Source organism: Diadema setosum, chromosome 7 (assembly GCF_964275005.1).
Source record: "Diadema setosum chromosome 7, eeDiaSeto1, whole genome shotgun sequence".
NCBI lineage: Eukaryota > Metazoa > Echinodermata > Echinoidea > Diadematoida > Diadematidae > Diadema > Diadema setosum.
Window position 1 is genome coordinate 24,998,874 of NC_092691.1, and position 144,179 is coordinate 25,143,052.

Here is a 144,179-nt window from a genome sequence, read left to right on the forward strand (position 1 = left end):
ATACCAAGAATGATCGTCAATTTTGGTAGAGTAGTTTTTGTTTTATGCTAAAAATCATACTGTGGAAGGAAGCCCAAACGCCGTGCTTTACTACCGATGAATGCCACGGTGGGGCTGGATTCACTAGTAGGTCTAGGCCTATAAAGCAGGCGAGTCGCCGTAGTATACAGACACGCAGTGGTGGTGGGGCTATCGTGAAATAGGCCCCACCGCAGTCACGCGTGCACCGTACCCGTGCGTTTATAGCAAGCAAGGGTAGGTCCTCCTAGGGTTTAGGGTTAGGTAGGGTTGTATTTATGGTTAAATTGGCCGTTAAATTAGTCGAGCCGAGGGCCATATTATGAAGTCATTTCGCCGCATTCACGAGTATTCACTGTGGAAGGCAGCCCCACCGCCGTGCTTACCTACCGAGATGAACGCCACACGGTGGGGCTGAATCAGGCGAGTCGCCGTAATATGGTAGGGGTCCAACCCACCGACCGGGTCCATAACGACCGGCCGCGCATTATAATGGCATTGCGCGTACAGAAAGAAAATGTACGCATGGGACTACGCGCAACGGTGTTCGATTCTTCACTGGGCTACGCTACCGAGTAAAATGTGGCGAAAACAACTAAGTATTCCCTCTAAATTACCGAAATTTAGCAAAATCGAATAAGGTTTATCGTGTAACTACATATAACTAGGCCTACCTTTGCTGACTCGTTGTTAGATGTAGAGGCGTATCCTTCCGTAATAAATTTGACGATTTTGACCGCAAAATTGTCACCGCCGCTTGTACGATCGTGCACAGTACGTTACACATACACACATCATAAACATTTTGTCGCCCACTTGCGCTACGACCGTACGAGTTGATGCAGAAACGAGAAATGAATACCGTGAAAAAACAAACCGACTCATCTAATTTATTTCAATTACGATGAAAAGTTTCCTAATGAAAATCAAGTCAAATTCATCAAACAGTCCTTCAAAAGTAATATCGAAGGATTCAAAATATATTCAAATATTATTGGGGAAAAAATTACGACTAGAAGAAAACAGCAGCTTGTCGATAAAACGCGTTTAAGTACGCTTTATACGTATTGTCAATAGAGGGCGGGGTGGTCGGTCGATATGAGCCGGGCAACTGAGTGCGGAAAAAATGACACCCCACGCGTTCGAAGCCGCCATCTAGAGCGCGTACCTCAGATCGCATTTTCAGTGCGCGCTTGTGAATCCGGAGTATTTTCTCCACACGTGAGTAAAATTTCAGGCAAATTGTGAGATTTTTCACGTTTCTATTGATAGAAAAACGTTAGGTGTCCGATATTATGGACACCCAACCATACTATTAGTACAGACACGCAGTGGTGGGGCCTATTTCACGAGTTCGCCGAAAATAATGGATATCCAAGCGTACCACAGTTGTAATCTGTATTATTGGCAGTATTAAATCCGATAGAGTTCATTAAATATTCTTTTGTCTAAAGGGTTAGCCAATGACAATAGTGCAGCGCAGCACCTGCTATGCGCTCGCTAGCTCGCTCCCCCGCCAGCGCTAGCCAGTGCCGCCGGCCGCGCCCCGGCTGTCGCTGCGCTGCGCTAGCATAGCCTTGCCAGCTCGCTGGCTACGGCTAGACTGGTCGTGAACGACTCCGTTCTTAGACGTCATCACAATTTAGAAGTGATAGTGCGCCGCATGCGGTGAAAGTATAGCAAGTTTTCCAAAACCGAGGAAATTGTATCCATTATGTTAACAAATATAGAACAAAATTCAGAACAGTAAAAAACCCCGCACAACCATAGAATTACTTAGAATTTAACATTTAATATTATTACATCATTGAGAAAAAAATGCCTAAACCATTTTATTAGGTCTTTAACAGTGCGCTGCCATCTACTGTACAGGATCCGTGCAATGGCGGCTCCCACAACGCAAAATGGCTGCATGCTCCCTCGCGCGGCTGCCTCTCTACTGGACTACGCCCTCTTGTGGTATAATCTCTTTGGTGTAAACGCAAACTGGGCCAAATGCGCGGCCAATTGCGCGGCCAATTTTAGTCTGGCTTCCAAACCCTCTGCATATATGTTTTGCTATTCAGAATATTTACCCCCTCAACGTCGAAAACTAGTATAGTTTAAGGTGGTTTTTGTCCTGCAAAGGATTCTTTCCTTCGGCAAAGGCCTTTGCCCGAACGGCGACTTCGTCGCCACGGAATTCATTTTGCAAAGGGTCTGAAAACCAGACAATACCAAATTGCATTTGTTTACAAGCAGAGCGCCACTACGACAAAATATTGAAAGGTATGAATCAAAAGCGCGGCCGAGCCCTACAGTGTAAACGGACAAAATTGCGGGGCCCGGCCTCGCAATTGAGGCTGGGCTCGGCCGCGGCTCGGCCGCGTCTCGGCCCAGCCCCGCACTGTAAACGGGGTCTATACAGCCTAGAAAATAGAGGGCGTTTTCATGATGCTCTTTATACGACACTGGCTCTATTTTGTTCAGCTTGAGGCTGTATCTACTGCCTTGATACAACTCTTCATCTTGTAAAATATGTTGCTCTTGAGGTGTCTGTCATTCATATCAATGCAATCTATTGTTTTATTTTGACATTGATGTTTTCCTCGGTAGAATAACTCCATCATTTTCAGATCGATCTTGTTAATGTTTCTATCAAAGACAAGTGATTAATGTGAAGATGGTGATAAACGAGGACACTGTTCATGATGGTGGTAGCTATGATGATGCTGGCGCAGTTAATAATCATAAATGGTGTAGTGACCTACACATATGCATCAAATGCTTGTTTGTTTTTAAATCACTGCTCCAAATAGTAAACAGTACCTTTAACACCTATCAGTATTTTTTTTTTCCTGTAGTTTCCGTCTGTTCCGGTTGAACAAACGCACTGAAATGGTGTCAACTGAGTTTTGGCAAAAACATGCTGGCAGGTGCGGTCAAGGCTGGGTTATGCAGTAACTGCAGTGAAATTCTTCCTATAATGCTTTCCAGATATCACATTCTGTTTATATCATCGATGCACCACAGTTTATAATCCGTTTAAAACGGAAAAAGACTTCTAATACCAGTGCATTATAAACGGTACGTAAACATCTCAATTTGTTGTGATGACTGATGATTCACCAGGAATATCCGCAAGATGGCGCCCTTTCAGAAAAGCGACAATGCCAAGTTGCAAAAGGGAATGAAGCTTGGACCACATTGCCTTGATTCATTACGCAGTAGTTGGCTGATATCGTTGTCACTGGAGTCAAGCATCTTTTCATTTGTGTGAGGAGCGGAGGAATCAATCATATGGCTAAAAGTCTGATGAACTATCTAAAAATCTTACGATTGAAACATAACTGCAGTACGAGCAGAGCGTATCGTGGCACGTTGTTTATTGCAAACCTTCGAGTCTTGGTCGATGAAAACAAAACAAAGAAAAAAAAAACAACCAACAACATCAACCAACCAATCAAACAAACAAACAAACAAACAAACAAGCAAACAAACAAACACACACACACACAAACAAACAAATAAACAACAACAAGCAAACAAACAAACTCGCATATTATGACCGTAGTTATCTATACCTCTACCCTAAATGAGGGGCAAAAAGAATGCAATAAGGAAATCTTCCCTTAGTGATGCCACTCAGTGGCACTCCCTGTCCATAATGTCCGAAGGCCGTTTTCCAAGTCAAGCGAATCGCTTATCGATAACGTTCTCCACCCACCTATTAGATTTGAGAAGATGATACGTCTGGTGTTACTATGAGAGTCATTTATATCTCAGTCATAATTTTTGTCATTTGCCAAAGAAAAGCTTTAAAGGGTAATCCAATCCTTTGTGCGTAGCCTCCATGATTATTACACCCTACTATAAGAGCGAGCGTATAATTTACCTCGAATGACGCAGGTGTACCTTCATTTTCCATACGAACATTGGATAATTCATCACCATAGAGATCTCGCCATCCCTCATCAGCTAGGAACCCATATCAACCGTCTCCTGACTTGACAGCGTGCAATGAGTTCCATAGCTGTTGCCAGCAGCCAAGCAACTTTCGCCACAATCCAAGTTCACGAAAGCCTTGAAGACTTCAAAATAAAGGAAATAAAGGTATATATACGAAGAGATTGATTCCAAAAGGCGCTATATCCATCATTTTTAATGGTTTTAACTCCTTTTGGAAGCAAGCACTTCATATATATATATATATATATATATATATATATATATATATATATATAAATTGAAAACGTTAGTTTTGCCATCTTTAAGCTGGTACACAAAGTAAACAAAGAAATTAGTTCGAACACTCCCAAGAATATTTAGAAGGGACTCCCCCATTCTAGTTCAACTACTTCTACTTCTACTACTGCTTCTACTACTACTACGCTATACTACCACAACAACAACTACTTCTATTACTACTACTACTACGGGCGTAAATCCCGGGGGGGATGGGGGGGATATATCCCCCCCAGAAATGGAGGAGGGGGGGATGGCCTGTACAATCATCCCCCCCCCTGAAATTTGAGAAAAAAATGGAGGAAGCAGAAATGTGATTGTATCAATTTTGGCATATTGCATGACGTTTGTACGCCAGCCTTCAGATAGGTAACAGAGCTGAACAGTATCCTTGTAGGAAAATGTATACATAATTTTCTCAAGCGCTCGCTCGCTTCGCTCGCTCGCGAAGAAAGTAATATCGACATAAGGTAATATGGTCAAGACGTTGACAACGTCAAATAGCATAGGCTTATATGTAAACATGCTATGAAGCGAGCAATTCGGGACCATCTGCAAATTTTGTACGAAAACAAACAAACAATAACAAAAACTCTACCGCCATAATTGAACTCCCCCCCCCCCTCCAGTTCCTGAATCATTCCTGATGACTCTGATACATCTATGGGCATACCCAGGGATGATCAGGGGCGTCGAATCTATCTGGGGGGGGGGGGGGGGGCAAAGGGGCATTTGCCCCGCCCCAACGGAAATGTTGGGGGCAGACAAATCATTTGTCCCCCAAGCAATTCCCGAGATGAGGACAAATCTCGAACTTTCTTTATGGAAAATATATTGTACAAACACAAACATAAGGGGATGCTCTATAGTGCAGATTTTCGACATCCTTCCCCCGCTTGGTCACTTCGACGCCACCTCGCTGGTCATACCTCCCCCAATCATGAACATAAACCGACACCCTTGACTACCAGTGGCAGATCCAGGGGAGGGGGGGGGGGGAGGGGGTAGCGCACCGGGCTCCCCCTTAATTTTCAAAGCAAAAAAATGTAGCTACAAACGGCAGTTTTAGGACTGTAAAATTTTCAAGTTAGCTCGCTCTCCTGATGTTGCTGCCAGTAATTGCCAGCAATTGCGCCCGGTGCGCCCCCATCCCTTAATTTCCAAAGCGAAAAAAGTATAGCTACAAACGGCAGTTTTTGGACTGTAAAATGTCAAAATTTTCAAGCTCGCTCGCTCCGCTCCCTCGCATTCAATCGTTATGTCATTCTCCTGATGTTGCTGCCAGTAATTGCCAGCAACTGCGCCCGGTGCGCCCCACCCCCCCCTTAATTTCCTAAGCGAATAAATATAGCTACAAACGGCCGTTTTTGGACTGTACGATGTCCAAATTTTCAAGCCTCCTTGCTTCGCTCGCTCGCATTTAATCGTCATGCCATTCTCCTGATGTTGCTGTCGGGTAGTAATATTGCCAGCAGTTGCGCCCGGTGCGCCCCCCCCCCCACCTTAATTTTCAAAGCGAAAAAATATAGCTACAAACGGCAGTTTTTTGACTGTAAAATGTCAAAATTTTCAAGGTCGCTCGCTGGGCTCCCTCGCATTTAATCGCTATGTCATTCTCCTGATGTTGCTGCCAGTAATTGCCAGCAATTGCGTCCGGTGCGCCCCACCCCCTTAATTTCCAAAGCGAAAAAAGTATAGCTACAAACGGCAGTTTTTGGACTGTAAAATGTCAAAATTTTCAAGCTCGCTCGCTCCGCTCCCTCGCATTTAATCGCTATGTCATTCTCCTGATGTTGCTGCCAGTAATTGCCAGCAATTGCGTCCGGCGCGCCCCACCCCCTTAATTTCCAAAGCGAAAAAAGTATAGCTACAAACGGCAGTTTTTGGACTGTAAATGTCAAAATTTTCAAGCTCGCTCGCTCCGCTCCCTCGCATTCAATCGTTATGTCATTCTCCTGATGTTGCTGCCAGTAATTGCCAGCAACTGCGCCCGGTGCGCCCCACCCCCCTTAATTTCCTAAGCGAATAAATATAGCTACAAACGGCCGTTTTTGGACTGTACGATGTCCAAATTTTCAAGCCTCCTTGCTTCGCTCGCTCGCATTTAATCGTCATGCCATTCTCCTGATGTTGCTTTCGGGTAGTAATATTGCCAGCAGTTGCGCCCGGTGCGCCCCCCCCCCACCTTAATTTTCAAAGCGAAAAAATATAGCTACAAACGGCAGTTTTTTGACTGTAAAATGTCAAAATTTTCAAGCTCGCTCGCTCCGCTCCCTCGCATTTAATCGTTATGTCATTCTCCTGATGTTGCTGCCAGTAATTGCCAGCAATTGCGTCCGGTGCGCCCCACCCCCTTAATTTCCAAAGCGAAAAAAGTATAGCTACAAACGGCCGTTTTTGGACTGTACGATGTCCAAATTTTCAAGCCTCCTTGCTTCGCTCCCTCGCATTTAATCGTCATGCCATTCTCCTGATGTTGCTGTCGGGTAATTGCCAGCAGTTGCGTCCGGTGCGCCCCCGGCCCCCCCCCCCCACCTTAATTTTCAAAGCGAAAAAATATAGCTACAAACGGCAGTTTTTGGACTGTAAAATGTCAAAATTTTCAAGCTCGCTCGCTCCGCTCCCTCGCATTTAATCGTTATGTCATTCTCCTGATGTTGCTGCCAGTAATTGCCAGCAATTGCGTCCGGTGCGCCCCACCCCCTTAATTTCCAAAGCGAAAAAAGTATAGCTACAAACGGCCGTTTTTGGACTGTACGATGTCCAAATTTTCAAGCCTCCTTGCTTCGCTCCCTCGCATTTAATCGTCATGCCATTCTCATGATGTTGCTGTCGGGTAATTGCCAGCAGTTGCGTCCGGTGCGCCCCCCCCCCCCACCTTAATTTTCAAAGCGAAAAATATAGCTACAAACGGCAGTTTTTGGACTGTAAAATGTCAAAATTTTCAAGCTCGCTCGCTCCGCTCGCTCGCATTTAATCGTTATGTCATTCTCCTGATGTTGCTGCCGGGTAGTTGCCAGCAGTTGCGCCCGGTGCGCCCCCATCCCTTAATTTTCAAAGCGAAAAAAATATAGCTTCAAACGGCAGTTTTTGGACTGTAAAATGTCAAAATTTTCAAGCTCGCTCGCTCCGCTCCCTCGCATTTATTCGTTATGTCATTCTCCTGATGTTGCTGCCAGTAATTGCCAGCAATTGCGTCCGGTGCGCCCCATCCCCTTAATTTCCAAAGCGAAAAAAGTATAGCTACAAACGGCCGTTTTTGGACTGTACGATGTCCAAATTTTCAAGCCTCCTTGCTTCGCTCGCTTGCATTTAATCGTCATGCCATTCTCCTGATGTTGCTGTCGGGTAATTGCCAGCAGTTGCGTCCGGTGCGCCCCCCCCCCCCCCACCTTAATTTTCAAAGCGAAAAAATATAGCTACAAACGGCAGTTTTTGGACTGTAAAATGTCAAAATTTTCAAGCTCGCTCGCTCCGCTCGCTCGCATTTAATCGTTATGTCATTCTCCTGATGTTGCTGCCGGGTAGTTGCCAGCAGTTGCGCCCGGTGCGCCCCCATCCCTTAATTTTCAAAGCGAAAAAAATATAGCTACAAACGGCAGTTTTGGGACTGTAAAATGTCCAAATTTTCAAGCTCGCTCGCATTTAATCGTCATGCCATTCTTCTGATGTTGCTGCCGGGTAATTGCCAGCAGTTGCGCCCGGTGCACCTCCGCCCCCCTCCCCTTAATTTTCAAAGCGAAAAAATATAGCTACAAACGGCAGTTTTTGGACTGTAAAATGTCAAAATTTTCAAGCTCGCAAGCTTCGCTCGCTCGTATTTAATCGTTATGTCATTCTCCTGATCTTGCTGCCAGTAATTGCCAGCAGTTGCGCCCGGTGCGCCCCCCACCCCCCTCAATTTTCAAAGCGAAAAAATATAGCTACAAACGGCAGTTTTTGGACTGTAAAATGTCAAAATTTTCAAGCTCGCTCGCTCCGCTCGCTCGCATTTAATCGTTATGTCATTCTCCTGATGTTGCTGGCGGGTAGTTGCCAGCAGTTGCGCCCGGTGCGCCCCCATCCCTTAATTTCCAAAGCGAAAAAAGTATAGCTACAAACGGCAGTTTTCTGGACGGAAAATTGTCAAAATTGTCAAAATTGTCAAAATTGTCAAAATTGTCAAAATTGTCAAGCTCGCTCGCTCCGCTCGCTCGCACTTAATCGTTATGTCATTCTCCTGATGTTGCTGCCGGGTAATTGCCAGCAGTTGCGCCAGGTGCGCCCAACCCTAAGCGAAAAAATATAACTACAAACGGCCGTTTTGGGACTGTACAATGTCCAAATTTTCAAGCTCGCTCGCATTTAATCGTCATGCCATTCTCCTGATGTTGCTGCCGGGTAATTGCCAGCAGTTGCGCCCGGTGCACCTCCGCCCCCCTCCCCTTAATTTTCAAAGCGAAAATAAGATAGCTACAAACGGCAGTTTTGGGACTGTAAAATGTAAAAATTTTCAAGCTCGCAAGCTTCGCTCGCTCGTATTTAATCGTTATGTCATTCTCCTGATCTTGCTGCCAGTAATTGCCAGCAGTTGCGCCCGGTGCGCCCCCACCCCCCTCAATTTCCAAAGCAAAAAAAATGTAGCTATAAACAGCCGTTTTGGGACTGTAAAATGTCCAAATTTTCAAGCTCGCTTGCTTCGCTCGCTCGCATCTAATCGTTATGTCATTCTCCTGATGTTGCTGCCAGTAATTGCCAGCAGTTGCGCCCGGTGCGCCCCACCCCCCCCCTTAATTTCCTAAGCGAAAAAAAATATAGCTACAAACGGCCTTTTTTGGACTGTAAAATGTCAAAATTCATGATCGCGTTCATGATTTCTCGTGTAAGAATTAATACAAGAAGTTCATCTAAATGATACCATTTTATAGGCAAAATTGTTCAGTAATAATCTACATGAAATGTACTGCTACCTTAAACATGTTGGACTGTTTCAAGTCGATAAAACACGCAAAAAATGCATCAAATTGCACCATTTACAACATCAATATGCAAAAAGTTGTGGGAGCTGTGGGAGGGGAAACCACCCTCCCCCCTCGCTCGCATCGCTCCCTCGCATCTACCCGCTCCCCCTAAGATCAAATCCTGGCTACGCCGGTGATAGGCCTTCACAGTGATGTCGCACAGGCGGAGAAAGAGCTGAAATACCACGATGTAGGGCTAGTCATTCAATTATCTACGAACATTTGTTTTTCTTACTTGTTCTTTGATAGGAAAAAATCCCAAATTTCACCCAAAGTGTGCACCAGATCGCTGAATTTCAGGTCTGAAAATGCCAAATTTTCCTCGCGTGGGAGGGGGATACCCCCCTCCCACACCTCCCCCCCCCCCGCTAGGCCGCTCCGCTCCCTCGCACAGATATTCAAACTGCAAGTCCCTCCCCCACCCCCACCCCATTATCAAAACAGAATGATGCCCCTGGGATGATTGCTTTATTGACTTAAATCAAGAAAACTGGAGAATACAATACAAAGAAATGGATCCCATAGTAGCATTTAATTGAATTTATTTGGACATTATTCAGGACTGCGCTACGTTTTTGAAAGGGGGGGGGGGTCAAAATCGCCTGTCAGTCAAGAAGAAAGAACATCAAAAGACAAGAGAAACAACAACAAAAAAAGTCTTCATACTTTTGAAGTTTGATTTTCCGCCGAAAGTCAGCTGACAACCAAAAAACAAACAAACAAACAAAAACAGGAACAGGAAGTCTTCCTATTTTTGCTGCCACTTCCCTCCCACTTTGTATGGAAAAGAGTGGTACATTATTGATCCCTGTAAAGTGTGTGTGTGTGTGTGGGGGGGGGGGGGGAAACCTCTCCCCCCCCCCCCCCCCCCAGGGCTGCGCCGGTCCGGTTATGGGCTTGTAATCGTGGTGATGGTGACTATCGCCGATCATCCCCCCCACTCCGCAGTACGGATTTACGCCGTTGACTACTACTACTACTACTACTACTATATACTACTACTACTACTACTACTACTACTACTACTACTACTACTACTACTACTACAACTACAACTACTACTAGTAGTAGTAGTAGTAGTACTATTACTACTACATACTACTACTATAGTGATACTTCTACTACTGCTACTACTACTACTACTACTTTATTTTTACTACAGCTCTACCAAATGAAGTACTTAAGCAATAAAAATGATCATATTACCAGTAGCGAAAATTCGACGATAATCATCTGCCTTTTAGTACCCCCTCTACGCTGTACTTCTGACGGCAATATTATCAGTAACCTCTACTTCTACTACTGCTGCTACTACTACTATACGCTATACTACCACAACAACAACAACTACTACTACTACTATAGCTACTTATACTACTACTACTACTACTACTACTACTACTACTACTACTACTACTACTACTACTATACATACTACTACTATAGTGATACTTCTACTACTAGTACTACTATTTTATTTTTACTGCAGCTCTGCTACAGTAAATGAAATACTTAAACAATAAACATGATCATATTAACAGTAGAAAAAATTCAGTACCCCCTCTACGTTGTACTTCTGTATTCTCGCTGCCACTAGAGGTCAGTGCTCGCTGCCATGTTTTCATTTTCACATTTTGTGTTCAAAGGGATATTTTCGATGAAACACTTCGTCTATGAGATATAAATATATACTAAATGGACAGAGATCATTTATATAATTTCACTTATAGGTTTATTCCGCAGCATGATTTATCTAACTACTAGGAGTTACAAAAAAAAAATCCCAGGTTTGATCATTCAAAATAGAAAACTATGTACATTATCATCAGATAACATAGTCATTGATATGAGTAAAAGCTGAAAAGTGTGAATAGATGGAGATGACTTGAAAATGAAAGCATAAATCGGTTTCATTAAAGCCATTATCGATTTTGAAGTTAGGTTCCAGTCTTTGGTAAATTTCAACCCTCTGTACAAAACTTGATTTTTACACAGGAATCAGTAATGTGTATGTGAATGTGTGCTTTTACAATGACCATAAATAATGGACATGAATACGACCTTTTCACAACTCAGCTAACTAGGCTTCTGGTCTCTTGTTCCAAGGCACATGAATGTTTTTTTATTAATAATTCATGACGGATTTTCTGGGCACTGCCAGTCTGAATTCATTGTAAAGGGCGAAATGCATGCACAAGAAAAAAAGTAAGCACATGTTTTTTGAGTGGTTGCATACACTACATTTCAGTATGAATAAAGACTAGCTGTGATAGTAGAATTCCTCATGAATAAATCATAAAGTATTAAAACTCTCTTCATTGCCACTCCCATTCACACCAACTAACCCCTGTGCAAAGTTCAAGTTTTCTACAGAGGGTCGAAAATATAGAGCAAAATCTGAACCGGAAATTCAAAATTGAATTTGATGAAACTTTATACTTTCATTTTACATTAAATCCGATAAGATTGTACATTATTCAGCTAATTATTCATATCAATGTCAGCATTACATGTTGGAAACCTCAAACCCAACCTCAAACGAAAATGTCTCTTACCATCCCTTGAAGTTGCTATGATAGGGGAACGCAGGACGCTTTGTTTGCAGGCCATTTGGGTAAGCTTGTGTGGTTTACTAATAAAAACCGAATCACATCATGCACATCCACATACACTCACGTAAACTTACACTCATTCACGTTTACAAACACAAGATTTACGGGCAAACATATCCACACAGAATCCTCAAAAACAACTTAACAAACAAACAAACAAACAACCCCAACCAACAAAACTGCACCTCCGTACGTACACCCTAACTCACCTTTGCACTGATTCATTTTCTGTAATAATATACTCAAAAACTCGCAAATAAACTTAAGTATGTAAGAAATGATTTGTAACAACTAAAACATATTCTCAGAGGCCATCTTCAATATCAAGCTTCCGCTTATGATGACGTTCCTGCATTTTGTTCCCAATAACTTTTCGTATCCATATTGTTCGTGTATGACCACAATATAAGTATACATAATACATACATACGCATAAGTTTGATCCTTAATAGTTCAAAAACTATGTATCAGATAACACTGATATGAGCAATAGCTGAATAGTGCACAATTTTGTTGGAGGTAAATGAAAGCATAATTTAGGTTTATTAAATCCAAGCTTTATTTTAAGTTAGGGTTCAGATTTTGCTCTATTTTCAACCCTCTGTACAAAACTTTAACTTTGCACAGGGGTCAATTGGTGTGTATGGGACTTTGTGGTTAAAACCCAGACAATGGCCGCGGTTTTAATGATCTATTACATAATTCGTCAGAAATTCTGCTATCATAGCTGGTCTTTAATCATCCCGTTTTTCATCCCACTAAGGGCCATTATCGTGGTTGTTGCTATGAAACCCTATAGCGATGAAAGAATACTCTATGAGGAAGATCTCAATTTTTTTCTAAATAAGCAGTCGAAAACCTTTTTAAAGAGTTCTTTAGGCGCGTGGCCATTTTGAATGGAAATCACCAGTTCGAAGTCACGTTCAGATAAATTTCTTATCGTTTCCATGACAACAGCAGCAAACAATATGAACAATATAGTGTGATGGAAAGTAACCTTTTAGGCCTAAAGGGTATAAGCCTTTTGGAATTATACAGTTTACGTTCTGACACCCAAGTTGTGTAAACAACTCAGGCAATTTCCGTGTTCTAAATCTGCGTTACACCACGTACACATTGCCTAATCCATGCAAAAATTAATAACTACGCACACTTCAGCCTTGAAATCAGCAATCAGCCAGAAGTGTCTTTATCAAGCGTCCACGCTGTCACTCTTCTCCTATACTCAAGTTTACTCACACACACATTACTGCTAATTGAAGGGAACAAAACAATTTATTTCTGACAGTGATGGAAGGTCTGTAATAACCGCTCCAGGCTGTAAGAATTTATTCATGAATCAGTGATGCTATAGATATAAGCAAATTCGCATCGAAATGCAAGAAGAAAAACGTCAGCAAAAACAAAAACAAAAACAAAAACGAAACAAACGAAAAACAAATCTGAGAAGCCCACTTAACAATAACGAAACACTGAGCTTTCGGTAGTTATTATAACTCATTTTCGAGCACGCAAATAAAAATGAAGAAACAGAACATTACTTTTGTACTGTTTGTTTTTACCTTGATATTGGTTCTGTTATTTGAACCAAAAAAAAAAATCAATAATTTTGATACAATATCGAGCAAAATTTTACTCTTGTCTCAAAATCAAGAGCAACAAAGCAGCCAGTTGAAGATATATTTTGTAACAAAATTCTAAGTGGGCAAGTTATATTGTAACAGAACCAGACTTGGTTCATTTTTGGCGCACCATAGCCAACCCCCCCCCCAAAAAAAAAGAAAAAAAAAGAAAAAAAAAAACACCAACACACACGCAAAAAAACAAAAACAAAAAAACAAAAACAAAAACAAAAACAAAAACAAAAGCAAAAACCGGACCGTGCTCGGTGTGCGGATGCCTGTAGACAAGCAGGTACACAGGCTATAACTGACTGTAACTGACATTTACAATTTTTGCAATTATCACGTCTGAAAATAACTCAGTGGCATTTCGAATTTGAGATACACAACGGAAGTATCGTTACAAGTCGATTGCAGTCGGATTCTATGGCAAGGTTGTCGGAGGTGATTTTAAGACAAGCGTGAGCAATTAGCGCCAACATAACCACTTCGCAGCTGAGGAAAGAGGAATGGGTGATTATAATTGATTGAAGAGATAAAAATTGATTGGACATTTTTTATGGTCAGTATTTTCACGTTTTGATTGAATCTATATTCTAGACGTTTGAATGGAGCGAAAATTGCAACACGTGTTTCTACTGACTACTTTGGTAGGAATAAATTTTGGTGAGTCTCAATTTTTTATTTCTTGATTCTTATAAATTCGAGTTTAAGACCGCGTTTACAGGGAGTAAAAAAGCCAGGCTTAGCCCGGACTCAGCACGGCCTTCCGCTCACCGTAAACGCTCAAAAGGCAAAATGCGGTACCAAAAACGGCCGCGCATTCGGCCAAGCTCTGGAGGTAGTCTCGGCCCGGGCTCGCCTGGCCTTTTCTCACTGTAAACGCAAACTGGGCCAAGTGCTGTACCAACTTGCGACAAGCGCGCTCCCAGGCTAAGCCCGGCCTCAATTGCGGTACTCAGCCCCGCAATTCTGTCCGCTCACAGTGGAGGGCTCGGCCCGGGCTTTTAATTAAAAATTTCAATAATTTGTCGTAGTGGCGCTCTGCTTGTAAACAACAGATTATTATCTACTGGGAGCGCGCTGGTTGCAATGTTTTCCTGATTTATCAAAATTAGCAATTGAAAGGTAATTTCAATTTATTTCAAAAACATGATTTTACACAAGTAACAATATCCTCCAATTTCTCTTTTGCCATGCATATGAAAAATATCGTAGAAAATTGTCCGTAAAAAAAAAAAAATGGATTTTGTGTTACCAAATAAAACTCACCCAGCTCAATTTGCTTTAGTTTATAAAATCGATTGATGAAAATTTATTGATTTTGCAATTACTTATGAGATAAGGCTATAAATTCATTTTCAAAGAGAGATCATGTACTTGCTTTATTCATGGGTATTAGTAAAGCTTCTGTATACAATTGATTATTATCTTCCACAAAATAATTCGTTACCATGGAAACGGGAGAAGACGGCAGAGATCGAAAAGTGCCGAAAGACGTTTCTCAATATCAGTTCATGCCATTGGATGATTGGATGATTTCTGTGAAATAAGGGTAATGCATAAATGATGATAAAGAGAAACAAACATTTCCCTTTCACCGCAAGTCTTCAAGTGTGATGCTTAAGATGAAATATTTTCTATAATATTATTACTCCTGAATTTGTAAGTTGCAGACATCATTTTAACGGGACAAGGCATGGTAATGATCATGGATTTTAGTCTCATGTGATAAAACAGTCTCTGCATCAGTATTTGTGCTCTATGAAGGGTCCTGCCAGTTTGTCACGATACTCTACTACCCCTCATACACTTATAGCCTAATGATGGACGCATCGGAGTGGCAGCCAACGTAAAGTAGTCTTCACAAAGAAGAGGTTGCTCATATCATATCATGTTCAGGAGTATTAAACTGGGGTCATCCCACGAGACCGACACCCACGAATCATACAGCCCGTGATTTCGACATTGAAAATAGGTCCATGAATCATACAGCCCATGGGTTCGACACCAGGCAAATAAAGCCCATGAGTTCGACACCAGGTTAAAACAACCCACGAGTTCGACAGATAATGTGTCGGTCTCATGGGCTTTGTTTGCTTAGTGTCGAACTCATGGACTGTGTGTCGGTCTCGTGACATAGCAATGCTTTGAGGCACAGCGTTTCATCCTAAATCCTGTCCACCATTGTTCTTTAAACTTTTCATATTAAAGTTTCTATCGTCATGTGGGCAGAGGGGCGGAGTGCATTTTGCCCGTCGTTTGACACCAAATGCGGAACCAAGACCCTCTTAAGTAGGGAAACGGTTGACATGGTTCGTAAGTCATTATTGCCTGGTCAGGCCATCGCAATGTTGCAGAACTATCCAATGTTGATTGACAGAAGGACGTACATCTGTGTCATGCCGGGTATGTATACCAACCAGCATCACAATCAATGTTGGTAAAAGTGAGCAGCCACGTCGGGTTTGCTAATTACGGCAGGAGAAGACAAGGTGTGGAGATTACGGGGTCATCCCACGAGACCGACACCCACGAGTCATACAGCCCACGAGTTCGACATTGAAAACACGTCCATGAGTCATACAGCTCACGAGTCAGACAGCCCATGAGTTCGACACTGGCAAATAAAGCCCACGAGTTCGACAATAGGCCAAAACAGCCCACGAGTTCGGTAGATACAACACGTCACAATTGTGTGGGTCTCGTGGGCCTTGTTTGCTTAGTGTCGAACTCATGGGCTGTATGACTCGTTGGTGTCGGTCTCGTGACGTACACCCGAGATTACTCCCTATCGATTCTTTAAACGCCCTCTTCATTCTCATTCTCAATACATTTTGTTCTAAATGGAAGCTTCCCCAAAACATTAATGCGAAATCAATAGAGGTGTAAACATTAGTGAAACACTGGATGAAAGTTTCAGGACTATCAGGTGATCTGTTCAAAGCCAATTAATAATGTTCAATGTTTTTATAACCGGCAAGCCTATATTCTGCCCTCTCTAAATTGCCACTCGTCAACAAAATTTGATGTAAAAAAAAGAAAACAAAAACTTTGATAGAAGACTTATAACGCTTTACCTGCTGTTGTGAAAATGAAAACTCCTTTCACATGTAACTGAGATTAAATGTTAAGGATATATAATTACTGCTCACACTCCCATGACTTCTGAGTTTAATACGTTAAGTGCTTTTTCACTGTCAAAGAAAGGAGTTTTTCGTTTGTTATTGTTAAAAAGATTAAGAGTACTGTGACGTCTCAAATTGTGGAGTTTTCATGTTGATAGTACAGCACACTATAAAGGAAAAACAATTAAGAAACTAAATTATATTCAGTCGTCTGGTATTCCGCCATCATTAATGTTGAGTGTTTTACCATTCGGCTAAATCCTGATTTTCAAATTCCTCTTGAAACTCAACATTTTTTTTTTTTTTTTGCTACAGATATCATTTTTTTTTTGCCCTCTCTCGCTCTTATTGAATCAGCTACTCAATATAATTGTACCTATAGTCATAGCTATAGTTATATAGTTGTAGTTTTCCTTTCTTGCAGTCATATATAAACAAACTTACAAGTAACCAAAACATTGACAATGTCTCGAACATGAATCCTCTTTAGATCGCGAATTTTAGGTTCACTCACTCAATTGACGATCAACTTCACGCGATACGATCTATTCTAATAAAACAAGAAACTGAGGACATCGAGTATTCTCTCCACCAACCAAAATCAATGACTGCGCATGATTCATTTCTAAGCAATAAATCCAAGACCTATGTATCAGTCTCTAAATTGAATTATCCGTTAAGCTTTACAAATTATCAACTTCATTAATAAATCATTGGCGAGTTTTACACGAAACTACTAAATTGTGATCATCCTGAAGCAATGATAACGCATTTTTTTTTCTTTTCAGAACGAAAAAAAAAATAGTTTGCTGTCATATCTTGTGGTCCTCTATCCTGTTGTTATTGTTGTTGTTGTTTTGTTGTCGTTTTGTTTTGTTTGTTGCTATACAGGCAATGAGATGTAGAATGTTTATGCGTTGTATAATCATGATCCAAAAATAAAATAAAAATATTGTTATTTAACGAAATGGTACAGGTCTATGGCAAGAGGGAGCACACCCATGTGCAGTTCATCAGATAATTACAGAAGAATAGATTTTGCCAGTTTGAATATGCTTCAGACTCAGTTAAAATGTTGACACTCCCTGAACCTTTTTGTACGACCGTTAGATCACTATTTGAAAAAAAGTGTCAATTTTGCGGGATGAAGGCAAAGCATAGTCATGATTAGTAAACCTGAGATTTAAAACCTTCATAGTTTCCGTGTGTGAAAATCATAATTATATGTTTGATTCTAAATGAGCTGTTGTCGCATCGTTGTAAAGTTCTAAGTTATTGAAAATGTATAAAGTACTGGCTTCAAGACTCTGGTTATTGTATTTTCTTTTATCACTGTCTTCCACCCTTGTCAGTGTGGGGCTTTATATTTTGCTTTTATTTATTTATTTATTTATTTTTCTGTCGGTCAATACAGCGTGTGTCTCGGGGCCATGTCAGAACGGCGGATCATGTTCAGAGACCGAGACGGGCTACGAGTGTTCGTGCACGACTGACTACTATGGACCCCAATGTTGTACGTTTTCTGATATCTCTCTCCAATCGTTGATAGCTACACTCAACAGGGCTACATTTAGTAATTAGGAAGGTTCGTTATTCTGACGGTTCGTTAATCCGAAAATGATACAAAATTCGTTATTTCGAAGGTTCGTTCATTCGAAAATGAAAAAAAAGTTCGTTATTCCGAAGTTTCATTATTTCAATTATTCCAAAAACGAAATAAGGATCGTAATTCCAGCTGTTCAATAGTTCGCACCTCCTTTTCATTTTTTTTTTTTTTGATTGGCAAATCTGCAGATCAACGAATATCACCCCACAAACAGTACCCTCCTGTAAACGGTAGTCATGGCACCTGTGTTGATGTTAAAGAATAGAAAATAGATCTCTTACGCTAATGAAGAAATACAAAGGCTTTATGGGCAATATTCTTATAAAAGAGGAGAATCCTGCTACATCACTGCTCATCACCATGGGGGGGGGGGGGGGTAATATTTCATACACTTCATATTACTGTTCACTTCACTTTAAGATTACTTTAGTATTCATTATCATAAGTATAAGGTTTACTATTTTTGGTATATTCTGTTCATTTTACATTGTCTTCTTGACATTAGTCTCTTTTATGATAAAAAGTGTATCCATTTCTTGTCGAAAAATGAGTATGAATGTGAATGAATTTGAATTGAATTTAATTAAATTGAATACCTAAGATATGTATAGAGGGAGGGACTGGGAGCGTTTGGGAGATTCATTTTAGGGGTTACAGTTCGTTATTCCGAAGTTTCGTTGTTCTAAAGGTTCTTTTATCCGAGAACAAAATAAGGTTCGTAATATCAAAGATTCGATGGTACGCACCTTCTTTTTATGTTTTTATTATTTCATTTTGGATAAATGAACCTTAATGATAACAAACTTTATTTCATTTTCGAACAAACGAAACTTCAGTAAACGGACATTATTTCATTTTCGGAATTACGAACCTTCGGAAAACGACACAATTAACCGGATTAAAGAACCCTATTTCATTTTCGCATTAACGAACATCCAGGCATGTTTATATGGATTTTTTTTTTTCGGAATAACGGACCGTCATTGGAATAACAAATCTTATATCAATGTGGGGTAAACGAACCCTCAGAACAATGAGCATCACCTTATTTACCGAATATCTAGTTTAGGGTATAAATTTGTGTATTTGGGAATTTTGAACCGTAGGATTAACGAACCCCATGTTATCTTCTTGTGATGATTAACGAACATCTAAGTAAACGAAATTTGTGTGTTTCGGAATAACGAACATCTCTTTACTTTACGTGGGAATTTTTCGATGGCAGGTGGGTGATGTGGTACAGTGTATTTGAAGAAAAGATTATTTCGTCCTGATTCAAACTAATTTATCAGTTATAGTGGGTTCGATCGGATATATAAAACAGTCAACTGAATACATGCACAATCAGATTTCGAATATCTTCAAATTTGCGTTATACTTCCAATTTTGCAGTCATCATGTATTTATTTTATGTGCATGATATGTAATTGTTGTACTCGTGGATATACGTATTATAGACCTATATGATTCTGTATTGAAAAACATGTTCACATTACACCTTGACTTGCAAAATGCAGCTTGCCCGCTGATTCATACGCCAGATGGAGGAACTTTCAATAGATATTTCTTGTTTCCGGGGATCAATCTAACAAGAGATACATCACTCGTAGAATTTGAGGTTAGCGCCAACAACGATGCCCATGTCGCCCTGTCTGGTGTAAACTCGGCCGTGAGATACATGTACCGCTTAAGTAAGTATTCTAGCCCCGCCCCCTTATTTTTGGTTACAGTTTGTTATTCCAAAGGCTTGTTATTCATAAGGGTGGCTTATCCGAAAATGAAATAAGATTGTTATTCCAAAGGGTTTTTTTTTTATTTTTTATTTCGAATGCTCCTTAAACCGAAAATGAAATATAGTTAGGTAATTTCGCAGGTACGTTAGCACGCACTTTATTCTTTTCGTTTTGGGATTAACGAATAATCGGAATAGCGAACCTTATAATTCATTTTTTTTTTCGGATTAAGGAACCACCGGAATAACGAACCTTCAGAATCTGAGAATAACGTCAAATATTATTCGGATTAGCAAACTGTATATTTCATTTTCGAATTAACAAACATCTGGATATTGGGAGTTTGTGTATTTCGGATTAACGTTCCTTCGGAACAACGAACATCGCACTTTTTGCTCTGTGATCACAATTGCGTAAGGACATTATATCGATTGTTTTACGATTAATAACCAGGTGTCGATCAATAAGCAAGTTATAAGGGCAACCATGAAGGGGCACCCTTTTTTTTCATATTTACATGACATTCGCAACCGTTGGAACGAAAATTCACTCCACAAGGAAATAGTCAGTGTGCAGTGTGTAATATTTAATCTATAAAGATGAATGTACTCATAGTATACAACATAATATTTATTGAATTTCGATTAGTATAAAACATGTGTAGTACAATGTACAAGTACATAAACGTCCAGAGATAATTTGGAGAATGTATAGAGATAGCGGAAAAAAAAAAACCATTTTGTCACAAGAATTTCAATATTTTGGAGATTTTAGTGTATGGGACTGAATACATTTCGGGAGAAAATGTCCATCAGTTAGATGAAAAATGGATATAGCACCTTTGAGAATGGAACTCTTTATATGCACGCATAAATAGACAAATATACACACATAATTGAAAAAACAAGGGAATTTTTTTTTTAATTTTGATCTCAATTTCACTTTCAATTTACTTCTGCAACTATTTTTGTTCAAGAAAAGAAAAAATGTACAAACGAAAATACAGTAACAACGATTTTTGTTGAGTATTTTCTAAGAAGAGGAAGTGTTCAAACAAAATTGTTAAATAATTTTACAAACAAAATACAGTAAATTGTTGCATTTTCACTCTCCTGACAACGGTGTCATGTTCCACGTTGTAGGGTAGCCGTTACAAAACGTACGTAATGATATTTGACGAGATGACAGCCCTTTCTTGACAAAACGATTAAAAACTATTCTCCAGGATTCTACTAGCAAAAAAGGGGAGGGGTAAAAAAATGTATATTATATATACACACACATGCACACACATATGATAAATGGTTATTCATGTATAGACGCGTTTTGGATCCGATCGAAAGCTCAGCAAATAAAATTATGCAATAAAACATGTGCAAAAGTGAATAAATCCTTCGATATCCCGCTGGCTCCTCCTTCCCGTCGGAATCATAAGGAAGTGATGCAGCGCCCATCACGTAGATAGTCAAAGCAAGTTCACGCCCTGTTGGATGTTAATATGCCTTATATATATATATATATATATATATATATATATGTATATGTATGAGGCACCGCGTACGTTTGGGAAGGGAACTATCTCGCGCACTATATATATATATATATATATATACTCAGAAAAAAAAAATATTAAGCACTTTTTTCAAATTCATATTTCTCATAAAACATTTACATGTAAATCAATGTATCATATACCACATTAAAGGTAATTTGCTTGGCTATCAAACTAGGGAAATAAAGGGAAATTTTACACATGAGTGAACCCATTTGCTTTTTCCTCCATAGCACAGAAGTAAAAATTGTAGAATTTTATATTTTGTCATTCCTTTGAAAATACCCTTCAAGATAGCAATGTTAGCAAAAGACCAATTTAACGTAATGAGAGACATGAATGAAATAGCAAAAATAAGTTTTCATTCTTTTTATTGTTCTTATATCCCCTAACAAAAAAAAAAAAAAAAAAGAAAGTGGGAAACTAAAGGGGGGGGGGGGGAATGAGAATTTTTTGTCATCTCGAACTTCAAATGACATGGGGAGTAAGTCGCAAAGGTGATAAAATGGACAGTATTTCTTTATTCAATTATTTTAATTTACGGGTAGGAATTTAAGAATTCATTAGACAAATTCTAGAACGAAATAATGTTTTCAATTTTCCTAATTGAAATAACATTTAAAAGTTCTACTATTTTTGGTAGTATTGCTTCTTCTCTAATGTCATTTGAATTTGGATTTGATAGAAGATTCTTAATTTTCCCCCATTGTTTTTAGACTCTTGTCATCTTTAGGGGCTACAAAGACATTATAGTGATCACAGGATTATTTTTGCAAATTAATTCGTGTTTCTTATTGTGTTTAATTTGTCTTTTGTTCTCGTTGTTATATGGAAGAATGACAACTTGTTCTTTTTGCAATTTTTACTTTTGTGCCTTGGAAGAGAAAACGAATGTGTTCACTCATGAGTAAACTCACCTTTTTTTATGGACCTACCAGGATGATAGCCAATAAAATTGCCTCTAACATGGTATATGTAACATCAATGGGCCGAATGCATAAAACAAGCAATTGCTTGCAAGCAATTGCTTCAAGCAAAAGCACAAGCTTGTCTAGCAAAAGGTCTAGCTCAAGCAATTGCTTAAATCCATATGCATAACCTTTTGCTAGTGCTTATACCTTTTGCTTGTCCCGCACAAGCAATTGCTTGCGTTTTCAACAAAAGGGACGTCACGCCTGTGCGAACACAAGAACAAAGGCGAGTGTGGCAGCATGCATTTGAAAGGGCATGTGTGTGCAGAAACATTTCCTGACATAGCAGAAGAGCTAGGAAATGACACTCATAAATGCACACACAGACGCACACACACACAACTATACACACACTCGTATTACTGGCTGATTCCCATCACTGCTTACAATAGCCCGCATCTGCCAGATCGCACGTAGTCTAGCGGGCGACGTATTTTTAGCCTGAATCAGTCCTTGATTGACAGTCAATAGAGGGCGCGACGATGTGGAAGTCAAGTTGACTAAAAATACGTCTAGTAAGAAAACTCCGAATAGAGGCGTGGAACAGGGCGTGGCATGACAGTTGCCAGTCTTCAATATCAAAGTTTCATTGGCTGAGCACCAATGTCAATCAAAATACATTGCAGAACTCAAAGGAATTCTAGTCTACTCTCTTAGGTATAGTACATTGTCTTTCAGGGAAAATAGAATTTCCCTGTCTCTTTCACATTATCATAGTATTTTGTCATTCTTTCCCATTCATATTGAGGTGTATAACATTTTATCTTATTTCAAATAAGAGAATGATAGCAGTCAGTCAATGCGACTACATGCATATGAAAATTCATGAGGGTTCTGCACGTGGAAACTACTCCAAAATTACTGCCGAATGCAAACCTCTCAATGTTGTTGTAAAGTCTACGAGATATTCACTGTCATTGTCGGTTTTGAAAGTGTGATTTATGAATTTTTCCTACTGATATGTTTTTCACTTAAAAATACTTTATTTTTTCATATTAAATCTACTAAGATATTTGCTAAATATCAATTAAATCTGCCGTCAAGATAACAATCTCTATTGCCAAGCACCATCTACATTAAACGGGCATTTCGTGGGTGATCACACTGTCATAGGAAAATCCGTCCGTGGTACATTTTCTGTGAAAAAGGGAAAGAGAGGATCTGCGACACAAAAGGATTCCTGCTAAGCCAAAGTGACAGGGGAATATGGTGCATTCTTTGCAATCATGAAATTACGAGACGCCATTCTCACAGAAGACTTAATTATATAAGTACTGATTAACATTTACAACTCAAATGTAGATAAGGACATCTCTCCTGGCAATTCGAAATGCATGCCTATGTAGAAAATGTGAAGCTGAAAAAATGAAATAGCATTAACGAGCTCTGCTATGTGGATGATGTAAACACACACACACACACACACAATGAGCAAAAACACGATATGTTACGAACCTAGAGCACAACGCACAAAATCTATGACCACGTCAAAAGCGCCAGAAAAGACCCATGCATGGTTCAAATGAAATGTCTGGTACCATTTTCATGAGAAACATCTCATTTAGAGGAAAGCCATATTGAATTGTTGATAATGTATTATATACAAATCAGTTTAGATCTGTCAGCCTTTTATGCCAAGATTCCAGAATTGTGAATTAAGAATTGTGTCCTTTCCGAAGTTGTTCGAAGGATCGTTGATCCGAAGACGAAATAGGGTTCGTAATTCCGAAGATGAAATAAACTAAGCTGTCTTTAGTGACAAAATAATATGTCGATATAACAAGGAAGGATAGGATATTACGCAGTGAAAATTAAACAAAAACATGGTCAAGTACTCAACACTTACACGCACACACACATACACACACGCACACGTATTTAAAAACATACAAACGCTACCGATACACACACTTACTGGCGAACCGGAATACAATCGTATTTTGTAAATTGTATTATAAATAAAAACTAGGTATTTTTATCCTCTCCTCTGTATACCCATCATCAGGATGAGCCATATGTAGAAACAATTATTGCACTAAGAGGCCACCTAAAACAAAATGAAACACACACACACACACACACACACACACACACATAGAAATGCTGCTATGACGACTGGTATGTTTGCGTCATAATGCATGGTTCACCTTGTAAGTTTATAGTACATGTACAATGTCTTGACGTGTGATGACAGTTTCACATAATACCTATCAGAAAACATTAAAATGACAGGTTTGTCACAAATGTGCTGAATGCTCACTTTCGTTGAAGTAGAATTAATTGGATGAATGGCTATTATTGTCTAAAAGCGCGTGTATTTGAAGATTCGAGAATTTTTACTTAACTTTTGACCCTTTCATATAAGTTAAGGGAAAAGGTGAAATTTAGCACTTTCACTACACCTTGAACCTTTTGACCTTTGACCTCATGGCCAGGTACTTCCAACAGAATCTCTTTGGGTAATACTTGCATACATTAAGTTTCAAGAAAAATCCTGCAAGCATCGCATCTGGGGAGATAAGAGGAAAATAGCGAAATTTAGAGTATTTGACCTTGACCTCTGAACCATGACCCCTACATTCCCTATCACTGCCAGTCAGTGCATGCATAAGTTCTATGAAGATGTCTTGAACCATTTGTGAGATATGGAGAGAAAGTGAAATCTAAGTTAACATTTTCACTTGAACTTTGAACTTTGACCTCACGACACAAAACTCTCTCTGGAGAATCTTCATTTGGTCGTAGTTCACGAATACGCGAAATTTCAAGAAGTACCTTCAGGCATTGCATAGATATGGGGGAAATACTGTAGTTAATTTTTTGGCATTTGACCTTTTGACCTTTGACCTTGAGCACGTGTGCCCAAAAGTTGACAGTTGATAGGCATAACGTCACCATCTCATACATATACATGGCTGCCAATTTTTTCATTAAAGGCATAATTTACCATTTGCAGATGAAATAATAACATAGCAGTAGTGCTTAAAATAGTTCTAGAATGTGAGTTAGGGATTGAAACAACCACAGTAAAAATTTGAATCAGTTAAATATACAAAACGTGAACATTAGTTATAATAAGAATGTTTCCGGACTTTAGGAGAAATTTTGCGAAGAAATAATGTTTCCCAGAATATGGCGAACTAAAGGAGTATTGTCATAGCTCCAAGGATGTACGGTTTTGAATAGGTGATAACAAGAAATAGTCTCCATTCGATAAATCATTTCATCAACGCTAAGAATTGACATTTCCCATTGGGTAGCAGAAGGACAGCTTTAGACTTTCGAGAGCAGGCCGGCACGGATCACGAAAGCAGTTTCGCCTTTAAATTGGTGCACTAACATTTACATCTGATTTCCACTCTTCCTAATGAGCGATGGTAACAAATAACCTCGAATTAACTTGAAATTTATGTTACGGATCTGACGTCAACGTTTTCACCTTTTTCGTGTCTCATGTATTTGATTCCTCTAACCCATAACACATGTCTCTTGGTGGAAACTTCGTGATATCGCACATTGAGAACGTGCAATAATTAACTGGTATGCAAGTTATATTACTTGAGCATTATTCTAGACCAAATCAATGTCGTAAAATCATACTTTGGGGATCTTACCCTGTTTGAACTCAAACCCTTCACTTGAGGCTGACAAAATCAGTTTCATCCAGAATATTGCTATAATAAAGGGTTTATAGACCCTTTCGATATACCTAAAATGAAATAAGGCTCATAATTCCTAAAGTTTATTTGTTGATCTAAAATGATATATGGGTTGATATTCCGAAGGTGTGATGGCCTGAAATGAAATTGCGTTTGTTTTTCGATATTAATAATAATAATAATAATTGATATGATTTATATAGCGCCAAATCCACGCTGCAGAGTGCTCTAGGCGCGGAAGAAAGAGAAAGTGAAGGAGATAAAGGACATATAAATATCAAGTACATGTAATGAGTAGTCAAATTGAGGCTTTAAACAAATGAGTTTCGAAGGTTCGTTAATACGAAAATGAAACAAGGTCCGGTTTTCCAGTGATTCATTCATTCAAAATGTAATAAGGTTTGTTAATCCCAGCATGAATTAAGCCTCGTCAATCCAACAATGAAGGTTCGTTAATCCGAACACTATATCCATTTGAGGAGAAGCTGGTATTGTCGAGAAGAGGGAGGGTCATTGTTTCTGTAGATTAGTTGTTTGAGGGTGGGAGGGGGCTGATAATGGTCAAGGGTGTACACAGTAGTCTTTCAGAGGGTATCATCAGAGCACGCATGCGTGACTTTTTTTTTTGGGGGGGGGGGGGAGAACCCTTAGGTGGCCTCTTGTAATATTTGTTTCTATGATAATACGTCATGCATGGTCATCATAATGATGCCATAGATGACTATGGGAGCATACGGCGGAGAGGGATAAATTGTTCATGTTTCCATGAAAAATGCAATTTGCAAATTGTACGATTGTATTCCAGTTCGCCAGTGAGTGTTTCGGGGAGTTTGTGTATTTTCCATCTCTCTCCCTCCCCCCCCCCCTCTCTCTCTCTCTCTGTTTTTGTTCAATTTTCACCGCGTAATAGGACTATCACACCCTTTGTTATATTCAAATTAATTCGAATTTTATTTCATTTTTCGAAAAGAACATAAACATTTAAAGATGGGAAAAGTTTTTTTCTGACAGATCTAAACAAATAAGTGCCTCTACGTAATCCACAATAACTTTCCTCTAAACGAGATATTTCTGGTGAAAAAGGTGCCAAACGCTTCAGTTGAGCCACACGGATCTTGATGGGTGCTTTGGACTTAGTCATAGATTTTGCGTGTTGCGCCCCACTTTCCCCAACATGTCGGGGGGGGGGGGTGTGCATCATTCACAAACTTGTTGGTGTTATTCAATTGAGCTTCACGTTTTTCTGCATAAGCATGCATTCCGAATGGAAAATAAAATGTCCTCATCTCCATAATTATTTGTGTATAGAGAATGTCAATCAGCATCGACCTCAACTGTACCGCCATCTGTAAGACTGACGTCTCTTAATTACGGATTGCAAAGAATGCACTATGTTTCCCCGGCCTTTGGCTTTGCAGGAATCCTTTTGTGTTGCAGATCTTCTCTTTTCCCTTTCACAGGAAATGTACCACGTACGGATTTTCCTATGACAGTGTGATCACCCACGAAATGTCTGTTTAATGTAGATGGTGCTCGTCAATAGAGATTGTTATCTTGACGGCAGATTTAATTGATATTTAGCAAATATCTTAGTAGATTTAATATGAAAAAAATAAAGTATTTTAAAGTGAAAAACATATCAGTGGGAAAAATTCATAAATCACACTTTCAAAACCGACAATGACAGTGAATATCTCGTAGACTTTACAACAACAGTGAGAGGTTTGCATTCGGCAGTAACTTTGGAGTAGTTTCCATGTGCAGAACCCTCATGAATTTTCAAATGCATGTAGTTGCATTGACTGCTATCATTCTCTTATTTGAAGTAAGATAAGATGTTATACACCTCAATATGAATGGGAAAGAATGACAAAATACTATGATAATGTGAAAGAGACAGGGAAATTCTATTTTCCCTAAAATACAATAATGTATTATACTTAGGAGAGTAGACTAGGATTCCTTTGGGTTCTGCAATGTATTTTGATTGACAATGATGCTCAGCCAATGAAACTTTGATATTGAAGACTGGCAACTGTCATGCCACGCCCGGTTCCACGCCTCTATTCGGAGGTTTCTTACTTGACGTATTTTTAGTCAACTTGACTTCCACATCGTCGCGCCCTCTATTGACTGCCAATCAAAGACTGATTCAGGCTAAAAATACGTCGCCCGCTAGACTAGATCGCACGTGGAGAGACGTCTCCTTGCTCTCCACCGAAGTGAGACATCCTACCTGTTTTTCATCAAATTTTGCGTGCTAACCACTGGACATTCCCGTTGTTGAAATGAAAAATTTCTTACTCTACTTAAGAGTAATTTCTTGTAGATTTATACCACTCCTTCACAATTGTTGTCTTTCTTCCATGAATATGAAAATGATACTTAAAAGGGAACGTCCCAGATAAGCAAAAGCTCAAGCTCATTTTACAGAGCTTGGAAAATCGTAAGCAATTGCGAACTAGCAAAAGGTATGTTTTATGCATACGTTTTTAAGCAAATGCTTGGTCTCTAAGCAACTATTGCTTGCGGACAGCAAGCAATTGCTTGTACTTGCTAGCAAGAGCTTCTGCTCGCAAGCAATTGCTTGTTTCTATGCATACGGATTCGAGTAAAAGGCTTGCACAAGCAATTGCTAGCGTTTATGCATCCGGCCCAATATCCTATTTATATTTACTCTCTTTTTTTTTTTTTTTGCTTAGTGTACATACATACCATGTGTGTGTGTGTGTGTTTTCTATTCGTACAAAGTGAAATAGATTACAGTACTTGTATGTGCATAGACAAAGAGAGAAAGAAGGGGGAGTGAAGGAGAGGAAGATAATGAAATGCGCATTTAAAAATTGATCTGATTATTATATAATAAGAGTCTCTCTATATTATCATTATTGTCATTATTATTATTATTATTGATATTATTATTATTATCATTTCTCTCATTATTATTCTTATTTCTATTATTGTTATTATCATTATTATTATTATTATTATTATTATTATTATTATTATTATTATTATATCATATAAATTTGATGCAGTATAGTAAGCATAATCTGCCCCGGACTTTCTGACACCTTTTCATGCAGATTTCGGATCATCTGGCAACAGGGCTTTCCATGTCCAGCGAAACTGCTCCGCGCCTACCTCGACTTTGACCACCTGTTCATGGGCTACTCGTGGAATCCACTCCAGACTAACACCGATGCCAGCATACAACCACTTCTGGGTGAGCTTCGTCGGCGGGCGGCTGCAGGTTGGTCGCCATGGCAACGCTGTTCCTTTCTTTGATTGGACAGACCCGAATCCTCTACCGGTACACTACGCTGGGGTGTGGACTGGATGGGGCTCGGAGGGCTACTGGAAATTCAAGTCGCTTTGTTGATATTGTTAAACCGTAATACCCCCGTCACACTTATTCCGAATCAAGCAAAAGTGGCCGGAATGAAAGATTTTCAAAATTCGTGCCACATTCGGAAAAAAAAAATGAAATTCCTACAGCTTGTTGAGAATTCCGTTCGAATACTTGGAATACGCTTCGAACCCGTCTCGAATCATTCTTGCACATTCCGGTTGTTTTAGCTCTCGAATGCGGCTCGAATGTAGTTGGAACACAGTAGGAATACTTAGAATGCTGTTAGAATGCAGTCAGGATTGACCGACTGTAGCTGCTCGAAGTCTGGTCGGATGAAGAATGAAGTACGAATTTCTCTCGAATGCAGTCAGAAGGCTCCCTTAATAGCTAATGAATATGGTTTGAATGTTCAAAAATTCAAATAGAATGCAGCGCGAATGCTTAGAATATACTCAGAATGTAACAAGAATGAAGAATGTTCCGTGTGTATCAAGAATCCCGCCGGAATGGTCTGCAATGAGGTATTGAGTACTGGTGAATCGAGCATTTCCATCAGTCTCAACCCAACCACGAGAGAGTATGGATCTCTCGGATCATATTGCTTTGCTACACATTGCTGTCCTTCAGCACGACCTACTTGAAAGAGAAACGTGGAGAAGGCACAGAGAAGAAATAGATGGAGAAGACCCTGAAAATACCATGGCTGGCAGAAGGGAGCAGGAGGCTGTATAAGCATTATTCCAGGCTAATGGAGGAGCTTAGATTAGACATCCTCAGTCCTTCTATGTTATGTTCGATGAGTGGGTTTAGAGAGTGGGGCCAAGGATGCAGAAGCAGGATTACAAAGATGAGGAAGGCGCTATACCGCCAGGCTTAACGCTGGCCATCACGGCGAGGTTCCTGACTTTAGGTGACTAGTGCCCCAGTCCCATGTAAAGCCTTCATGTGGGAAGGAACACGATCAGCCTCATCATCTCTGTAGTCTGCCAAGTCATTGTGAAGAGATACAGGGATGAGGTCATCACCTGCACCACCACTCTAGAAGAAGGGAAACCCATTGGGGATGTCTTCAGAAACAAATTGAATGTTCCTCTTGCTTTGGGAGCGCTAGAAGGCAAGCATGTGGCCATTATCAAACATTTCGAGAGCGGCTCTTTGTACCGCAACTACAAGGGCTTCTTTTCTATGGTCCTCATGACCCTTGTGGATGGACACTGCAAGTTTCTACGGATGGACATCAGTGCTCATTGAAGTAAGTCTGATACTCGGATCTTTAACAACTCAGAACTCAAATACTGCATTGCAGACAGAAACATAGGATTTCCTGAGCCACCCCTCTTAATTGATGACTATTTTTAGGCCATGTTTCATCTTGGAGATGGTGCCTTCTAAATAAGGACGTAATTCTTGATGAAGCCATGTGGTCACAGGAGTCTTCAGAGGGATGAGAGGATCTACAACTACTCACTGGATCTCCAGGGGCCCTCGTGTGTTGGAGATTGCAATTAGAATCCTGGCCCAGAGACGGGAGTCCTCACCATCACGCAGCAAAGCCTTCCATTGTGGAGCACATGATTGACTGCTGTTTCTGCTAGCACAACTTGATGAGGAGCCGTTATTCTGTCCTCCACAATGGAGTGGTGGACAAAGAAGATGGTGCTATCAGCCTGAATAAACCTTGCGCAGCTTAAAATTGTGTGGCATGTTACAGGAGAGAACAGAGACACCAAGGCTGGAAAGGGGTAGCAGGAGATCCTTGAGCATCCTTCAGGCCTTTCTTCATGTAGTTTGGGTTCAACCATCTCCTGCTAACATTCTTCGGACCTTAAGTCAGCCGTCACCAGTGCCCTATCATGCTTCTTATTGGACTTGGCAGCGACGCTTGGAAGAAGCACATCATCACTGTCTGAGGATGACTGTGCTGAAGGATGACACTGTGGATGATGGACCTCGGCTACTTTATCCATTTGGGAAGTAGGGAGAGAGGCAGTGGAATCAACTTCAATTCTGGAGGTGGTGGGCCATTTTCAAAAATAGGAACTGGTTCTTGGAAGGCTTGTTGGGATGCAGCACCTCTGCCCTGTCCATGGCGGCAGCCAGTGTGACGTTATTGACCTTGGCTCTTTTTCCTGGCTGGATGACGTGATGTTGACCCTGGTGACGACTCAATGCCAAGCGACAGTGTTCCGAGTAACCGTCGGACTTATTCGAATGCCAATCGGGACGTACCGCATACATTCGAGGCGCATTAAAGCGGCAATCGAAAGATTCGAAGTGTATTCCACCTGAATTCTTTTGATATCGAGATAGATTCCAGGAGGAATTGAAATGCCTTCGAGGTGCACTCCGGCTCTTTCGAGAAGCATTTGAGACTATTCTGGCGGGATTTGAACGAGCATGCTGTTCCGGTTCTCCCTCAAATGAGGTCAGAATGTTTCGAATGATATTGGAATGTCGGAATATTTAGAATGCAGTCAGAGTTCAATTAGAATACTCTTCGAATGCCGATCGATATTTTTCCACTTCGAATGCACCTCGAAAGTTTTAAGCATGAGCAAAACATTCGCGCCGGCCACAAAAATGGACCCGAATGTTTGGAACGCATTCAGAATGTAGTCAGAATTTTTAGAATGCACTTCAAATATCCAAGAATGCAGGAAGAATTTTCTTTCCACTGGCATTCTGGCTCATTTCGTCTCTAGTGTGACGGGGGTATTAAGGAAGCATACGTTTGTGCATACACAAACGCAAAGTTCCATCCTTGTTTTGAATGTAACGTAACTCTGGAATGTACATGTACAGAGTAACTGCACCCCAGTAGGCTCCAATACATAGAACAAAATAAAGCAACTTGAATGGAAACAGGTTCATCAGAATTCAATTCAGTTCAGTTCAATTCGTTTATTCATCTCATTTTCTGATAAAACTATAGTATTGAATTTCACAATACGCTACAAAAAAGATAATCAATCCTGCCACTGGAGTTACATGTTTCTGTGAAAAGGAAAAAAGATAATAATAATAATAATAACAATGATAATAATAACAACAACAATAATAATAATAATAATGATAATAATAATAATAATAATAATAATAATAATAATAATAATAATAATAATAATAATGATAATAATAATAATTTATATTGTGCTAAATCCACTCTATAGAGTGCTCAAAGCGCACACATACCTGCATACTATTATTACCCCGGTGTCTGGATACCTTATTTCTCGCCAGCACTGACAGTTAGATAAAGATAACTTAAACAAAGCCAAAAAGACCTTAAGTACATTTCCTTCTATGCGAGTATGCACAAAATAATCAATTTAAGTGCACAGTGTAGACAATCATGGACAGAAAACAAGCAAAGACAACGGAACAAAACAAAACAAAAAGCCTCAGACAAATCACATGATAGATTGACTATGTGTAATTTGCTAAAATCAAAAGTGAAACAGTAACGTGACATTATAAAATCGGTGAATTTCAAGTTCCACATGCTTTCATGAAACCACATCCCGCTTCTACTCAACCAGATATTTAGTAACACGAATCGACGCTGCGGTCATGTCGGGACTGCTCGAGTTGTCTTGAAAACAAGATTAGTCGATATAATAAATACAAAATTACGTCTGTGTTGAAGATTTCGCACTTGAGTCTTCAGATCCCGTAAAAGTCGTAATGATGACTTTCAAAGGGAATATCAAACTTTATCGTTATCATTATTATCGCTATGATAATCATAAGTTTAAAATTATTACTTTATTATCCACAAGAAACACTGTAGTGATGTCTATTGTCACGATTTCCTCTTAGATATCACATTTGTTTTAATATTAGCTTGAAAGGATAGAATAGGTCTTATCAATATGTGTATATAATTATGATAATGATACTTCTCTCCCTCTCTCTTCACACACACACGCACAATATATATATATATATATCTCACTGGACATGGAATATGCCTATATATATATATATATATATATCGTCGCTGGGGTGACAAAACCTTGTATCTCAAATTTTGGTGAAAATGACTTTTTTGCATTAGTGGTCAAATAATCAGTTAAGTGATGTCCTGTCCAAATCCCAGCTGTCTTACCCCAAAAATGAAGCCACCACGGCATGTCAAAGGAACGGCTATCCCACTCAGTATAGTGCTTTGGCCGCCATGTTTTTTGGCTCTCCTGAACATTTGACATTTTTGAGATACGAGGTCTTGTCGCCCCAGCGACGATATATATATATATATATTATACCATGTTGTCCAGTTATAGGACTGTTCGCTCGAAAATCACCAACACAAATTAGTATAACAATGATATGACATAGAAAATTTATGATGTAAATAAATTAACTTATGAAACCATGATTATATGTATTATTCTGTGTTTTTTCTTTACTGTACTTCAATTCGTCATATCTCTGCTACAAAATCAAGACAATATTGATTGTTTCTTACTACCATGGAAAAAAAAAAGGCTTCAGACAGCCTTCAGGAAATAAAGTTGCACTAGGATAGTGACCTCCAAACATGAAAGTATACCAAAAAAAAAAAAAAAAAAAAAAACCAACAAACAAACAACCCCAACATAAATTGTTGCCACATTGTGAGATGTTATAGTGCATGTTTAGGTTAGTGTGTGTGTGTGTGCAGGGGCGGCGCAGCCGTGGGGGCCGTGGGGGCTCGGGCCCCCACACTTTTTGTGCACCATAAAAGTATACATAAGGTGTCATCACTTTGGGCCCCCACACTTTTTTCAACCCGGAAGTACATGTCAGCTGAAGAAACCCGGAAGTGGACGGGGAGAGATGAGCTGAGGACCTTTCTTTTTTTGCTTGTTAGCTCATGAAACCCGGAAGTGGGCCCCCACACTTTTGAAAACAGTGCGCCTGCCCTGGTGTGTGTGTGTGTGTGTGTGTGTGTGCGTGCGTGTGTGCGTGTGTGTCATGAAAGAACTTGGTAAACTACAGCTAGCATTAATGTTTGATCAGGATGGAATATTGATTTCAAAATGTTTATTTCACTGTCTTTATGGATTCAAAATTTGTATGACGGCTACAGTTGATCACATAAAAAAACGAAGACGGAACAAAGGCTGTCGTATCTTCAACCTATATGCTTATTTGACGACAGTCTTCTGCATTCACACTCCCAATACATGCGCCATAATTCAGTCAGATCATTTGATTCACTATATCCCGAGTGGTTCCAAATTGACGTGTTTTCTTATTCTTTTCTTCAATTTGTACACGTATATCTCAATCATGTTCGGATGTACACACTACGCGTTATTGTCTCGAGAAAAAAAAAGAAGAAGAAGAAATGACTGGATTTCGTTTGTAATATATATTCAATGCAGTAAATTCCTAACAAATTCATTTGAATTGAATTGAATTAATTGCGTTAAAATCTGATCTCATCCTAAATGGTCGAGGCAGAACGAAAGGCTATCAAATGTTTCTCCTGTTTCGCAAATAAGTCAGGAAAGGGCATTGTTGCTTCTACTCGAAGAAAAACAAACGCACAAATTAAGGAGAAACACGGACACTGTACTTATGAGCACACACATACACGAAAGCACACAAAGAAAGTAAAATCCAAAGAGGTTCTTTAGGTCTAACGTTAGAATCTTTTTAATAAAATCCTAAAACCAAAACAAACCACTGCACTGGGACTCACCAGCCGGTGTACTTGGCACGCATAATGAACATGGGCGTTAGGTGGGCGGGGTCCCAACGTCATCACACCAGAGTGCGCGCGCATCGATAGATATTCCGTACACGTTTGTGCAGTGGTGTTTCTGCGATGCGAGCGAGCGAGCTAGCTTCGCACAGCTACAGCCGCTCTCTGGCGCCGGAGCGCAATGTGTGAAGTATCATTAGCCCAGCTGAGCTCGGAGATCAACAGGTTGGCCTTGATATTCATTAACGTACACTGAAACTACACTGCTGCCTCGGACTTAACGGTCGGTGCGGTGGAACGTCTGCAACCCTCATCTCTTGAGACTTTTCCAAACCAAGACATCATCAGAGCCAAACATGGGTGACAGTTCGGCGAGAATCGACACCGACTTCGTGACGCTGACGCGGTTCATGATCGAGGAGCAGACTCGGTGCGAGGGGGCCACCGGGGAGATGACACAGCTACTGAACGCCATCGCCACAGCGGTGAAATCTATCTCGTCCAACGTGCGCAAGGCCGGTATTTCAAAGCTGTGAGTGCATAGATGATTGGAATTGGTGCCAGTAATTGGTATCTTATATACCTGGATAAGAATTCCATACATATAATGGTGACCTCAAAAGGATCCCCAAAAGGAACTTACTAGTACTAATATTAGTAGGTTAGGATGTGACATAGTATACTAGTAGTAGTATGTAACATCACTAATCAGCCAATTCAAATTGTATCAAAGTACATGTATCGTAGGGCCCTGTTTCTGTTTCTGTTCCGGTTCCGTCGGTATACTCGGAATTAAACTGTACTCCACCAACGTTATAACTAGTATGGTCGTTCATGTGCAGGGCAGGAAAAATGTTTCACATTTGAAGCCTCTGTTTGAAGACTGTACTGTACTGGATGTAGATGTGACTGTTTCCTCGTCAAGTAGGTTCCAGTCTATACTGCTGTCCTGTGGAAGAATGAGTACTAGTATTGTGTACATCAGAGCATTCTTTCTTGGTCAGTGTTCTTTGGATTCTTCTGCTGTTCCCTCTGGTTGTTCTCCTCCCTCTGTCATTAACTCTAATAATGTAGATGTTGTGATCAATTCCCACTTCCCTATTCATGACTTTGAACAGTAGTTGAAGTCTCAAAATTCTCCTCCTGTTCCCCACATAAATTCTTCCTCTTCTTCTTCTTTAATCTTCAAAGGGCTATAATGCAGCCTGTCATGAAGATGAATACAACTTGTGTGCACACTATTAAGAGGAGGGGTGTAGGCTTTTCAAATCACAAGGTGTGATTTTAAGGTGGGCCATCAAGAGTTCCTTGAACTGTTCAGGTGAGACTGCACAAACTACAGAGCTTGGAAGTTTGTTCCAGTGGGGTATGGATCTCTGGGCAAATGCAAATTTGTTAATGTTGCCCCTAGGGCGGTATGTTTCGAAGCACATGTTATAATTTTTCCTGGTTTTAGATGAGTTAATTGTAAAGAATGTATCTCGATGGATTGCAAGAAGGTCGTTCTTGATTCTGTACACCATAGTAAGTCTGCTCACAGTACGTTGTGAAGATAGGCTGGGCCTTTTCAACTTAAGTTATAATTATTGATCATGCTGGTCACACTGCTCGTTCTTCTATAATCAGCTATGACAAAGCGAACTGCTTCGTGTTGAATCCTTTCCAGTTTTTGAATATCCGAGGCCATATGTTGGTCCCAGACACTACAGCAATATTCTAGGTAAGGTCGTACAAAGAACTTGTAAGCTGCCTCCCTGAATGACTACTCTAGGAGAAGAACCTAATTGTGTTGCACCGGATGAAACCAAGGTGTTGATTAGCTTTCATGGAGATTGCTGAGATATGTGATTACTCACTGATTGCTAGCATGGTTTCATTCATTAATGATAATTTATAGATCTAGACTCTAGAGCGTTAATTGGAATATTAACCCATTGAGGACAGACTGATTTTGCTACAACACACATTTCCCGTAGACACTTAGTGAGTGTCTGCCCAAGTACAATTGAAGAGTTTGCTCGCAAAAACCGATAAGTCCATTTTTGAAGATTTTGAAGTACGGTCTCTGTCATAAAGTATAAAATAATACCTTTTAAATGATATATCGGTCACTACATATAAAGGTACATTTTTAAAGTTTTGGTTAAAAGAAGCAAATTTTATCTTATTATTCTCTTTATTTTTCTTCACCTTTAATCGCAAATATCTCCATTTGGCAAATATGGACTTATCGGTTTTTGCAAACAAACTCTTCAATGGTATACTCGGGACTCGTCCTCGACGGGTTCAAGGCACATGGACCCGGTGGTTTAGTTGAATGCGTACGTGGGCACACGGCGCAAGTTTCCTACAGAGACCTATGCTGTCGACTCCTCTTTAGCGCTTACGCTATGACCCATTTCCATAAGTCCGAAGAAGTCCGATCCACTGTATTCAGTGGTCCGATCACAGTTCGGCTCATGATTCGGCTGAGGGGAATGACAGCTTTAGCAAACTTCTTTTGTGACGTCATAGTACTAAGAAGCACATAAGCACACACCCTGGCATCACTACAGACTGCGTGATGCGCAGAGAAGACAATGAAGGCAACGTTACCGAGCAACACCTGTGCACTTTACTCTTGATGACAGCTCAACTTTGGCAATCTTCGTATCAATGCTAACGGCGATCGGCACTATCATCCAACAGTGCCCCCGCAACTACCAGGACTATGCGCCTTGGATCATGATACCAGCTGTGCCAGACACATACTTCAAACAGTAAAAAACAAATAGGATTTCACTGTGTAATTAAAGGGAAACACAAAGCAAAGGAAACTCAGAGGCTTATGTAATCATGAAAAGAATCTCAACTCAGAGTTTTTGTAATGTTTCCATTCCAAGTTTGTGAAGTCACAGTACATTTTTGAAATTGTGTCACAATGCTACAGCATAAAGTACCTGTGTACAACAGTGTACAGATTGCAAGGATGTTGTTTTGCATTCATAACTATGCCCACAAACCCAAGATTGCTTTTTTTTTTTTTTTTTTTTTTGGGGGGGGGGGGTATTTCTTAACCACCTTTTCCCATTAATATGTCCACAGCCCTATTAAATTCTCTGTACATATTAACTCTTGCACATTGTGTTTTGGAATGACTGATATATGAACCGAGAAAAGAAGCTCTGAAGTACAGGGTCTATCTGTCTATTCAAGCGCTTAATCATTAGCAAACTGTGCTAGCTGTGCAATGAATGGGACAAAAAACAGGATGTAAACCACTGGGGCAACAACAATGAAGGGATTATCAGATTAAGTTGAAATCGAGCATGCACTATTAACATATTCTGTCCATGATTAATGCCAACTTTCAAAGCAGTAGCCTCATCCTTTCAAAAGTTATCAAACTTGAAACTGAAGATTGTGCGAAGGGTTATCAAGAAATGAAAAGGGGCCTCTAAGACATAACCTGATCTCACTACTCTACAAAAAAGAGTTGTAGAAAAACTCCTGAAAAATGCACTTTCCTGTTTATTTTATGATCCCAAACTTAAGAATAATGTAGAAAAAGGGTAGGTTTTTCAGAAAATATGAAAAACTCAACATTGACTTAGTTGACCCGTTTCACCTTTTTTAAGTCCTCATGTAAAATCAAGGGGTGCGACTTTTTGTTCGTTTTGTGGTGCACGGTCACATTATAGTATAGAATCTCAAGCATGTGACAAGTACGGTACTATGGAAGATTGTGAGTGCAGAGTAGGCACACTGGTAGAACCAAAATGACGGTATTGAAGGGCACTCTAGGCTGAAAATAAGCTGGTAGTCCAATGTGACCAAGATTATTAACAGATTATCTCAAAATGCTGGTAACCTGAACATTTCAAGTAGACTGCTGAAGGAAAGATGGAGGTGCAGTCTTTCATGATGTTTAAATACCGTGTAGATTAATCTTAAAAAGAAAAATGTCAAGTTGGGAGGGGAAAAGCTCAGTGGGTTGATGATGAACAAGAATGAAGCATGGAATGTTCAGTTCCTATTAGTGAAGCATTGAATCCACTGTCTTGGTGTATTTGGTGCAAAACCCTCATGTGACCCATGTCAGAAATGTCAAAGTCAGAAAGCCACTAGGCTGTCACTAGGCATGAGATTTAATTGCAGCACTTTAGCATGGTGTGTTCCCCTTCCCACAGCAAGGAGTTCTAGCATTCATAAGCTGTTAATCATGTAATCTATTGCTTACACAATATAATATTTTTACTTATTCTGACAAAAAAAAGAAGAAATATATCCCAAAATATGACTTTATGTGGCAAACAGAAATTCATGTTTTGGGGTGGGTTTTTGTTGTTGTTGTTGTTGTTGTTGTTGTTGTTGTTGTTTTGTTTTGTTTTTTGTGAGGCATCAGAAAAAGTGTCAAGCTTGTTAGTATGAGAAAGACTCCTATGGCATGAGTCTTATTATGGCTAGTACAATGTATGTGAGACTGGGTAGGTACGCTTTGTCATACATGTACTACTATGTAGTCTAAAGTCTCTGTGCACCAAATCTCTTCCAGATTATATGACAATATGCAATTTTGTATGAAACTAATTTCATGTTTAGAAGAGGAAATCCACCCCAAAAATGAATAAACTCTAAAAAGAAAGAGAAACAAATCCCCACAGAATGTTCCAAATATGACAAAAATTAGATAAGAAATAAGGAAGATATGACATTTTGAAATTTCAAATTTTTCATAAAACATTCCTTGACCAGTCCTTATGAACACTCGAATGATTGACTTGATGATGTCATACCCTTACAATTTTTTATGTAGGCCCTACGGTACATGTGTGTTGTAATTATGTGAAATTTTTATTTTTAGCTAATACAGGTAAAATCATATTCCCATACCAAAATATATATACATGTATACATCAAAGTTAACATTTCTTTTTATTATTTATAAATACAGCTGTAGTATACAGCTGAAATATGAGATTTTTTTCATTTCTGTACATGAAATAAAGAAGAAATTGTGTGAGCATGTCATCATCAACTTACCAAGTTAAATATTCATAACAACTGGTCTAGAAGTGTTTTCCAAAAAAAAATTTGACATTTCGGAATGTCATAACTTCCTTATTTTTCTCATCTGATTTTGATCATTATTTTTTTTTTACACTGTTCTGCAGGGAATTCTTTATTTTTCTTGTGAAATTGATAAAAATTTTTTAGTGGATTTCCTTTTTAAGTGGAGGAAAGCCATAAATGACCCCCAAGATAACATTTAACATAAACACATAATACTGTACATGTACATACAGTGTATGAAAATCATTTATTTTCTAAAAGCTGAAGATGTGCTACTTTATCCACCTTGCCATCCATGTGCCTGAAATGCCTAAATCATAAATGTCGGTCGTTATTATTAAAGTTAGTGGTTGTTCTAGACTCAAGCTAGGCTACATTGTATGTACATACAGATCTCCAACACAAATTCATGCATTTAGGGCACCGTTTTTATACGTAGTGAAGGAATTGCTTAGTCTCAGCTCCAGACCTCAGCCTTTATGGTTGCATGTAGTGGTCACAATATCTGTGTAGACACACACTGTTGGGGTCACTCTTCGCAGAAGAATGACCCCAACAGTGTGTGTCTACTCGAATGCACTTAAAGTTGCATGCAAAATGCTCTGGTAGTTACATGTATTGGTCACTGTGGCCTCTCATTGCACCCGGAAGTACACACTATTAGTATACCTTGAGCACTTCAAAACTCACCTGAGATCTCTCTCATGCTTCATTAGAGATGAAAGGCAGAGTGACAAATGAACACCGAATATTGTGCTTTGGGTAAACACAAACAAGTGCTATCTCCTAGCGCACTCATAGCAAACTGTTCCCAGTTAGCCTTGTGTATTGTGTCATTTGTAGACTGTAGGACTTGAATGCAGTTGTTATTATTATTTATTCAATATTTCAGACAATCATGTGTGGATGTAGAAAGTCACAAAACGATTTCGATTCAATATGATAGAATTAAAAAAAAAATGAAATACACTAAGCAGGACTTAACAAAGCAGAAATGGAAAAGTAGATTGTGACAATCTGCAGAGCTGCCAAGGAACAAGGAAAGGTTTATAATGCTAATAACCATTACCCCACAGGTCTCCTACCCCACACCCAATCAACTACTAACAGAAATGTCAAAAGTCAAATGCAAATGACAAGCACAGATGTAGCACAAAGTTATGCAGGAAAGAGATTTATGAATGAGGAAGGCACTATTCTTATCTTGCCTAGATTATGGAATAGTGATAAACAATTATCTGCTTTGACAGTGATAATGAGATTTCAGAGCTACTGGTACAGTACAGTTACACATGTGTATAGTGAAATCTGTAAACTTGCCTAAACTTATCCTGCCCATTACAGCATACGAACTTAACCTGTTGAGGACGAGTCCCGAGTATATCGGGCAGGTGTCTATTGGAAATGCATGTTGTAGCAAAATCAGCCTGTCCTCAATGGGTTAATGCTAATCAGTCTGTGCAGTCACATCAATCTGCATAAATGCGGATTACAGTACTTGCATTGCTTCATGTTTTCTGTTTCGGGAAAGCAATCCTCATGCATGATACTTGGGCATATGAGTTTTTTGTTTAAGTTGTAAGTCAGCATTTGTCGATTTGCACATTTTACAAAGCAGCATTCCTTGTCATACCTAAAGATTTGATTGGAGGAACACTCTAATGTGAAAAATGTGAACAAAGTTATCATCTTCCCACTTTATCAGAGTACTTACAATTTTTGTGACCACAAAGCAGTCATATTCCCAGATATTTGGTTACCCTCCTTTGCTAATTCATTCATTGTGTAGAATGACTCGGCACATATTACTAGAATGATTTGCATTTATCATTTCCCAAAACCTTGACAAAGGTATCGGCCAAACAAATCTCAATGCTAATTCATATTCTGTAGTATTAAAAGTTGAACAGACACCTGATTTGTTTGTTGTTTGTTGTTTTTTTTTCTGTCACTGCAATGTTCTAAGACTGTCTGATTTTTATGTGTTTCCTACAATGTAAATCTAAGAACTAAATTCAAAACCTGAACTCTTTCTCTTACATGAGTTCAAGACACATTTTATTGTTCACTGTGTGATACCCATTTTACAGAGTCAAAGAATTGTCTGGTTATCCTAGATGGGACATTGTTTAGGACTGTACTTTGCCTCCTCTCCAACCCCCCCCCCCCCATATCTTTCTCTCTCATTGCCACTGAGGTGGAAAGTAGTGCAACATTCACTATGATACGTGTAAGTGTGATACAGTACCAGGTACCCAGATTGTGAAAGTCACTTTCAATATCCAAATCCAAATCCAAATGTTATCAGCTATGTTTTTATGTGTGTTTGCATGTTCATGTAGATAAACACACATCTATTTGGTCTGTACTTTATATAGTTGTGTTGTATTCAATTGTTTGAATAACCTTCAGCCATAGGACATGTTTAGAATGAATATGCACCAGGAGTATGTATCCTCTGACAAGACAGAGATCAAATTAAGAAAGTTTTGATCATGCACATAGTTACCACTGAATGAAGGTTCAGTGTTATTTAAACCTTCTAACAGATCCGTGAAGAACATGTATGTAGTAGGAAGCACAGCTGTAGACTGCATTGATGGTGTAGATTTTAGTGTATCCTCATTGTAGACAAAATGCTAACAAAACTCTAGAATGTAATGAAAGATGATTGCTGTGACATGCATAAAATTGCACAGTGAAGATAGACAGATTTGTACTTACACTGTCTGTATTTGGCTCTCAGGCAGTTTATTTTTTTTTTTTTACTTCCTCATTCCCATTCACACAATCCACCCAAAAGGGGACTAGTACTTAACTATTTCCTGTTTGGGAAGGCAAACTTTTGGCCAATTCACTATTTTTGTTTTGTTACTTTTTCAATGGCAGCATCACCTTGAATCATAGAATAGGAACTTTGTACACGTTGTAGGTGCTGTAATTGATATGCTTTGAGCTAAATTTATGTACATTTACATATTGTATATCAGATACGTAGTAGACAATATATAAATCAATTTACTTTTTTAACATCCTCTTTCTGCTCCTAATAAAACTGATTGGCACGTATTCTGGAGTGCTTCCTTCGCACAGATGTTTGGAAACTAATTCTTCAAAATCAATTGAGATTACCTAATCCCCCAGTCTCTATTTTGTTAATGTGTCACTATGGCCTACCTGTTGGACTTAGGAACATCTAGCTACTCTAAAGTCTTGAATTGGCTTCCTAATCTGTGACTAGGTCAGGTTTGGATGAATTACTTTATGCTAATGTAAGCACATACAAAATGTAATGGGTTCAGTCTGTTGGATGGTGATACAACAGACAACTCATTTATACAATTTACATCTTAAACTGCTGGCTCTGAGAGGGCTATTTAAGGCTAATATTGTAAATTCGAAATTGCCAATTTTTACATTTTTTTTTTCAGTTCTCACGAACTTGTCTAAAGTTGCACTACTTTCAGTATGAAGTAGCTTGAACGCTGAGTTTTAGCATGTCAGAGAAAAAGCTTTGGAATACAAATTGATTTCTCTTTCTGAAATGGTATTTTGATTGCATTTTGGTACAGAAAAATGCCAGATTTTGTGACTTTACCATTTTCTGACTTTACCCTTTATGTTAATTTACCAGTAATTTTGTTCATGAATTTGTAATCCTAAAGTATAAATGAAAAACAAACAAGGAACATTATATATCTAGGGTAGTTTGTATTTAATGATAGTTGACTTCCATGTTGCACATTGTAAACAGTGGTACAATGTAGCATTTAGAACAGTGATGAACATAACCCATTTACACCATTTTGTAAAAGTATACATTTTTTGGACCTGTTACATAGAGAAAATATGCTGGTCCATAAAGTTGACAAGCTCACACCTTAATGACAGGATATTGGTGGTCTCTAGAATCATCAAGAAAAGATGCATTCTCACTCCATTCCAGGTATGGTATTGCTGGCGGTTCCAACATCACTGGGGACGAGCAAAAGAAACTCGACGTCATCTCCAACGACGTCTTCGTAAGCCAGCTGAAGAACTCCTTCACGACCTGCGCCCTGGTCTCGGAGGAAGTGGACAATGTCATCGAGGTGGACACTGACAGGAGAGGGAAATACATTGTAACCTTTGACCCCTTGGACGGGTCATCAAACATCGACTGTCTAGTGTCCATCGGCTCCATCTTTGGCATCTGGAAGAGGGTATGTAGTGTCACATCACATGGTATTTTCTCTACTATTGTAAAGACAGGTCAAAGCTTTATAGTCTCTTCATGGAATGTATTTTACCAGCTCATTGGAAGTGACGATTCCCCATAGACTTGATACATTATAATCTTATATCTGTACAGCAATGGGTTTTACCTTTCTGCTAGTGCATGTGATGCCTCACATATATACCATGTTTACATCTCTGAGCAAGATGCAAATGTTCTGCAAACAGTTATCACAAAGAAGCTATAAATGCAAAATGTTTGCATGCCTTGATCTGCCCAACATGAATACTCATGGACTAGCTGTTTTACTCATAATGTTCCACTGGACCAAGGTGTAGAAATTGATGTCTAGTAATACTGGGGTAGTAATAATGGCAGGGCCCATTGGAAGAGCAGTTTTACTAGCGCTAAAGAGCCTACTCTGTATTCTTGGTTAATGCCATCAATTCTAGAGATTAGATTTTACCGCAGGAATTATTATCCTGTAATCATTAAATTGCATCTCATGATTACATTGAAAAAAAAAGTAACATTCATTACATCTGCTCAAAATCAGAAAAAAATACAACTATTTGCCAATTTGGGAGAGAAAACAGTACATAAGTGCAATTTTGTTTGACATGTGGCCAAATTCAGGGATAATACATAGATTCAGCAGTGATGTGGCTAGTGAAACTTCTGTACCCAAGAAAGTTTAATATTGAGCAACACAGTGCTCAAATGAAAGAGAAATTCTACTCTACCACAGTATGAAGCAATAATAATGAATAGTTCAAAATTATTGCTTGCTTTGAGGGGCATGGTTAAAACTATCTACCCAGAGGTGATTTCTCAACAGTATTAAAATTCCCAAAACAAAATCTTGGGGCATAGCAGTGTTGAGAAATCAGACTAAGGGCAAATGGTTTTAACCTCGGCCAGACAAAAAGCAGTAAATATTTTTTTGACATAATGCATCCCACTTAATTTAAGATAAATGCTAAATTAAGGCATATGAAGTTGTTATGCTACCAGTCAGAGAAATTACATAAAGTATAAATTTGCAATGCACAAAGTAGATACTTAGATATCCTTACATGTAAAAGCATTGTGAAACAAATGCTAGTTGACTGCTGGACAATATAGTGTATAACAAAAACTAGTGACTGCACCTTTAACCAATCAGGACTGAGGATTCATCAAATGATATATATATATATATATATATATATATATATATATATATATATATAGTAACAATTATGGGAAAAAATGCAACTCCAAACCAGAGCAATGTGGTTTCAGGGACTTTACAGATTACTTTGCCAGTATCATTATATAAAATGCATACTATTGTTAACAGTCATTCGATGATGCTTTCATTTACAATTATTTCCATATCTAGGACGGTGATCCAAAGAGTCCCATTACCGAGGGCGATGTCCTGCAGCCTGGCTCCAAAATGGTTGCCGGGGGTTATGCCCTTTACGGCAGCGCCACCATGCTGGTGTTAAGCACTGGATGTGGGGTCAACGGCTTTCAGCTTGATCCAGTGAGTGACTGTTTGAAAAGTTTTGCCAAGGCAAATGATTTGGTTCCCAAAATCTTGTAATGTTCCGGTTGCCTAAATCTTGTAATTTCAAGATTTCTAATGGGTGTCCAGTATTATCAGATTCAAGTGCCATTCCACTCCATTTACATGTTGAATTTGACAGATAAGAGTGAAGTCAGATCAATGGAGTTTCATTGAAATAGTCCATGCCAAAAAAAAAAAATAGTTTTTTATTTTACACAACATCTGATAGCACAAAACAGCACCAGCTTGTTTGTGTCATTGACTTCCATCACCTTATTGGAGATACACTGGGTGATTTCAAGTTTGGCGCTAGTGCTAGTGCTAGTACTAGTGCTAGCCAGCAAATAACGGCCTTAAATCGAGCTCCAACACCAACGGTCAGATTAACGAGGCGATACCGATCAAAATTATCGATCACCAACACTTGGTGTTGGAATGAATTGTGCGACGAAAAAAGTGATGGCGCATGATTATAGTCAAATATTTAAAGATGTAGTCAAAACTGCATAGTTTTAGACACATAATGAGGAAGACTGATTACAATACCAAAAACTTCATCACTTCTTGAAATCACAATTACCTTGATTTTGCTCCTAAGCTCAGATTTATATAGCCATGTCGAGAGTGTTCGTGTACGTTACGAGGGCGACCACTGCATTGGCATGGACTTTGCACGTAAAACATGCATCTGTTATGGAAGTGAATGTGGGTCTCGCACGGCAATGCTAACACCAGCACCGAACTTGAAATGACAAAAAATGATAATCCCTAGGGGCTAGTGTTAGTCAATGGGGAAAAAGCATGTAAATCACTATACACAAACGGCAGAACTCGGTTCTGCAGACGACATTCAACACCGAGCTCAGCACCAGCTACCGGAAATACGTCATAATTTTGATGTCAACTCCCAACACCGACGCGATTTCAAGTTCGTTTTTATCACCGGTGCTAGTGCTGAGATAGCACTAGCACTAGCACTAGCACCGAACTTGAAATCACCCACTGTGGTAATCTCAATTTGTAATGTTTCATTTTGCACTTTTCTTACTGTGGAAGGCCATTCAAAGTAAGATTTTTCTTTCTATTCAAACTCCTTACTTTGACTCTGTGAACAGCTGTAAAATCAAAATTTGCTGTCATTATCATGAGCACTAATAAAGAAATGACAAATAAATGACTGACATGTTGAAATGTGATCCTTCAAACTCCATAAATATCCATATCAGAACCACTGTGGATCCATATCAACATCATCATTATCATTATTATTTTATTTCTTAAATTTTCTGAGTGTTGCCATTTCTTGATGTAGGAATGAAAAATGATGTAACAGCCAAGTAGTTTTGGGTTTAGCTACAAAAAAGTCTAGGGATCTACAGTGAGACAATAATACTTGCAATTTGCAAATAGATTCTTGTTCTTCAGAATCATAATGATATTAAAATCTGTGAAAGTCTGTTCCTACAACAAGAGTTCAGATGATGTGTTTGAATGTGATTATTTATGTATTTTTGTGATAGCTAATGATTAGATAATCTGCCACTCAATAACTCTTGCTGCTACCTTTTACAAATTGCAGGCGATTGGAGAGTTTGTGCTGACTGACCGACTGATGACCATCAAGCCACGGGGCAAGATTTTCAGCATCAATGAGGGCTATGCTCAGTACTGGGACCAGAGCATCACCAAGTATGTGGAGTCCAAGAAGAACCCTGGGGTAAGATCTTTGTTCAAGGGTGCAGTATCCATGGTTTTTTTTTGGGCGTGGCCAGAAATGTTTGGGTAAAAGTGTGAAGAGTCTTTGCAGAATCTTGTGTGACAGACATAATATAGTAATTTTCTTTGATTTTCTTTATGTGTGTTTGCCCGAAACTATTGTATTTTTGTGCCTATCATATGCGAGCTTATATTATCAGTATTTACTGGGTTTTTTTTTATAAAAACTTAGTTGTACATTTGGGTGGTCTGGAACAGAAAAAAGAAATGAGACTGTTGCATGTAATATTTCATCATCATTTATGCCTGTCAGCAAATATGAGCATTGAAACGTACGCTCATCAGCTATGGCTGACTCCAGTCAAAATTCTTTGGCTCTGTGTGTGTGCTAACATAGAGATCTGTGAAAAGCTGTACATAATATGATATGGGATTCTCAATAATATCAGGGAGGTGGGAAGAGACCTCCCTGATAATATCCAGGCCAGGCCAGTTGTCCCACTCTGTGGTATCCCGAATGCTACTGCATGTCCCCAAAAAAAGATTACAACGGGACCCTCTGCAATGATATCTTTAAAATATTGAATCAATCTTAATACAAATTCAGGGTATGAAACTATAACTCATTGCCCACGTCTTACAGAAAACCCCATTTAATTTGCTTCAGTGGTCAAAAAGAAATGAATTTTGTAGAAGATGTCAGGAATCTCTTCCCTCTAAGTTCTGTCTATTGTATTCACACACAAGATCATCAAAGTGCTAAACTTGGAAGAATCAGACTCATGACATGCTTTACAACAATCCACATTTCTCTGTGACCGCTTAACCAAATTGAATGGGATTTTCTGCAAAATAGAGCTAAAATGTTATATTTTAAGACCCTGAAGTAGCATTTAGACAGTTTAATCATATTGGGTGTTATCAATGCGAAAATTTGATCGTAATTTTTTTTTTTTGTTACGGTGACACTTGTAATCACAAGAAATATTGTGGTTTATAGGGCTTGCGCCCAGATTGAAAATGAAAGCTGATTCCAAGGCCTATGAAAATGAGTTCATTATTCAAGATAGTAGCAATGACCTGGAAGACTGTTGCATCAACTTTCATTTAGGCTGGTGTCATTAAAAGATCAGTCAGCAAAAGAGTGAAACAAGTATTACAGATCATCTATATGCAGTCAGTTGCCTATCATACATTAATAGGCATTCCAGCTTCATCCTGTTAGAAAATGCACATGCAGTCAATTTAATTTCATATGAAGCCATCATGCCATGGAAACTTGTCTACTTTGTTTTTATTTTCATGTTTGCAAACACAATACAGTCAAAACATGTTTAGTAATCACATCTTGGCATGGGTCGTTTATATCTGATGCTTAGGAAACAATGCTAGTGCATCAGAAGACTGCCTGGCTACATCTGTATAAAATTTTATGGTATTACAGCTGTAGGTCACATTGAGCCAAATAGTCTGCACACAGCAGCTGTTGCAAGCCTGTGTGCAAACAGGCGAGAAATCCAGGACTGGGAGCTTGAGGGAAATTTCTCTTCCGTGTGCCAGAGTATTTGAGAGCCCCAGGCTTTTGATGAACACTCTGCTGTTCAAAACTGTATTGAGCAAACCCAGTCACCCATAACTCTGTCCCCACTGTGAACAGTTGGGCAGGAGTTGTCACTGGGTGTCTGTGTGTGTGTGTGGGGGGGGGGGGGGGGGTGTGGAATGACTAAACTGCTGTATAGTCTCTTCACACAAAAATAATTACCTGTTACTTTGCCCCTGCTAACATGTCTTGACTGAATTCTCAACAGATTTTTTTTTCCATGAACATATTCATTTAGTGAATGTATTCAGTACAAGTCTATTGTAATGACATAATATGCAGTTCTGATCAGGCTTTGAGCTACTTGTCTTACCTCTTTCTGTACACCCCTCTTTATATAACACCTGCTTTAATAACCATGTCTTATCATAACCACTTACTCTAGCAGTCCCTGAAACACACAATTCTTTGTGATCTTTACACATGCCTTTAAACTCTAGGATAGTCTCCAGGTTTAGTGACTCCATGCAAATACACCCAACAGTTTCAAGAAGGTCCTTTTAAAAAAATGTTTCAGTAAAGTAAATGCCTCCTTTAATACATGTGCATTTTCTCAATTTCAGTCAACCCTCCATATTGTTATTTTCATTTTCTATTCCTCCTATGTTGATTTCATGTTTGTACATGGTTATTGTTGTGTTACAACACTTTGTATCTGCTGATGAAAAGAAGCTTTATAAATATTGCAGCTGTTATTACCATTATTACAGTCTATATTATGTTGTGAGTGCACTGGCTGTGTTCTCTTTTGTGTCTGAATGGCTGGGAGACTGCTTGCACTTGTATATTAATGGCAATCTCTCTTTACTGTCAGATTAGCACTAAATGTCTGCAAATCAGTTGTCAGTGAATTGCAAATATGTACTCCTATTGCTATGTATTTTCTGTTATTTTTTTTTTACAATAAACTTCATGTAGAACCTTTGCATTTTGTCACTGATTAAGAAGTAATTTTCATTTTGATACTTCCAGTAAAGACATTAAAAGAGAGCAAGCAAGTCTTTCTAATTCCATAGGAGGCTTGTTTAAAACTTGAACATCTTGCTATTATCTAACAAGAGAATATAAAAGCATGCATGAAGAGGACAAGAATCTCTGTGACTGTTCTTTGAAATCACCCTGAAGCTGATATATGAAACAGAAAGTCCTTGAAACTATGACATTTGTTTGTAAAGGAACTTGTGTTATGTACAATATCCAGGGAATATTCAACTTTCTGTATAGGCATGTGAACTTTATAGTAAAGAGTGATAACATGTAATTATCCTAGAGTAAAGATATAATTTCCAGGGTTCTCTGGCTGTGAAATGCCAATGCAGATAAGATAACCCTGGTTAGATGACACCAGACTCTTATCATTATTGTATCACATATCACCATCATGCCTGGATTTGTTGTGTTTGGGTTACAGGAAGGTAAATCACCCTATGGCGCCCGCTACATTGGTTCTATGGTTGCTGACATGCACAGGACAATAGTGTATGGTGGAATCTTTCTGTACCCTGCACATAAGAAGAGCAAGAGTGGAAAGGTCAGTAGAATATTTCTTGGTTTAAGATTGGGGGGGGGGGTGGTGAGCACATTCAAAGAAAACATTTCATCTTTGTTGCGAGAAACATGAGAAGAGTGTTTGTGCCGTTTTGTCCGTCATGGCTCTTGTAAATCAAGTCTGGGTCCTGTAAACATTAATCTGCATCATGCAGTTATTGCTGTTGCCATGGTAACATCAGGGTTGCAATCAAGCAGATGTGAACATACCAGTTTTTGCAGTGGTGATCATAAATGGTGCAAATGATGCAAGACATCTCTTGCCCTTGGGCTAAACTTGCCCTGGGGCAAGTTCAGAGACTCCAACCCCAAGCACCTTCTAATCGGGAGATTCTCCCATCTGAAACCCCTAGCAAATGGGAGACTCCAATGATGTGCGAGAAGGGCACATCACGAGCGCAAAGCGCGAAGTTCCTTGCGTCCGGGGTCCATGGGCCCGCTTAAGGGCCCTGGAAGCTCGGTTCTAGATGCTCATTTGTGCTATCTAAGGCGTATTTTCCAACATACAATGAGATTAAAGCAAGAAATCATTTCAAGCGGGAGACACAGAGCCAGGGCGGGAGAAATTAAATCTCACGTGGGAGAACGGGAGATTTTGCAAAAATTGCCTTTTGGCGGGAGATCTCCCATCGAAAACGGGAGAGTTGGAGTCTCTGCAAGTTTAGCCCTGTTTTTCTTGACCAAAGACCAAATGCTTCGTGACATATGTGACCCTGCACCTCAAAACAAACAAAAAGTCGCCAGACATGAATTTCTAGTTAAGACCATATTCTGAAAGAGCAGACTTTAAGCTTTAAAATGATGTATAACTCAAATAAAATGGACTCTCCTAACCTATCTAAATATTGGAAAGAAAGTACAAACTCAGGAAAAGTGTGAACAGAGAAAAGAGGCTCTGAAGTACAGTGTCTATTCAAGCGCTTAGTCTTTACCAAACCGTGCTGGCTGTGGGATGAATGGGACAAAAAATAGGAAGTGCACCACCAGAGTAACAACAATGAAGGGATTATCAGATTAAACTGAAATTAAGCATGCCACATTAGCACATTTTGTCCATAATTAGTGCCAACTTTCAAAGCAGTAGCATTATCCTTTCAAAAGTTATTAGAGTTAAAAGTGAAGAGTGTTGACAAGGTTTTTCAGAAATGAAAAAGGGGTTCTAAAGACACACCTAATCACACTATTCAACCAAAACTGTTGGAGATAAACTGCTAAAATAACACACTTTCCTGTCCGTTTTATGATACCAAATTTTAGCATAATGTAAAAGAAGACCCGCTCTCTCAGAAAATATGAAAAAGTCAAGTTCGGCTAGGTTGACCCATTTCACTTATTTTCCGTCCTCAGGCAAAATCAGTGTGTGCGACTTTATGTTCGTTTTGAGGTGCACAGTCACATATAGAGACTGCATTGCACAGCTTTACTCTGCACCCCATGATTTAAAAGATCAGTCATGGAATACTGAACAAAAGTGTAAGACATTGTTGCGTGCTTTTTGACTGTTACTTTTGACAACATGTAGGACTAGTAAAATCAATGCTTTGTTTCAGTTGAGGTCTTCTGGGTATCCAATAGATGTGGCACCAATTATTGTTATTATTTTTTTGTTGCAGTATATGCTTTTCCCAGGGCCCATTTCATATATCTTTTAAAGGCATATGTGTAAGATTCTTTCCTGCTGTTTGGTTGTGTGTGTTCTAGCTGCGTTTACTCTACGAAGGTGCTCCCATGGCATTCATCTGTGAGCAGGCTGGAGGCAAGGCTACCACTGGCAAAGAGAGGATCCTGGACATCACGCCCACCACCATCCACCAGAAGACGCCCGTAGTCATGGGATCCACATACGATGTCGACGACTACCTCGCTATAGTCAAAGAGTGCGGTGAGGCATAGGAGAAACAGTGCCTCATGTAGACCTGCAATGAATACACTCATGACTTGCTGTTATAGCCATTCCTGGTAAAAACTGTGTTCAGATCTCATATTACAGTATTTTTTTACTCAAAACTCAGTGGTCAAGTTTCTATTCAACTCATTAAAGCAGTCACAAACATTTGATGATTCCCATTTTTATCATCATGCTGATATCTTAGGTGATTCATGTACCATAGCTCATTCTGTAAACATAATTGATTGTGGATTTGTATAGTGTGGGTGTAATGATTGGGATTATCAAATTAAGTAAAACCCATCATCACTGATATACAACAATCTTCAGAAGAGTTGATGCATCACGCATTGCATTGGTTCTGCAAGGCGTGGGTTAAAATTAGGAAAATCCACATTTTCTCAATCAATGTGAGATACATAATTGTTTTACCAGTACTTCTCTTATTTCACCCATCTCTACTAGCAACTTGAGTTTCAATTCTGTGGGTCGGTCATTACTTTTGGTATTTTTTTTTAAATTTCAAGTTTGTGAATACTGCAGTTTCTCTTTGTTAATTCTGTAATAATCATAAAACTTCTATTTCCTTAGATAGCATATGTAGCAAGATTTGACAAGAGCTTGATATACATTCCATGTGTCAGTAAAAATCTTCAAAACAAACTCATTCCTTTCTGCAAATCGGTCTTCTGAGTTAGTTGTCTATTCAAATCAGTCATATTGACCTACCCTTCAGACTGCAAGCAAACAGAAGTTGTATTCTTTGGGGTCAAAAAGCATTTTGTGAAAATCACTTTGAGTACATCTCTCTATTGTTTACACTCTGACATGCATCGTTCGAAAGGAACAGCAGGTGTGATATTGATGATAACAAATAATTCTTTTACTTCATTGCTATGTACACATTGTCGATAATTCTCGACACATTCATTCTGTGGCATATAAACAAAGTTGTAAATGCAACGTCAGTCTTCCGAATTCACCAGAGTCTTGACTAAAGAATTTCAATGTCCAGATTCAAGATATTTATGGACATACGTTTGCTATCTGCTATCACATGAATTAGCAGATAATCAAAGCTCAAATATTTGTATCATTTGACAAGAGAGTGTATTTGTATATTTAAGGTACGTATATGGAGATGTACAGATTTCAGGGTGTGTTAGATAGATCAATCATATGAAAAATAAGACAGCTCACATAATTTGTAGAAGGCTGAATTTTGTACTTTAAACAACCCTATGACTGAAATGTTGTATGATGAATGTTTTTGCACTGTAAAGAGCAATTTATGAAATGTCCATTTTGCACAAATGATCAGCTACCTAGTACTCGGACGTCTAGCCATTTCAGTTTTTTATATCATAGTGTAAACAAAAATAATGATAGTAATTACAACAGTTGTTGGTGAGTGCATTACACTGCCATATTATCTCTATCTCTATCATTTAAGGAAACAAAAGGACTAGAAGAATATTGAGGTACAGAGACACCTCAAATAGTTATTCCAAACCAGTATAGTTCTCTAAAAGAAATTGAGTTCCACAGGGGTAAATAACCCAACGAGAAAGTTTGCTCCCATAAAACCTGTGCCGAGCACAGGGCTCCGTTTGTTTGGATGCAGATTTCTAGCCAGAGTGTACTTAAGTAATAACTCTGATTGGGTTTAATATTCTATGTAGGCTGTGATGAATTGCGAGGAGAATTTCGGATGAGATTTCAACATTGAATGTGTCAATTGCCTTAATTGATAGTTGTAGAAGGTTTAGGCATAACAGAAGAATGACATGTTGATGTAAAAGTGGCCTTGATAGATTTTGGTGGTCAACAATCAGTCTTTCAAATCATGCTTCATCTGATTATGTAGCCACCAAGTTTTTAGCATACTCAGTAATACTTGTGTGAAAACTCACTGTGTAACTAAACAAGTGTCGTCTTGATATGCATATTTACATTGTGATGTTATAATATGCATTTTATGTTCACTTTGTCAAATATTTACAGTAACTCCCCTCTGTTGATTTATGTACACAAGTACACGTGCAATGCTCAACTTTACAATCTGGCTGTTTAAGACTTATTGTGTGCGTAAAGTAAGGCATTCTACTTCAAAGTTGATTGTGTGTGCAACTAACAGATTTCAGAGTGTCTTGGCAGCATTTATGCACTGACAAGCCGTTAGTTTGGGTTTGGGGATTTTTTTTTAAAAATTCTTTTAACTCCTTGTCTCTGAAATGCAATAATTAATCATAAATTATATTTGATGTACCGCACATGGCTCTGTATGCAATGGGTGAGCTATATAGAGCTGCAAGTTTTGATATCAAACTCATGCATATGGTGCAGCTCCTCCGTGTCGAAAGTCTGTTTTAATAGTATACCATAAAATGGTCAAAGAACTAGAAGTAATATATATATATATATATATATATATATATATATATATATATATATATATATATGAATAACAGCAATAAATAGTTTCTGCTCGGAGTCCTGAGAAAGTATAGATTCACAACAGTAGGTCAATATAAACTCCGTTGGAGACGTAAATTTGACGAATTTTTGCCCATAGGGCTTTGTCAAGTCAATACATTTGACACTTTATTTTGAAGCAGATCAAAATAAAAGATGCGTCGTCACTGTGATGGTAGCGCGTCCATAACAAGATGCGCACATACACAATAGCCCCTTGCGCTATTTGTGTATGTGCGCATCTTGTTATGGACGCGCTACCATCACAGTGACGACGCATCTTTTATTTTGATCTGCTTCAAAATAAACTGTCAAATGTATTGACTTGACAAAGCCCTATGGGCGAAAATTCGTCAAATTTACGTCTCCAACGGAGTTTATATTGACCTACTGTTATGTATATATATATATATATATATATATATATTTGATCTGACAGAACATGGAAACCAATAAGTATCAATATCAATCTCTAAGAGACAAAATGTTAAATATACTCGCAACTACTCTGAGATATAACATCCTTGCATTAGGTAGGACTCAGGGTGAAATTCACGCTTTCATATTTTGAGGATATGAAAGAGGTGTGTGTACATCTTTCATTAGCTGTGTCAACCTCATCAGCAACCTGTTTATGTATAATGTCAATGCTTGTATAAGGTGGTGGTCTTGAAAAATGTGTCAGTTTTATTATCTGCACTGAAAATGGTACACAGCAACAATAGCACCTACTAGTATACAGTACAGCCTTGAGTAACCATAGAGCACACAAGAGAATGTGTTCTAGATGAGAAACATTCCCCAAACAGGAAATTCATACAACTTCATGAAACTTCCAGTACTAACAAAGTGGTATAAGGATCATGTTGCCATCAATTCTGTCCTGGTAAATGTGTTTTATGGCATTACTTACTTTACTTACTGCCCATTATGCCTCCTCCTGGCATGTTGGGCAGTAATGAAGGTCTTCCAATCAGATCTATTCTAGGCCAGCTGCTTTATGGTCCCCCATGTATGCTGTAGACTCCTCAAGTCTGCCTCAACTGTGCATCTCCAGGTGTTCTTTGCCCCCCCCCCTTCCCTTTGATATCTTAAAATACTACTCTCATACTCTGTGCCTTTGAAATAAAAGGAGAAAACTCAAAACTTTATTAGGTACTTCATTTGTGTATCTTGTTGAATGGTGTGAAGCAATGGAAGCTGTAATAGAAACTTCATAGATAATCCATCATCAAAATCTGTTAGTTCTTTTTTCTGACTCTGAAAAATCATGTTTCTACGTACATTTACAAAGACTAAATACAGTGCACTCTCGTTATAACGAACACGGTTATAACAAATTTCCAGTTACAATGAAGTAAAAAATCAGGCTGCAACATTATCCACTCTTATGTATTTTTATTGTTTATTTGTTCGGTTACAACAAAATTTTGAAATAACGAAAGAAAACTGCCGGTCCTGAGGACTTTGCTATAACGGGAGTCCACTGTACAAAGACTTATATAAGTGTCAGTGAATGTAGGTAAGTACATTTGAATGTCTTTGGTGTTTGCTTGAGTGCATGTATGTTGATGTCTGCACACATATGTATGTACTCAATGGATGTAAACCTTTATTTATCCACATGATACTGTGTAGGCCTATGGGGTATAATATACAAATAGTGAATGGTCACGAGTGCAATGGTACGAGATTTCGCACGAGGTGAAAGATAGAGGCGCCCTATTCAATGAGGCGAAGCCGAGTTGAATAGTGCGCCTCATCTTTCACCGAGTGCGAAATCTCGTTCCATTGCACGAGTAAAGACCATACACTATTTGTTTTATACAACGTCCAAGTAGATCTTTGTTATTTGGTTGGAGGATTGTTGGGTAGGTCTAAGTAGGCCTAGAAGTCTGTATGAAAAATATAGCCATACTTACATGTGGATCCACTGCGATTCTCTTTCTGGCTTGTGCAATCAGTGTAGAGATACAGGTCACAGCTAGCGCTCGTACACTAGCACTACGTAGGCCTACATACGCGCATGCATGTACCGCACATGTACACTGCGCTAGCTGCATGCGCGACGCGATCCTCAATATGCAACACACAGTACATGCAGTACCGTACAATTTCTCGAGCCGTGGAATAGAACGAAAAAAAAATCGAACCAAGTTGCACGCAAAAATAGAACCAAAATTGCACGGCGCGTTGAATGGAGTACTTATTGAATATCACGTCACCAACAATCCTCCAATCAAATTACAAGGATCTACTTGGACGTTGTATAACAAGTGCCATATTACACTTCCATGAAAGTAGTGTCTGTATAATGTACAATTTCAGGTACTGTAGAACAGTTTTTAGTGTGTGTGTGTGTGTGAGTGTGTGCGTGTGTGTGTGCGTGTCTGTGTGTGTGTCTGTGTCTGTGTGACTGAGTGTGTGTGTGTGTTGGGGGTCACTGGTTGATCCGTCAAGGATCAATTCTCCTTCACCCCCCCCCCAAAAAAAAAAAAAAAAAAATTAAAATAGTTTTCTTGTGTTTTTTTTTCTTTTTTTTTTAAAAGGTGAATATGTGAGTGGATGCAGCCCCCAGCCTTCCCCATGCCCCAATATAAATTATTACTATCACTAGAACAAGTTCTAGATATCTTTTTTTTTTTTTAAACACATTTTCCTTAATTTTATTTTCCCTTTTGTCAGTGAACATGTCATTGTTTGGCATATTTTGCCTACTTTTGTTCTTTTTTGTGTGTTCAGTTTACTAGAAATTAGGGATTTTTTTCTCCATTTTGCTTTTATTTTATGCTAGTACCGGTATGGGGAATGGTGAAGTGCTATGCAGACTTTCAGTTGCTTATTTATGTCCTTTAAGTCCCAATTTATTTCTTTCACAAGACACATGATGTCTATCCTCACTAGACATTAGCAATAATCAACTTCTTTTATTTTTTTACTCAGTAACTTCAAGGATAAGTTCACCTTCACATACATAGGCCTACTGATTGATAGAATGCAGCAATATTAGTAGAACACATCAGTGGCAGTGAGGAAAATCAGGCAATCCGTTCAAAAGTTGAGAATTTTCTAAGTTTCAATACTGCCATTGCTTGACGAGAAGACTCCTGCTTGTGATGTCACGTGCCTAGAATGATATAAAGAAGGCAGGGAGTATGATATTACCTTTATCATATATCAGTAATGAATAAAGGGAATGTGTACTTAAAAAAAAAAAGCATTTTGTTGAATTATCTTTATATTTTCCTTGATCGTTCTTTGCCTGTGACATCACAGCAGTCTTCTCATCAAGCAGTGACTGTGCAAAAACTTTTAGAAGTCATAATGGATTCTCTGATTTTCTTCAAACTTTCACTGATGCGTTTTGCTCATGCTACTCGATGCAATCACTCAATCAATATGTGTTATATCAAGGTGACCTTACAAAATAAAGAAATGCTGATCTTTCAATGTATGTTCCATACTGTAGAGGAGACTCAAACTTAAAAAAAAAAAAAAAAAAATGAATGAATGAATCTAAAAAAAAAAAAAAAAAAAAATACATCAACAAGAAAACTTTCCTGAAATCAACCCCACGATTAGGGCACAGAGATTGGACCCTGACCCGTTTTACATCCGAAAACTTCAAACCAATCAGAGAGCAGACAATCGAGAGAAGTTTAAAAAGAGCGAAAATATATCCACAATGCATTGCAATAATCAAGATGGCAGCCTCCGGTGTTGATGTTATTCCGAGGTTACCTGAGTTCGTGTTTACAGAAAAACTTGGGCGTGGTACTTATGCAACAGTTTACAAAGCATATAGAAAGGTAATTTGCACGGTTATTTTATTGATGTTTCATCTGAAACTAGTCTTATTCGCTAATTTTCCAAGAATAAGTGGGTTAGCATGCACTCCGAGTTATACGACGGGCCAAAGGTGCACGCCTAGTCCCACACGCGTAATATCATGTATTAATACTGCGAGTGTTCGATTCATTTTTTATCTTCTTTTCATTTCTGCATTTCTCTGAGTGAATAATTCAAACAACATTCACGTGCAGCTGTAATAACAAGAGTTTGTCACTGTAGCCCTGATAATTCAATGTAAATTATGTCAAACTTAACCGTAAAGGTGCTTGTTGAAGACAGTGAAAAGAAAGAGTAAATTAGATCTAGGGAGGGTAAGGGCACCAGTATTAGGTCAGGCACCAGTATTCGGTCACTTATCACTAGTCACCAGCCAGTAAGTTCAACTGTCACAACACACGCAAATCACACTAATTCACATACTTGCACACTCATTCACAACAGGAAACTCCCTTAGCCCCCTCCAAAAATCCATCCAAAATCCCAAATTTTACCGTCAAAAGTGCAGAATCGGCGCTACTTTCCAAAAGCGCGCGCGGATAAGGCCCAGTTTTAAGAGTACGTGTCTCCGAAAAGGCCCAGTTTTAAGAGTGCAGGTTGCGGAAAAAGCACTAAAAATTGAGAAATACGCCGTTCTCTCGCGGGATTTTTCGCTTATCGCAAGCTTGGAGTGTAATGGTATCCTCAAAAACGCAAAAGAAAAACAAAATGTCCGTACGTGCCGATACAGTGTCCCAATGTACAAGGGTTGAATGCAAGTGCCGAGGCCCCAGTATTCGGTCACCAACGGTCGCCGCAACGTCCCCAATGCAATTTTGCGCCAACAAGGTAGCGCGCGCGCGTTTTTCAGCTGCATTGAACACGCATTGAATTTGAACGCGCACATCGCGTGACCGAATACTGGAGCCGATGACCGTATACTGGGGAATTTTCAAGGTGAAATATTTCGTGCAATTTTTTGTGCAATTCTGTGAGATATTTAACGAAATGAAAGTTGAGATTAAAGAAATTTGATATATTTCACATAAATTGCAGTAGATATGATGTATGTATGTATTATTTTAGTTTGAAAAATATTGCAAAAAAGCTTAAGTGACCGAATACTGGGGATGTTACCCTAGGCCCTAGCTAACGTTAGGCCCTAGTTTGGCCTAGCCTACGTTAGGGGGCTAGATAATATCTACCTGTTAGACTACTAAACGACTAATGTCAATTACCGTATAGTCGCCACTTGCGTGCATTTCCTGTGCACTCCCGGGTTGGTGAACTAACGATAGGCACTGAATTAGTTCGCCGCCCACAGCGCGCCACATATTGTTAGTGTGTATGTGTTACACACACTTCAATGTAGGATGCATTGTGCATCATCGCGTTTGAAAAACTTTGTTAATCTGCCACCTGAAATCCATTCGAAATCAAAAACATTCTTGCATTGAAAATCGTTTTGTCACCTGTTACATAGTAAAGTGCATTTGGATTACAATTATTTGTGTTTTTATGGAGGAAAAAGGTGAATTAGGAATGTCTCTTGAGAGCGATGAAAATCCGTCGCCCCAGCTGATCTTCGATCGTGCCGCGTGTTACATGGGATCTGAATCAATGTCTAACGACTTTAGGTATTGGCGACTTAAAGGGACTGTACAGTACTGGTTGAGGTGGGGATTCATGTTTTGAACATTCCTAAGTGAGATAATGAGAAACCTCTTATGAAATATGAAAGAGCATGTAATTTTAAGAAGGATTCAACGTTTATTTGATGGAAATTGGTTTTCATATGGCTGAGATATCCAAAAAAGTGATGATGATAAAAGGCGACAGGCCAAGCCTTTTATTCGGATCTCTTTGTTTCACCTTGTTTTTGGATATTTCAGCCATTTCTAAACCGCTTTTCATCAAATAAACTTTTGATACCCCTTAGAATTGCATGCTCTTTGACATCTCATAGAGTGGTTTCTGAATATATTGCAAAACGTTTTTAAGCTAAATCCTCACCTCGACCAGAACTGTACACACCCTTTAATGGTAATCAACAATAGTTCTAAAGCTAAATGGATTGTGGGAGACCAATGTTTTACCAACAATAAGTAAAGACCTAACAACAAATAACGTTAGATCTAGCAATTTACCGCATAAAGTGGAACTACTCTTATAGCTAGTTTGTGTGATATTGTCTGTGAAATTTTTCCTTCCCCCCCCCCCCCAGACAAAGCCATTACTTTATCAGCCATTAAATCACACATTTTTCAATTTTTGACAGTTGAATTTAGTTCTGTGAGCTGAAATTTAAAAGAATGTATTCAAAGCTTTTCATCTGATACCCGTATTCATGACATCGCTACATAGGGTGAGTGCCATAATCAAGTTGAGCATTCGATACAAAATAACACTGAAAAATTGTGCATCCTACAATCGTACAAATTTTGTAATCGTTGATGTAGATTCATAAAGTTAATGTAATTGATGCGATGATACATAGTGAAAATAGGTTTACCAGTTTTTGCAGAACAGCAATAAACAAATTTTACTTGAGAATATTCAAAACATAATGTTACAAGCCATTAACTAGTTGCGCACAAAATAAATATATGCATGGAAGAAAGACTTATTGGAAAATAATCTATGCTTTCCTTTTTGTGTGTTACAGGGTCAGCAGAGAGAGGTTGTGGCTGTGAAATGTGTACTGAAGAAAAGCCTCAACAAAATATCAACAGAAAACCTCCTCCAAGAAATAGAGTTACTTAAGACACTCAAGCATGAATACATTGTCGAACTCAAAGACTTCCAGGTAAAGAGCAATATTTCCAATTCATAATCATGTATTCTGAAAAGTATCTTCGCGTAGAGCAATGTAGCAATTTCTGCCTACATGTAACAATTTCTGTTTTAATGTTATGCCAACCCAAAGAGATGAAAATGAAGTTCAATTTTGTGTCTTTGTTTTTTGTTGTGAATTACAGTTGTTACTTTGTAGTATTTATGAAATGGCTGTTCAAAATTTATTACACTGTACATCACTTTTGATTAGTAAGAACGGATGTGTATTAAATACACTTAGAACGTCATTTTACTTTAAATTACTGAATGTATCAAAGTTTACATTTTTTAACCTTAGATCTTGTGCTTACGGTACTATATGAAAAATAGGGGAAAATCAATTTGCTCTCATGTATCTCTTTGATTACTTATGCATGGAACTTCAATTAAAATTTTCACTTTCTGAAAAAAAAGTGTAACGAATGGAAATAAAGTAAGGGTATTTTCTATTGCATTGTTACTTCATTGTAAGTTTAACATATTCCTTCTTGTAGGCTTCACTATAATTAGAAAGTTGCTAAAACAGAACAGCTATTGGATGTAAACACTGATCAGAAAGGTATTAAAAAAAAGAAAAAAAAAGAAAAGAAAAAACATGTCTTCTATCTTTTACTATTTGTTCAGTGGGATTCAAACTACATTTATCTGATCATGGAGTACTGCAGTGGTGGAGATCTCTCGCAGACCATCTACCAACGAATTGCACTACCAGAGGCCACTGTCAAGACATTCCTCAGACAGCTTGGTATGTATGTATGTGCAGTGTCCAGAATTTTGAAAGCTTGCTTAATAAAGAGATTTCAATGACATCTCAATTGGTTGCAGAAAATATAATGCAGTACCCCCAAAACAATGAGAATGTGCTTGTATCTTGCCTTTGAGAGTGTTAATTTTTTTTTCCTCTTTGTATGTCTGTCTGCGCCTGTCTCCCTATCTGTTTCTCTCATATTTTGGTATATATATATATATATATATATATATATATATAATATATATGTATATTTGTGTATTTGTATATTTGTAATGTAATCTGTGCAATGGCACAACTGGTCTAAAGACAAGATTTCTAGTCCAAATTTCAGCTACAGGGAGCACAGAGTCCATTCTGTTGTGCAGCTGCATACTCTAGCAAGTGTGTGAACGAAATACAGTCTTTCTCTTTGGTACAGATGCTTCCTAATTGTGATCTTAATACAAGGCTTTCCACTTGGTTTACTTGTGTTCATCCGATAATGCATGATAAAACGATGGGGCACTGAAAAATTGGTCTGTTCGTATGCATGAATAACTGTACTGATTATCTCTCAAGCAAAGTTTAGCTGTCTCATAGATACTAACGGCAGGGCTGATATACTTACTGAATTGTAAATAATGATGTCGCATTAGAGGCATCTTTTAAGAGTGGGCCTCAGCCACATGCTCAATCTGGATGTTGAGTCTGTCCTCAATCCTTCCCGTATTATTCTCTATTGATGTTTTTCCTGCAGCCAGTGCTCTACGCTTCCTCCATTCCAAGAAGATCACCCACATGGACCTCAAGCCTCAGAACCTTCTCCTGTCAAACTCCTACAATCCCGTCCTCAAAGTAGCAGGTACGGCAACACCTCATTCCTCTCATCAGTTTACAGAGAGCCAAATGGTGGGCTGTGAAGATGGCAAAGAGTGCCATTGATACATCCAGATGAAGGCACATTCTAGGGATTTGGTACGACATGCACTGTACAGAATGTCGGAAAATGTACTTAATTTGGCAGCCAAGATTTTCTTGTTTCTGGAGCTTAATTTATTTTTGTTTTGTTTTCAGTGATCTTTTTATAAATTCCATTTCCTTTGAGAATATAACAATTCAAAAAAAATTACACACATTTATATTGAAGATAAGTCATCTGTGATTTTTTTTTTTTTTTTTTTTTTTTTGAGGACTTCGGCCTTTATGATAATCTGAATGAAGGAGATCAGATCTTTTGATGTGTGGATTTGATCATCCAATCTGCTCGGCATCTTCTTTTCAAGGAGTTGTTTCCTCTTGCAATGTATTTTGTGTAGTTTTTGTTTGTCAGAAAGGGGGAAAAAGATATTATTGCCAAGTTATGATTGTAATTCTATATGACATGATTACTCTTCAAACCAAAAAAAAAAAAGATACTGTATGCTATTTACATCTATTTAATTAGATACATACAGTATGCATAATAGCCAAAGTTGTCTTTTGGCGACATCAGAAACAAGTAAAGCACTAAATATGATGATACAGAAAACAGTCTTTTAACCAACTTATTACCGGGGAAATATCTGTTTTACATGCTAACTGTAATTATTAAAAAGAAAGTGGATTTTCTTGTGGGAAAGAGCTACCAGTATCAGAGCAAAGAGAACACAAAGATTGATTTCATCCAAATTTGTTTTATCTATGTATCACATTCTAGATTTTGGCTTTGCCCAGAACATCACAGACGACATTCTGACAGACACACTCAGAGGCTCCCCACTTTATATGGCTCCCGAGATTGTGACCGACAGAAAGTACAATGCCAAGGCTGACCTTTGGTCAGTAGGGGTCATCATGTTTGGTAATTGACTTCACTTGCTTCAATTTTTCACTGTGCTGCAACATCTTTTCGCAAAGATCCCATTGTAGTCATCAGCATACGGTAGTAGTCAACCTGTGATAATTCCTATGTGTTGGTGAGATGTGTTTAATGAACAGAAGTAAAGGTTCAATTTGGGCCTGTATGGTCCTCTAGAGCAGAGTGATAGTGATGCGATATGTAGCAACTATTCCTGTTCTGTTCTCATAGAGACTTTGGTGCAGTTAAACTGTTTTATTCGATTTGGCAGAGGTAGCATATTTGTCATAGTGTCAATGATTACTGGATATTTTTTTCTTCTTCTTCTTTGTCTTTTTCGTTTTCTCTGACTCCAACTGCTTCCTCTTCTTTCTATTGCACATGTACTATTGTTATCAGTAATTTTGATATTCTTATTACTATCACTTATTGTTACTATCATTGTGGAGTGCATTTAAAGATGTTAGTATATGGAAAATATGCTATGATGCATTGTATTATTATTATTATTATTATTATTATTATTATTATTATTATTATTATTATTATTATTATTATTATTATTATTATTATTATTATTATTATTATTATTATTATTATTATTATTATTATTATTATTATTATTATTATTATTATTATTATTATTATTATAACTGTCATTGTTATTACTGTAATTGTTATTATTATATACTTATCCTAACAGAATGTCTGTTTGGAAAGGCACCCCTGGCATCAAGGTCATTCACTGAATTAGCAGAAAAGATACGGAGTCCAAAACCAATCGAGGTAAACTTTTTCACTTGTTCATTGCAATGTGGTGATTGCTTATTTATTGTGCCTATACATCTTTAGGAATGCAATAGATGAGATGCATAATTTGTCTCATAAAATGATAGCCAAAAAGGTGAATGAGAGATTACATTACTGATATCAAAACATAAGAAAAGTAATTCAATGTCAATGTTACAATCTGGAAAGATTTTTGGAAAGTGATGCAAAATGAAGTTTAACTTTTCAGGTACCATGCACATTATTTCCTTTGTATGAAATTTATTGTACTATACTGAGGAGATATGAATATAATTGCTTACTTGAAAGCACTGAATTTCAGTATGAGTTGCAGCTTACATTTTAATGCAATTGATTAATTTTTTCACTTCATGTTAGACTTCATCTGAAAATATTGTGTCACCCTTACATTCTCTACTTTTATACATTCATTTTTTTTTTCTGGTGGTGGGTAAAGGAAGGCATATAGAATATTGACATGCTGATATTGTATTATATCGAGATGTATATCAAAAGTCTTTTCAATTGAAACTATGTTTGGAACAATAAGAGCACTGTAACAATATAAGATGTCCTAATTGATAACTCAAATAAAGATAAAGTAAGAGAACTGAAAGTAGTTGTTTTCCTGCCAAGAATGCCCCTGACATAAAGCTACAATGGTAACAAGATTTCTGACCAAGCACAGTGTAAGATAGCAAACGTTCATCTTTTTTTCTCTTTTTTTTGGACACCATAGATACCAACCTTCATCACGACATCAGATTCATGTCGAGACCTCCTCTCCAGGCTTCTCAAGAGGGATGTGGGAGAGAGGATAGACTTTGAGGATTTCTTTCAGCATCCCTTCATCGACCTAGAACACATGCCGTGCAGCGAGTCTTTAGACAAAGCTGTAAGTGGAATTCAAACTGACAGTATACCGATGCTGTAAAACCAGAAACAGTGGTGGCATTTAACTTTTGCAAATTTGAATTGATGGCCTCTTTTGTGGTATGAGACTTTCTCAAAATTAATTGGCAGTGACATTCAGTGCATTGCATAGACAAGAACTTTAGGATATATTTTACTTTTGGAAATCTCAGCTCCTGATTAATATCGCAAAAGTTTCATGTACACAAAAATGTGTGGTTTGCTGTAAATTGTGCAGATTTAATGTATTGTAAGAAATGGCATTCATCCCTTCGGTGCATGCACCCCAGAATGCCTATCCTTTTTTTTTTTTTTTTTTTTTTCATCCTGTAGTGAAGTTTACATGGAGAGCAACATACACAAAAGTTTCATGTACACAAAAATGTGTGGTTTGCTGTAAATTGTGCAGATTTAATGTATTGTAAGAAATGGCATTCATCCCTTCGGTGCATGCACCCCAGAATGCCTATCCTTTTTTTTTTTTTTTTTTTTTTTCATCCTGTAGTGAAGTTTACATGGAGAGCAACATACACATGATAAAAGAAATTAAAGAAAAACATTCCTGGCTTGCATATTCTTTTACCGTGACATTTTTTTCCTCTCTCTCTCTCTTTCTGTATGGAAATATAAATTATGCTCAAAGATAGCAAATATAATAAAAAGTAATGAAAAAAGATGGTCATAACCCACAGACCACACCATCAACCCAACCATGTATGATGATGTTATAGGAGTGTCATTTATAAGTCACAAATCAGAATGCTGGATTCTTGAATTTTAGTAAAGTAGCTGTTGCACCAACATAAAAAAACAGCAACAATAAACTTTATGAATTAGGTTTCTGAAGTGAACATCTTCAATTGTGATTGAACACAATTCTTTCACCATCAGTGTAGAAGCTTCTGTTGTGTTGCACCATGGTGTAATACATATTAGTTAATGTACATGTATGAAATTGTTGAAGCAGGTTACTAATTGACAAGGCTGGGGTGTTTCTACAGGGCTGGAACAAACATTTATAAAGGCTGTAATGATCACTGCAGAAGAATTTTAGTGATTACGTGTAGATGAGAACTTGTCATCGTCTTGATTTTCCGTCATCTGTTACATTCTGATACACCGCAGAGAAGCCTCGTAGTGAGTGCTGTGCAGTTGGACCAGGCCAAGGAGTGGGCAGAAGCCATCAGGCTGTACCTTGGTGCCATGGAGTACTTCATCCCTGCAATTCAGTGTAAGAATTTTACACTTTAATACTGGTTATAATAAGTGCTATCACAAATATTGGACTTGCCTTCAGTGCGCTAGTTGTTCGTCTGTTGTCGATACCATGGCAGAAGGCTGACTCTGTTATTTGAAGCTGCCATACGAGTTAATGGAGAGGTTATGTAATTGCAAAGTTAAATGAAATAATGCCTTTAGACCCTGGCCTGTGCAAGTGTCCCAATGCCGAGTATGAATTTCCTCAGATGAAGAACAGCATTGTCAATATTGACCGACAAGGAGGACAAAATTGGAATATACGTTGTAATTGATATGACACAAGTTAAGACGACATTATATCAGCCTACAGGTAATATGGGTGTTATATGGTCTCATTGAAGGCAGCACTATCTATTTTTTCCCCCTAGATAATAGTAAGCTTTTGCTTTCAGAAGGGTAGGTAGAGCGCAAAATCAATCTGCACAAAACCAAATGTTTCCTGTCCTGTTGATTTTCAGGATAGTTCTCGGTTTAAATGGAGTTCTGCAAGTGGGACAAAGTGGCTAGCTGCTGTATGTTTTGGGTACAGCACATGCATGTGACAACATGCACAGTAGGCCTATAGCGGATGTAGGCATCCCTGTCCTCTGAAATTGAAACAGCAGAGAAATCAGAACGGAGTAAGGTGGGCACGATGGGTTAACTCACTGCCCTGTATGCCCTACCATCCCAAATCAAAAGCTTTGTAATTGCCAATTAAAACTGCTGGTCACTGGTCATAGAATGCTGCTGCAGTGTAGTAAAAACAAGAACAAGAACAAGAACAAGAACAAGGAACAACAAAAAGCTGAGTGTCCAGTGTAGCATATTATGGCTGTGGTGCCCTATTCAAAGAAGTGATTATAAATGACTACTGGGTAATACAATAATAGACATGTTGATAAAGTAGTTACATGATAATGTATCATCATTTCACATTTCTGCAATATCTACCCACTCTCACTGTCTTCAGATGAGAGAGATCCCGTAAAGAAGGAGGCGTTGAGGGCCAGAGCCTCCGAGTATATGAGGAGAGCGGAAGAACTGAAGGGACTTCTGAAACCAAAGCACACACCCCCTCTCCCCCCAGAGACCGACCAGGAGGGCGCGGATGGCTCCAGCAGTACTTCAAACCAGTCTGGACTCGTCTACGATATTCACTTGCTTGGTCAGTTAAAATGATGAGTTGTTATTTGTTTGTTTGTTTTGTTTGTTTGCCTGTTTGTTTTTTGTTTTATTTCATGTTGTTTTTGATGAGGGGAGATGTCAATACACTGCCTACAAGAATTAAAGATTTTAAGAAAGAATTGTAAAAAAAAAAGATGTTGAGCATACATGTCACGTATCTTTTAAAGCAGTGTTTACAAGTTAAAGGAGAGCTTTGTAACCCATGTGTATGTGTCATAATGTGTTTTTGTTTGTTTGTTCATTTGCTTGTTTTCAATCCTAAACAAACTACGTTCATATGTGCTAGTACACAGTGATGTGCAAAGGTAATGCTCACTTGTACATCACATACTTCCAAAATCACATAAACTCTCCATTGTATTTCACATGATTGTTATTTTAATGCATGTGCCTATTTGTGACCCGCTACAACAAAATGATCCTAAAGTCGGGCGAGGTCGATTATTTGAAAATTGCATGATATTATCCCCTAATCTTTCTGCTTTAAATTGATATATAACACATTTTATAAAATTAATCGGCTGCGGAGATATCGATGTTTAAAAGAGAGCATGTCGAGACGTCTGGAAAATCACTGTTTCGAGAAAAGCACCCTAAAAGTCTTCCTTTCGACGCAATCGCGATCAAGGGACACGCAAGTCAGTTTTCACCTCTGGACAATAGAAGGTAAGCCCTAGCAACCCCCGAAGAGTTCATTCAAGCACATCAGCGTCGGCGGTCTCCTCACCAACCAATCAGTGACCAGGATTTGAGAAGCGGCTGAGCATAGCGCACCCCGACCTCACGCACCAGTCGACTGGGCAGTGTGCGAGCTTCACGCTTCGGTTAGCAGCAAGCAGCAAACTGACCAATGAGATCACTCTGGTCGTTGTTAGGTGCGGAACCTATCTGTGGCGCTCAATCCAAATTTTCGAACAAGTTTCTGCTTCGTTGAAACGCCAAAAAACATGGCTCAGAAAAACGCTATTTTTTTATCTTTCCTTTGATCATTTTGCTTCAAAATTTCGACAGATGATAGAAGACATGTTAGACTCCAATAATACATCAAAATCAGAAAATCGTAAGTTTTGACCAATTTTAATGCTCTGACTTCAAACTCGATTTTCACGGCTTCGACCGTGCGCGACTTTAGGACCTTTTTGTTGTAGCGGGTCACATTTGCACTGTGCAGATGACAGCTGGGAAAATGTAGCCTTCTCATTCCTCTCTGAAGGGAAGATTGATATTGGGAGAATTCTTGATCCTATTGATGTGTGACTTATTAGTCGTTATCCATTCACAACAGCAAAACAGATGTTGTGTAGTACCGGAAGATAAACATCGGGACACCCAGCATTAAAACTGTTCCTGCACACACAATGATTACCTAGACATATTTACTACAAAATGAATGCCTAGTCATGTTAACCCGTTTAGGACGGTTTGCTTTGGCGAGCGAACACCCCCACAGACGGACAGGTTTTCCAAAATCGAGCCCGAACCGAGGGTTACTAAGGGGGTGTGACTTACGGTCCCGCTTTACCCAATCATCAAATTGCCGTGTATGCGGTGTAGGAATCCGCTTTCTGATTGGATGAATAACGACCGCTCATGAATAATAATGTCGCTTCCCTTCGCTATCTGGGTTCGCGCGCGCGGTTTGAACTTCACGTACTGTACGATAGTCAATTTACGTTCCCTCGTCAACTCAAATGAACAGCGTCTTTTATTATTGGGCACCAGGCTATGTCGAGGGTGTCGCAAATTTCTACTACATAATTGTCTTGAATTTACTGATTCATGGAGGCAATCTTTTATGGAAACTGTAATCCGTTGATCACAAGCCTTCAAAGTCTTTCAATGAAAAGCGATCGATCGGAGGATTGTGTACAGGCTTGCGTATTTCCATTTACACGACTGTAAGACACGCCAAGTAAATCTCGTATTGTGGCGATGTCAAAGGCACACGAACCCACTCTTGACTTCCTGTTGTTCACAAAATTCCTTACCATAGCTAGTCAATGAATTTTGGAAACAGAAGGAAGTTTATTCATTGTATACAACATTTGAAAATCTGTTACACCTTGTTTGTCCCCGCTACTTGTATCCAAATACAAAGCTCGCGTGTCTGTAACAGAAGCACGTGGCTTTATTTGAACACTAGGCAAACCATCAACGATGTAATATTACAAGTAGAATTGGTGATACTGATTTATCAAAGTCGAATTTCGTAATAGAATAACGTCCACTTGAGTTTATTTCTTGGTTCTGTTTCAGTAATTCCCATAAAATTGACAAGAGCCTGGAATATGTTCAATATTCAAACAAATCTTTGCATCTTTCTAACTTTCTTTGAGACGAATAAAAATACATAATCCACGCTTGCGCGATACCTGCCATCCCCTGAAGAAGTCTGTATAAAGAAGTTTGCTTCCTGAAATTATCAATCGTGACTACCTACAAATTTCGATCATGCGACTTATAATAGGTTTTCATTGGATGCATACAAGATATCACCGAGTGGATTTGTGAGTTTATTATCGGGGTTTGATGCTGCTATTTTTCTGTGCGATCGTGCAATTCCTTTACAACTTCGACGTAATGTCGGGAAGATAATGATTATTCACTATGTATCAAGTGAAATGAGGTTTCACACAGTGATACAAGACATATATTTAATTATTATAAAAAGTAATCACCAACCTAAATGAGTATCGTTATTTCTTACATAGAAAAACAAAACAAAACTAAGAATAAGACACCGGTCCTGTTTAAGCCAGTTGACAGAACATGTATGAGCTCTTCAGATGAAACAGGGGAGTCTATACGATGAGAAGAGAAAAAGGAGAGAAAAATAGGCTGATCATCTAAATTTTGTTTGACTGACGGTAGATAATCTGAAAAGATTTTTCAAACGTAATGTAAAATTATACAAGATGAGGTTTGCCTACAACCTGTGTTTTGGTAATATCTTTCTACGTTTTATATAATACATATGTAATGTATCATACATACATATATAAATTTTATGGGCAGAGTATCTTGGAGAAGCGATTATCACCATCAATGATAATATTCAATCTACACGTTTGTATATATGGGAATGAAGAAGGGGATAGCTGGAAAGGAAAGTGATGAGATGCAATGAGATAAAATGAAGGAACACTAATTGAGACAAATGTATTACAAAGGAAGAGCAAAACGGCAAAAAAGGGCAAAAGGGTACAATATTATGCAAAGATTTTGCAGTCATTTTTTGTGTACGTTTGCCTTCCAATTTCGTAGTTATGTAATTCAAAGTAGCCAACAACAAAAAAAAAAAGAAAAAAAGATAGCGCCATGAAGATGTTCATTCAACCTCGTTTGCCTTTCACTATGTCCTATCACTTCAAAAATGTAGCATTAGCACAATTTTCACTTTCACTTTCACCTTCATTATCTCCACTATCACTTTCATCTTCATTATCACATTTTTCTTCATCATTAACCTGTCAACATCATCATACATCACCATCATCATCATCATCATATTTCACGTTACTCTTATTCGTACCTATGCACTATACATATGTAAAAAACAATGTATTTACAGTGTTTTATATTTTGCAGTATTTCTCCATTCCGCAAACAATATAATTTTTTGTGTATTATGTAGATAGGTCCCTGGGCTGCCACGTGCTCAAGCTTTTGCTTATAGTGGCAGTCCTTCTTCCGCATAATTTCTCAGATAATTATTTGGAAAATTGGTAATACGATTTATAATTTGTTAATGAAATTAATTTACACATCGATTTTCCTTCTTTGAATCATGTACTTGTAATCTGCTTACTGATATTCCATGTGATATTCCGGAAAATAATTTTGATTTATGTATGAAATTGTGTTGGAAGAAAAATAAATCAAGCAAGCAAGCAAGCAAGCAATTCAAATTAGAATTCCCATCGAGAATTCAGATTCGCATCAATGTGAGAGAGTATATTTTCAGACAGGGTCGCAGGTGAGCATTTCCGAGTTCGTCGGAGAAGTTCATTCATATTAGAAACAAAAAGGTTGACCACCCGCCAGCTGATAGAAGAAGACGACATGACCATGGGAGAACGGCGAGCACATGTCACACAAGCTTGAAGGTCTAAAATCATTACATCACTTCAGAAAATAACGAAAAGATGATAATATGTTTGTTGAAATAAACGACATTTCTCCCGACATTCTTCGATCTCTCATAACAGACGGTTAATTTTGCTGAAATGATCTTCTCTTATGTCATGAGTGTAAATCAATATTATTTTGTTTTATTGTGTATACCAGTCATCGCCCGGTAAAAGACAGAAAATGAAGTACTATTCTCATTCAATAAGCATAATGTATAAAGGAAACGAGCATTTGCTGCAATCGTTTATGAATATGAAAATGCTTCAATGCGATTTCACGAAGTCTAAAAGAATGAATGCAAGTAGGTCTACGTAAATACAGAGATGTATAATGCAATTATTATAAAAAAATACGCAGCCACGATAAATGCATAAACCACTTCAATAGCAGCATGAAAACATTTGATCACATCAATATATGAGATGGACAAGAACATTTTCATGCTTTTATTGCTCGAAATTCCTTGCTCCTAAACAAAGTAGAGTGTTCAATTGAAGCGACGGGTTATCACATCTCCGTCTCTCGCAAAACTGAATCATCACTTCGCAAATTTGGAGTGCTTTCTACAAATTTACATAAAAAGAGTTTATTTTTTTTTGGTATGAGTTACCATATTCTACTGATTATAAATCGATTGAGCTACAAAACGGTAGTGTGTTGCTAAAACCATTATAACTCAATGATCGCGAAATCATTTGACTTGTGAACTTCTGAAAGAGATGGACTGAAAACCCAGACTTCTAAACGTATAAATAATTGACAGAGCGACTATATAGATATAGCCGAAAATTAGCATATTATGAAGAATTCATACAAAACTAGAACCAAAAAAGACTAAACAGTCAGCATCACCATTGTCGGTATCGTCGTAATATGGGATGTAATTTTATTTTGACTGCCTCTTTGAAATGCTGCAAACATCAAATACTGAACATCATAATTTTTATGTGTGAATTCTAAGCGTATGAGAGAGAGAGAGAGAGAGAGAAAAAAAAAAGACTTCTGCCGTATGTCTTGTTTCTCGCTTTATTGCAGCGTATGTCATTGTCGAAGTTTAAATTCTGTAATACACGTTCGTATCAAGTACATGAGAACTTGCACATTGGATTTTCAACAACCATAAAATCATTGGGGTCCGTAAAAGCGGTTACGTAATACATACGAAGCACATCACTATAATGCATTCTATGGACCGGTGCAGAATAAAGAGACTGTCTGTAATCGGCCTTTGAACTTCTCTATTATGCTCATAATCCCCGACTTTTCGGATGGCGTCTACGAGTGCGTCTTAGGAATGTTTTTGTATCAACATCCTGTCTATTCAAGGAGGTACAATGTAACCTGATACTCTGGCCACCTGGTCTATTCAAAGTGTTCTTGCCTATAACACGCGCACATGTTACGCTGTGTTTCACCATGATGAATACAATTGTAAGACCCCATAGTGGCAATATCGGCTCCTGCATTGTATGAAAATGATGACTATTATACAGTATATCCTCTATTTGGTTCGTTGGCCGAGTAGATTTTTTGAACGATCTTATAACATAATCACGCTGTCATTCATAAGTATGAGAGAGAGAGAAAAAAAGCTTCAAGCAACATCGAAGTTGAGTTTCTCAAACCAATCTTCCATTTGAGTTTGTTTCTTGGTTTTGTTTCAACAATTTTCATAATGTTGACAAGAGCCTGATGGGATGTTCAATATTCAGATAAATCGTTGCATCTTTCTTGCAATCTTTGACAGCTAATGGTGACTAAACCTGCGAACTCCATGCATTTTTGTATAAAGACGTTTGCTTTGTGAAATTATCCATCATGACTGCCTCCAGATTTCGACCATAATTATATGACTTAGGTTTCCATGAGATGAATAAAGGAGATCAACGAGCGCATTTGTAAGTTTACTGTCGGGTTGTATGTTGCAAATTTTATGTGCAATCATGATTCCCTTACAACTCTACCGTAATGGCGGGAAGGTATTGTTCACTGCACATCACTTGAAATTAAATGTCACACAGTGATATGATAATCATCAGCAAACGGGATAGATTATTGTACACATATATATATATATATATAACACCTATTCAAGTCAGTTGATGGAGCATTTATGAGCTCTTCCGGTCTGCAAACGAAACATCGGAGTCTATGCGATAAGAAGAAAGATTGAGAGATAAAGAGATAAAAAATAGGCTGGTCTTCTAAATTTAGTTCCATGGACGGTAATCTGAACACACTTTTGCAAACGAAATGAAATATTACACACGCCTAGGTTTGCCTATAATCTGTGTTATGGTGATATCTTCTGAGATTATATATAATAATACGGGCAAAGTATCTTGGAAAGGTGATCGCCACCATCAATGGGGATATTCAATATAACGATTAATTGTAGATGATGGGAATGAAGAAGTGGATAGCTGGAAAGGAAAGTAATGAGATGCAATGAGATAAATCGAAGCAGCACTAATCGAGGCAAATTAATGTATTACAAAGGAAGAGCAAAACGGCATATTCGAGTGTTCAAAATGGTTCAACATTATGCAAAGATTTTGCAGTCATTTGTGTGTGTGTGTGTGTGTGTGTACGTTTGTCTTCTAATTTCACAGTTAGGTAATTCAAAATCGCCTAAAAAAAAGATCGCGCAATGAAGATGTTCATTCAATCTCAGTTTCCTTTCACTATATCCTATCACTTTAAATTACGTAGCCTTAACACAATTCAAATTAGAATGTCCATTGAGAATTCAAATTCGTCTCAATATGAGAGAGCGTCTTTTCAAACAGGGTCGCAGGTGAGCATTCCCGAGTTCGACGGAGAAATTCATTCAATTTAGCAACAAAAAAGGTTGGCCATCCGGCAGCTGTAGAAGAAGCCGACATGATCATGGAAGTATGGCAAGTACAAGCCACACAGGCTTGAAGACCTACAATTATTACATCACTTCAGAAAATAAGGAAAAGACGATATTTTTGTTGAAATAAACGACATTTCTCCCGGCATTCTTTGATATCTCATAACAGACGGCTAATTTTGCTGAAATAATCTTCTCTTATGTCATGAATGTAAATCAATATTGTTTTTTTATTGTGTATACCAGTCATCCCCCGATAAAAGACAAAAACAAAAATGAAGTACTAACAATATCATTCAATAAGCATAATGTATAAAGGAAAGGAGCATTTGCTGCAATCGTTTATGAATATGAAAATGCTTCAATGCGATTTCACGAAGTCTAATGGAATGAATGATTGTAGGCATACCTAAATGCAGAGATATACGTAGACATAAAAAAATACACAGGCACGATAAGTGCATAAATTACTTCAATAGCAACATGAAAAAAAAAAATTTGATTACATCGATAAACATGAGATAAGACAAGAACATTAATTTCATGTTTTTATTGCCCGAAATACCTTGCTCCTAAACAAAGTGTTCAATTGAAGCGATGTGGTTATCACATCTCCGTCTCTCGCAAAATTGAATCACCACTTCGCAAATTTGGAGCGCTTTCTACAAAGAAAAAAAAAAGAAAAATCGGGTTTTTTCGGTATAAGTTGTCATATTTGACTGATTATAAATGAATTGAACTCAATGATCGAAACAAAATTGACTCGTGAACTTACGAAAGAAGTGGACTGAAAACACCTCAGACTTCTAAATGTATAAGTAATTGACAGAGCGACTATAGCCGAATATTAGCATATTATGAGGAATTCATACAAAACTAGAACAAAAAAGACTAAACAGTCGACATCACCATCGTCGGTATCATCGAAATATGGGATATTATTTTATTTTGACTACTTCTTTGAAATGCTGCAAACATCAAATACCGAACATCATAATTATATCTACAATTTTTTGGCGAATGCTAAGCGTATGAGAGAAAAAAAAGCCATATGTCTTGTTTACTCGCTTTATTGCAGCGTATTTCGTTGTCGAAGTTTAAATTCTATACATATATGTTGGTTACAACCACATGAGAACTTGCACATTCGCTTCCCAACAACCATAAAATCATTGGGGTCCGTAAAAGTGGTTACGTAATACATACGAAGTACATCACTATAATGCATTCTATGGACCGGTGCAGAAAAAAGAGACTGTCTGTAATCGGCCTTTGAACTTCTCTATTATGCTCATAATCCCCGACTTTTCAGATGGCGTCTACGAGTGCGTCTTAGGAATGTTTTTGTATCAACATCCTGTCTATTCAACGAGGTACAATGTAACCTGATACTCTGGCCACCTGGTCTATTCAATTTATATGAATTTACGACTTCGATGAAGTAGCACAATCGACTGCGTTGTTTGTATGCAGTACATCCCCTACTCGGTTTGTTCTTGACCAAGTGGTTTCTTTTAAACGATTTTATAACATAATCAGATTATTCATGACGGTAAAACTCTTCAAACAACTACAAGTAACATCGCTGTCATGATAACAAACAGACACAAAAACATTCACACACATCACATGCATGCAGGGACACGCAAAAGATTTACTTTTGAATTTATTGAATTCGCCGAGTTTTGGCAAATCCCAGGACTCGGCAGCGAAAGAAGAAGTACTAGTAGTAGGCCAACATTTCATGCCAATAATGGTAAGCAGGTTGCCATGCCGAGGTGGCTTTCATAGAAGATCCATAAGTACGACATTGCACTGATATAACACGAAGTAGTATGCTACAATACTTTATCATGTAAATGTGTGCTAATAAGGTAGGTGCGTGCACGCAACGGTCTTGACCGCCGCACGCACGCTTTTCACTTGAGTGTGACAATTTGCATACCGATGCAAATGAGATCGCCAGAGCGTGCGGCTGGTCGCTCGTCATTGGTCAGTTTCCCGACCGTTGCGAAGGTCTGAATGTCGTGAAAATTGCACTCATGTTTGTCAATATTTTGCTTGTTTATAGACATAAGATATGACCAATCATCACAAAATGTTCACAGATGGCAACTTTGATGTATGTAGTCCCACAAAATATAAATCATTTTCAACATAGGCATCGTATTGTTGGTGAAATTCTAAGTTTAAAAATGCGTGTTCATTTCACTCTCTCAGCCCGAGTATACTCGGGACCAGTCCACAGCCTGGAAAACGTCAGCCCGAGTATACTCGGGACACGTCCTAAACGGGTTAATGCTGCATCATATAAGGCCTACTGCCAGTGATAGTATTTTGTTTTTGTTTTTGTTTTTATTTTATTTATTTTTTTTTGGGGGGGGGGAATTGTTAAAGGTTTGTTATTGGAATAGATGTTGTCAATATTTCCCGTTCTCTGCTTTTATTTAAGTGTGAATGTGATTTGGAAAAGAGAGAAAAACAGATCGGATCATACTGTGACTTTAAAAACCACTATCACTCTCGCAGCACTTTTCATCTCTCATTGTGCTTGATAGAGGGCAGCATACATTTTAAGATACCTGTGCCAAGGCCATTCAGATTTTGGCCAGTAGGATTGAGTGCACCTTGGTGCCTTGCCTCACCCCACACTGCACTGGCCTTGGACACTCGCACAATAATTACTAAAGACAGTGCAACTGGTTGCTTTCAGGCTCACTTTATGCATGAGGTGCTGACCTTGTGACATAAAAGGCTGAAAATTATAATGAGTTCTCTGCCTTTTCAAAGCCTAAGCAACAGCTAGACATCTTTACTGAGGGGCGAACTGGCTCATACCATTGCAATGGATTTGGCAGTTTTAGAAAGTTGCTGCCTTATGGCGCCCTTTTGTTTTCAAAAGTAGGTTTTACTTGATGTAAAGTCTGTCTTGTATTCGTGAGAATCTTCTTTTAATAGTGGAAGCATGCAGAAAGGTGATGATAATGTGCAAACATTCTCTTGTTTGCTGCATATTCTGTGTATATCTCCGCGACAATTTTTTTTTTTGAACGATGCCATTTAATATGCACAAAAATTTGATTTGAATTCTGTTATGATTTAGCCTGTCACCTACAGTGTAATGTAATTCCTTTTGTAGAAGATTTATACACAGTATATCCAGTTCCCATAATCAACAGGGTGATGTTAATTCTTCTTTTCTCTGTGTGGTGTTCTCTTCCCTTTTATTTCATATCTGGTGTGTCTATGATGCTTTTCTTTTTCTGTCTGTCTGTCTGTTTGTCTCTCTCTCTCTCTCTGCTTTTGTTTCCCATCTATTGGTTCATACATGTACACTCTGTCTGTCTCTTTCTTTGTCTCTCTCTCTCTTTATCTATCTATCTTTCTGTCTTTCACCTTATCTGTCTATATTATTTTCTCCCTTCATACATTCTTCTGTGTCTATCTATCTCCCCTTATATCCCTCTCTATATCTGCCTCTACATCATCTCTTGTTTCCCCTCTGTACATTCATACACTCTTCTCTAACTGTCTAACATGTTTGTCTATCTGTGTGTCTGTCACTCACTCTGTTTCTCCCTCTCTGCCTCTACATCATCTCTTGTCTTTCCTCTGTTGGTTCATACACTCTTCTCTGTTTTCTGTCTGTCTGTCTGTTTCTGTCTCTCTATCCATCTTTCTTTCTGTCTTTCTCCTTATCTATCTCTATTTCATCTTTTTTTTTTTTTTTACCCTTCATATACTCTTCTTTGTCTATCTCTTCCTATATCCTTCTCTATATCTGCCTCTACATCATCTCTTGTTTCCCCTCTGTCGGTTCATACACTCTTCTCTAACTGCCTATCTTTCTGTCTGTTACTTTGTTTCTCTGTCTATTTATCTATGTTTCTTTTCTCTATATATCTCTCCACATCTTTTATTTCCCCTCTGTTGGCTCATACACTCTTCTCTGTCCATCCGTCTGTCTGTCTGTCTATCTATCTCTGTTCCTCTCTTATCTCTCCCTCTCCCTTTCTATCTGTGCAATTATCTCTTGTTTCCTGTGGGTTCTTACATTCTGACCATCTGTCTGTCTGTATGTCTATCTGTTTTTCTGTCTGTGTGTTTCTCTCTGTCTGTCTGTCTCTCCTTCTGTCTCCCTCTCTATCTGTATGTACAATGTACATCATCTCTTTTTATACCCTCTGTTGGTTCAAACATGTCTGTCTGTTGGTCTGTCTGTCTGTCCATCTGTCTCTCCCTCTTCCCCTCCTTCTATCCCTCCACTGGTCCACATCTCTTCCATCGACCGTTCTGTCCATCCCAGACAAGCTGGCCAATGGCAACCCAGATCTGAAGGTGGCCGTCAAGCTGGTGAAGGACGCGGGCAGAGAGGTGAGGATGGCAATACGATTTTAATCACCCTAGCATTGACATTTGCATTAAAATCGGCCGAGAGCAAGTGATGGGACTAGATCCAGGCAAGGACAGGACTCGCTGCCAAAATGAAAATCTGTTGCCCCCCACCGCTCTCTTTGTAATGAATTTGCAATGACTTCTGAGAAATGCTAATGAGTTTAACAATATGTCAAATGGCGATTGCAACGAGGAACCTGCAAGGCTGTGTGGTTTTTAACTTGATGAGGGAGAGCATAACTGTGAAATGCACACACTGCATCCAAAGATATTAGAATATCAGTAGAAATGTACATTGATACAATGAACTGATGCTCAAAGTAGAAAAAAACAAACAAACAAAAAACATGCTTGATGCATTAATACACTCAGGTACATGTCAACCCGTTACGGACGGGCTGATTTTGCCCCAACGCTCATTTCCCATAGACACTTGCCCGAGTATACTTGAGACACTTTCTCAATGGATTAATATAAAAGAATATTGCCCAGTGCTGTGTACTCTTTATAGTTTTCATTTAGATTTGCTCAATTTACTTTTTTTTTTAAATAAAAGAAAACAGTTATGTATGTATATGTCTGTTGGTCTTTGTAATAAGTATAGATAATATTTCATCTCATGACCTTAATTGAAAACAGCTCATGCTGATCAAGCAATCCTGAATAAATATGTTTTAACAAAATAAAATAGAAATAAAAGATATGGGGAAAAATGAGAAAGGGAAATATAACATTCTGATGTTTGTCACCATCTGAATCACATTTGTACAAAGAAGTTTGTTGTGTAGACCAACATACAAATATCTTGCAATCCTAGATTGTGGTCAAGCACTGCATAAAAAACGGGAGAAGGAAAAATACAAATTCACGAAGCAATACAGAACTGATATTGATGCAATTAATCCATGATATAGGACTGAAATTATTGATGCTGAGTAATAAACATGGAAATGATTTTGATGCACTTGATAAATTTGATCGCAAACTGTTTATATAATTATAACGCTGTCAATTCAAATATGACAAAGATCTGAAAATGATTTAATCAATGAATGGATTGACAACTTATAATGATGTACTAGTAGCTTACCGCCTGTTTGAGTAATTCCGTATTTCATTTATTTCAGGATAGTGAAGAAGACTATGACTTGGCGCTCGACTTGTATGAGCAAGCTATTGGCAGGATGTTGCCTCTGTTACAAGGTGAGGACTTGTGTCTATATGTCTCTCTGTCTGTGTCTGTTCTCTCTCTCTCTCTCTTTCATTTATATTTCCTCAGTGTTCCAGTCATGTTTTTTTTTTTTTTTTTTTTTTCAATGTGTGATGCATACCACTAGCAACAAGTGTATCCCGTCTGTGTGTGTAGAAAATTGTCTTTGTAATACTGTAAAAGTGGATACTTTCCCGTGACTAATTTTTCGGGCTCGGAGGGGTTAGAAGAGTTTCACATGTTTTTAATTCCGCAGAATCAAGACACCAACTATTGGAACATATGGCAACCAATATTCGCGTGATTTTATTTCTGCGCTAGTTTCTGGTTGCGCGAAATGTGCGAAAATTTCAACACCGCAAAAATGTCCACTTTTACAGTACTATATTGCTCTCTGCACATCTTTGATATCGACAAATTTATACTTGATTTTGCCTTTTCCTTGTTTTTTTTTTGTTTGGTTTTGTTTGGTTTTTATATAGAGAGAAAAACAAGATTTCAACTGCTTCAAGAATAGTGAAACAGGACACAGTTTATTTCAATAGAACGGTTCAATGCTCTTTGATATTATTCAATTATCACTTTTTTTTAACTGAACAAATGTTATGATGTGTAGCAACTACAAGGTGTGTTTAATTCGTGATATGGAGCTGCAGGATGTGTATGTAAAGGGCATATACCTTGGGGCAATGAAACAGAAGAATGCCTGTTCAGTTTCTAAAGATGTTTTTGGGGCCTTGGGAAATTTGAGTTATTACATTTGGGATTTTCCCCCTTTTTAATATTTTTTTTTCTCTTGATTTTTTTCCCCCTTATTCATTTTTTTTCCTTGTTTCTATTTTAATGACACTAAAGAAATTTGCTTACAATACCACATTTGAAATGGAGACAGAAAAACATGATTTTGTTTTCTTTCTTCTTATTTTCTTTTCTTTGATAAAAGTGTGTGCGTGTGTGTGTAAGCTTCTTACAGTATGTCATCATCCTTGTTCACTGTATTTTGTATTGGGTTTTTCAGAGTTTTCTGTTCAAGGACCACAGTAAACTTGACAAAATCTATACATGGCAGTATCGATCTGCGTACTGCATGATGTGAAATTATTTTTTAAAAAAATAGAAAAAACTTTTGGTCTTCTCCTTTTATTAACCTGCTTCCTCACCAAAATGTGGTCTTCTTCCATTGATTTAATACATGGTATACTTTATACGCCATATATTTAGCGAGTCTAAATTTTTGCGAATGAGGACTTACCGATGATTTCACGAGTGGTTAAATTTGGCATCATGGAGTACTGTACTGAATGGAGAAATGTATACGGGTGTGTCACATTCATTTTGGGATCAGAGTCATTATTTTTGCATGTCTTTAATTTCGCGAATAGCACCTGACTTGCAAAATTTGCGAAAATAAAAACCTCGCGAAATATTCGCCGTATACAGTATGTGGTTTACACAATCAATGGATTAGGAGCATTCAAAAAATTGTTGGACCTTTACTTGTGTTCAAATATTAATCAGTGAATTTGTAAAATTTTGTTTGTTTGGTTTTTTTTTCTTTCACTTTTTTGGCAGTTGAACAGAAGGGCAGGAGGAGAGACTTGATGTTGAAAGAAACTGACAGATGTGTGAGCAGAGCAGAGGAACTCAAACAGTACTTAGAGGTATGAAACAATTGCATCGATTGTGAGCATGATGTGCTGCTGCATTTGTAAAGTGTATACTGTCAGCTGAGAGCAAGAAGGGCACTATCGCGTTCTAAGGTTTGAGTGTGAATGAAAATGAAACAATCAGATTTCATGAAATAAATTAAAGTTTATTCAATCGGAAGTAGGTATATTTATAAGCATTGTTCCAAATATATAGTGAGATGGGGCCCTTGTTGTTTTAATCTTTAACATTTTAACTGAAAATGAAAATGATTTAAAATTGTCACCATAATGTAAAGGATATCAAGCTCTACACCATGATAACAATAACTCCATTCCCCCTCCCCCCCCCCCCCCCATTGTTATTAAGCCCTTCTGGTTCTCAGCCGATGTTCTAAAACATTAAAAAATAGTTAGATGTGCACCCATAAAAACCCACTGAAATATATGGTGTTTATGGTATATATAGTTATATGTGTATAGTATATAGCTTTGTATATATGTATGCATGTAAATTCTACAGCATTACATTTTCAACGTACAAAAGCATCATGGAATACAACCAAGATATTGGAAGCTTCTTGCTTTACTTTTTTTTTTTACATTCTAATATTTATATTGTTATGATTTCTATTCAATTTTACTCTTACAGTATGTAGAAAAAAATCATAATTGCTTGTTTGAGATGGAAAGTTAAAAAAGCATTTTGATTGCTCAATTAAAAAATGATTCTCAAATTGGTAACACATTTCATAAGACTTGAGTTACAGGTTCCTTTTCAAAGTGGCAAATGTTTTAAAATTTCCTCCTTGTTTTGTACAGATTTAGTGAATTTAGCTAATTCCATGTAATACATAATCTTTTGTCCAATATCAGATTTATATGCAGTGAAATTCAGAGGTACCAATTTGATTACAAGATGGCAATTCCTGCTGCAAAATTCCCTCAGGCCTCGATGGGCTATTTAAAATGTGCTAATGGGGCTCTCCGATTCCTTTTTCTGTGTGAGAACTGCACATGCATGTAACTGAAAAAAATGTAAGGAATTTGTTGCTTGGACTGGGAGGTAATGCACTTAGGCTGCTGTAAATCAAACTATACTGTATACCTGTAGCAGAGCAGGTGTATGCACATGTCCTGCCTATTTATCACGTATGGTGATGTAGGAAATGAAGGTGCATTGCACACCCGACTTTTTCCACTCTTGTGAGAGATCCACATATTGCCACATCATGTTGTTGAGTTTGCAGAATTAGACTAGCACCTCATCCCACAAGCAGAAGAAGTGTGAATGAGTACTTTATGCACATTACTGTAAACCATTGCGTGCAGTGTCATGCAGGTACAATGTACTTTTCATATGTTGTGTGTATGTGTGTGTGTGTGTGTGTGTGTGTGTGTGTGTATGTGTGTGTGTGTTGAATTACTTGTAGTTCTTCTACCTGTACAGTATAGTCCTGCTGTGTAGCTTGGATAATATATGTTGATGAACCTAATTGCAGCATATTATACAGATGTGGACTGTTTCTCAGGACATTGTTAAGATTATTGCCCCAAGGTATTTTAACTCCATGCTATTACCTGAGGAGTTTGCCTCAAGGATCATTGCATGGAGCTGAGATCGTGAGGGGTAATAGTATCCACAATTCCTGGAATTAAAGCAGTCCACATCTGTTTTATACATTGCAAAGAAATCAAGCAAAATTTTACATGACCAGTTGTGATCGCACAAGCCAATTCATACACTAATACTGTGAACAAATTGTCTGAGCTGCCATAGATGTTTGCATTGTGGTTGTATCAGACAAGAATCACCTCTCACACTACGGATGCCAGCCGTTGACATTACATGCATACTGCCACCAACCAAAAGACCTCAGTTTAGTACTATGGGGTGGTTTAGGACTTCAGGCTGAAGGGAATTGTTGAATTCATGCCCCCAGTTTCAACCAATCAGAATTGAGGATTCATGAGATAAGGTTTTTATAAAACATATAATGCCCTCATTTGATTCCTTGGACAGGTCAAGAAGTTGAAGATGAGGAGACAATCATCTCTTGATAATCAGCTGCAAGGAGGGGAACTCAACATCAAAGATAGTAAGTACCTGGACCCTTTTCTGCTCTCATTAGGTGAAGTCACACCAGGCAAAAATACACATAGTTTACCGACCAATATTTTGCTTTGCATAGTTTTTGGGCAGTGAGACCACAAACTTCTCGAGGAATTACCAGCGAAACTTCCCGCGTGCACTAGGGAAGTTCTTACTTTTTGCAAAACTATGCGTAGTCCTGTGCAGTGTGACCGCGCGGCTGAAACTTTGAAAAGTTTGTGACGTGATAATAGATAATTATAATCCTGTTAAGTGGGTTTCTCATTGTGCTAGAGACTACTGTATACGCCCAATATTTCGCGAGGTTTTTATTTTCGTGAATTTCACGAGTCAAGTGCTATTCGCAAAATTAAAGACACATGAAAATAATGACTCTGATCCTGATATAAATGTGATGCACATGTATACATTTCTCCGTTCAGTGCATTACTCCATGCTCGCGAATTTAAACACTCGCAAAATCATCAGGAAGTCCCGATTCACGAAAATGTAGACTCGCTAAATATATGGCATATACAGTAGTTGACTACCTGGTGGTGATGTCATGGAGGGGACGTGGAAATGTGTCGGTGATGTCTCCTTGATGTCTCCTTCAATGCAGCCAAGTCAGTCTACATGGAGTCATGAGAGAAACACCCGCAGATACTTATTTTATTTGTGAGGTCTATGCGACGTCACTGTGAAGTTGCCGTGGAGTTGGTTTCTTAGTGAGAGTGCAAGCCATTTATTGGTCTTTCCAGTCACACAAGTCCCGCTAGTCACGGCAAAGTCTCCTCCAGTGAGATATGCCCTTCACTTTGTCTCCTTTGATTCTTACTTTTCCCATATGAAGAAGCAATTTTATGCTGTTGCGTAATGTTGTTGTTGCAGCTGCTATTGCTATTATTATATTGAGGTAATGTTGATGTGTATGTGTGTCTGTGTTTTATGCCTTTCCATTTTCAGCACGTAGATTACACTTTGTAGAATTCTTTCATTTATGCCCATCTGCAGTTTACTAGCCCACGATGAATGTCTGGTTTAATTGGTTTGTTTTTTTTCGGCCATTCTTCCTAGAAGTTATGAATAATAGAATGCATTTAATAGCCAAAGGGTATGGTGGCTGTTAATGTGCATATACAAAAAAAAAATGTGTGCAGTGCAGGTGTGACAGGATTGCCCATTAACAGGTAATTGTAGCATTATGTGCGCTGGATGTATGCATCGCCAGGAGTTGAATGACCTTTATGCCCCACCGTTCCACAGCACCCCTAGGGTCTCCATGCCCGTTCAGTCTCTAAACAGTCAAGTGAGTTGGGTGTGGAATGAGCAGCGATAGAAACAGATTTAATGAGTGACTATTTCGCTGTGGGAAAGGGTGGGGGGGGGGGATTCGTGAGGTTGGCTTTGTTTTTGCTGCCCCGGCAGAGGAGGGCCTTATGAGCTGCTCCGTGCCATTACCACAGGGGTAGGTGGATGGTAATCAGTTAATATCAAGGGTGACTCGCCCATGGCTCAGCCAGTGCTCTACGTGCGGGACCTTAATTAATCCTTCTCCCCGCATCATCGAATTGAATTCCAACAAAATTTGTTCGGAGGCAGCTTTTTCCAGCTTTTGTTTGCAGGCAGAGTTATTGAATTATTTGTTTGGATTGAAAGACTTCTTTTTTTTGTTGTTGTTGCTCTGTTTCTCTTTCTTCCTTTCTATGTAGCTCTTTACCTGACTGCAAGGAGTAGTGTGTATGACTTGCTTTTTATACCCCGTCAGTGTAACCTTTCAAAAGGTTCTATGCCTCAAAGATATTGTAGTAGGGACACTATAGATTTCATTTTGGGAACCGCAAAGTAAACTACTTTTTTTTTTCTTTTTGAGGGGATCCTTTTATTTCCTTTGATTGTGTTTTCAAGCTTCTTCTAGCATTTTAACCCAATGAGGACGAGTCCCAATTATACTCCGGCAGGGGTCTATGGGAAATACGTGTTGTAGCAAAATCAGCCCGTCCTCAATGGGTTAAGTTCTTATGGAATGGCCCGGAGTGTTTTTTTTTTTTTTTTTTTATCAGTTTCATAGGAAATTTTACAAAAGAGAGTGAAATGAGAGAAAAGCCAAGTATTAAACCAATTAGAATATTTTATGTCATCTTTTGCAAGAGATAGTTTCAACGTTGATAAGTATTCAAACAGCTCTCAAATTGGATACCTAGCTTTAATGCATATCTTTTTGGTATATAATAGCTCTTTCTATCAAGCAGACTTTTAGCTTTAAGTCTTTAAACTTTTGTGATTCATATGAAGTCAATGAAGTACAAATTAATGTAAAGCACACAAAATCTTGTATTGGAAACCACCTCTATTCCCTTTAGCTTTCCATTGATCTCATACTTAACCATCATTGTCAAGTCAAAATTACTTTCAATGGGTGCTTATATGGATAATTGTATGTTTCACTTTCATGCCAGTCAACTATTATTGTTACTTTTATCTGAAAGTCAGAATTGAAACTTAATCCTTTGTATGCTTAGAGTGCTCATTAGCACAGTAAGCCCCATAGCATTGTATAAATGATCCTAAGTCCCTGGCAAAGAAAGGTTTAGTCATGTTGCTCTAAAATATATTCCTCTAATCACATTTGGCTTGTCTCAATCAAGAAGTATTTTCCAATGGAGTTTTGCTCAGTTCTTGGTGCACATTTGTAATCTGATTGCCTTCACCCCTGTGCCGTCTTGTGAAACCCCTTCGATCACACTGATTGGAAAAGTATGTGTGCTGAAGGTACATGAACGCAAAATCAATCTCATGTTTTGCCGCAATTTTACAGGCACTGTTTGCTAACGACGAAATAGATTTATCTGTTTACTTGTTTCCTTTAGCAATGGTATGTAGCATGTTTACAAGGTAAAAATTTTACTTGAATTTGATTAAAGGGATAGAACAGTATTGGTGGAGATGAGAATTGGGCTTTTTAATTTGTGAAATACCAAGAAAACACTTATGAATTGTACAGAGCATACCATTTTAAGAGGAATTCAAAGTTTATTTGATGAAAATCGGGTTTTGAATGACTGAAACATCCAAAAACAGAGTAAAACAAAGCGATTGCAATAAAGTGTGGGTCCCACACTTATTAGAATCGCTGTGTTTTGGATATCTCAGCCATTTCAAAACCAATTTTCATCAAATAAACATTGAATTCCTCATGGAATTACATGCTCTTTCATATTTCATAAGAGGTTTCTCATTATCTCACCAAGAAACGTTCAAAACCTAAAATTAGGTCTCAACCAAAACTATACGATCCCTTTAAAAGGTGAACCAAACTAGTGATATAAGTAATGTGCTTCATCAGTTTACCGCATACAGTACCATTTACAGATCTTTCACTGTGCACCTTAACCAGGAGTAGATTGTAGGACATTTAATCTTTTTTTTTTCTATTCCTCTTGTGACATCTTTAGACACTTGCTCTCCCCAAATTATGCAAATGCAAATACAAAGAGTATGTGATATAGGTTGAATCATTGCTGTCCAAACATGGCCGCTCCAAACTTGTTTGCTCTGTGATTTGTGAGTTGCATTCTGGCTGCATTTGCGTAGGAGTGTGCTTGGGTGAGGGGGGGGGGTGGTTGGGGGTGAGGGGGTGTCGTGTGCAGTGTGGTCGATGCTTGAAAGAAGGGGTTGGAAAAGGGGTGGGAGGGAAAGGGGTGAGGCCAGGAGGGGGGTTGAAGGAATAAAGATGTGGGGGGGGGGGGTTCATGTTGAGTGGGGTGGATGCTTTAAAGAAAGAAGGGGTTGGAAAAGGGGCAGGGAGGTGTAGGGGTGAGGCCAGGAGGGGGGGGGGGGGGGTGAAGGAATGAGATGTGGGGGATGGGTGTTCCCATGTCCAGTGGGGTGGATGCTTGAAAGAAGGGGGTTGAAAAATGAGTGGGAAGGGGAAGGGGTGAGGCCATGAGGGGGGTTGAAGGAATGAGATGTGAGGGGGATGGGTGTTCCCATGTCCAGTGGGGTGGATGCTTGAAAGAAGGGGGTTGAAAAAGAGTGGGAAGGGAAGGGGTGAGGCCATGAGGGGGGTTGAAGGAATGAGATGTGGGGGGATGGGTGTTCCCATGTCCAGTGGGGTGGATGCTTGAAAGAAGAGGAGGGTTGGAAAAGGAGCTGGGAGGGAAAGGGGTAAGGACAGGAGGGGGAGGACAGGAGGGGGGTTGAAGGAATGAAAATGTGGGGGGGGGGGGAGGGTTCTCATGTGCGGTGTGGTGGATGCTTGAATGATGGGGGCAGAAAAGGCATAGGGGGAGGGGTGAGGTTAGGAGTGGTGGTTGAAGGAATGAAGATTTTTTTTTTTTTTTTTTTTTTTGGGGGGGGGGGGGATCTTCAGAGGGATGGCCATCATGGCCAGCTTGTAAACATGATGGATGCCTCCGACTTCGGTCTAATTACTCTGTTGGGAGGCTGACCTTTTCTGGAAGTTGGGGAAAATGTCTCTGGCAGTCAGGCGGCAGATTCACTATTTGTTGAATTCTCACCCCAAAATGACTCCCCTCCTTGCTGCGCTAACGAGACACAATTGTCCTGACCTTTCCCAGTGCACATATCAGCCGTACCTTTTCCCTCTGTGAAAATACATGTTGCCTGCATCTTTGTCTTCTCCATCCCCTCTTGCCTCATGTCTGTGTGGACTGCAGCGCCTTAATTTCTCTGAAATTGGGTTAGGATTGCCAATTTGATGCACTTATGAGTGATGAGATTTGATGTACAAAGATGGGTGTGTTACCCCCTGTAACTGACTCATTCCATCCCTAATGTACATGTAGGTGACTTTCATTACGCTTTACTGCACCAGCGTCTCCGTTGTGCGGTATAATCATGCCCCTTGTATTTTCATACTTTTGTAGCCGCATTTGCATTTAAAATCTTGCCAAAATTAGCTAATAATTGTATAAAGTGATGCCATTTATTGCTGTCACCCAAATTTCCAGAGAGCCAAATATTTTTAGGCTATCAAATGTATGTCTGTCGTAAAACCCGCACAGGATGTATGTATCAAGCTGTGCCCACTCACTTGGAGATGGGGTGAAAAGGAGGTTAATCTAGTGGTCAAGCTAGGGTGCTGTTGTTGTTTTTTAGGAGATGGGTATTCAAGTTAATTTGTCCTGTTTGCAGAAGGGCCAAATGGCAGCATGACATTGACACACGATATGATTAGGGGCATCACAGGAAGCCTCCATTATTATATCGTTTCCATGGGAGCGGGGGAAGGGGGCAATAAAAAGGGACATCTAAAATTTTGGGGATGCTTGTGCTCCGATGAAGATGATTATTTTCTAGATTACTATACGTGAGGATCAATGAAGGTATCTTTCCCAGTCAAGCATATTCCAGGAAGTAGTAGAAAAACTGTAGGACACTTTTTCCCCTGACAGTGTAGAAGATTCACAAATTTGTGAAACCATCAGTAATGTCAAATGACATCTTAATTCCTCTCATTTTTCCTGCCAACTTCTCATCAGCTTAATCTCTTGCTATGGTGTTACCCACCTCATATATCATCATGGGTATGATGTTAAGCTCAAAGTGGAGAGAAGAAAAAAAAAGTTGTACATTAAAATTTGATAGTGAGTAAAGCATCACTGACTGTAAGCCACTGCTTTATTGATGCTGTCAATGATACATGTCTCATTAGGTTAAAATTCAAGGTTAAGGTTTAGTAACACCGTCTGAGGTTAATGATTTTGGGTCCTTGCACTAGTTTGCCAGGGTTACCAAATGGTACAAATATACATCACTCAATGTCTCCTCACTCACTGTCACAGTCAGCATACTTGCCACACATGACCTTCCATTTTTTTTTTTTCAGTAGACTTTTAGACAAGGTAGCAATAACATGTGGTGATATATGTTAATTCTGTTGGTGAATTGACAATTTTTTTTTTTTTTTTTATATTTGCAGAAGCTCTGACTAACTCATTGCTGAAATTCACTTTTTACCATGGTAGGCCTATGGGAACAAAGAAAAGATCATTTACCTATAGCATCTTTGCAAAGAAATGTGAAGTAAAAGCAAAGTGGAGCAGTATCACTTTCATACCTGATTCTCATAATGTTCTTGATAGACTACCATGATTTTGATGTATATCACATTTTACGCCTTCATGTTTCCATTTACATATTTCTTTATGTTTAACACAGTTTTAAATTTATCTGTGCTGACTTATTTCTGTTAAATGTGCTTCAAGCTGGATGGTCTTTTCATTCTTTAGGTGCTTGAGTGGTCTATAGTAGATTGTATGGGCAAATTATCATATTCACCTATGATCTTGGGTATTGCTATATAAGATGATCACAAGTGGTTGTAATCACATTCCATCAACCACAAATGCACAGATTGGGGACTATTTTTCTATTTCTCTCATTGGGAATGAAGAAATGAAAAAATATCTGTACGCAAAATTCATGTTAAAGAGAGGAAGCAGCTTGGAAGTCATCCACCCTGTTTGCTTTATTTCTGTGTCGTCTTTGCTCATCAACCGTCATTACTTTAAAATTGTGATAATCTGGCAAATTATATGACTGATTTGCTTAACCAATAAATACCCTATAATGAGGCTTGAAATAAAAGGGCAAAACCCAACTTTGTTTTTTATTTTTTGTAAAAAAAAAGTTGGAGCTGATTGTATTTTGTGTATTCTTTATTTACGTTTTTTGTTTTTGTTGTTGTTTTTTGTTGTTGTTTTTTCTTATGAGGGACTGGCAGACACTGTGAGGATGAGAGCCCAACCTGTCCCAGTTCAGTTCCCTGGGAATCCGTTATCTAATTATGGTTGCTCCAGTTCGGAGGGGGGCTCAAATTGCGCCGGGATGTCAAGCCCACAACATTGATGATTTCGGGCAATTTGCATTGTGTGTGCGGCATGATAGATACTGCACCCCTGTCAGTTTCGGGGGCCCATTTACAATTTTTTTTTTTTCCGGGGGGGGGGGGGGGGATGGGGTTAAAACTCTTTGATTGCTGTGACATATATCGAGAAATTCCCACTTGCTTAACATCAGAATACAACTTTCAATTTTTCCATTGTGAACAACAGCAATTATATCGTGCGAGGACGGAAAGGGTAGGATTTTTAGAGCAAGCAGTTGCCGTAGTAAAGACACGACGGAGACTAGGCCTGTCCTTTAGTACTGATGAAGAGTGATGTCTAATCTTGCATAGGAATCAGCTATCATTCTATGATGATGATGATTATGACATTTTTTTTTAATGGATATGATTGTTATTGATATGATTGATGTCAAAATTGTTATCGCTGTCATTCATTGCATTCATTTTTTATCATTTTTTTCATTGTATTTCTATTTTCTCTTTTATGACTTGAGCATGGCTAAAAAGAACAGCTATTTTCAAGTGGTCTTATATTTTCATTCAGCATTCAGCCCCAAGATTTATACACACAGATTGTTTGTCATGCAAAAATAAGATCATGACCAGGTAAACATTTGCATTTTTTTCTTTGACTACAAAGATACATATGTCACACAGTATATTACCAGTTGTGTCCCAGTCATAATTTCTTATTAAATTTTGTTGAGGCAGTGAACATCTTCACCGGCACCATACTTGAATTCAGTCAAGGGGTTCAAATTTTAAAATGTTCTCCCTCTGGGGAATATCATGGTTGCTAGGTAGGATCTTCCATATTTCTCAGCAATGTCAGAAGACACATGTGTTTCTCAGCTGATAAAAGGAAATTGTAATTTATCTTCTCATGAATTGGAGGGTAGCCATACTCCAGATGACATCCACCAACTGTGTGCAACATACCAGGTTTTCCTTTTGCAGTTAGCAGAGAACATTTCAGAAATTAAAATGCAACAGTTCTTGAGAAGGAATGGAGAGAAAAAAAAAAGTGAAGCATTAATCATATTTGTTATCTTGACATATTGAGGTATATATTTTAAGAGAAAGTAATTAGTGGAAATATGTTAGGTATCTATCTTGTAATTGGTACTGAAATAAAACATAAATGTTTTGGATTTTAGCATGAACACATTTAAAGCTAGAGAGAAATATATATGGACTGCATTAGAGCAAGCATAAAGAGAATGCAAACAGAGAATATGATACCATGAGAGAGATAGAAAAGAGAGAGAGATACAGACAGAGAGAGAGAGAGTGATAGAAATATAGGTGGAATGCATTGGAGCAAGTGAGACAATGATAAGAGAGAATATATGAGAGAGAGAAAGAAATAGATGGAAAGCATTAGACCAAGTAAGAGAATGATGAGAAAGAATGTATTAGAGAAAGAAAAGAGAGAGATAGAGATAGAGAAATAAGTGGAAAGTATTAGTACAGGTGAGAGAATAATGATAGAAAATATATGAGAGAGAGGGTAGAAAGAAAGAGATAGGGAGAGATAGAGAAATAGATGGAAAGCATTGCGAGAAAATGATAACAGAGAATATATGAGAGAGAGAGAGAGATAGAAATATATGGAAAGCATTAGAGCAAGTGAGAAAATGATAACAGAGAATATATGAGAGAGAAAAAGAAAGAGATAGGGAGAGAGATAGAAATATATGGAAAGCATCACAGCAAGTGAGAAAATGATAACAGAGAATATATGAGAGAGAAAAAGAAAGAGATAGGGAGAGAGATAGAAATATATGGAAAGCATTAGAGCAAGTAAGAGAGTGATGACAGAGAAAATGAAAGAGAGAGGGAGAAAAGAAAAAAAGAGAGAAAGAGAAAATGAGAGAGTGCAAGAACGATTGAGAGACAACGGTTAGTGTGATTTGCGCAACCTCCCCAGCGACGGAGATATTTGGCATCGAGCCACTCTCCCGGGGGCTTATCCAGGGTCGTGGCGAAATCAATCATTAATTTGTGTAGCGAAAGTTTGTCACGAAGCCCAGAGCCCGCACAGTGCTTTGACATTTTGTTTGGAAAAATCCAGTCCTTGAGATTCAAACTGTATAAAAACCAAACGTTTGTTGATGGACCATGAGAGAGGGAGTTTACAGGCGAGAGATGATTTGCACTTGGAGCCATTAATTATCCCAGCTAATGAAGTCAAAGGAACATTATTTGTCATCTATGAGGGATATTGTGTTGCATTGTGTTTAATATTTGCCTGGGTGTCCAAAAATGTCTGTTTTCCTTGTCTGTTGATGGGAGTGCGCGTGGGAATGTTTGTCAAAATAGATCTGTTATGGCAGATTCGGAAAGTTTAATTAGGGAAGGCAATCAACATAAATTTTTGTATTGTTTAATACGCTTTGGAATCATTTTTATGAAACCAAACTCCCATGATGCTGAACGGTGTTTTCGAAAGAGACATTAGGCTTGGATTGATACTTTCAAATTGCTAACTCTGGCCATTTGCCCTAGCTTTGAGATGAGGTATCAGTATTTTTATCTTTTCATCATTGGGATGTAAAGCACATTTTCCTGTCAAAATGGTACAGGGCACACAAAATTACCCCCTATTTAAATGGTTATGTATTATATCTTTTTGTATGCAACTGTAAAATGTATTATGTGACCGTGCATCACAAAACGAACAAAAAGTCACACACACTGATTTTGTGTGAGAGCTGAAAATAGGTGAAATAGGTCAACCTAGCCAATCTTGACGTTTTCATATTTTCTCAAAGAGCAATTCTTCTTTTACATTATACTAAAGTTTGGGATCATAAAACGAAAAGGAAATTGGGTTTTTAGCAGTTTTTCTGGAACACTTTTTAGTAGAATAGTGTGACTAGGTGTTTTTCAAAGAGTCGTCTTTCCATTTCTTAAGAACCCTGTCCATGCCCATCACGTTCAACTCCAATAACTTTAGAAGGGATAATGCTACTGCTTTGAACGTTGGCATTGATCATCAACAGAATGTGTTAATTAAGCATACACAATTTCAGCTTAATCTGATAATCCCTTCATTGTTGTTCCTCTGATGGTTATTATCCTGTTATTTCTTCCATTCATCGCACAGCTAGCATGGCTTGGTAAAGATTAAGCGCTTGAATAGACCCTGTTCTTCAAAGCCTCTTTTCTCAGATCACACTTATCCAGAGTATGTACTTCCTTTCCAATATTTAGATAGGTTAGAGGAGTCCATATGGATTGAGTTATGTATCATTTGAAAGGTTAGAGTCTGCTCTTTCAGAATCTAACCTTAACTAAAAATGCATGTCTGGCGACTTTTTGTTGGTTTTGTGGTGCAGGGTCACATATATACCTTCTCATACATGCATTCATATACATGCATACATCACTAAGATCCATATATGTACACTCATTTTTAGTACAATGTGACATGCCCCCATGTACCCTTATATTGATGTTAGATTTGAATGCTAGATGAATTCAAGTTGTGGGGGGGGGGGGGGAGGGGAATAAAGAAAACGGAGTAAAAAAGTGCAAAAGGTTTGTAGAGAGAGCTGTCAATGTTGTCACAGTCAACAGTGCTTGTTATCAGTATAAGATGTGAACTTACTGATTTTTTTTTCACGACTTGATTGTAAATGTGTATATTCAGTTTAATGAGTTCTTGCATCAAGTTGTTTTCAATGCAACTGATTGACAAATTGCCCTAATTGATGAAATGAAGTATAATTAGCACCGATTACTCAGTGTTATTGTAGTAGCCATGATATATATTTTTTTAATCATGGCTATACAACTAAGACATTTAACGATCCATGTTTATTTACAATGATGTAGGTCAATCAGTCGCAATAAAAATTTGTACATTCTATGAAGGCAGGTTTTGTAGCATCGCTCCTTTGAAGTATTCTATGTCATTATGTATTCCTTTGATTCGTTGGATTTGGCAGTGGCTCAGTTGATGAAAATGTACTTCAAATCAGTGCAAAAACCTATTGTGGTAAAGGACATTGAGTCTTTGTTTATTAGTCAGTCCTTCCTTATAGCCCCTTTGTTTAGAGCAGGAGTGAGGCTCTACAACCTCTTGCGTCCTTGCAAACTCTATTTCTCCCCCCCCCCCTCCCCCTTGAAATGTTTGAAACATTGACGTGGGATTCATGTGAAACGGTTGACGCAAACAAGTCAAGTAGTCAAAACATAGAAGTAGTGCTCTGGGGAAATGCAAGTTGGTGAAATACAAACTTTGCCTTGGGAGGGGGGGGGGGGATGGGATGGGATGGCCACCAGACAAATGTGTGGCTGAACAAATTTCCCTTTATCCAGAGGAGAATCATCAAGAAAAAATCGCTGCTAACCGGTGACACCCCCCCCCCCCCCCCCCTTGGCTGGCCACTGAGGTTATAACGCTGGCTGACAAAGCCGGAGCAAATCCCATTTACGCATCTCTTTCTTCCTTTCTTTCTTCCCCTCCTCAAATTGCCTCGTTGTAAGGGATGATTTGGCAGCGCTGCCGGGGTTAGAAACGGAGCGAATTTCTCTCCCCCCTGGGAGTATCAATAAATCTCCCTAAATCAGCGCACTATTAGTCGGCAGGAGGCAAAGCCGATGTAATAGGTGGATATCATCGGGCTAGTTTATCCCCTGGGATGTAACGGAGCCCCTTCCCTCATCTGAGCACCATTCAACGGTAGCAGTTTTTTTCTGTATTTATTTGAGTGTGTGTGTGTGTGTATGTGTATAAGTGTGTGTCTGTGTGTGGGTTCTTTTTTCAGCAAATACGAACATTTTATTAGTTTTTTTTTTTTTTTGTTCATAGGAAGTGCCTGCTTCTTTCCCATCATTGCTATTACTTAGCATTCATTTTGCTGCCGTGCCCTCCCCGGTTATGATCTATACCCCAATTTTGGCGGCATTGATTTGATTCGGGAACTGAAATTTATGAATATCATGATTTGTGGAATCACGCGGCTCACATCTCATACTGCAGATGTCGAGCCCGCGCAGATTGGCGGGGAAATTGGGTTGATTTAGTTCACCCCCAAAATAGTTTCAGGACAAATCCTCATGGATGCCATGATTTCTTCCTTCATCCTGGCCAGTTTTGAATGGGGGAAGTAGAAACTGTTTTCCACATCAATTACGATATATTGGATCAGTTCTAGGCATTTGTGCTTTCCGTAAATTGCCTGTTTGGCTGCAGAAGAAATAAGTTTACCTGTTCAGCATGTTTGATCATTTCAGTGATATTCTGTGACGGCGTAGAGCGGATGCTAAATACTTTTACACAGGATTACTTGGGTATCATTGTGCAAATTATGACGAGTTTAACGACAGATATGAAAAGACAATATCCCAGAGTTTCTTCTCACGAGATGAAATGATTGTTATGATATCTAGAAGAAAATCATTGTAAATGAGTTTATTCATTATGGTTTAGAATTGCTTTATAATCATCTCTTTGTCACTGTGTGACTTTGTACAATATACCATTTCATGGTTATGTTTGTGTACGAGGTTCTTTTTTTTTTTTTTTTTTTTTTAAAGAAGCCAGAAATGCAAAAAGTTATAAGTCAGATATGTATGTATGTGTGTGTGTGTATATATGTGTGTGTATGTATGTCTTTGTAGTTTTGGTGAGTGAAAGGGCATCATTTCTATCATTCTGAAAATGATTACTTACCTATTGATTGACTATTGTCACATTACATTTTCAAGTCATAAAAGGACATCCCACTCTAACCAACTCTCTGCTCCAATTATAAAATGGGCCCCTAAAAATTATAGAATATGCTTGAGCATTAGCAAGTTCAGAGATTTTCACATATTTTTTTATTGCAGTTCTTTGCAATACATCTCATATTAAGAATTGTCTAGTTATCAAAGATGTAACCATTTTGTTTGTTTGATTGATTGGTTTTGAAAGCTGTTTGGAGGGAATGAAAAGCAGAGAGGAAGTGGGAGAGGAAGACATGGACTCAGTTGATGTATGATTTCTGTTCAGAAAGCACGTGAAGTTGATGACATCTCTTAAACTATTATTGATTGTGTGTGTGTGTGTGTGTGTGTGTGTGTGTGTGTGTGTTGTGACAAGACAGAAAGGCATCAAATACCCAGACATAAACACAGACAGACAGACAGACACACACACACACACACAAACACGCACACAAAATACAGTTGTAGAAGTCAGTTTTATTCCCATTTAGTGGAATATGGATGATGATTTTCTTTTTCTTTTTCTTTTTCATTAAAGCCATCTCAACCATGGAAGGTCTGTGGGGTTGATTAGTGACCCTATTGTTCTCACGTGATGATTTATTATCGTGTAGTGAATTGATTTAAGAAATATAGTAACAGACACCTGTGTGATTCACATTGCAATGTCAGCATAAATGCAGCCTACGCATTTTGACAAATGCGTCCTTGGGGTCGTGGGGTGGGGGTGGGGGAGATCTAGCGTGTGAAGTGTACTTTCTGAAGCGCGACTGGTGACATTGAATTTCTGCTCGCTGCAAAAATAATTAATGTAGATAGACGCAGCCTTCATCCACTGGCAACTGTTGATTATGAGGGCTTGAAGCTGCAGCGATGAGTGACCAGGGTGTAGTAAACAAAACGTCGGATACGGGGTCATCTGCAGGGCATGTTATTTCAAATGCCCTTTCAAATGTGCACATATTTTATGACACCTTTGTCTTACAGTGCATGTCTTCATAAATATTCAAAGAGAGTAATTAATGTAATTTAGAGGTGGATCTGTGTGGTTTTAGCCCCTCCATGTTTATTACAATGTTGAGATTAGAACGAATTAAAGCATTAAGCCTCCACCTGTTGGTTCATGAAACCTTTTTATATTCCTCTTGTGACAGATTTGTGTGTAATTGTACCTGGACATGTGTTCTTCACTGCTGTTACTGCAAAAATGTGATGTGTGCAGTGTATAGTGTGCAATAGAAAGAAACAGTAAAGAACATCAAAGATGTGCATTATCTGGAACCAAAAGCATTATTTCTCATATCTGGGCCCTGTTGCGTGTAAAAAAAAATGTCAGTAAACATACTGAAAGTCAGGTATCAAGCAATCAGCAATAAATATTCAGAGACTTATGTTTAATCTCAAGTTTTATACCACAGGGCCCTGGTAAGATTTATGTTCACAGAGCAATTTGAAAGGTTATTTGACCTTCTAGTGACCTCCACTGTAGCTGAGTTTCTAAGCACTTTTATCCTTGATACGCCCATTCTCATCAGCAAGGTCGAGATGAGAAAAGGACAGCAACATTCATGCAAACAATAGCAAGGCTTGCTGTATGGAGTGATGGAGGAATGGAGGTAAAAAATGTCAAGCTCAAAGAGATTAGAGGCAGGGAGAGACACAAAAAACAACAACAGACAGATGAGTGAGCTGAAAAAGTGAAGAGAAAAAAAATCAAGAAAAAATTATTCTGCAGAAGTCTGTCAAACTCAGCAATGAGAAATTTTGTATGTCATGTGTGTGGACTACAAGTATGTCAATGGAGGCAATGAAATAATGGAATGGGGCTAACCTGTGTCACCGTGTGGTGCAGCCATTAGAATTCATACAGATGGTGCTGTCGAGTGTAAGAAAACGTAGCAACAGGCAAAGCCGTGTATGCACACAGAGGGGGGTCGAATGGGAAAGAGTTTGTCAAGAGAGGTAAATTGGGGCAGAACAAAAGAAAGTGATAAATGAGAGTGAGAGGTGGTAGCTACTACAGGTGGAATGCATTAATCCTTTGCAAGCCACATCAGTTTCCTACCCATAGCATTTGACTGATTGGCATGAAAAGGGTTTATTAATAGCCAACTCACAGAAGCAGAGGAGTCAGAGCAGTCTCTGCATGTGTTCAATTTGCAAGCTAATCAAAAGCCAAGGTCTGAAATTCGGGCGCTGGATTCTATACCCGACCATTTTTTTTTCTTCTTTTTTTGAGTAATCATTAATTGGCGTAGATTGCCAACCAATCATGCCACTACCACTACCACCACCATGCTCCTGGACCCCTTCTTTTCTTTTCTTTTTTGTTGTCCCCCTCACCCCCCCCCCCCCCCCCCCCCCCCGGCCAAATTGTTAATTTCAGTGCACATCTTTTTTTATCATGGGTGATGTGCAACAGTTGAATCTAATGCTCTGGATAGGATGTGAGGCAGAAAGTGACAGAAAAAAGGGAGAGAGAGAGTGATAGAAGAGAAACAGATACTATAGATGCATAAAGAGAGAAATACTGTTTGAAATAGATTTTGCCTAAGGAAAGCAAACAAATTGATGTAAAAGGATGATCGGATGAGAAGACGAACAGTTATCCAAGTGCTAGTAAGGACCAATTTTGTATGACTCTGCTTTTAAGACAAAAACAAAAACAAGATAGCACTTCTTGAAGAAGGGATATGGCTGTTCGCTGATGTAAGGAGCGCATTTGACAAATGTTTTCGTTATGCAACAAGAGCAATTGTGATGGCGGGAGAGAACCATTAGAATAATTGGAAGTCAAATTGAATGAACGAGAAATAGCTGCATTCCTGTCAATCATCTCAACGTGATATCTCGCAGTGACCTCGAAGTGACCTCGCAACAACCTTATTACAGCATGTATCTAGAGTACAGCTTGTTGTCACGTAGATGTAACCCAGTTTCAGAGTGGCATATCTCAGCAAACTAATATACGCAATGTGATGTTACACTGTTTCGCATTATTTCTCATGAATTATTTACGCAAAAACTATCATATATAGCTCAGCTATCAAGTAAATTTACATGTTTCAGTGTGTTATCAAATATGTATGTACTCATATGAAATATGTAGATGTGTACAAGTGTATTGTTATGATATGCGACATGCTTGTGCCTATGATGTAGTTCTCTTGGCTGGACAACTTACATTATTACTATTTAGTAGAGCCACATAGGTGTAAAGATAACATGGCATGAGGCAGAAAGGAAGATAAGAAATTGGAGATAAGATACAGATAAGAAGAATGCAAAATGGTTGTTTCATAGGGTTTCATGGAGTTAGGTATGGCTTTGAATGATTTCTGTCAATTATCCACACTGAGGTGTCTTTGATGTGACAGTTTGGACCACTGTGACAGTGACGCACAAGTTTCCAAATTGTTGCTGAGCAATGATGAGGGCATGGCAGGTCTGCCAATCCCACAATGCCCTGCGACGACGGGGCACGAAACCCATCCCTTCCAGGTCTGTGGCAGTTCATTTGGCCAATCACCAGTTGTGATTGATCACTACATGGGGATGTAGACCTCTCCCCCCCCCCCCCCCATAGGAGACATGAGCACACACAAGCCGCAGCATCTCACCTCAACTAACTATCTGTATAGCTCTTGCTATACTCTGTGCATCCTATTCTGCTAATTTTTGTTTTCTTATTAACCCGCTGAGGACGAGTCCCAGGCAGGTGTCTACGGGAAATACGCGTTGTAGCAAAGTCAGTCCATCCTCAACAGGTTAAAAAGCTCAAGTTTTTCATATTTATGTGTATTCTTTTGTGAGTTAGTTTTTTTATGAATAATTTGTGGGGGGGGGGGGGGTAGAGGTGAAATATGAGACAGATCAAATTCACCCTCTTTAAAGTAGGCTGTTGTGATTGGTGTCCTTATCGCACAGTTTGTTTGCAAGGCCGATATTTTCCTTTTAAATGCGAGCTTTGAATATTCAGTTTATCAGAGTGCATTTTTACGAGGATAGCAGAAATGGGAATAATAATCACAGTGGTAGTGTTTAGTAGCAAAATATTTCCTTAACTAAATGTCCTGCTTGTCAATGCTGTTAGCCTTGCATGAGGAGTGGCCTGTCTTCATTTGACATTACATGTATATGTGCTGCACATTGGTGAAAGTGATGGCATTTAGAAGGAATTTGCCTTGTTAAGGGACAAGTCCACCTTCATATACATGTGGAGTGAGTGAATGTAGCAATATTATTAGAATACATCAGTGAAAGTTTGGGGAAATTCGGACAATCCGTTCAAAAGATATGCATTTTTAAAGTATCTGTGCAGTCACTGCTGGATGAGAAGGCTGCTACAGTGTACGATGTCACATGCATAGAATGATAAGAGGAATATATAAACAGAATTTCACAAAAGATTTTTGTTGTTGAAAAAAGTGCACATTTCCTTGTTTTGTCACTGACGTACATTTAAGGTAATATTTTTCCCCTGTCTTCTGAAAGAGGCAAGTCAAGTATTCTTTTATTTTATGAAAAAAGTGAAAATATAGGGAATTTTCATTATATTCTCTTTATATCGTTTTACACATGTGACACCATAAAAGTAGTAGTCTTCTCATCCAGCAGTGACCGGGCGGAAACTTAAAAACGTCATAACTTTTGAACAGATTGTCCGATTTTCTAAAAAATTTCACAGACATGTTCCACTAATATTGATGCATAATTCTACTCAATTCACATGTCTGTGAAGGTGGACTTGTCCTTTAAAGGAAGTTGTTCCTTTCCTGACAACCAATCTGCTCATCCTTGCTTTCAATTCCCCGAAGCATCCATTACCTTGATCATCTTTTCATCCTGGTTCTCTTTGACTTACAGCATATAAATGCAGCTGTCGTTGAGTTGTTTTGTTGTTGTTTGTTTGTTTGTTTGTTTGTTTTTGGTAATTGACAGCATGGCAAACGAGACGAGCAAATTTTGAGTGCTATTTTTAAAGAATACATGGTTAATTATACTTATCCTAATGTATCATGGACCTTGCCTAACAGCTACTTCTAATCAAAAGAAATGTGAAACAAACTTTCCACGATAATACTTTTATTTTTAGTCTTCAACTAATTTTCATTTCCTGTCCATCTCTCATTTCATCACATAGTTTGTGTTGCTGTTTTCCAGTGTTGTTGTGTCCATTCTTTGCTGATGGTTAATTTTTTTTTCCCCAAATCGAGGCACAAAGCGAGTTGAAATCAAATATCGGATCACCTTTTAGAGTAATTTGCTGATTAGATCATTCCAAGTGGGGAAATTTGAGACTTGACCGGCAGCGACACCTTTCCTAACATCCAGCGCTGGTAGATATTACTACCACATTCATTTTATTAATTCATTTATCCACTGTGCATGCAGAGCTGTGCACTACACCTGGTAGTGGCAGTGTACTAGTATGCTGTCCATTGTGAGGAAAAGTAAGTAACTCTATCACAAAGACGTATCTGCTTACTTTAGCAAATATAATCAAGGGAGCAATGTAACAATGGCTGTAGATCTAGCTAAGGCCAATTCACATGGTATTTGTGTGAAACTAGGTACACTGCTTGTAGTTTCAAATATAGCAATTTGATTACTTCAATTCTAAAAAGTCTTTTTTTTTTCAATTTTACATGAAAGCATCTAATTGCATTGGTACATTCTTTTATACTGCAACTTAACTACGTATGATGGTCAGTTGTTTGTTTTTTTTTCTTCATCATAAGAAATTTGCTGACTACAGAATATGCAGTTCTTGAAAGTCTCGGTGTTAGTGCTAGTGTAGTGAAAAAAGCTCGGGACTCACACTTTGTGAAAGTCTCATTGTTACAACTGTGGTGTAGTGGTAAAAGACTGGGTGATGAATTCTTCCAAATCTCATTGGTAGCACTCTGGTGTACTGGAAAAGGCTCTACACCTACAATTTATGGAGGTGTACCTCTACACCTATAGTTTATGAAAGTGTCAGTGTTATAAATCTAGTGCGGTTAAAAAAGGGCTCTGGACCGAATTGTGAGTCTTCCAAATCTCAGTGTTAGTACATGTACTGCGGTGTAGTGGATAAAGCTCTGGACTTAGTTTGTAAAAGTCTTACGTGTATTTTTACAACTGCAGTGTAGTGGTAAAAGGCTTTGGATTTGTGATTCTTCCAACACCTCTCATTGTTATCATTCTGATGTAGTGGGAAAAGCTCCTTATTTTGCTATTCGTTAAATTGATAGTGTGATGAGCCAGTGTAGTTGCAAAGAAGTTGTGGCCTTATAATTCTTGAAATCTTCAGTATTAGCACTCATAAATATTCGGTGAGGCTCTGCGCATATGATTTTAAAATTATGGAGTCACCACTGTTAAGAATGAGAAGAGGCTGTCAACTTGTAATTCTTGAAAATGTCAGTGTTACATTCTAGTGTACTGGTGTTTAAGAAAGAAATACCCTGGACTTAAAGATTGTTAAAAATCCCAGCATTAGCAATGTGGTATTAGACAATAAAGAGCTGTGGGTTGATAATTATTCCTGAAAGTCTTAGTGTTTGCCCTATTTTACTCCGGATTTGCATTAAAAAAAGTACCTGGATACCTGCGCAGTGATTCATCCGTAGACAACAGAGTCCCTTTCCCCACTATGTTTCCATCAACCTTGGTGTGTACGTATGGGTATCTCGCATATTAGCTGGGGGATTAGTAACTGGCAGGACCCCAGGGGAAGGCAGGGCTACCCTGGATAGTTATGACAATTGTATCATGATCACCATTTTTAATCCGTTGAGCATCAAACTCAAAGATGCCCATTCATTTTATACAGCACCTACAAGGTTGCCATAGACATTGGATTAAGTGATTTCTGTCGTCAGTCAGGGATTAACAAAAGAATATCTGATGAGTGAGAGAGAGAGTGTGCCAAGTGAATTATCTCAATCCATTTGAATCTATGGAGCTTGGCAAGATGAGGCTGATCTAAGGTGGTATTCACTGGGTGGAATCGCACTGTCGCATGTCCAGGGGCCGGCCTGAGCTCAACCTTGCAAGCTTTGTATAAAAGCTCAGGATTGATGGTTGATTATGCTCAGGGACCCAGGGTTGGGTCAGACTTTTGCTTGGCTGATGTTCGGATGTAAATGTTCATGGACAAGTGTGCCTTGTAGACCTCTGTTTCCCATGATGCAGTGCAGAATTTGGCCTATGCACACTTGGTTCTTGCATATTACTGAAATACAATGAACTAGTATACAGTGCGTCCACCTGTGTCTACTATTTTGGGCAGATGTGTGAGAATTTTACTCATAGTGATTTATTTGGGGGACAAATGCCAGTTTTGCACTTTTTTTTTTTTTGCAAGAGATCAATTATTGATGTTTTTTTCTGCAAACAGGAAAATAGATTGTATTTTCTTGAGAGCTATTGTGGCTGCATTATGTAATCACACAGCAACATAGTTATAATAATAGTTCCTATTAAGATATCACCATTGAAATTGCACTCTGATTTATAGAAAAGGAAAATAGGAGCAAATGGACTGTATATTGTAATTGCATTTGAGACAAAGAAACTACAATACAATGTAACATGCATACAGCAAAGAAGAATAGATATCTGGTTACTAAGCATATTTGAATGAAATTGTCGAGGGCTTTTGAGTACATTGCAAAACAGGTCTGCCAAGTTTCTCTTTGTTAAGGATGCAGGCTGATGGAGTTAAGGACAAAACAACATCCGCAAAATTTCACCTGGATAGCAACAAACCGTAGGCTGCCGAGGAACCGTCAAGTGCTCTTGGCTCATGGGCTTGTCTCGAGGAGCTACGTGCACGCAGCAGGAAGAACAAAATATGAATTGTTAACTTTCTGTCGTACCCACAAGATGCTGTCTTCAAGTGGGTCCCAAGCGAAGGAGAGTGTTTCATTTTTTTCAGACATTTTTCGGGCAGATGAGAAATTCTGAAAAGAGCAAACGTTTCTGGAATTGCAAGGAATCCAAAAGAAATCAAGTCTTTTTTTTCTCTTTCTTTTTTCTTGTTTTTTTTTAATACTGTGGTTTATACAAATTATTTTTGTTTTTTCAACGATCAGCCCCATAAACTGTGTGGGTTGGATAAACAAAGTGGAAGGTAAGTATTGTGTTAAAAGAGTGTTCTCTTCTCATGACACATGATGTACATGAAATATCATTTTTAGTTACTGAAGACTTTAATTTAATCCTTGAACCTGAAACAAAATTAATGATCACTTCCATTCCACAATAATTCAATTTCTTGTTCATTTGTTGCACATTACAAATTAATCTTATATAATTACTGGAATTCAAAAGGGCATGCACATTTCACATACACTTTTCGAGAAAATAAATATCTGAAGGCTAGGGAAAATGATCAGTGATAGTGAATATCAAAATTTATTTAAGGTGATTCGATGTCTTGATAAACTTTGGAAACCAAAATGAGAAAGTATGAGACTGAGTGAAAAAGGAGGGGGGGGGGGGTTGATTAATATATACCAACCACAATACAATGTCTGTGCTTTCATGCATTGCATATGAAACCTGAACAACCAAGATATTCCTGCCTTCTTTGGCAGCTTGAGAAGAATCCCACACCTCAATCCAAGCAAGGAGGTATCATAGCCATGGCAACAGAGACATTTCCAGTGCTCTTATGTGATCAGTTCTGTTGAAAGCAACTTCTTTTTCTGTCATTCAGGAGTGGCTGCTCGTGAGAATGTATAGTAACCTACTCTTCCCAGGGTCCATTGTGGACTTGATGAAATTTTCCTCCCTGTGTTTTTTTTTTTCTCTCTCTCTTTCTCACTCTGGCTTTTCATTCAATCTATCTCTCTATGTCTTCCTCTCTTATTAAGTATCTCCTCTACTCTGTAGGCCCGAATTCACGAAGGTGGTTTGAATTTAAACTATGGTTTATGCAAATTTCTTCTGCGTAAATAAGATTGACAGATTGCGTACGCTAACAGACGTCCAGTAACAAACACACGTTAATACGTGCATGTCAAAGGTACGCCTATTTCAAGCTTATTTTAGACCATGGTCTAAATCTGTACCATGGTCTAAGTTTAAACCACCTTTATTGTCCCCGCCGAACGAGTTCGAGCAGGGGACTATGAAACGGGCTCCGTACGTGTGTGTGTCCGTGTGTCTGTCCGTGTGTCCATCCGTGTGTCCGTCCGTGTGTCCGTGTGTGTGTCCGTGTGTGATCAAAATCTTCAATTTGCTACTTCTCTGTCATTTATGAGCCAAATTTGATTCTGTTTGCTTTATATGATAGCACTATGTGGGAGCTTTGAAACTTCTACACAGAATTTCAGTTGTGACCTTTGACCTTGACCTTTGACCTATATTGTACATTTTGCTACAAAATGCTACTCCTTTGCCATTTCTAACCTGATTTCGATTCCGTTTGCTTTATGTGATGGCACTAGTTGAGGGTTTCAAAACTTCTACACAGAATTTTGACCTTTGACTACTTTGACCTTTGACCTTGATTTTTTGACCTGTATTGTACATTTTGCTACAAAATGCTACTCCTTCGCCATTTCTAACCCGATTTCGATTCCGTTTGCTTTATGTGATGGCACTAGGTGAGGGCTTCAAAACTTGTACACAGAATTTTGACCTTTGACTTCTTTGACCTTTGACCTTGATTTTTTACCTATATTGTACATTGGCTACAAAATGCTACTCCACCATTTCTAACCCGATTTTGATTCTGTTTGCTTTATGTGATGGCAATAGGTAAGGGCTTCAAAACTTCTTCACAGAATTTTGACCTTTGACTTCTTTGACCTTTGACCTTGATTTGTGACCTGTATTGTACATTTTGCTACAAAATGCTACTCCTTCGCCATTTCTAACCCGATTTTGATTCCGTTTGCTTTATGTGATGGCACTAGGTGAGGGCTTCAAAACTTCTACACAGAATTTTGACCTTTGACTTCTTTGACCTTTGACCTTGATTGTTGACCTATATTGTACAATGGCTACAAAATGCTACTCCTTCTCCATTTCTAACCCGATTTCGATTCCGTTTGCTTTATGTGATGGCAGCAGGTGAGGGCTTCAAAACTTCTACACAGAATTTTGACCTTTGATTTCTTTGACCTTTGACCTTGATTTGTGACCTGTATTGTACATTTTGCTACAAAATGCTACTTCCGGCGGGAACATATATTACACACCGCGTAAATTCTACTTTTCCTTGTGAATTTTGGCCGTGTGTTTCTTTCCCCCTCTCCACCTCTGTGTTATGTTTTTATTTTTTCAATCTTCTCTTTCTTCTCTTTCTCTGTCACACTTTGTACCTCTCTGGATGGAAATATCTCTGATTCAGTCATCATTTTGTTTTTCTGTATTTCCTTTATGTTTAGGCATGCAGGGGGCACAACATAAGCAGCGGCCCAGATGCCCAGGGCCACTAGAAATTTATGTAGGGCCATTAAAATGTATGTCTGGCCACCAAATTTCCACAAAGGCTATCTTTCGGATGCCCGATTGGGCAGTTAAAATTCAAAGTGAATTTTTCTTTTTCCTTTTATTTTTGGCCAATACATTTTTTTCCCCAAAAATTTCAATTTCAAAGATTTTTGTGGCAGGAACGGGAAACCAGAGAAAAAAGTTGAGCCCTGCTATGTGAATAGGAATTCTTTCTGTCTCTGTGTATTCAATGTGTGGCCAAGTGTCCTGTTATTCATTCCTGGTATTCTTGTTTCCCTCGTAGCTGTGATTTTGTTTGTTTATTTTTTTTGAAATCATCAAGTGTATTAAATACAAGAAAAAGACACCTATATAGGAAGACAGACAAATTTTGTCTGTCTTCCTATGTAGGTGTCTTTTTCTTTCATTTTTTGGTACCTATCCATAGTTTTCTGTGTCTATTGATTGCTTTGAATTCTCTCTTACCCCCCCCCCTTTCACTCATCTCAACTGCACTATTGTAATTCTTTCGTGTGCATCCACGTTGGCACAGTGTACACCTGGTGGCATTCTGGACCCTGGAAGTAAAGGGGCGCTATAAAACAGAATTTAATTTGGAAATCCCGAACAATCTCGGCAAAGGAAAGAGTGGCGGGGATGGGAAGAGTTTCGCATTGTTTCCCGAAGCCGTGTCTTTATTCCAAGCCCCCGGATAGCGACGACGAGGGCTGTAATTGGGAGAGATAGTATGTGAGCCGCAACTGTCAATAATTGGGCGCAAATTTTTGCTGGCGCGTTCTCACTTTCTTTCATTCTCTCTCGCTCTCCTAGTGCCTCCTTCTGCCCGTTCCTCCCGGTAACCCCTCCAGCTATCTCTGTGTCTCTTTGGGGATTAATCTAATTAGTTTTCATTAGATTACCCACTGGTTGGTTTACCTTCTAGGTGCTATACCTAGGAATCCTGGGAGCGCTCATCTTACAACCCGTGCAGTCTGCTCTGTGAAGGAATCCGACTTAACAAGGGCAACACCACTGCACGACTGTTCCAGTTGATTATGATAAATAGAGTAAAATCAAACAAGCAGAAAAGTGGGGAAACCCATCAAATCGGGCATGTAATTAGAAAATATTGTCTTATTTTAATTTCTTCGGAGGACCAATTTTTTTACAAATACTCTCAAATTAGGACAGGCAATGACAGGCAATGACGTCATCCCCTTACAACTCTCCTGTTGATTTGTACACAAATGTATCATAAATTTTCTCTTTCCAGGGACCTCATTTCATTTCATATGTTCAAAAACATTAACATACATACAGAAAAAAAAACATGTAGGAACATAATGAGTAGGGTATAAACAATATTTGTAAACATATCAACACATGATTTTCGACTTCTCTCTTAATGGAAGTATACGTAAAATATTTTCTATATACTTGACAAAAAAAAAAAGAATCATGAGTATGACATTACCATTTTATATCACCTCAACATATTAATCTCAGCTTGATATGTTTAGGTGATACTATACATGTATCTATGATTAAATACATAGAATATTATGAGATCAATATATAAAATCATCGGCAAAATATAATTATATATATATATATATATATATATATATATATATATATATAATATATATATTATGTGTTTTTATCACATATGACTTTTTTTTTTTTGCCAACGGTTTAAACAAACTATACAACTTTTCAACCCCCTAAAAGTCATCGTTGCAAAGCTGTCATAAGACTATGAAGATTTGATGCAAAGGCATTTCTCATTAGTGATTTCTTCGGTTTTTTTCTTATTTGTTAAAAAATACTGAAAATTTGCTAACAGTTTTGTTGGAGGTGAGTCATATCACTGATTTGTGAAAACATGGGGAATTGTTCAATTTCATAACTTTCTTATGTTCTTACTTTTGCTTTAAAAAAAGCACAGTGTCGGTCTGTGCGTCTGATATACTCTTATTCATTAAAGTAACATTTGAGCATTATGGGAAACTGCACTTTATATTTAGTATGTCACATGTGTAAGAAATCTCTCCTCCACCCAGCTGAAATGACTTTGTGAAAGGGTCGTTATGTCCTTGGTATTGTATTGAAAGATGAGGTTGTATTCACAGTGATGGTAATAGTTGTTACACAAAGAGCACTTTTCCGTCACATTAAGTGTAAGAGCGAAAAACGTTAAGCAAAACATGAAAGAATCTGCATCCCGTTTATTACTTAATGTCTACGTGCATGCACATGACAATAACTGGAATAAGGATTAGGCTCGTGCATGTACTTACGCAAAATAAACTTCACTGCATGCCATGCATCCGTTTGTACATACTGCGGGGGGGGGGGGGAGTGGTGGATGCAGTATTTCACAGCTGCGTTGGCTAGCGCGTGTCATGGGTCAGCTTTCACCTCAGGGTTGAATTTTTGCCCAAGTCGGTGCCAATTTTGTGTCACAGCATCGTATGTTCAGTGTTCCCAATACTCAAGCTCCAATATCCCCTAACAAAATGTATAATGAGCCTTCAAAGAGCACTACAAAGGACAAAACGCAAAAAAAGTAGTCTGCTCAAAGCACAATCTCTCCTGTTCATGTTTACCGACCGATAAACTTGAATCAAACTTTATGGTTGTGATAAACTTTCGCTCTTTCTATATAATTCATCAAATGCATTATTCCAAGAGTTGCATTTATTCGATTTCTTTGACACTATTTCTTTCCTGCTAAAGAAATACATCTATTCACAACCTGGTGGTAATGATTTAATGACATTGTTATTCAGTAGGCCTATACTTTTTACTCTAAAGCCCTAACAGAAGGATTTCAGACTCCACTACTTTTCACTGTGATACCCTGTACATTATGTGATTCAATTTGCAATTAAAAAAAAAAATTCTATGGAGGGATAAAGAACAAAATCCTTTGAAATTTATGTTTTGGTTTGATTTGTTTTTCTTTAAGGGGGTCAAATCCATCAGGTGTGCATATTATTGCTTCCTATCGTGAAATCAACGTTAGATGTGAACTTTTTCATCAGCACAGTGGATTTCATGGAATACCTTGGAGAATAACTAATGTCACCATAACTTCACAAAATGTTTGTCAGTTTCCCTATCTCTGTGGTAGTCAGATACTCTGTACAGGGGCCACGGAACGGGGGGGTGTTGCCATTGACCCTAAAACGTTCACCGGCATGCATTGCAGGCCTACTTCTTAAGGGAGGGGAAGGGTATAATAGTTTTATAGTATTTGCGGGATGTGCGTGTGTGTGTGTGTGTGTGTGTGTGTGTGATACGATATTATGTGTTACGAATGTCGTCTAATGTGTGGAGGAAGGATCTCAGAATTTGATAGCAAGCTAAGCATGGCCTATAGAAAGAGACTAGTAAGATGAGCCAGAAAAAAAAAATCTCATGATTTGCCGTAATCACTTAGATGCCTTCATCGCGCCCAAGGAAGGACGCCTATAACGTGTTTGGGAAAAAATATACATACAGGTATACTGTATTTCAGAATAATCAGAAGGGGGGGGGGGGAGAGAAAGCAGAGGTCTTTAGTCCGACGAACATGTACAGCTCCTCTGCGAATTTGAACTAAATCATGCATGTAAACTTGATTCATTTTTTAATCATGCAGTACCTCTAAGCTAAACGGTCCCACTCCGTAGTAAATAATTGAGCGAGGTGTCTTAGAATGCCGTCTACCGTCCAGGGTTGGAATTATATCTCTTGGTTCTGATGTCTATGTGTGTGCGTGTGTGTGTCTGTGTCTGTGCATGCATGCGTTTGCTTTTTGCTGGAATGAGTTTTGAAAAGTAAAATGTATCATCTCTCTCTCTCTCTCTCTCTCTGCTTGTGTAAAATATTTACATATTTTCTATGTAGTGTGTGTGTGTGTGTGTGTATATATATATATATATATATATATATATATATATACATATGTTGATGTCTCTGATTTTGTATTCAATGCATGCTCACGTACTATTACGTTAATCAACATTGTATAATGAAACAGTCGAATTGGGTAAACGTGATCATGTGATAATGGACCATTTGTGATAGTCCCCAATAAATCTTCCTCATTAATCAAACCTTTCGGATTGAACATTCTTTTTATTCCCCTTCACGCCCTCATATTATCATCACTACTTGCAGTCGTTCGAAGAGACTCAAGCATGTTCCTGAAACAAAATAGTGTGTTTGCCTTGTTTTGTGAAATTCCCCAGCATTTTTCGGTAATGAAGTACTCTGTAGGCGTGATTTCTACCTTCATTTCCTGAAAGCATCCGATCGACCCTTCCCTCAACTCGATTTTTAGACAAGATTTCATAAGCATTATGCGATTTGACTAAACTTGTTTCGTTCTGGAATCCCTCACCGTATGTTATGAGACTCATTACCTACACACAGCGCCTGATTAATCAAACATGATAATTGTTTGCCGGTGACAATATCTACTTCCTTGAAATGCGACCATGAGACAGAAATAGGGGATTTCCATTTTAATCCCATTTTCAGGTTACCAGTACGCCTGGCCAGAAGGGAAAAAGTCGTACACTAATAGAAGATTGTGTTAACACTCTTTTTTTTTTTAATGGTGGGGGGGGGGAGTCTTTGCAATTTGTGGAGCATGTGCCGTGACTTAATGCGAATTAAGATTATCAGCTCTTCCAGTAAAGTAAAGGTCGTGTTGGCGAAAATAACAGATTTTCCACCGTCTTTCGTAAATGCATGACGCCTGTATGTAACACCCACTAATTGTGCACATTACGTATCTGTCAACTCTTTTACACGACGTGTAATACAACCATGGAAGCCAAATACTACTTCGTCCGATGGCCTGCACGATGGCATTTGAAGTGGCTTGTAGGTCACGTTACCGTGGCCACGGCCGGAAGATTCTGGCCTATTGTTACGACCATATCATTATAATTGCAATGATTCTACATGTTTAATTCCTTTCAATCATTTCATGTTTGAGATGATCATTATCATTCATTTCATGTTCGAGTATATCAATTCTGCCTGTTGTTGTCCCATCAAAATATATATTCCATGAGTCATCAACAAGGTCTAACAGACGTTATTCTGTGGCTCACGTAGGTTGCCAGTTGCCAACTGGTTAATTTTGTGCACACTTTGGTGGTCAATTTTGAAAATTCTCAATCAAAAAGTCAGAAACATGAATATTCAGTGACCAGCTAAAACGTGATATCTCGCCTCTTGATTCGTGTGTATGTCAAGTCTTATTATGGCACACTGAGCAGGGGAGGGAGTATGCCCCTCCCACACGAGGGAACTTTACATTTTAGAGTTCAATTTCAACGATCTGTGATAAACATTTTTTGGTGGAATGTTTGGAAAACCTTTAATCAAAAAGTATGTACAAAGTGTATCCACTACATTTACCTTTTGAACAGGCTCGCAAATACAAAATCCTTTAAAAATACTAACAAAATAGAAATCGAGGGTAAGATAAATATTGTTAGGGGCGGTCCCCCAGAAGGTATGCAGGGAAGAGGGCGTGGATGACTTCATGGTGATGGGTTTGTGTGTGTGATTTGCAGTGTTTGGGTGTGTCCACCACTGCGTGAGGAGCTTTTGCAGCGCGTCCACTCATGGCGACCACCAGGGAGAATTCCGCCCGACCATCTTTCTTTCTTTCTTTCTTTCTTTCTTTGTTTTGAATGGAGATTTATCGACTGATAATTTTCCCCACAATATGCGTATTCTTATATAAATTCATGAGATATTAATGAGGATGGGTGGTTTGTTAGGTGAAATGAGGGATGTAGCGATATATATATATTGGGTTCACTAATTCGTAACAATTTAAATTGGTTCATTCTATAATATTTGTAATAATATACATGTGGTTTCATATTATATGAATTCATAATAATGTATAATGATATATAACCCCCGACCATCCGGGGGTTGCATCTCTTTTATTGACTCTGGGTGTTCTGCGTGAACGATCCCGAGTTATCTAGTCTTTTCTTACCAGCCGTTTTCACTAAAATCTAGGGAGGACAATGCCTAACAGCCCGAGTAACCTAGTCTTTTCTTGCCAGCCTCTTTCTCCTAAATCTAGAGAGGACAATGTCCAACAGCGCAACCACATTATGTAGGGTGATGTGAAAAAGACTTGCGTGGGAAGACCAAATTCTTTATCGTCCGGATCAGCTGCCCACGATATAGCAACACTATAAAAAATTAACCCACTCGAAACCACAATCCCGTAGTTCCAGTGATTCTGCTTACATCAGATTGTGAATACTGATGACAGTTTCAATACACCTGTCGATAGACTTGTAACCCGCCGTTGAAAAGGAACTTTAGTATCCAAGTTTTCTTAAGTACGGGCAAGGTTTGACGTTCAGAAGACTGGAGTGGACAATGGATAATGCAAGCCGGGTTTTCTATTGCCTACGAATACCACGGTGGAATGTCGAGGCTTTCTGCCCGTATACTCATTCGCTCATGATGTTAGAATACAAGAGTCACACCCCGTCTTTACACTGAACACATTATAATAATAACAAAGCAAGGCTCAATTTGGGCCTCTCTTAGTACTTGAAGTTTGAGGTCTAATGCACACCTTACGCAGATACTTATGACAAGATGAGTTCACATTTTTTTTTCATTGTTTCTTGTGTCATTTTCCTATAACACTAGGTATTCTATCATGAACTCTTTGACGCATCGTTTTTGCTATAAAAAATCACATTGAATGATGAAAGAATACAGACAATCATTAGTAGAATGCAATAGAGGTAGTGGTCGCGGTAGTGATGGGTATATAGGCAATAGGTCCTACACAGAGTGTGCAACTGATTGACAAATCAATGAAATTGAATACACAATGTTTATTAAGTTTATTGAGTAAAAGTAGTACATGGAGAACACCTGGAAGATGAGGTTTTGATTGACGAGGTTTTTATATACTTATTGGCGGCCATTAAAAAAAAAAACATCTTTTATGAGTTTTTTTTTTCTTTTCTTTGGCATAATAAGATTATCAGTCAATTTGTGTTTGTATGTGTCACACTTTTGTCTCCCCTAAAAAGGATGTTAATATCAATCTTTCCATAAGCGTAAAAACATCTTATGAGGCATTCATTATTGGGATATCTTAAAATAGATTACTATTGTGGCGGCCATTTTAGATAACATTTTGTTTGACTTAACCAATTCGCTCAACTGAAATGCAGATAAAGATATGATTTTTTTTTTGTTCACCATTTTTCTAATCCTTCGAATCATTTAAAATGTGCTTTTAAAATAAGACAATTTAATGCTTCTGAGAATATTGTGAAGTGATTCAAAATTGGTAGAGAAGCAACTGCAAATTTAGCTCAATTTTGTTATAAATGCATAACAAACGGCTGGTGCTTTTCATATTGACAATTCACCACCTAAAAAAAAAAAAAAAATAGAGGATATAAAGAGCTTCTCAGATACTGAAACATAGATTTCTTATGTTGGGGATGTTCTCTCATGAGCTTTGTTTTCTCGGCAGATGTGAAAAAAAAAAAAAAAAAACCAGACACTGGCCGCTCTTCGCCTAAATCTCAGACATTTGTCAGTCTTGCGTGTGGATATCTTATTTCTATTCCTCGAATTTTCGGACATTTTGTGGCACTGTTGCGTGTTTATTCCTTTCAATCGGTCGCCATGCTGCCAGGTTCTATTGTCCTGATGTATATGTCTGGGATGCAACTCGAAAGCTATGAGTATATGGCTGTTCCCATGCATATTTCATCATGTAATGTTTTATTCAGGATCAAGTGTGATACATTCTTCTTCTTAGTAGGATGAAATATGTAGATACACCCAGGAAGTTAATAACAGGATATGGGCGAGGGGGAAAAGACAAATTGCCATGGCGTCTACTCCTAATAAAAAGTTATAAAAAATGTTTACAGATGAACGAAGATAAAAATAAGAAGACGAGAAAAATGATGCAAAGATCATTATGATACACTATGGTGGGCATAGTCCTCTTCCTTTCACGCCATAAGGTTGCTTACCTTGCAGATACCAAGGATCATGTTAAATCCGTAGAGATTAGTAAATATGCAAATCAAGTCTCATTGATGTCTTAAAAAAATGCTCAAGATAGCAATAGAGTTACAGAACTTTCTATACACTGAACGAAAATGACTGCCTATTAACTTTTAGAATACTATAATGTACACATCTATACCATTACAGTAATACGACGTGGCGTTGGTCATCAGATTCAAAGTAAGATGCTTCTCCAAGTTCAAGTCAATTTGGAAAGTAAAAAATGGAAAGTATGGATGAATGAAATGAAATATATATATATATATATATATATATATATATATAATGTATAATGTATATATATATACATATATATATGTATCTAATGTATAATGTATATATATATATATATATATATATATATATATATGTTTAATATAAAATACTTTCTCTCTTTCTGTTCGTCACAGCCTGTGTTCTCCAGTGATGTTTTGTGAACATCAGTCCATTCTTCTCAAGTGTCCAAACCGAGTGCCAGTTGGGATTCTGCCTGCTGTGATAAGTCATCTGTGAAATCAGTCCGACACCACCCGTACAACTCCCTGTCACATGATCGGCCCGCCGTTCCGATGGTTGAGATGACAAAAACAGAGGAGACCGAAGAAGACAGACTGACGGACAGACAGAAAAGGAGACAGACGTAAAGACAGAGAAAATGATAAAATGATAAAGTAATAGTAACATAACTTTTTGATGATATGGAAAATGTGCAATTTGTATGAATTATTATTTCTCCTTCGAAGACAATTCTTCTTGTTCATAATTCTATATTTCATAATTAAAGGTTCTATTGTCAAATAACTCAAATATCTTTACAAAAATCCTAAAATATGTTGGTCAACCATGAATCTTGCATTGATTTTAATACATGTATTTTGAATATCACTTTATATTGATATGTGAGGTGGACACATGCTCTATGTAATTCCAACTGGATACAATGTTTTAATTCAGGGAACCCCAGTTGTCACATTGTTGATTTCCATCGGTACATTTCAAAGTGTGACGATCTGATCGCAATTCCTATGTCCAGTTTGTAGTCTTTAAAAAAAAAAATGTATGTCAAGATATATTATATGTATTTAATGGTAAAGTCCATCGATTTTTCATGAAAAAATGGAACCCTATGTTATAAGAACTTTTTAGGTCATGAAAATACATATTCTCAACGTTGTATGGGATTATTTTTACACATAATCACTCTTTTCCAACAGGGCTTGAAGATGAGTAGCTGTGTCTAGGTACCAAACGTAAACTTGTAAACACAAGAAAATAAACCTCAGTCATTTCGTACGTATGCACATTACCCTTCAAACTGCCCTTTGTTGATTATGTGACTCCCAATTCCGCTATATCTTGAGCCATTAATGGCAGTAAATTGTAAGGGTATGTTGATTGTTGTAGTTTATAAAATAGTATAGCTGATAATTTCTACGATATAGACAATGACTGTCAGAAATGTATCCTCGAACAGTGAAATCTATTTGAAGAAAATGCAGCTGCACAAAAATCTGATATCTCTTATGATTTCCCCTTGCACACCGCAACGGAGAAGACCATGATTATGAATCGTAAAGAGCGTCGATAATTCACTTTATACGTGAATGAAAACGATGAAAACACGCTCTTTGGTTGGAATTCAGTTGTACCCACTCGGCTTCTAAAAAAAGTGATAGAATTAATGCACACCTCACTAGAGAATCAATCACTTGCAGCAATGAATTTATTTTCAGAACACTGTAAATTCTGTGTTTTGACATTATTACATCATTACCTTATTCACATTATTCTTTAAATGTGCCTTAAATATTTCGGTCTTCTTTCACTCTCCACATAAATTATTTAAGAAATGAGGATACTTAATGAAATAATGTTAGTGTGTGTATATCCTCGGAGAAATAGTGAACAGACGTGTACTATAGAATGGTGAACAAGTAGAACGTATCGTATAAGGGTTACCTCTTTATAGGATTTACTTCATGCTGTTGATAATTCTATACGTGTTTGACCGACAGACTATGTGTTTTAATATTTTAGACAAAATAATGGTAAATAGCATGTATGTTATGTAAAATGTTAACGACAAGGAGTCATTACGTGAATATTATCTTGTGATCTAATAGGCATAATAGCTTATGCTCATTAGATGAAAGTATGCTCCCTTACAAATCCCAGAATGGAATATCTTTGTCGCTCTAGAATATTTGTGTCGCTTGATACCAGTTCTTCAGGCCTTTTACTGTTCGCTCACGTTATCAGATACGAGTTCTTTCCTTTTAGCACGATATCTGATATACGAAGTTTTAGGCTACGTGAGTCAACACCAGTAACGAGAGTAACACAACATACAGTGATTGTACTTGATGCAGATGTTAACAGGTTAATGAAGCAGAATGCTGCTGGTGATTTAGAGAAGAATAACACAAATTAGTGGAGAAACCTGGAATGGCGCGATGGCAAGTGCCCGAAATCTTGACCGGTAAAGTATCCGTATTTTGGGCGCTTACGATGGTCGATTTTAAAAGTTATTATGTGGTTTTTGTCCTCGGGAGGAGGAAATGACGATAACGAAGAGTATCTGTAAACTGTAAAGAAAATATTATCTATAGGATAGCAATCATAAAGGTGCTGACATGAAGGATTAAGAAATAATCTAAGTATGCAATATGGCATTTCATGAAAGACGACATTGAATATTAAGATGAATGTAATAAGAAAATTGATAGAAGCATTTTAAATCAATAATTATGATTACAAACACCCACGAAATATTTAATGTCAATGACAAATTTGTCATTATTTTAATGTTTTTTTTTTTCCAGCGCCGTAAAATATAGGCTTACATATTCGTAGAAATGTAAGTTATCGTGGATTATAGGTATGTTCAACAAAACAAAGCAAAACAAAAAAGTGAAAGCATCGACCTTAAAGAATTTAAAGAAGAAAAAGAAGAAAGAAATGTAGCTCATGTCCACGAATGCATTCAGACACTGATAAAACGCCATAACGTGATCTCGTCAGTGATCAATTCAAGCCCTTATTCAATACACTGTGGTATACATAATATAATGAGTACATGTTGACAATAGAGCACAAGCTGCCGGTAAACACTTCCCCCATTGCTGATTATTTATACATATTTAATTATATTTATATTGTCTTTACAGGAAGAAGAAAAAAAAACAAAACAAAACCAAGCTGTGGTGGGTGTTGTCGCGCACATTTGTTTCATATCATAACATTGGTATTTGGAATAACATAGAGATCAATGTCTGAACAGTCCTTCATTGTCTTTTAATAAAGTGATTTGCGAAAGCTTTCAAGAAATTTAGAGCTGCTCTAGAATATGTCTGCTGAATCGGGTCAATGTATTTAAAGCTCTTCACTTGAACAGAGCCCTCAATTTAGTATACATAAATGCATCATCTGTGGTTCTAATGGCATACTCAAAAGATAATTATCAGATCACTTTCCAGTGATATTCAACTCGTTAATTCCCGAAATAATGTTGTCGCTTATATGTTCATCAGACAAGGCTGCTCGCCCAGAGAAACTTGTTGTTTTTGTTTTTGTTTCTGTCAGAGTTGTCGACACTGTCAGACCTTATGATCGACATTAAAAAAAAAAGTCAGTGACTGAGCAGTAAACTGACAGAGTATTTATGTATGTAATTTTCGTCTTGAAATTAATGTGATGCAATCATAAACGTTGGAATATATTGCATGAGCACGTTTTCTATTGCCCGTGATTTATACTGTAGCATTTGTAACGAGACATGTCATGACATCAACATTATGCATACCATATACACTGTATGTCGTTTAACTCGCAGCTGAAAAAAAAAAAAAACTGTTACAGGTCATTAACCCTTGCTGTATAACTTACATGACAATGTTACTGTGATTGAACATGCAGTATTTACCGTAACACACCTCTTGCATTTTTCATTGACTAGAAACGAGAAAAATGAATATGTCACTAAATAAGGGTATTAATAAATGAGTAAACTGCCATATAACACCAATAGCAGCAAAAACAATTCAGAGTACATTTAGTCGCTTCATTGGTTAATTTCAAATATGTCATGTATGCACAGTGGATGTTATTCACACGCAGAATAATGATATAAACTATCTTAAACATACAATGATTATGTCATATCTCACATAAATAAATACGTGAGGTATGACGAGAGAGAAAACGGTGCCTAGCTTGGAGTTTATTATTCCTCTTACTGTTCCTCCTTTTTTGGAAAAAGAGCACAAGTTGAAAAATTGGTCTTCGCCGGGGATCGAACCCGAATCCCTTGGCATATTATTATATCACTATAACTCTGGACCCAGCTTGCTTCTCGTGTGTTGGTATTACATGAACATAATCCATGAATGTGTATCTGTTTTTGTGAGAACAAGTAGTAGGTTGTAGTAGGTTGTATTATCTCACTAGATAATGCTCTTCAAAGAAATTTGACAGGTTTTTTTTTTTTTTTAGATCAAAATCAAAATCAAATGTGTTTTTCTTTCGAGATAAGGTCATCCGTATATATAATTATTTCTTTTTAATATCACTACCTCCTCTCCAGTATGTCAGCTCTAAAATGCTTTCTTCAGATGTTGAGCCATTCAAGCTGAAGTCCATTTGCTCGCTTATCACAGATGCCTTGCTTTAATGAGGATGCACGTCTGTTTAAAAATAAACAGTCGTGCTCGGGTAGTGTTTCGTAATCAGAGATATATACATTACGCCACAAGGTCTTTCTCAACATCGTATCAACATCCCACAAATACCCGAGGTATAAACATAGACTGAATGCCGGTACCTTGCTAGGATTAGATGTACAACAGGGTTCTACGAAATAGTTTACCCATCTGAGAAGTAAATCTATCGTCATGATTATCATTATCATCATTATCATTATCATTATCATTATCATCATTATCACTATCATTTTCATTATCATTATCATTATCATTATCATTGTTTGTAGCTGTCAAATGATTTCATTTTGGTACAGCATCGATAGTATTGAAGAAAAATTCGCCATGATTTTCAGCCCATCAATTAAAGACTAAAGAGTCTGTATGTGGAAAGTAAGGGAAGGGTTCATTTGGAATCTTGTTGCGTCTGCTGCAAAAGAAGGTCTTTAGAAGGGGAGAGGACACCAATTACAGTTTCTCACGTCGTAGAAATGAATATTGAGAGAAGAAGCGCTCAAAAACTCCACAGAAAATCCTCCCCCCTCTCACCCCAACCCGCTAGAAGATGGGTGTGTCTGCGCAATCATTGTTCCTCCAGTCCTCTCAGGCCGTCTACGCTCCGGGACGGTGAACCGTCCTGAATATTGCCAGTTAAATGCCCATTATCGCCACGATTCCCCGAATGTTCCCAAGTGGTCAGGAGGTATAGGATTACCGATGCGAGTTTGTATTTGTCAAACCAATCCAAATCTAACTTTCTCTCCCTCTCTGTCTCCCCCCCCCCCCCTCTCTCTCTCTCCATCTCCTTCCAGCTTGAGGCCGTTATTTCTCACACATTGAAAACATTTTCTTTTCCCATATTTTTCATTTCTTTTTTTTTGTCCGTTTCTTTCTTTGCTTCCTCTCTCTTATCTTTTACAATGAAGGCAAAATGCCACTTTGTGACTTCCATTGACATAATACATCGTATCGTGCAGTCAGCTGAAATCTGCTGATTGTACAACCTTAAACCAAGTTGGACATATTCAAGACACAATATCATTACATAACTTGTTGATATTTTGAAATCATCGTTGCTAATCACTACATCTCTACAATATTATAATCCAATGGAAGTGATTGGTTCCCCTGTATTTCAATTATACAAAATCTCGCGAAGATTTGTGGTCATCAGTTGAGTTGAAAACTTCAAGAGTCAGTGTCATCATGACTTCACCTAATTTGCATAACAAATTCAATTTCAATTTATTCGGCAACTGTATGATACAACATAAAAAATTGCACATTATGAAAGACATAACATTCAAAGGCCGGGACCCCTTGTAAGCAACTATTGCTTGTTATGGGGCCCCTTTGCAGCAATTAAACAATCAATAACAAAAATGCAATTAAGCATATATTGAAATTTCTGTCATAAGTAGTAAATTAAAAAATACAGAATTACGTTACAATATACACATAGACATACGCAAGCATACACAGTAAAAATGCAATACAAGAGATTGGTAAGAGGGCGAAGAAACGAAGATAGAAAGAAGAAAAAGTACAGCTGTTGAAGTCTACTCAGTCAAGGATGATAGTTTTGTTTTTTAAATGTAATACGTTTGAATAGGGTTCTGAAACGAGTAAGTGTAGTACTGGATTTAAGATCAGAAGAAATTAAATTCCATTCATGCGCCCCTGTGAATCGAATAGAATGAGACCTTGTTGTTAAGCGACAACTTGGAACTCGAAGATTATCTTTAGAACGGGTTGAGTATGCATGGAATGACGAATTTGTTCTAAACATGTTTTGAAATATGGAAGGGAGTATCCCTTTATGATACTTAAACATGAATACCAATACATTAAGTTGCACAAGTTCAAATATAGGAATAATTTTATTTTTAATGAAAAGAGGTAGACTCGGACTTCGAAAATCACTTTTTGTTACAAGCTGTACCGCACGTTTTTGTAATCTGAACAGTTTGAAAATATGAACTTTGTATGTCTTGCCCCAAATTTCACTGCAATAGTTAAAGTGAAGTAATACATTGTATTAAAGCATTGTAAATAGAAAGCAATATTTTTCTTGGTAAAAAAGATTTAAATTTAGATTCCTATACTACTCGATATTTAAGCGGTGATGTTTGTAATGTGACACCTCCAATCGAGAGACTCATGGATTAAAATACCTAAAAAAATTTATTGATTCAGTTCTATCTATAACAGCACTTTCTATTTGTATTGGAGAAAAATTTTGCGGTATTTTCTTTCTTTTGGAATGGAACAAAACATACTTTGTTTTCTTAAAATTCAAAAGCAATTTATTGCATTTAAACCACTCATTTAACATACAAAGTTCTTTATTCAATGTAAGTACAAGTGAAGTAACATTTTCATGAGAGTAAAATACCACAGTATCATCTGCAAAAAGTGAAAATCTCAAAATTTTTGAACAATTAATTATGTCATTTACATATACAAGGAATAAAAGGGGCCCAAGTACAGAACCTTGCGGTACGCCAAGAGTTACATCTAATTGAGTGGATTCGACACCATCGACCACCACGTACTGCCGTCTATTTGATAAATAACTACCAAACCATTGTAGAGGTAAACTTCTTATTCCGTAGAGATGTAGTTTCGTTAGCAGGATGTGGTGGTCGATGGTGTCGAACGCCTTTGAGAGATCCATAACTACACCACAGCAATAATTACCTTTGTCAATTTCTTGAAGAATGTAGTCAGTAAATCAAATAACACTGAGTGACGTAGAATAATTTTTACGAAAACCGAATTGCTCAGAAATTAATATATTATTTTTAGTAAGGAACTCGTAGAGCCTGTCATACATAAGTCTTTCTAGAAGTTTAGAAAAAATTGAAAGAAGAGCAACAGGTCTATAATTATCAATATATTTTGGATCATCTTTTTTATGCAAAGGTACAATCTTCGCTGTCTTTAATCTTTCGGGTACAAAGCCAGTGCTTAAAGATTTATTAAAAATATCGCATAAGGGGTCAACTATGTAATGTATACAATCTTTATAAGCAGTCTTATGTTTTGTGTCTGGATTCTTGAAACTTGCTTTATATAATCTGTTTTTACGATTTATAGACTTAAGAATAACTTTAGTAATCTAAGGTTTCTTACATTTATCCACCTTATTCACATGAATAATCTTAAAAGGAAAACAATCATCATATATATCATAAATTTTTTCAAGAAATGTGTAATAACACTCGTCAACATTTATATATTCTTTTACATTTGACCAATTGACATTTTTTAGTTTCTCACGAAATGACAAAAGGTTTGTATCATTAATAATTCTTTTACGTACTTCTTTTTTCTTTAAAATGTTATGTTTAATACTCATTCTATTTTTTAATATGCCAAATACTGGAAAGTGATCAGAAAGGTCATCATAGATGATTCCACTGTAAGAATCTTTTCAGGGGTGTTAGAATATATGTTGTCAATTAAAGAGGCTCTATTTGCTGAGATGCGAGTTGGTTTTGTGATCATTGGAAAAAATGAAAAGAATACATCATGTCTAGGAATTCATTTGTTTTGTGATGGGAACCAGAATTTAGTAAGTCGACCTTTCCAGCTGGTCTACAAATATGAACAAGAGAATAATTACCAATATCATACAAACCTAAATTCACTTTTGTGTTAAACCATGTTTCAGAAACTGCTATAACACTGAAATTAAAATCAAGGGAGGATAAAAGTGTGTTAAAAGAATCAAAATTTTTCTGAAGGCTTCTTGCGTTTATATGGAAAAGGGAAAAATTTTGATCATATAATCACGGTTTAGGGCAAGGTGCAACCATTTAAACCTTGAAATTCTGCAACTTTCTAAATGTATACATGATTTTGATAAAAAGTTCTACCAGTATCTTGTTTAATTCTACTCTTTGAAATAAAGCAACATGGAGTGATGCTTTACTTTAATCTATTTTTATCCCAACTGAAACGTAAGAATGCTCGTCTCTCTCTCTCTCTCCCTCTCTCTCTCTCTCTCTCTCTCTCTCTCTCTCTCTCTCTCTATATATATATATATATATATATGTACATATGTACACATTAATATATATAATATATGTATATGTGTGTTTGTATGTATGTATGTATGTGCATGTTATCGAATTCGTAGATGAAAGCATTCTGTAGGAAACATGAAAATACACATATTACTTTTTCTTTGATAAAAATGTATAAGATTAAAAAGATTTGGCTTGAATTTGTGGGGATTCTTCTTTTTTTTTTTTCAAATGACATGGTGCTGATATGAGATGGCACCATAAGTGAACAAACGGTCATTATTGTTTCAACGGTTTAGTAATACATGTATAGGCAGAGGGATTGGCAATCATAAGATTCCCTTTTCAAATTCAAGCACATTATTTTGCGGTATCACTTAATTTAACGCACGTCGTCGACTTTGCAAAGTTCTTTAAAAGGGAACTTTACTTGGTTCGAGGTTATTGTTATTTTTTTTTGTAATATGACCTATCTAAAATTAATGGTGCTCTACGCCCACAATATAATGGATTATTATATAATGTTATAGAATTGACTTTGGAATCTAAAAAGTATAACAAAATAAAAGAGCTCTCTCTCTCTCTTTCTCTCTCTCTCTCTCTCTCTCTCACACACACACACACACACACTTTGCTTACGTATTTTCACGAGGATTATCCTAGAGTAGCATTTAGTAGATGCAGTTTTATTCTATTCTAAAGCAAAAGCAATTTCAAATATTCAGATTTTCGTACGCAAAATTGAATTCAATTTTGAAACCATTGCATGTTAAGAAATTTGTTTAGGCGTTATCAAAACAGTGTCAATGTCTTCTTGCCTCCAAAACTTCACATATCAAATACTAACGCACAAAATTCTTCCTCCTTTCCCTGTCTGTATTCTGTTAAGGTAAAACAAAATGAAATCAATTGTATTTCATATTGTGTAAGACAACAAAACGGATTTTTCAGTCTTTATTTAGATTTTTGACAAACACTAGTATGCATATATATATATATATATATATATATATATATATATATATAATGTGTTTATCAACGACTGTTATTAGAACAAAATGTGTTTCACTTTGAAGTTTTACAGTGAATTTAGGAAATGGAAGATAACCAAACATGGTATCATTTGGAACATATATATACATGTATATACATATATACACTGTAGGCCTACATATTTATACAATACATAATATGTACATATATATATGTCTAATATGTCTAAAAATCGAGTTGAGGGAAGGGTCGATCGGATGTTTTCAGGAAATGAAGGTAGAAATCACGCCTACAGAGTACTTCATTACCGAAGAATGCTGGGGAATTTCACAAAACAAGGCAAACACACTATTTTGTTTCAGGAACATGCTTGAGTCTCTTCGAACGACTGCAAGTAGTGATGATAATATGAGGGCGTGAAGGGGAATAAAAAGAATGTTCAATCCGAAAGGTTTGATTCATGAGGAAGATTTATTGGGGACTATCACAAATGGTCCATTATCACATGATCACGTTTACCCAATTCGACTGTTTCATTATACAATGTTGATTAACGTAATAGTACGTGAGCATGCATTGAATACAAAATCAGAGACATATATATATATATATATATATTAACTCCAGGCTGTTTTTCAAACTGGTACTTGGACAAGTCGATCGTTGTACGCAAATGAATCACCACCCCTCCAAAAAAAAAAAAACAAAACAAAAAAAACCAGCAACAACAACAGCTACAACTACCCACCAAATTAAAAGAAACAATACTTATAATTCAGTGTTGTGATGCCATACTTGAATGACATAGCAATCTACGGTGTATGATGTAGTTAAAATTCATCCAGCCAATACTGCCTATTCTTCAGCAACTTTTATTTACGATGTGTTAACTGTCGAAATTGGAAAGTCGCTTTTATGCTTGCTTGTTTCTTTTTTCCCTTCTTTTTGATAAAATGGACAAGATATCAAAACAAGTGAAGAAAATGGCAATTGCAGCATGAAAAACGAGAGAGTGAGTGAGAGGGGGGAAGGAGAGTGAGTAAGAGAGAGAGAGAGAGAGAGAGAGAGAGAGGGAAGTCGGGGATGCAGAGAATGCTGCAGGCGGGTTGGCCCAGTAATTCAATGTGGATCTAGGATTTAACTCAGATTGAAAGGTAATGTTGATACTCTCCCAGAGCGGTTCACACGATCGGACTCGCCGACACCCAAGCTGGGACTATCAGGAATAAACAAAAAAAAAAAAAAAAAAAAAAAAAGGGGGGGGGGGAGGGAAGGGGAAGAATAAAAAAAAAAATCGCAGACTAGCAAGAAAAAGAGCTGTTTTGATACATCGGTGCAACATCAATGCTACGAACTCTAAACGAGGAGGAAATTGGCGCCGGAGCAACACGAGATGCGATAGCCAGCGCATCCCTCGAAGATTATGAAGTCCAAACACACACACACACACACACACACGCACTCATAAACACACACACACGCACGCACGCACGCACTCTCACACACAAATGCATTTGAGTATACTTCAGCGCAAGTTTTAGGTGTGCGTAGCAAGAACAAAAATAGTGGTAATTTTATAGATACATTGTATCTATCTCTTTGCTTCTCTTTTTTTTCTTGTTTTTTTTTTCGATTAATGTGCATATAGTAGGAGTTTCAAGTACAATGTATCGAGTTACGGTTATCCCGTGATTTTTTTTCTTACGTATAGGAATGAAAACATATATATATATATGAATTTTCCACGTGTTGGACTTCGAATGTTATTATTATAAGAAGAAGGAGTCTCGAACACGCCATCTGTAGTTCCAACAAGAAGGTTTTTATTCACAACATTAAACCCGCCTCGGGCCTTCGTCAGTGTAGTGTTGACGAAGGCCCGAGGCGGGTTGAAAATTTTGTGAATAAGAACTTTCTTGTTGGAACTGCATGCAGAGTTTGTATTCGAGACTCTTTCTTATATATATATATATATATATATATATATATATATATATATATATATATATATAATGTATATCCTACATCAATCAAAACATGGAAAAAATAAAGCTTTTAACATTGTAACTTCTTAACAGAATACTATATGTAATTACATTTATAATCACAATTACGCTGTTTGTTATAGGTCATCTTTAAGACAATTACAGTGACATATGTGTATTTTATATTTATCATTATTGTATAACGATATAAATCGATATATACAATGCATATGAATAAAGATATTCTATCATGCTTATATAGATGCAAACATTTCATAGTCATATATATGATGTTCGGATATTTTCGCCTCAACATATCAATCACAGTGTATCAATGATAGAGGGCCGTTATTCATAAGACTGTTCAACAAACAAATTTGACAATTTGACCGATCCTCTAAACTATTCTTAAATCAGCTGTTGTTTTTAAATTGATTCCTGGTCCGATTTTTTGAGGAATTGTCTCAGGGTATTTTTGTCTTTTCCAAATCGGTTGAACCTTCTGATTCTACTGTGATAAGAAAGTGCCACGCTAGTTAGATCCAAATGGTACCAGAGGACGTATTGTTAATGCAACGAATACTCATTGTCGTACGATGCGTGTCCTTAACCACTTTCGTCCTTGCCCTTTACTCCTCAATACAAAACAAAGGATCCCCAACGTATTTGCGGCAGGTGAACTGTTCTTGTCAACACCCGATATATCCAGTGACACTTCCTTTGCCTTTGAAGACTATCCTTTCCAGGTTCTTCTGTTGGTAATCTATTTCCGTGACTTCTGTGGTAGGCCCATTAAAATGGAATGAAAATTCGTTATACACCGCAAATTATGCACCTGCGAATCCTTTTCTTATTCACACAAAATAATAGAAAATAGTGATATACATCTAACAAACTAAAGCCAGAAAATAAATATTTAATCCAGGATGGATTCCGTTCGTGATATTAAAACAGTGTCATATTATGAAGATATGTATTATTCAAGCTGTAGGGACATGTTTCAGAGCATATCCGGGCAATTACCCCCAGAGAGCAATTACCCCCCGGCTAAATACTGGTTAGTGGTAAGGTTAGGGTAAAGATTAGGGTTAGGGTTATAGGGTTAGGGTTAGGAGTTTGGGTTAGGGTTGCTATTAGGTTCAGGATTAGGATTAGGATTAGGGCCAGGGGAAGGGTCCAGGGTAATTGCCAGGGGGTAATTGCCCTGGACCCGTTTCAGAGAGCTATGAAGAGATTACGACTGTAATAAATCCTATCGTATTTACGGTATTTTATAAGTGAATTTATTCGATACAAATTACCCAACTGTTCGTACACTGCACAGTGACATTGTGTAATTCAATCTCTTTTCGATCATCGACAAAGTCTTGTTTGCATCAGGTTTTTTGTTTGTTTGTTTGTTTGGTTTTTTTTTTCGCGAAAGCCTTCCCAATCATGTTCTGCGCTACCAGCAAAACGATTGCTCCTTTAAAGAAATGTACTGACAAAGCCGCCAAATGAAGCGCGTTGAGAGGCCACCCCAGTGGCGTTGTCCTGTCTTACGCGTTCCTACGCAATAGCCCACCACCTGTAGCTTGACTACAATATACGTATTTGACTTTGCTTTGTGGCGTTGCGCCTTGTTTCTTTTCTTCTTCTTTTTTATAATGTGAATATGGAAAGAAAGAAGAGGAAGACGTGATTCTAGATTGGCGTTATGCCAGACGCGCACACCAACACACACACGCACACACACATACACATATGAACACACACGCACGCACACATACACACAGACACAAAATAAGTAGAAGGTGGATTCAAACCCGGCTGCTGCCCCGCAGGCTTCTGGAATATTGAGTGACAGAAAATAGCCTTGCAGTGTGCGAAGCTTTACCTCGAATCTCAGCCGCTGTGGCGTGCTTTCAGCTAGATCTTTTGTTTCGTTCGTTTGCTTTCTTTTTCCAGAGAGCAATGCAGCAACACATTTTGGCCTTTTCCCAGGGTCCTCGGTGTGTTCACACTACGCTGTGGTGTGCTGTGGTGAGATTCTGTCGGACAAGGACGTCGCAATCCTTTTCTTTTTCTCTAGTCTTTTGAAGATGAATCTGGACATAACCGTGATTCGAGGTTTTTCATTTTCCGAAGTTTCTCTTAGCTTGTGTCAATTTGTGTTCCTCACAGATTTTTTTTTTTCTTCTCAACAGAAAGTGAATTGCCTCTGTGTGTTCAATGTCTGATAATATGGTATAGTATTTGTAACAATTATTTTCTCGATGTATGTAAGTAACAGCGTCTAACTACCATTGTTCTGTTTGTGATTGCAATCAACATTGTTCGAAGATATCAGTCGGATTGCAGTTATATATGAGCATGACAAATTCATTCGAGCAATAATGTTAATAAAAATCTTACACCCAAAAATTATAAATGAACAAATTACTTATATTTTAGTTGTATTATGCACGAATTGTACTAATTTGATAAATCACTGACAGTGTATTCGTAATAGTTTAATATTGGTCATGTGTTTTCATTGGTGTAGCTGATTATTATGCAGTTCTCTTAGCTTATAATGTTGCTATCACTTAATGGATTAATTCCTGTATGTTACCAGTTTTTGGCCAGTTCATAAAAGTATGGTAAATCAATTTATTTTTGTGTTATGAATTTGTATTCTTTGATACTTGTGCAGTATATATATATATATATCTATATATATATATATATATATATATATATATATATATATATATACAGCTTTGTCACCCCAAAACAACAACAAACACAAAAACAAACAAAGTGCAGTTCAGCCCTGGTGACTGCACCGACGATCTTTAACCTGTGTCCGGGAGGGACCTCAAAAGAGTGTAGGCCTGCAACGCCATGTGGTTTCCCGTGCCAACCAAACACTCGGAGTATACCAAGGGTTAAAAAAAAAATTGTTAGATAGATTGCTAATCAAGCAATAACTATACCATAGTTATTAATGGTAAGATTAATGAAAAAACTATACTGCTGCTACCACTACTACGAGATAACTACTACTACTATTACTTATGATAATAACAATAATGATAAGATTACTGTCCCATGATAAGTAGGCCCATGTTTGCAAGGGTATTGGTGCCTGGGCGTTGTGAATAGGCTATATGAGTATGGATACGTGCTAAAATAGGAAAACAAAATAATCTGCCCTTCAAAAAGCTAAGCGGCGACACACAAATACACAGGGAGATTATTGCTGCGAACGGTCTTGAGTTACCCAGGAGAAGTATACCGACAAACCTTTAATCAGCCGCTTGGATTAGACGTTAAATTGTGTTCATACACTACAGTATACTGATTCCAGCCATGTAACTTGATAAGCCGAATTCATCAATAAACAAGTTGATGGACACCAATGGGGGCAGCATGCAATTAATAAATGATGATGAATTAATCGATGGTCCGTGTTTGTCGGTCTATTTCCCGGGAGGGGGGAGGGGGGCATGTCTAACACCAGCGTGGTCCTAATCAAGTGGTCTCGCCATTAAGTCTCTAAGTTTCATTAGCCCATGTGATACCAGTATCATTGTGTGAAAATAGGTTGTCAATGGCAGAAGCAGAGTTAACGAACGGTTTTCTCACCAACATGCGCCTCACGGGATGCCGCCCCCACCATTTCACTTGAGCAGAGCTATGGAGCCAATATCATCCCTACGCAAGGGCATTACTGAAAATGTCATGATCGGAATTGCGGATAAAGTGATATCTATATATACAGCGATTGCTTTGCCGGTACCTGGGAGCCAGGCCACTGAATTGAAAACACGCCCAACATTTTGTTAATTTACTGCCCTCTCCTTGGTAACCATCCACATTGAAATTGGCTATATCTGTGCGTTTGGAAGAGTGACACGACATTATTTTGCTCCTGATCCTCCAAGGATTTAGGGTTAGGGTAATGGTTGTGATAGGGTTTTAGGTTTAGTTTGATGTGAGGATTAGGATTAGGGTTAGGGTTATGTTTGTGGATAGAATTTATATTTGGCTTAGCGTGCAGATATTTTATTGGAGCAATTGTCTCGGGAGCAAATGTCATGGAACCGTTTGGCATTAAGTGCCAAAGCACTAGTAAGTCTTTGACTGCCATTCGTTCATGAAGTCACGTGCCATTATATCTATCGGTTCAACGTCTTGAGTAATCGTGTCTCATTCACTATTAAAAACAAATTTTGCATTTGACTATCAGTAAGGCGTTGTCTAAATCGCATATTATATCTTATTCATCACCACTTGAACCTGGCACAGTTGCCGGACATTTATTTTCTGATGTCTGCAGTTTTGCCTTAATTTCCAGACTCCACCCTTCACCATCAGAAAATAATATCACAAAGATGGTCTTACTTTGTTTAAACAAACTAGCAACACAAGCAGTGAGCAGGTAACTATAGCCCGTCACCAGACAAACCCGTTTTTGAGGAAAATAACTTCAACTTAAGATGTATCTAGGCCCTATATTTAAAGAGGTGCAATCGACTGAAAACATCATTTTGTTCATCGCTACAAAGGCGCTTCCCCCGGAACAAATTTTATTCCTGCATGCATTCAGGGGGGGGGGGGGGCATTTCATGAAGCGATTTGTCAGATAATTTTCCTGAAAACTGTTATAACCTACTGAAATCCTTGCATCTGATAGCAAATTTGTCCGACAGTATGTCGGACAAAACGCTTCATGAAATGCCCCCCCCCCCCCCGAACGATCTCAATCTCGCCATGAAGAAACCATGGCGCTACGTGATCATCAAAGGCGAGCTATGTCCTAGGTCATTCACCTATCGACCTCACGTCTGCAGATGTTTCAAATCAGATTACTCACGCTGTAAATTGATTGAATTAATAACAAGAAGAAGAAAACGTAGAGAACACGACGAACAATTAGCGGTAAACTCTTACTTAAAAAGTGAAAGTAACGCAATGTGTACGATATTTAGGGCATAGAAGGACCCAGTCCCGCTTGGGAAAGGTGATATCATTTCACTAAAAATTGATATTCGTAAATTAATACGCAGAATTCATTGAGAGAACAATAACATCATGCGAGAATCATCGTTTTAAAGAAACAAAGATTACCAACAGACATTAAGCCTATTTGCCTACGTCGTATACTTCATTTTACTTACGCTCGGATTATACAAAGTATATATATCTGTATCATTAAAAGGACTGGCCTCGACTAGCCTGCACGCTATTGCCAGTTCTTTTTTGCCAAATTATATTTCAACTATTCATTGTTGTGACTTTGTTCACGATGTTTGTTTGTTTGTTTGGTAAATAAATTTCATTTCATTTCATTTCATTAAATATTGTATGCTACACGTACTTTATTGTCTGGTCATAGCCGTTGACTCTTCAAGAAAGCAAATTTGCAAATTTTAGAATGCACGATCTATACATGAATAATTATGACTTTTTAATGAATCTTTATATTGCATTCAACAGTATTGTGTACAGCTGGAGTGTTGCGTGTTACCATCAAAGAGAGATTGTATTATTTGGGTATTCAAGATTTTGTGATATATAGAGCATTTTTTCCTTCATCTTCTTCTTCTTATCATTATTATTATTATATGTTATCGTTATCATTATTTTTATCATCACTGTAATTATTGTTATCGTTATTATTATTTATTGTGATCATATCATAATTGTAATTATACATCGAAAGTCAGTTATCGTTAGGTATCAGTTATCTTGTTTGGAAGTATAATCACGTTTGTATTTAAGACTTTGTGGCACGAAAATGTCTATACCTTAGAGGGACGTAATGTTGAAATAGATTAGACAAGCTGTAAATGTAGATTTAGACTTCTCTGCTGTTTTTTTTTCCTTTGTAATAATTCTATGGGGTGCTTTGTCAAGGATATACACACACACGTATAAACACAGTTTCAATTATTTTCCATGCATTCTATCTTATCGCCGTTAGGTAGGGTTCATTGGCTCATAAAACATTACGCAGCTTGTCCAAATTAGCTTTTGCTTTGGAACAAATGAGTTACGTAACCATTAAGTACTAGGTTGTAGATAGGAGCATCGTACTTTTTGCACCTGTCATGCGTTTAATTGCTTCTTATATCATAGTAAAGTGAGCTGGGTAGCATCATGCAACCTAATGTAGCCACCCCCCCCCCCTTCTTCAAAAGAAACATCTATAAAATTTCAAGGCATTTTCACAATTCGATGCTCTTATTATGGATGCAATGCATCAGGTCAGAATTTCTTCCACTACTTTCAACAACAGCAGCACCGCCGATTAAAAAAAAATATATAAATACAATAAAAGTGAAAAAAATTATAACTATTGTAAACAGTTCTGAGGGGCAGAGGAATGCATTCTAACTTTTTAACATAAGTGTACAAAAGAAATAACCGAATGTGCATTTGTTTAAGAAAAAATGAAGAAAGTTCCCGACAGCCTTTTTTAAATACATCATAGGCTACATTCGGTTTATATACCCATGATCAATAATATGTGGTAATGTGGTAAAGTTATCCTGTACTAACACGATTGAATTTAGCGGCGTGAACTTGGCAAATAAGTGGAAGAAAGTGACTATACAGTTTACGGCTTAATCGTTCCTTAGATTGATATCAATAAGAATATTAATGAAACTTTGGGCACACTAGTGAAAAGTACCCTATCTACGAATGCATTTACCAATATGATGGTTCATGAGTTTATTCATAGCCATTTATAGATGTCATGGAGAACTTAGTAACGAACATTAGAATACGCCTATTTTTTGAAGGTGTGACGTTCATCAAGAAATATTTTTCAAACTGATTTGAACATGATTTCTTTATTGGCAGTTTCTGATTATCAAGAAGAATTAATACTTGTTATGAAGGTTTCCATAAACGTGATGCGGAAGGGTAATTCTTGATGTATGGAGAAGCCGACTGACCTTCAAGAAAACGTATGACTCCACTATTCGCATTTGTATCACACTGTCCTGTACCACTTGCAGTTGCTCCTTACCGTTGCTCCTTATCCGTATCAGATAAGACAGTGAAATAGTATCAGTATATTCTGTGCAATCTTATTTGTTGTCTCAAATTATGAATTGGTTGTTTAGATTCATAAGAGACTTCTGAACCAACTGGATCTATCAGGTCGTTCCCCAATTACATTTCGGATGTACCATTTTTGTGTCTCCGCCACGAAGAATCGTTGGATGTATTATTGTTTCGGATTGAACTTGCTTCTTACAGTCCGCCCATCCATCCTTAGTCGATTTTTAGAACGACATAACTTAACAGATACTGACAACATGACTTATAGCCCTGTAGGCATCTTATTACAGTATGGAACATCCGTTCTACGCGGTACATTGTTGGAGAAAATAGGATAACTTTTTTGGGGGATAATACTTCTGCATTTGACAAAAGTAATTTCGCTTTTATCTTCAAGTTAATCTTCACCACCTCCTCGGACACTTTAGGAAGGAATTTGAATTCCTTGGTATTCATTTCCCAGCATTATTCGATAGCCAAACAGCACTTGAGAGGGAAAACACTGTTCCTCTCAAAACGGACCACGAAAATGAGGCGAAGAAGCGGCACTCGAATTCGATTCCAGCTTCGTGCAGTAGCGCTCGTTCTCGAGCCAGTAAGATTTATTGAAATTCGCTCCTTTTTTCCGATGCTTATCTCGCTGCCCTCTCGACGCGGAGCGTTCGTTTGGCCGCCTCGGGAAGGGTGCGGCGGTGTGGGATTACCCCGATTCGCCGTATACATTAACATGAATGCACGGTTGGTAGCCAGCAGCAGACGACTTGGCGAGGGTCTTTCCCGGGCACGTGCAAAAAGAAGGAAAAACGTAAGGAAGCAATGGTGATAAATTGTGCCGAAATCTATGCAAAACGGAATAAGCCTCGTGAAAGGTAGGAATGCCTAAGCGAAGCTGGCATTCAAAGAGCGAAAGGGTATGAAGTGAAGCAATATTACAACCACTCATAATCGAACCCTGCACGAAATAAGCAGGTCACGCCTCAAAAGTTCTTCTGACTGAAGTAAAAGACGTTTAAAGAATTTGTTCAAGCAATGGGTGGAAAGGACGGTGTTCACAAATGCTGTCTGATTAATCTTGATTAGATTGAAACTTAGTGGCTGGGCTCAGAGCACGAAGTTGAGACCGTATAGTATTCTCTTCTTCTCCGTATGTTTAAAATGACCCTGTTACGAAACATAATTTGCTACATCGTAACAATGATGAGAAGATTATTTTATGCCTGCAAATTTTATCAAACAATTTCTTTACCTCATTTGCAGTACAATGACAAATACATTAAAGGCATAATTTACCATTTGCAGATGAAACAAAATCCCAGCATTAGTGCTTTGAAATATTTCTAAACTTTGAGTTAGGAAGAGAAACAACCACTGTGAAAAATTGAATCAGTATAATCGATGTTAATTGTTGTTAAACACACAAAATGTGAACAATAGTTATAAGAAATGCTTCCAGACTAAACCGTCTACAGTAACGGTTTATTGAGGAAAAACACTGATATCTCCTCATATTCTAGGTTTTATGCAAAAATGTTAGAAGGTAGGATGTTTTGTGATACAACGGATCTACACATATGCATCAAAATAATGTGATATCTTGAACATTTTTGAAATCACTGCTCCCAAAGTTAAACAGGACCTTTAAGCAAAAATCCGATCTAATATGCAAAAGACGCTATTTTGCTTAATACGTAAGATGCAGAGCATCGCCATTTTTAATGAACAAATTGTGGGTACCAACTATCTGCTCTCTTATCGTTTTCTCTATGTTTTGAGTCTGCCGGTTCCAAGATGAACTGATTTTAAGATACACGTTGTCAAAGCTGTAATGATTATCTGCTCAGGGCTAAGGCGTTTTTAACAAATTTCCTGAATAATTCAAGGGAATCTGAAGAGGTGCACAAACGTTACTGCACAAGAACACTTTACTTTATACTATACTTCTAAGATGTCAAAATAAGCCTAACTTTCGCTACTGATATATTACAAGTGAATATTCATGATTACTATTGTTGTCACTGCTTTTACTCTTGTAGTGTAGTTGAACTGACTCCTCAAGATAAGTTGGTTATATGATGTACAATGGTCACTGGTTGCAATGAGTTGATGATGACGCGTGTGATAACCCAGCTTTTAATAGCATATTGTGACGTCATCGTACCTCATCAAAAGAAGGGAAGGCTGATTTCTTGGCCTTCCTTGAGCAGTGTGTGTGTGTGTACCGACAAGTGTCGTATTTTTGTATTCGAGGTGAGTTCTCTCTAGTTTGTTCGCGTTAACATGTTCCTCCTTGAAATTTTCGCCTTGGAAAATCTGTTCCTGCCTTCGCTCGATAATCATTGAAACCGAGGGGGTATAGTTCCAAGTGCTAATCCGGTCTTGTGTTGATAGAGGTATAGCGTCGTAGCCAATATGGCCAGTCACTCCTCGCCTCGATAACCTTACAATCCCATGACGTATTCCAATAAATGTGATTGCTCTCGAAATTTCTTTTCTCTTGCCTTTTCCCTTTACCTCGATCTCATCGAGTTTTTAGCCTCTCTCTTTCTCTCTGTCTCCCTCTCCCTCCCCCTCTCTATCTTTCCCCCTATCTCAGCCAGTATCCGGGATCCGGGAAATGTTGTTTTTGCGCACAGGTCCCTCGCCTTTCCACTGCCGACCTCGCCGTACGATTAGATGTGACGATCTCGTTGATTACGAGGGATTGTGGTAATTGACGGTATTATTGGCGTTGCCGTATCGCGATTGGGTTGAGGGGGATTGTCCCCTTGCATGGTGATATTCTGTCCCCCCTTCGATATTTCTGTCCTTCTGCCTCACCATTCTGAGACGATTTACCAAGAAGGTTGATTTTTTGTGTTTGCGTGTATGGTCATAATGATGTATATAGGGCATAGTGGCCGTGGCGTATTCACCGGTCGCTTGTAGGCCTCGTATTGCAGTGGCTGTTGATATCAAGGTGGTTACAGTTCGTTATTTCCGAAGGTTCTTTAGTCCGAAGGTTCGTTATTCCGAAGATTCGTTATTTCGCAGGTTCGTTAATCCGAAAATGTGATAAGGTTTGTTATTCCGAAGGTTCATTAATCCGAAAATGAAATAAGGTTCGTTATTCTGAAGGTTCGTTAATACGAAAATGAAACAAAGCTCGTTTTCCGAAGGTTCGTTATTAACGGACCCTATTTCATTGTCGGATCAACGAACCTTCTGAATAACGAACCCTATTTTATTTTCGGATTAATGAACCTTCGGAATAACGAATCCTATTTCATTTTCGGATAAACGAGCCTTTGGACTAGCGAACCCTTTTTCATTTTCGGATTAACAAACCCTCGGAATAACGAACCTTCGGAATAACGCGACAAATGTTCGGATTAACGAACCCTTTTTCATTTTCGGATTAACGAACCTCTAGATATAGGGAATTTATGTGTTTCGGATTAACGAACCGTCGGAATAACAAACTGCACCCCATCAAGGTACCATCCCTTGTTTATGTTGTTGCGAGATAGTGTCATTCATGTCCATAGATTGTTCTATGACATTTGCTCTTGAGACAATTGCACCCACGAAATATCTGCACGCTGAGCGAAACATAAACTCTACCCACAAACAAACCCTAACCCTAATCCTAATCCTCACATTAAACTAAACTTAAAACCCTATATCACAACCCTAACCCTATAAGTCCTTCGAGAAAATAAGACGAGAACAATAATTATTGTCGCAGGAGCAGATGTCGTGTCACTCCACAGATATAAAGACCAGTGTTTGTGGTGAATACATACTATTTTTTTTTCCATTTACATTACTGCGCAACATTTGTAACTACGGGATTTTAGATTGCTATACTTTCGACAGGAAAGTAAACATGGAAAAACAGCATAGTGTTGAAGTGGAAATTTTCAGACTGAACAAGACAATGTGGTCGTTCGCATCGACACAAAATGTGTGCTGTTTATCAATCGCTGGGCTTCGAAGCCACAACCCTATAATGCATTCTCATCATACTAGGATCAAGGAGGTGGAACAGATCTCTCTTCCACCTTCCTGCTATAGGATGAACCCCGTAAGCTCCCATCCTATCTACTTGCGATTGAGGGATGGAGGTGCTTGGGACCCCTCTGGTAGCACCTGTCCACCGCCAGGATCGCGTTTGCACCGTGCAAGACGTCAATAATCAGCCACGCGCGACGAAAGACATGCGCATCCACCGTTGTCACGCTTCAACATATCAGCAAGGTACAAAACCTAACCATAACTGCTTACTTGAAAACTCATAATTGCCCCTTGTAAATTTTGAATTGTGCCCATCTTTTATTGGGGGGCTGTTCGTTATTCCGAAGGTTCGCCATTCCGAAGGTTCGTTATTCCGAAGGGTCGTTAATCCGAAACACGCAAATTCCCTATACCTAGAGGTTTGTTAATCCGAAAATTAAAAAGGGTTCGTTAATCCGAAAAATTTGTGGCGTTATTCCGAAGGTTCGTTACTCCAAAGATTGGTTAATCCGAAAATGAAATTCGGAACAATGAACCTTCGGAATAACGAATCTTAGGAATAAAGAGCTTTCGGAATAACGAACCTTCGGAATAACGAGCTGTAATCCTTTTATTGTCTTGTAGTTCTTGATTTTTTTTCCCCTGGCATGGTTAGTGAGGCAGCATGCATAAACGATGAAAAAAAAATGTGTATGGATATTTTCTATTTTCTATTGATTTATAGGATGGTGCCCCTTTTACAAGCAGTGATTTGTGTATGTGTGTGTTTTTGCGGGTGTGGGTGTGTGTCTGTGTCTGTGCGTGTTTCCTGTGCGTAAAATTACCATCATTATTCAGCTTTCATTGGTACATAATAAATCTTTATTATAAAAAGTTTTATAGAGAATGTACAAGGATTTCAGACCCTCGGTTTAAAACCATTTAATTGTCTGTATCCATTGAGAATCATATACTTAGCCTAGAATGCATCATAAGACTACAAAATGAAGATTTAACAACAACAACAACAACAAAGAAATAACTTGAGCAAATAGGTACTGACAGAATTAACATCAATCACGCAATGCATCAGCTTTATTTTGAGGACTCTGTTCACTTTTAAAAGGGCAGCAGCTTATCAGTGAGAAAAGATCAAAGAATCCTTGTCATTCTCAAACATGAATACGTTTAATAGATGATGTGCAACTTTTAGGGAGGACGAGAGTGGTGTGGTTTAACGCGCCCACGAAATGAGGCGCCCCAAACCAGGTTCACCTTTTTTTCTTGGGGACGCTTATTTACACGTTTGAAGGCCTAATTCGGAAGGGGCCACTCAGTGCCGAGTACGCTTTCCCACACAAACCTGTCTCAATTGATATAACCTTCCACCTTAAACGAACTCGTTGTAATGCTCGTGACTTCTCTTGGATGGCGTGCGTGGTGACCGAACTGCCTCTGTTTTCAAAGTTAAACTCGTGATCCGTAGTTCATGGCTGAGAATGACGATACGCGAAATCAAAATAAAATGTGGATGATTTCGACATGTTCATGGATCACCAAGCTAACCCCAGCACGTATTTCAGTCATGTCCACGACCATTAACAATAATCAAGTTCATGTAAATCTTCACTCCATTTACTGCGCCTTGATTGTCAAATTACCCAGTCCTGTTGTTTATGGGAAACAGATCTACCCATACTGTGAATAGAATCATAATGTTTCGATGGAAAAGGGTCTAGATAAGTACGTATGTTAAGAAAAATGCAGAGATTAAACGATGTCGGAACGAACCATATGACTTGTAGTCTATCCGTATTTTCTTTGTTGTATTGATATTGTATTGATCGATATAGTAAGAAATTGTAAGTTGCTCTTCTGCAGTATCGATACTGTATCGAATGTTGTCCCTATTATCATACAAGAAAAGTGGTACTGTATAATGCTGGTATGTGATATATCCTTTGAGGAAGTCAGAGCACGAATTTCTGAAACATATTAGTTTCATCCTACATTTATTATCATTTAGACTATAGGGAATTCCTTTTCGTAGTTAGCTTCTATATTTTGCTCGTACAATGTTGATGGTTCTGAGCGCTGAATGAATCAATACGTCATACGTATACTTCATCAACGCTGTCTTTACTTAGCTGTATTTATTATAATCCAGATCCATGTGAGGAGGGAGGGGGGGGGGGGGAGATAGGGGTGATGGGGTGAACGTCGGACTCTAAATCAAATCGGCATCTGAATGCGGCCACCGTGCCTCGAAAGAATCTCTTCCGAGAAATCCTGTGATCTGGCAAATGTGGAATATAGTTGGAGATCGCTTCAACCTCACGAGGCGTTGTCCGATAATATCCTGCGACCTTTTTTTAAACGCCCAAAGTGCATCCATCGCCAACTCTTGAGAAACCTCTTCCCTATCTCTTATTCTCTCTTTTTCCTCTCCCTTTTTCCGCGTAGTTGCAAATGCACGTTCTTATTATTGTCACTATATTGAATGTTTTCCATGACAGGCGACCTTTACTGGCTAGCTTTCAGGTGGATGGTAATGAAACACACGATTTTTAGTGGTGTCAACAAGAATTCAACCGGGTTTTTTTTGTTTTTTTTTCAAGCCCCAAGTGGGGTATAATCGTAGGCGCCATCCCTTGTTATCGCTGCCGTGGACGAATCGTGACCCTCCATGGAAACAGCCAACTGGTTGTAACCTTAAGGTTGTGGATTCGTGTTCAACATCGTTCATGCATAAGGGGACTACTTCAATTTCTTTCTTTGCAATTGTGATTCAAGTAGTATGCCGTTCATATATCGTTCAGACTCGAATGCGCTGAATGCCAAGTGGGACTAATCATGAAAATAGTAAAGGCAGTAAATGCTGAAAAGGGCCTTTTTTTTTTTCCTGAGAACAGTTCTGTCGATTACGAATGTAATCATTTTTGTTAACCTAAAACATGACATACTTCTCTCTCCTTTGGCCTCCACGGGACCATAGAGCCCCCATGTTTAGCTTGGTTTTTTGTGAGGTTTTTTTGTGTGTTTTTTTGGTGGACCTTCCCCGTACCCCGTACCCACCCCACCCCTCCTCCACTCTTCCCAGCAAAACAACACCACCTTCTGGATCACCACCTGTCCTTTTATTTACCAGCACTCCTCTGTACGCGCCTTCGGAGGATCACTTTCTCCCGACTCTCCAGTGGCCCTACGGTACATTGGACACCCCTTCCCGCAGGCTGGCAGCCCCTTTCCAAGTGGTGGCAGCCTGCTATTCAGCTGGGATCGATGGCTAGGAGAAATCTGTCATGCTGAAAAGGCTAGAGGTCGCCTCCGCCGACCTGAAATTGAAATCAGAAAGAGGGGAGAGGCGGGATAAGACAACAGCGGTTCCCTTTCAGGAGAAAAAAAAAAGAGGACGAAACAGAAGAAGAAGAAGAAAAAAAGTCACCTTTGCCTTTTAAGGACCTAATATCGAGTTAAGGATTGTCTGTGCCCTTTCAAATTGAATTTAAGTCGTGCAATTACATCACTTTTCTTTCGCAATGCAGGCGCGCTGGGCTGTGAGCGAATGTGAAAGTCCGATTGCCTCGCGCGTGAATTAACCGAGAGAGGGCTCGGTCGTTATGTGCATCATGTGAAAATTTAATTTCGATAATTGCCAGAGGGGCGAAGAACCGCGGGCCTTCACGCGACACAGTTTAGTGCGCATGGCGCCCCTCGTTTGGCGCGATTGGGGTTGTATGACCACGGCTGTGAATGACGCTACTTGCACTATTGTTGTTGTTGTTGATGATGATGATGATGATGATTATGATGACGATGTTATGCTTCAATTAGCAGACCTTAAATGTCTAAAGGAGGGATGGGTGGAAGGGGGGAGTAGATTCCTTGCCCTGGTTTATATGAGGGTCAAATTCACCACGTTTCGTCATGCTTCGATAAAACCGGTGCGAGAGCTGAACAGCCGAGGGTAAAAATATTGACCACAGGACTCACCCGACAAGTCAATCCATTTAAGTATAATAAGAAAAAAAAAATGAAAGAAAAACAGCATATTTATACAATCGTGGGAAAGCTGGTACCTTGAAAAGAAGGTAATGACTGCTTTGCCAATCGTCCGACACCGTGTATAGTTTTCAAAAGCGCTCCTGAGCACAGATTATTGCAAAATAGCAACGTGCTCACCTGTTTCGTTTTACATCATCTCGTTTGATTGTGTCTGTCTTCTTGAGTATAATTATATTCGTGGTGCATTGTGCAACGCCTTTCTCTCTCTCTCCCTCTTTCTTCATCCCTCGTTGCCCCCCCCCCCCTCCGTCTCCATCTCCCTGCTTCCCCTCACTCACTAACTATCCGCGAGCCTCTTGTAAGAGCACGTCTGGTACAGAGCGAAACATGACAGTGTTTCCTCAGAGTATGATATTTTACGAGGACAATGTAAAACATTAGGCCGCCGAATCCCCGGAGATGGAGCCAATGAAAGGTGGAGAGGACATGCGACTGACTAACATTCCCCTCACACGGCTCCGAGTATCATTTCGCATGCAAAGAAATCACACTCGGCTCGCTCGAACTACACGCCGTTGGTGTCCGGGGACTTATACTTGACGCGAGAGCAATTCCCGGGTTTTTTCCCCTCTCTGCATGTCTTTTTTTTTCGGACACGGATTTGTCCGGGGAGATTTGGGAGAGAACGACATAGGAAAAAAAGAAAAGAGAAGGAGGAGAAAGAGGAGGAAATGAAGAAGTAACTGAAGAGAGGGGAAGAAATTGGAAGACTAAGTAAAAGACTTTGATACGAAGATAAAGGAACAAGAAGAGCAGTAAGAGAAAAGGAAGAGAATAAAAGACATTAATGAAAGGAAAATAATTATGAGCATGGTGAAGCACAATGTGAGTAACGAAAGAAGTAAGAATACTAATAAAGATCGTTGCTTGAAAAACGCATTATCACCTTCATGGTGGAGGTCCCTGGGCAATATAAAGAAAGGCAAGGACAACACACGAGAATGATCAGGAAAAAAAAATTTTCCTATAACATGAAGAGGAGAAAGGAGAACAAAAAAGGAAAGACGAATCAAATCATTTTGACGAGAGAAAAAAATGAGGCAAAAAGGGCAAAACAAGGAAGAATGACATCGCAAATGTATCGACATTCATATATCAAAAGTTGATGGTTACCAAATGACAAAGGGAAGATTGATGATAAAAAGATGAACAGATTGAGATGTTTGCTTGCTGTGACGATCTTAGTTCCTTGACAATCACAGGTGCTTGTTCTTATACATACAAAGGTTGGGTGATAGACGAATGAAGTCATAGAAAGAAAGGGTGGTCGAATATTTTTTCTGATTGATTTATAGAGCAGGTGATAAAACTACGAAAAAGTGGGTGAAATGAGAGCGTTTGTAAACGAAGCATGGAAATAAATTTTACTCAACATATTCCATCTA

The 144,179-nt window shown here is 38.2% G+C and overlaps 2 protein-coding genes across 2 annotated transcripts; both read left to right on the top strand.

The window, feature by feature from the left end:
* Positions 1-35,383: 35,383 nt before the first annotated feature.
* On the top strand, positions 35,384-53,244 carry LOC140230474 (fructose-1,6-bisphosphatase 1-like). The gene is made up of 6 exons (XM_072310627.1): positions 35,384-35,701; positions 44,168-44,423; positions 45,822-45,968; positions 47,572-47,709; positions 50,720-50,839; positions 52,558-53,244. Exons 1-6 carry the CDS (start codon positions 35,526-35,528, stop codon positions 52,747-52,749), a joined length of 1,029 nt encoding a protein of 342 aa, XP_072166728.1. The 5' UTR covers positions 35,384-35,525; the 3' UTR covers positions 52,750-53,244.
* A 5,679-nt stretch (positions 53,245-58,923) lies between these two features.
* Positions 58,924-116,594, top strand: LOC140230473 (serine/threonine-protein kinase ULK3-like). Its single transcript, XM_072310626.1, has 14 exons — positions 58,924-59,028; positions 61,713-61,853; positions 62,507-62,627; positions 63,370-63,474; positions 64,309-64,452; positions 65,153-65,235; positions 65,978-66,133; positions 67,276-67,381; positions 68,363-68,557; positions 79,872-79,939; positions 81,088-81,163; positions 82,743-82,831; positions 84,840-84,915; positions 116,424-116,594. The coding sequence occupies exons 1-14, from the start codon at positions 58,924-58,926 to the stop codon at positions 116,438-116,440; spliced, it is 1,482 nt and encodes a 493-aa protein (XP_072166727.1). The 3' UTR covers positions 116,441-116,594.
* Positions 116,595-144,179: the final 27,585 nt, after the last annotated feature.

Excerpts from the sequence above, each read along its gene's own strand:
- LOC140230474 (XM_072310627.1), top strand. The coding sequence starts at position 35,526 with ATGGGTGACAGTTCGGCGAGAATCGACACCGACTTCGTGACGCTGACG. Across the intron at positions 47,710-50,719 it reads AGTCCAAGAAGAACCCTGGG|GAAGGTAAATCACCCTATGG; the intron begins GTAAGATCTTTG and ends TTTGGGTTACAG. Across the intron at positions 50,840-52,557 it reads AGAAGAGCAAGAGTGGAAAG|CTGCGTTTACTCTACGAAGG; the intron begins GTCAGTAGAATA and ends TGTGTGTTCTAG.
- LOC140230473 (XM_072310626.1), top strand. The coding sequence starts at position 58,924 with ATGGCAGCCTCCGGTGTTGATGTTATTCCGAGGTTACCTGAGTTCGTG. Across the intron at positions 64,453-65,152 it reads AGTAGGGGTCATCATGTTTG|AATGTCTGTTTGGAAAGGCA; the intron begins GTAATTGACTTC and ends TTATCCTAACAG. Across the intron at positions 67,382-68,362 it reads CTTCATCCCTGCAATTCAGT|ATGAGAGAGATCCCGTAAAG; the intron begins GTAAGAATTTTA and ends CACTGTCTTCAG.